Source organism: Rhamphochromis longiceps, linkage group LG14, assembly GCF_057381845.1.
Source record: "Rhamphochromis longiceps isolate RC_006_pf linkage group LG14, R_longiceps_female_GT1.1, whole genome shotgun sequence".
Lineage (NCBI taxonomy): Eukaryota > Metazoa > Chordata > Actinopteri > Cichliformes > Cichlidae > Rhamphochromis > Rhamphochromis longiceps.
In genome coordinates this window covers 28,679,148-28,795,470 of record NC_140570.1, presented here as the reverse complement: position 1 = coordinate 28,795,470, position 116,323 = coordinate 28,679,148, and the positions used below count along the sequence as shown (strand labels likewise).

Below are 116,323 nucleotides of genomic sequence, written 5' to 3'. Positions count from 1 at the left end.
CTTTTAACCATATTACATGTTACGTAAGAATTTCGCTGGTTGCTGGAACCTGAAAAACAAAACCCTTTGCCTGCCCCGCCTCAAAGCCTATTTGATTTGGTCCACTTTAAGAAAGGGCATGTCAGAAAGATAAATTATACCCAAGCATGCTTTGTTTCTTAATGTAGAAATTAAATTCAGCTTTTAAATGTATAAATTAAATGGTTATGAAATTGCAGGAGGTGGAGCCCGGAGCACTGCAGGCTCCTGTTTCTGCTTTGCTAAATGACTGCATGGATGGAATTACTCTTGTGCACAGCTATAGATTTTTTTTCTACGAGGTCTTCATCATGCATGTCATGATATATATCTGACTTACAGTCACCGACCAACCATAACTTACCAGAAGTGAGGTATGTCCACCTGTGGCAGTGGAACAATAACAGTAACCATGCAACTAAGCGTGAGCATGCTTTGCTGGATTTTTATCTGATGGTTACACTGAATGCTCCTTGATCCAGATGGTGGCCTTTATTTTTCTTCTTTTCTGATGAATAAAACCTTTTCCTCAGCAGCGCAGAACCTGTTGACTTATTTGTCTTTTGTCCCCATTTCCTCATTAGTGACGCCTTATGAGTTTAAAATCTGTTGAATTCAAAATCATCGAACTGTAATCACTAGTGCACAGATATGCTCCATAATAATAGATATATCGCTTACAGATAAACGCCCCAAGTGGATTCACATGGCTAAAGCTTACTCAACTAGTGGTTACCTTTTGAACCAGCCGTACTGCCTTGGATAATTACGTTCTGTTTCTCAGGCTATTATTCATCAGTTAAAGGTCAAGAGCATTGTTTGCAACACAAACTGCGCCTTGCATTGTATGGGCCAGCACGCAGTCTTCCAGTTGCTTAGTCGCTTTTGATATGCATGTGAATGTCAAATTAGAGAACTAAGCCCTAACAGGCAGCCATTACTGCAAGTGAGGAGCCTTTGTGTAAACCTGAGGTCTAATCACTTATTCAATCACTAAGCATTGTCCCTGCTCCCCTCCACCCTGCCACCACTACTCCCTCTAAAAAGCGTCTGATTTTCATTTTCTAAAACCATGGATACACTTGAATAAAATATATATTTCTGCCCAAAGCCAGGGCCTAATTGGTTATCTGAAGTACTAACAAGGTTCTCTTGGCTGCTTTAATTAAACGCGAATCCATTGTCATGTTAACTAGTTAATTAAGTGAGACGAAGATGATCTCTAAGAACTTTCTCTTATCAGATGAGATACTCTGGGTTTTGCTAACAAGTATACAAAATGTTCAGTACACTGGTGATTATGGAAGCGTCTCCCAATCAGCGAGATGCTGAAAACACAACAGAAACCCAAAGTCGGATCTGCGACGCTCATCTCCAAACTGTCGCCAAGAAGGACAAGGTGGCACCGAGCCAGAATGGCAGAACGCGGATCAGATGTTCCTCTGTTGCACGAACAAGGGAAAGCACCCGAAACTGATGTTTTAGCTTAGAGTAAGATCAGGTGCTGCTTTATGTGCTCACTAAAACATCTATTTTAAGGCAGAATTCCAGGCCATCACACACACACTGCTATCTATATACAGAGAGCAGGTTTTTAACCCTCTCGAGGCAGGCGTTGCCGATTTGCAACAGTTAAAAACTAACAACCTGATTACCCCACATACATATTTTATGAGTTTTTTTTTACTCAGAAGTACCACTGCAGGACTTGGTTGTGCATTAGCAATAAAAAGTTTAGTTTGAGCCTGAGTGGGTTAAAAGACAATGCGTCTTTATACATATTCACAAAAAGGGAAAAAAAAACTTCTCCGTTATTTAGGCTGATGATATGTATTCATAAATAAGCCCCAGCTGGATGCATATCTTTCTAAAAGGAGGGTTGTTTTTTTTTTTTTGGTTTGTTTTGAAGTGGATGCTCCTACTGCAGTGTTTTGCTATTTAAATATGCTCTGCACTTCACCGTCAAGATCCATCAAAGAAACAATGAGGAAGTGAACATTCATAAAGTTCCAATAATGTTTTGTAATGGAACATTACACTGTAATGAACAACCAAAAATGGTTCTTTATGGAGCCACTAAAGTGCTGTGAACCAGAGAAACGCAGCTCCTGCCATGTGCTATATTACTAATAGATCTGCTGACTGCAGTCACAGTCAGAACCATTAAGGATTTTAAATTGTTCGCTCAGAATGTAAAGAGTCTGTAGTGCACAATTTTGTTCAACTCTGAAGAGTCGTCTTCCTAAGAGTAGTGGGTAACTATTATCCTGCAGATCACCTGCCCCTGGAGAGGTGAGAGTCCTTTCACCTTGCACCTGCTGGCGTTTGGCACCACACGCCTCACACATTCCATCTCTGCATCTGGACTCCACCAGATGTTCTTGAATAATTTCTCATACAGGTGAAAGTTCCTTCCCTTCGCAGCTGAACCTCAGCTTCTTCTGCCTCTTTCTTCCAATTCGGGTACATCGAGACATGCTCATGCAATTTCCCCTCATACATATATATATATATATATATATATATATATATATATATATATATATATATATATATATATATATATATATATATATATATATATATGTGTGTGTGTATTTTGCACTTGAAAGCCTTCGCTGCAATGAGGGGCGGTGAAAAGTTCGAGGGAGGGACACTAGAAAGGCCCCCTCTTTTTTCCCCACTCATTTCATTTGTCCCCATGCTGAAAAATAAGACTTTAACCTGATCCTGAAGGGTAGCATGCCTCAGATGCATCACAATGTCCAAAAAGCAGATGGCAGTCTAGCAGGGCAACAATTCTTTCTCTCAAAAGCTGAATAATACATGCATATCTTGCTATGATCCAGCGAATTCAATAGCCTATAGAAAAGGATTGCTCTCAACGTAAACCATTTTGCTAGAGGCCGTGCGCCTTCCTCAGGTCCGGTCTCCCATAAATAATTTGACTTCAACCTTCACATGCATAAAAATTGCAACTTGTTGGTTATGAAAGAGAACAGTGAGGATGCACTTTGAATGCCAATGTGGCGATGAATAAACAATGGCTCGCTGCTCCAGGAGCAATGCAGAGCTGCCAGGAGACATTGCCTAGAGTCCGCAGACTCTCTTAATGGTTTTTGCCAAAGACCGAGCCTTTCAGTCAGCTGTGAATGGGAGGCTGTTTTGATCTGGTGGGGAACACTTTAATAATTTCTAACAATGCAACAATTCCCCAGACACTTTGGACAACCTTGGCTGATTCCCTCTGATTATTCTACTGCCCTCAACTCTCTTTAAACCATGGCTTAAATGGGCTTTCTGTGGCTACAAGCTTAAGGTATATAAGTATAGTATCACACTCGCTTTTAAAGCTCGTCTTCTACAGCTAATTACGCTACTACAGCTAACTGGAAGAGCATATCTTTGTCAATAAATGAGCTCTTTACACATTTCTACATCACATCCAGGTATTTTTCTTTAACAACCTGCACAGTTATTCAAAAGCAATACAAGCAATAAAATAGTCAGGATCCTCTGCAGTGTTTCTGAGCAGATATGAGATGTCTGAGAAGCAAATCAAAGTCTGTGATCTCCCCTGAATGCAGTAGGAGCTTATGTTGTTTCTGCAGTGCTGCAGTGCCACCTGGTGGTGAGCACACGCCACTGTTAAAACTGCTCCAAGCTCTGTGACTCTCAGCCTGAGGATCAGAATAAGAAAGATGGAATAAATACATATTTATTTAAATAACTGCATTATTTATTCACAGCATTTTAGAAATTGATTTATAACATCACATTTCTTGATTTCTTCACATCTCAGATCTTTTAAAAAAGTAGATAGTTAGTAGACTATTTGACTAACGACGCTTCATATTGTATTTCCATAATGCCTGCTTAACTGAACAGAAAAGCTTTGAAATTCCCCAGTTTGCTTAAGAACACTATTGACACAAAATGTTGTTTTGACTATTAAACCTGGAGGGATGAAGTTTCATGTTTCATAGTCTATTAGCTCAAATCCTGGAATGCTTTTTTTTTTAGTGCTCCAGTAGTTTCTTTCTCCAAACCCAGCCTGCTGATTCATAACGGAGTCACAGCTTATAACCCAAATTCCTGGGAAACTGACTTTACACATAAAATGTCAATTTGGAAGTCATTTATATGTCGTAAACCTTTTGTGACTCAGCAAAATCTTGTAAATGGCACCAAAACCAGACTTTGCTTTCAGTGAAAAACTAAAAGTATGAAAACAAGAAAAACAAAAAGGTCAGGAAGTGTTTAGCTAGAAAGACGTGAGCTTACCAGACCTCTGTAGCCTCACCCTCTAATGGATGCATTGTAGAGAAACACCTGTTACACTGGTGCACATCTACACATTTTGTTTTAGACTGGTTTTTTTGTGTTTGCCTGTCTCTTAGAAACAAAAACATAAGTGCCAAGTATGAACCGTAGGCCAATTTAGACCTCAAAAGCATTTTTTAAGGTAACAATTAGTGGTAAAAATTTACAAAAAGGCATATCTCGTAGCAAGCAGAATTGTTTTTCCAACACTGTAGAGACCCCTAGAAATTAATTAGTTTAGATGAAAGCCATTAAAGTGTGTTCTTCGACAGCACTGCGGCCTATTGTTGCATTGTGGGTAATGTAGGTGCCATGTATTGATAAATAGCACGAAGAAAGTAATATCTCTGGTTACTAAGCATCCATTTTTAGACATTAACACTAATGAGTAAGGGTTGAAGGTAAAGTAAAGCAAAAAGATGCATATACAGTATCTTAAGTCATGTCCTCTAAATATATCCACGAAATAAGAGTTTGACGCACTGTAATCATTGATAATATATCTTTATTTTTTTTCTTTACTCTCACTAAAATAACTCAATTAACATGTCTTAACAGAATATCCTCGTCTACATTAAGAATTTAAAAGAGCATCTTTAAATGAATAAAACATGTAAAACACCACACTGTTAAAAGTTCCCCATGAAGAGCGAAGAAACTTTCATTACGCGACCAAAGCACGATGCCGCACAAAATACACTTTCACCGAACCGCATGAGCTGACTCGCATGTACATCTCGAGCATATTTTGCCGCGGTGCGTTCGACCTTAACGAAAGAAAAGGAAAATACGAAATCAAAAATCATAGCACTCATTGTTATTTTGCAATACACAATGTGTGATAAAGAAAAAGAAGCGCAAAGTTAGAAAGCATGAGGTTATCTTCCGCTTTACCGACCCTCCCAAAAAGTGCTAATTTGGATTTTAAACAAAGATTCTGAGCAAGCTGCTTCTTACAGAAAAAAATAGATACGCTATATATCAAGAGGCTTCATGTATACCACGTTAAGACAATGTGTTTCGTACACAGTTATCCTTAAAAGTGCTTGTTGAAGTCTGAGCAGACCAGAATAAAAAACAAATGTACAGTACATTGGCCACATGTTAGATGTGTTATTTATAGAAATATACGTTTAAAATGACTGTTATTTTATACACATTCTAAACTTTAAAATCATATTCATAAAACCAGTTAATTTACCTTGTCATCCCTTGTTGTGTTGCTTAGACATTAAATAAAATCTCTTCTTTTTTAAACACATTTTCTTCTCGTCATGCGTCTTAGTGTTTACACTCTTTTCATTTAATACAAGGCCTGCATACGATTCATTTGTTGGCTTCTAGCTTCCCTGGAAGCCACTGGGAAAATATGAAACTACCACTAACGCTGGCAGTATGATCCCCAGCAGCAGCAGCCTCACTTCACACTTTTTGTAGCAGCTCCTGAAGGTTAAAATAAACACACTTTCAAAGCAACAGTCTGTTGGTCTGGCTGAGGATAAAGTGCTGTTCTCCTTTGGCCCCAATGTGGAATCAGATAAAAAAACAAAAAAAACAAAACAGTGGTCAGAATCACTCGTAGACCCCGGCTTCTGATCTCAGAGCAGCGTGATAAAAAGCCTCATGACCCAGAGCCTGGGACAACAGTCTGTGCCCGCGGGGCGACATGCAGCCCTGGCCAGGCAGATATCCTGCCACGGCTTTAACGGATCTTGTGGGTTTAGGCTTGGGTGCTGCGTAATACCCCTCCATGTGGTCATATTGTGTGGGCCTGACTTTAGTGCTCTGAGTCCTTCTGTTGGAAAAGGATCCCAGATGTTCGGGATCCATTTGGGATTTGGCGTGGTAATGGTAGTAGTGACGGTTTTCTCTGGTGCTCTGCGACCTCCCGGGTCTCCTGAGGATGCTGGGTTTCACCATACCAGAGTAGCTGTTGACAGCGTTGGTCATCATTAATCGATCCTGGTCGTGACCTTGCGTATGGCTTCTGTCGTTGTGCTCGACGGTCTTAAAGTTAGGACAGCCTCTTTCTGGGAGCGAGGGGACTTTGCGAAGCGGTGGCTGCTGAGAGGAACGCTCTTTGATGTGAATCCGCCTGGAAGGCCCCGAGTCCGCGCTTGAGCGGTGAACGCGCTGCCGCCTGGTGACCTCGGGGTCTACCGGTTGGGACCTCTGGGAAGTCGGGGATGTAAGCATAACATTTTGTCTTTCCATCTTGTCAGCGGAAAGGAGGCAGGCATTTCCAGGGTCTGACTTGCTTCTCGTGTGTGCGATGTCTCTACTTCTTGTGTCAGCAAGCGAGATGGGACTCTCGCAAGGAGACGCAGCTGGATATGTGTTTTTATGTCTGGATTTACTCTCCTGCATGACTGGTTGATATAAGAGTCTTTCAAAAACTTCTGCGTCTCTCGCCTCATAAACAACAGTGTCCCTGCTTTCTATGAAAAGCTCTCTGTTCACAGGGGGGACGCGCTGAGGAGAGTAGTTGTAGTAATCTGATTGTCCGCTTTCTCTTGTTGAACGCACGGTGTAAGACTTACTGTGTCGGATGCCGCTTTGCCGGCAGGGCTCTGCGTAATAGCGAGAGCCATCTGCAGGGTTCACATTTGAATAGGGACTGTAGTGGTAGTCAGCGTGTGTGTTCTCAAACTGCGGCCGCACAGGGTGAAGACCAGTCTGATTCAGCCTCTGATAAGGTGCTTCCTGGCCTGCTGTCTGCTCGACATAAAACATGGTGTCAGGGGGCAGGACTTCTGTCTCTGCCAACTCGTAATGACTAATCTGAGGGGCATGGAAGGAGCGAGCCCTCCGGATGGCCGGGTGCCCGACTACTCTATCGTCTGACCTCTGCCACTGGCCTTGTTGCCTGTGGCAGCCACTGATAAGGTGCTCATCTCTATGGTATCGTCTGTACTGAGGTGACAAAGGGTGCCTTAAACCTAAACTGCTGTAGCGGCCTTCGGAGGACTGCCTGTACAAGCCTTTTGGCCCAGAAAGGTGAACCGACAGAGCATCAGGCCGAGGGCAGTGAGGTGCAGGCATTCGTGCTGCCTGAACTGGTCGGTGATGATGATGATGATGATGATGATGATAATGTTGATTACTGTAGACATCCTCAAGCATGCCGAGCGGCGTCTCCTCTTCTGGGCTGTAATGATGCGTTAAGGAGGGCTGTAATGGACGCGGAAACACCTCCTTGATGGATGCGGGCATGGAGGTCTCTGCCAGAACGGAGCGGAAATTAAAAACGTTTATCGAGTCCGGGTTGACGTATCCAGGAGAAGCCGATGGGCTCTGAGGCGAGTAGACGGGCTGAGTGGGTGTTGACACTCCAACACTCTGATAGGTGTGCTCTGTTTGCGTGACATCGCTAAGCTCTTTTTTCTCTCTGCAGTCCCTCCTCTCAGCGCTGCCTTCATCCAAGCTCCCTGACCCGAGCGGACTGACATTAGGAGTGAAATTGCACATGCTTTCCTGTCCGTCGGTGACCTGTAGCGACTCTGAGCAGAGGTGCGGAGGCAGGAAATGAAGAGGATGAGAGTAGCAGTGGGTCTCCGCAGGGCTGTGCACCGATGTTTGCCACTGGGAAGCAGGGGAGACATTAGAGCCGCTGTACTCCTGGGGATATGCTTTGAGATCAAGGACTGAGGGCCGTGGTGGTCTGTCCTGGACGTGAGATGCTTCCGGTCTGTGAAGCGGATGCACAGGGACATTGCTTCTTCTTTGGGAGCCACTGCTGGCCTTTTGGGCAGTTTCAGCCAGAGCCAGAGCCAACTTGCGTGCGGCACTCGTCAAGGGAGGGTGAGGAGGGAGAACAGAGACTGAACTCATAAGTCTATCTGTTCCTGGGGAGGGATAAGACAAACAACGCTACAGTATGACAGGACAAACAAAGCTATGGTAAGACATGATGGGACAAGACACAAAAGCTTTCATAAGAAACTAAGAAAGGCATTCTTATTTAAATAACCGCTAACTTTACAGTATAAATCAAGTATGCAATGTGAAAGAGCAATGGCACTAACCTGGATCGGACATGTTCTGTGCAGACTGAGTGAGGTCTGTCACAGCTGATGCCTGGCTCGCTGTGCTGAGTGGGCTGCAGTGTTGATAGGACGCTTTGGGCCCTTTTCCATCTGCCAGTGGAGCGTCACTGTTATCCGCTGGGGTAGAAGAAACCTTCTGAGGTGGCAGAGACATGGATGCAGACTGAACATCTGCTTGCGTCTTAAATGATTTCTTCCTGAGTTTAGGGGAGAGCTGCTTGTAGCTAACCTTCCTCACACCTTTACTGAGCACTGGACTAATGTCTGGAGACTGTAGGCAGGCCAGGTTGTTGTTGTTAGGAGAAGAGATGAGCTCTGATTCACTGGAACAACCAACATTCTTCCTCCACTTGTTTGTATCTTTACCGTGTTGTGGTCCAGGGGTTGCTGAAGGTGGGCTGCACTGAAAAGACATGGGGTCAAAGTCTAAAATAGAGATGCCTGCAGCCGGTGGAGAAAGGTCGAGGTCATCCTCCTGGTGCGGAGGTGAAATGCCTGCTGCAGTACTGACACGGTCAGCACCAGCATGACTCTCGTGTGGCGGTTTTGTTTTGCGGTCGCGTTTACTGCCGCCGTTGTGGAGGTCGTCTTTACTGACGGCAGACATGGCCTCGCTAGTTGAACGAGGTCTGAGAGGACGGTAACTTGGAGGCTCCCCTGGGATGGAATAAATTATACTCATATTATATTTATACTGATTATTTAGTAGTATGTTGTACAAAAATATTATAAACCACTGGCAGCATGTTTGAAGTGTAAAAAATAGACAATATTAAACATTAATTACCTTGTAAATTTTGCAAAGAGGTGAGAGATTCTTCACTTTTGGTAGAGCGCAAAGTGCCACTATCTCCTCTTCCCCCTGCAAACATTTGATCAAATTAATATTCCTAATAAATTAATCAGCATCTCTAATAAATACATCAATCAGTACAAGAAAGCGATAAATTAAAATGCAAAAAAAGAAGCAATAAAGATTTGGGGTACAGAAGCTGCATGTTTTCTGGCTGCGCAACAGCAGCAGTGAGCTGACCTGGCAGTGCAATGCTCTTTATCTCGTTAGGCTCACTGGGGTGTCGCTTCAGTTTACGTTTGGACACAGAATGGGATTTTCCCAGGTGGAAAAAAGAGAGCCAGTTCCCCACTGGAGACTTCTTAGCCTTAGCAGGAGGCCGCTTGCTGCTGCAACACAGAAACGCATCATTTTCAATACTGGCGCTTGTTTCTAAAAGTACAAGAAGAAGAAATAACTGCTGTGAACAAAAACAAGACATTAGTAGTTACTATTTTTTCATTATATGATGTGATTAATTATCTAGTCTACAACCAGAGTGTTAGCGATGACTCACGATCAATCACAAATTGCATGATATTGTGAAGTATGAGAAGAGAGTGAAAGGTTTTCTTATCATTGGCTGTATTACACAAACGTATTAGAATTCAAATCCATTCAAAACTCAAAGAGGATCCTGCCACAGCCATAAACAGCGTGATCATCATGTCATAGAGTGGACCGGATTAGCACAATGATGATAGGAAACCCCCGTCTAACAGGATACACGTGGCAAAGTGAAAGTTCGAACTCTCCTGTCATTTGTTTTTTCAGCTTTTTTCATGTTGTTCAAGCATGTTTATTATCATGGAGGATCTCATGTTAATGACTTGAATGACTAAATTGTTTGAACTGATTCTTCAGCCCATCAGGAGCAAGAATTTGTAAGTGGTGTGCATGAAGGTCACACTGTGAAAATGGAAAAACCTTGTAAGTGACCTTATCCACACATTTCTTTTTTTATGTGTTACAATTTGTATTCAGCCAAATTGTTGTAAAACTTGAGTGAAGACCCATTACGTCATCATCGTTAAGTGCGATTAAACTGTGACCAATACTGTAAACGGACTGACAGATGACGGATGCCTCATCATGGCTCATCAGTCATCTGATTGGACTAAAAAAAATAAAAAAATAAAAAAAGAGAGAAAATGCAAAATTTCCAAAAGTGAACTTGACATTTTCAGATACTTGTTTTGGCCGATTATTCATCTCATGGCATCTAATTAAAGAATAATTTAGTTATAAAATTTGCAGCTTTGCTTTGTAAATGACTTTTAATTAAGTGCCAAATATGCTGCTCATCCATTAACTGTTATCAATAAACAGATCAGATCGGGTGTGACAACACGTGAGTCGCGGTTCGAGAAGCAGAAGGATTCCTTCACATATATCACAGAAGGCGGCCATATACCAACCTCTCTATCGGAAGCTCGATGACTGTGTGGAACTTGCCGAGGAGAGCTCCTGGTCCCTCTCCGACCTCGATGTAGTCACTGTGGGTGAGGCAGGGGGTGGTGGCCGGGGAGCTCAGATGTACCTGTGTGCGAGCCTGAGCTTCCTCTATAGACAGTAACTTAGTGGATGGGGAGCAGACCATCAGGGACTTTGGTCTGGATAAGGTGTTGTTACCTAAAGTTGAAATGTTCAGTGTGTTAGAGATGCATACAGGGTATATAATGTATACAAGAACTTTTATAATCCTTGACTGGGAAACAGTTTAAAAAAAAAAACACTTACCAGTCCTTTCCCTTATGATCGAATTAAGTTTGGGGCTGAAGAGAGCCTCAGTATTATTGAGGATGAATTCCACCACCACCGACTGGATACGCACCTCCATGAACGCGGCCGTGCCGCTAAAGCAGGCCGACTCGATCTGTCTGGACCTGAAACACAGCAAAGCACAGCGCAACCCATTTCACAGCTCTGTACCACTGAGACATGCCCCAGTTCACCGTCACAGAAAGGCTAGAATGAAACAGCAAAGCTAATGCTGTGACGCTATGATAGTCACCTGAGGAGGTTAGGTGCCCAGACGATAGCTAAGTTTTTTGTGTGCATGTTAGTGATGGAGCTGAAGGTGGCGAGTTGGGAGAGGTGCCTCATGAGGAACTCCAGTGTCCTGCAGAAAAAAAGTAAATTTTTAATCTAAGCTTTTTTCTTTTTAGACTTTAAAATTGACAACTTTAGCTTATTGTATCTGCTCAAACCCAACACAGTTATCCTTCCTATTACCAATAAAAAGATTTGAAACTGGTAGGATCAGTTTTTCAAATCTCAAGCTAAATAAAATAACTTTCAATTGCTGTGTTTGGTGAATATGTGAGACATTTTTGTAACTGAGATATCGGCTTGTGTAGGAAAACGGGATCTCACGGCTTCCACAAACCAAATCAGGCTCTCAGCAGGGTCCGACATGCTGTTTACAAAATCCCATTTCTACTTCAGACCACCAGGGTGCAGCAGCAGCGAGCTTGAAAGCTGACCTGTAATGTGGAGGAGGCAGCTGCTGGATGACATTGTGGATTTTGACCAGCCTCTCCTCATCTGTGGCTGCAGACACAGCCTCCTGTAAAAAGACAGAGGATAAAGCGCGCATGACTTCGAGACCGTTAATCACAGCCGAGGGAGTTTCCTCAACATCCCCGCTCTCGTTTTCCCCCTCTTTTTTTAAATATTCAAAGCAGCCACTGTTTTGTCTCGCTTAATCTGCTATTCGGGTTTTAACATGCACAACCCCCGCTGTTCCTAGAAAGCTCAGCGTGATGCACTGACCCCATTTTGAGCAGCACCTCAAAATGAGCAGAAATTTTGAAATGATTTCCTCTGTTCTTTTGTCAACACTGAATAACTAGAAATAGGTTCCTCGCAGCTTTTTTGCCCTACTTGTAATACTTGACACTGTTGCAATACCAGCTTCCTTTCTGATATCTATTCCCAGTGTAAACCCGCGCTGTGGTCCTTACCGAGAATCTGTCGTAGAGCTGGTAGGTGAGAAGAGGGTTGGGCAGCTCCCTGAAGTACAGTTTGCAGAGAGAGCCCACTGAGTGGATATCCTGTGTGTAGACGTCTCTGCTCAGGTCTGGGACCTGTTCAGAGTCAAACTCATGCCTACATGGAGACCAAAATAAAGAGAAAGCAGAACAGTGTGGGAGTCATCCTACTGCCCATCTGTCAATATATGAGAAAAACAAACAACAAAAACAGGACTATAAGCTCCTTTTGAGGCAGAAATCATTAATTTACCACATGATAATTATTATTACTATTTCAGTGTCTTTGTTTAAAAAAAAAAACTTCATTCTTGCATCTAATGCAGGAAATCTATTAATAAACTTGCTGATTATTATCAGAAAATCGTCGACTGCTTTTTTATCTCCTGTGTTTTCATAAATGTTGAAAGACTATTTCATGTGGTGTCAGTCAGTTTTAAGTGAGAAAAGACGTTTTGATTGGCTGTCAAACACCATCAGGTTCTGTGCCTAATTTATGTACTGATGGGGGATTGTTTCACAAATTCCTCCTGGCAAGCATAAACTAGATGAGAAGACCATTACAGCCGTTCAGAGCTGCACAGCTTGAAACAAATTGTGTTTGATGGATTCCAAGAGAAGCAGCTCAAAAAGAAAATAATATTTAATGAATCTCAGTATATTTCCAATTACTTATCATAATTCAGTCACCAAAAAAGCTTTTGAAAGAAAAAAGAAAATAAGCAAAAAGAAGAAAAAAAAAGACACTGAAACCCCAGAGGGAACTCAGACTAGAGGGAATATTTTAGAAGGTAGATGCCAGTTTTGGAATTTGGTCCTTCCTGGGAATCCTCAGGAATTGTTTAGGGTTATATATCGATTTTGCAGCATGTGCGAAACAGGCACAAACCTCAGTTTCTGAATGTTGGAAGAGATCCCTGAGAGCCTGTAGATCCCATCCACCACTCCATGTTTCTCTATGAAGTCTGCACAACTCTTAACAACCTGGGGCACTGCAATAGACAAAAGATGGTCAGCGACATGCTTCATTCCTTTAGGATATCTGAAGTTGTCTATGCATTACCACATAAGAATAAAAAACCCCAAAACTCATTGTTCCTCTGATTAACAAATGGACTCTCCTCTCAAGCAGCCTGCCGTAGATCTTACAGAGGAGGCTGAAGAGTGTGATCCCCATGAAGCTGGAACACATTCTCCGGTCCACCTTCTTAAAAAGAGAAACCACTACCACAGTCTGCCAGTCCAGAGACATTGTCCTCAAGTTCAGTGCTTTGCTGCAAAAGCATGCCCACTAACACAGCCCTGAAACATCCGGTTACTTAAGAAATTCGAGAAGAATCTCATCCACCCCAGGAGCCTGGCCATCAGTGATGGGCAAGTCTTCCCCCTGGTCCCCAGTCTCTGATTCTTCTGTGGAAGCCGTGCTACTGGGATCTAACTATTCCAGTGCACTACACTTACTGTAGACAATGTGAGTAGAGCCCTGCTCTCCCCACCTGGAAAACCTGATGGTTTGCCACAATTGCCCCAAAGTCTACTAAAAGTTTTGCACCATGGTCTCAATAAACTCCTTTTTTGCTTCAGCTACAGCACAGCTGCACTCCATACAGCCTGCTGGTAGAAATGAGCTTCCCCCAGAGGGTCCATTGGATGAGTTAGGGAGGTGGTTGGGGAGAGGGAGGCCTGAACATATTTGCTTAGACAGCTGGCCCTGTGACCAATGACTCAGATAAGTGACAGAAAATGGCGGATGTAACAATAAAACATCCGTTTTGTCTTGATTCGGTGTACTGTGCATCTCTACATGTTATTACAAGCCAAGACTTTTACTAACCACTGCAGTCTGTTTACTGGGTTGGCCATCACTGACCACGGGCAGGTAACAGTGGTAAACGTCCAGCTTATCTCCGCATCATTCTCTGTTTCAACTCCAATAGTCACATTTAAATAGCTGCTTTTTTAGTGTGTTTTTGTGATAATCTGCTATTTTCGCACCTTAGACATGGATTACTTTGCAGTAAAGACTCAAACACGCTTATAGCTAGTGTCAAATTGAAAGTCGTCATTAAAAATATCCTTTCTTCAGGTGTTTTATAAGTTGAAGGTTTTCTATATCACGTTGCTTGTGTTACATTTTGCACACATTTTTGATGCCTCGATCGGTTCTTTCAAAAGCAATTTTTGAATGGGACGCCCTGACAAAAATCAATCATACCACGAAGTACTGCATGTGCAGCCAAAGCCCGAAAACCTGGATCGTATTTCTCTGTACCACAGCATGGCTCGTTGTGCTATGCAACAATTAAAAACATTTCACTGAGTCAATGTGTTGCAGTGGATAACAGGCTCATTCATCACTGTAAATACAAGGTACTGTGGTTTATCTTGAGCGAATCCAAAACACACAGTCCTGAGGCTGTTAAGACTCTTGAGTGAAGTGTTTACGCAGCATTTAAACATACATCACCCACCTTCAACAGGGAAAAACACTGTAATACAACTGGATTTTTTCCTATTTCAGCTGTTTTCTATGAATCATTACTCACTGGCTGAAGTGTTCCCACGAGGAAAGGTTACAAGTAGGCATCGCTTCATTGTAAGGAGTCACAACACAGGTGAAATTACATTATCCAGCGTGAAGAACAGATTTTACTACAATATTTAGCAAGAAATGTATGAAATTAAAGTAATACACATGATGAAAGTCACATGAGTATTGTCTACCTATTGACCCGAAGGCCTAAAAACCCAAAATACACAAAGCAGTTTTGGCAAATCTACAAAAATCTATAGAGCCACAGATTCACGAGGTAATCCCTGCTTTGGGATTAGTTCTTACCTTCCAGCAGTTTACACTGAAATGTGAACAGCCAGCAGGTAAAAATGATTCACTGTAAAATGAGAAATAAAAATCCATTTTACCCTCATGTCCTGAGTTGTGGAGATGTTCCCCCAGGTCACAGCCAAACACACGCTCTCGGAGGATGCCGCGCTGCCTGAGCTTCTGCGGCGGCGGTCGAGACTTCATAAAAGACCTCAGGAACGTTACCAGCTTTCCATGCTTCTTACACACTGATTAAGATGAAACACACAACCAACATACATATAACAGGCGAGTGAAATCAATCTGACTCATATCCTGGAAGCAAATCTTAAATAAATCATCACGCACCGACACACACACACACACACACACAGTGAAAAGTACCTGGCTTTGGCACTGAGCTTTGAACACTGGGGGGAATCTTGTCATTTATCAGCTCAACACAGTCACAGGGGAAGAAACCAACCTGGAAGAAGAGAGAAGAGAGACTGAGAGGACTAAAGGGGAGAGACAGAAACTGTGATACGCTTGAATGTTAAAAGGACCAGAGGGGGTGTTTTATGCTGGAGCAGACTGTTATACGGCGAGGGTGCAGAAATAGGTCAGGAAGCATGAGACGCTGCCTCAGACGCTAAATCCTCAGCTATCAGCTGCAATAGTGTGGCTGGCATTGTTTGTGACAAACAGACACAAAACCTGTGAGTCTGTCTCGTTGCGTCTAGATCCTCATTGCAAAACGTGCTCCTGTTGGCAGCAACTACTTCTACTCTAGCAGGGACAACAACACATTTGATTACTTTGGTAAGGCATCCTGGAGTTGCAGGCCAAACCTATTATTAAATATATCCACAGACTTTGTATGGACATTGTAAATGGTTCATTTATTTCAAAGCATCAAATTTTTAAAAACATTTTCTGCTCTCCCATCTCCAATTTGCATAAAAATGTTGTGCGTCCAAAGTCTGAGGATATAACGATTGCTGTGAAATTTAGGCTTCATATGCTAATTACTTTGTATACATTGTATTTCTGGTTTGTTGAGCCACTCCCAGCGTGTTTTTCGTTCACACTTTGAAATCTGAAACTATATTTGAATATGAATATCTCATAAAGTATCCACAATAAAATGCCTGAAATGTTTTTATACATCAAACACAGCAAAATAATTAACAGTTATAAGAAAGGGATTAATAATTAACTTTCCTGTCATAAGTGTCGCGAGGCCAAATTGCCGTTTCCTCATGCCGAGATCGGTATCTCCAAGACCTTAACTCCCCATTCCAACAGTAAGTCTAAAGCCACAACTGCTGCAGGCAAGCAAGGACACACGCTAACTGCCAGAATATATATGAAAATGCTACATTGTTGCATTTTTAATGTCTCTCTGACTATATTTTAAACTTAATCTGGATTATCAGACTGCTCCGGGGCAGTAGGACTCGAAAATTAAAATACACAAAACATATTTTAAAAACATTATTTGCTTAGTTATAACTAGAGTACCATTTAGAAACTATTCAGATCTTTTTGGATCAGACACAAAATGTTTTTGAAACCAGAGAAAGTTGAGCAGAAGACCCATGATGATAGAATGACTCAAAAATATTAAAAGGTAAAACAGAACAGGGATGCAAAGTGGGACACCTCTGGTTCTCTTTAATTAAATTCAAGGTATTACCTGTTTTTACCTGTATTATTATACAGTAGAAAGAGGACATTTGTGCATTTATTATACCTGAAATCCATGTTTCCCTCGCCACCAGCCTGTGTCTTCTTTAGGCGGCATGTCGATGACTGAAACAATGTCCCCCACCTGGATCACAAAGCGTGTGATGATGAGTCTGATCACAGGTGAGTCCATTAAAAAGGAATCATGATGGAATCAGAAATCTGCATATGCTAAACACTCGGTAAAATAAAATCTAGCTAAAGAAGAAAAAACAAGTTAAACAAATGGGAGTGTGTTTCTCATAGATGTTTTATAATAGCTGGTACCTCAAAGGTTAGCTCGTCTGTGGCCTGGGCTGTGTACCGCTTGGTGACGTGGGCAGCGGCGATGGCGGGGACATTGATTGAAGCTTCTTCAGACACCAGCAGATGGTTCCCCTTGTTGTCGATCTAAAAATAAAAAGTGTTACAACAGAGACGTGTTAGCCCAGTTTTTCTTAAGCACAGGAAGCAGGGAACGGGAGCTCTGTCGCTGCAGTAAAAGTGACAGAGACAGGAAGCAGAAGAGAGGGAAAAAAATATTTTCTTTTTACCTCCAACTTGACTTAATATCAGTCGTTCCCTGTTAAAGCAGAGCCTGAACAATGCACAGCATGTAGCATAAGCTATTAAACTATTAAAGCATGTTTATAACCCCTCAATGTCCAAAATCGTCATTAAGGCTACAGGGGAGGGCATCAAATGTAATCTTTATAGGCGAATGAGCTACAGGAGACGCACTACTTCACAAAATACACTGACAACCGCAAGTTCTTTCATGCTTGTGTTGATATGATCTTGGAGCTCTGGTTTCTCTCACCATCAGAAATGTGGAGGGTTAATGCTACCAGTCTTGCCCAGGACACTCTAAATTCTGTTGTGCTATTGTGCTAATTCTTGATTAAAATAAAAAACTTACGTTTTTCTGCAACAAAAGCAAAATGTCAGAACAAAAATCACCAAAAAGATAGTCAGATACCTCCATCCATGTTAATACCGGACCACAGTTGATCTTATTGTCAGCGATGTTAGAGAAGCGGGACAGGTAGGTTGCCAACATTGTGGCTACTGACTGGAAGGAAGCACATGATCAAGATTTGTAAAACACAAACTGTCTGTAACATTAAACAGATAACTTCAGGCAAATCTGTGATCTTATACGTTATGGACATAGATACCTCATCGGTGTCCTTCAGCGTGTCGTATCGCGGCAGCTCAGTGAGCTGGGAGTAACGACGGTCGTATATACACAAGTGCAGATGCTTGTCCAGCACCCGGAAGTCTTCATAAGACCTCTTCACCAGCCAGTTTCGACCCTGAGAGGACGAACAAATGATAAATGGAAATGGAAAGAAATATACGACATCGTGCGATCTAATCTCGTTCACAAAAGTAGCAAGTGATGTTACCTGGCAAGTGATCTGGACCAGAAAGACCAGCTCCTTGGAGTCCAGCCCAGCCTTTGGTCCTTCACTCTGCCCCTCTGCAAAGGCCAGCTACAGAGAGACAAAGAAGCTAACGCTGAGAAGGCTGTCGTGCTAAATAATTGATCAGTTTAATACAACAACCTCTCTGTATATGACCTGGTATACAAGGAGAACTTCATGTAAGGACCCATTTCTGCATGAAATAGTAAAACCACTTTTACGCTGAACAGTGGAGTGAAAAAGTGTGATGAAAATCAAGCACCAAGGCACTGTGGGCAAATAATGCATTAATATAGGAGGATGTGAAGATTTTGTAAAAAAGGAATTCCGACAAATGATCTTTAAATGTGACTGACAGCCTTCGTGGTTAAGTTATTTGGCGGATAAGGAGGATATATATCATCTGCCAGCAGCACTTCACTATAAATCCTGCAGTATGAAATGTATAATAGATCAGCTGTTAGGATTTCAGAACTTGGAGGTGGTGTAGATTTAAAGAATATTTCTTTTTCTCTTCCTCCTCACTAATTTTTAATATGCCCCAAAACTGAAACGATCAAAGCTTCACTGTAGTTTGGGAATTTGTTGATAGACATTACTGTAGCAGCGACTTCAAAGGCCTCGAAGCCAAGGGAAGTTCTGGTTATTTATATCTGTTAGCAACTCATCCAGATACACTGTTATACAACACGCAGCGACCCAGTTACTGCTCAGCAGTAATACAGCAAACCACAGTGACAACGAACGCAGTCTGAGAAATTTGTATCTAAATAATTCATGATGGAAGAGCTCTTGTACACTGTGAGAATCTGAAATACTAGTCCCGACCAAACAGCTAAATTAGGTACGGACGGGTCAACGAGCCAAAGAGATTATGATGAGAAGGATTATGGACTGAATCACAGACAAAAAAGTAGGTTTCAATTTAAAAGATTTGAATAAAAATAAAACAGCAAAAATCTCAAAGTTTTCACCGAAGGCATGCTTGAGCATCACTTCTTCCGTGACGCTCACACCTCAGAGGCTCCTCTCTTCAAACTAGAGCATGCTAATGCACAAGCGTGACATTATTTCCTCACGAATATCAACCATCAGAAGCTCAGATGAATATATAGTCAACGCATGGTTATGTTACCTGCCACTAAGGCATCTCACATATTCCCCGCAGCTGGAGGAGGTGGCTCTCTCTTTGTGTGCAGCCGCAGTCCTGGACCTCAGCAAGCTCCTCCAACAAGCCAAATCTTAGCTCAGAGCAGCGGCTCAAACGCAGCTCGCCTATTTGCCGTCCCCTGCCGTTTTACCCAAAAAGCTCATTTCCAGTGCTTTGGATCATCGCGCGCTCATGCTCTGTTCTAAAAGCAGAATATATGAAAAGAGGATGCTCCCAACTGTGTGTGTGTGTGTATGTGTGTATATATGTGTGTGTGTGTGCGTTACCCCCCTTCCTGCATCCCTTTTTCGATCTCTTCCCCCTCCTCCCTCTCCTGCGCTCGGTCTCCATCACCCTCCTCCTCTCGCTCTCCCTCGGTCTCTCTCTCTCTTTCTTAACCCTCTTTCCTTTCTCCGGCAACAAAAGGGGGTTTGCCAGTAAAATGGGCTCAGCCGCCACACACAGATACACAAGCTCATCCATCATACAAAGGCACAAGACACAAAGATGACCCTTTGTCATTTCAAAACAATTCTCCTTCACTGCGCTCTCAAGGCGAGACTGCAGCTAATCTGGAGAGGGATCAATCAGGCAGGCTGCAGACAGAGGCAGTCTGCTGTCCTTGTGCTATTCTGCAATCATGATATATGAGACTTGATCAGCGCCTGGCTGCTGCACTATGTGGATGAAGAGACATGAGAAATGCATCACGGGACAAAGACTAATCTCTCAGATTAAGTCGAGGATTCATCACGTTGCATTGTGGCGTGCAATACACCCCACAGCAATGTCTCCACACACCCAAATTTCTATTTCAGCTTGACTCTGCCTTTTGTCTCCTTGTGGTGCTTTCCAAGGTCACTGGAACTGTGCTGCTTCCACTTCCCTCCATGCTGCTGATGCATCCATCACAATCATGGCAACCACAAGAGGATGCGCAACAGAGTCAGAGCATCCAAGAATCGAAGTCCCGTCCAGCCTGTTACACTGTAGCTGACTAATACTAGATGTAGGGATTCAGCCTTAAAGTATGTGTGCATACATGCATACACTGCTCTGGCAGCCTAAAGCTGACACTGGCAGCCTGTAGTTGGAGCAGCCTGTATCAGAGGTGACTGACGCACTCTGCTGGCAAGCAACCTGCACTACACCGAGGTTAACCAGGCGACTAACAATCACTTCCACACATGGATGAGCAGCCACTAAGGCTTCACTGCTTCTTATTATCACTGCAGTGAACAAAGTCTTTCTTAAACCTAGAAAATTATCTATATGTCTAAATAATTTATTACGTGGTTAAAGGAAAGGAATCCCAATCACTGACTTCAGAGGCCTGTGTTATGAAGCCGGATTTAAGGTTTAGTCTGTGCTTTTAGGTTAACTCTTCCCCTGCATCAACTATAGCTGCAGCCACACTCACACACGTAACATGTGATTTATCAGACTGAGATTTTAAATTTGTCTCATACAAAATCCTACAATTCCTGGATAGAATAGACTATTTGCTCTATTGTGACATTTAAGGAGAAAGAAGGATAGAGCAGTAACTGTCCAGGAAAGGCAAACAAGGTTATCGATTCAGCTGCCACGCTGCGTTTAAAGAATGATTCCTTTCTGGAGCAATTCACTAAAACGGCCACTGAACTCGAGCCAAAGACACAATTACTAAACATAGAAACTCTGCTGCTGAAGTCACGGTGTAAGTATTTTCAGGTCTCACCTGAACATTGCCAAAATCAACTGTCTCATAGTGGAAATGGGCACACTCTGCCAATCTGGGAAAGTGACCTCTGGGAAAAGTCAGCCTGAAAAACAAAAACAAAAAAATATAGCAAACGCAGCAACTTATCAGTATTTAAAACAATGAAAAAGAGAAGAGCAAAGTTTATTGGCATAAAAGAAGAAGAAGAAGAAGGGTGAGGTTAGGTCTGCACATGATAACAGACTCACTTATCTGTCTGTGTCACACCCGTCATTTTATAGGTCCTCATTTCAGTGGCCTGAATAAGAGGCCTGGTTTACTGCCTATAATAGCAGCAACACTGTCTCCAGGAACACCTACTTCTTCATGTTCTTGACCTTCATGCTGGCTGTGCTGACGCAGGAACGCAGGATGGGCTCAGCCGGGTGCTCTGTGATGTCATCGCTCCTTGCCTGCCAAACGGAGACAGCACCCTTCGATAAATGTCAGTCAGTCACGGGACAGCTGATGGAGAACCATTTGCAGTGACCACAGTAATGATGTCGATCACATGAAAGAGTGAAGGTGCTACAACTGAAGTGCTACACACTAAAGGAGTGACTCTAAGCAGTACAATAAGTTTTATGCTACAGCATAGTATGCAAGGCTAATATGTTATATTACTATATGCTGTGGTGTATTTCATTCTTTGCTATCCTATAACTGTGTTATCATATATGTGTTCATGTTTTGTTGAAATGTCATTTACACTAATATTAGCAATTCCTGTAAGCATTAGGCCTTTTCTTTCCATGGATTCTGTTACTGTACTACGTTGTTATTGTGCTCCATAGAGCTAGAAAGCCATGCACATGAATGGACAGATATATATTCTAGTACATAATGAACAAATACTGCTTTATCTGACTTGTTATCAAGTCAGATGTTATCAAGTTCATTACTTTGAACCAAAAATGTACTTTATTCAGCATATTTCATACCACCATGATGTCAACAACTCAGAAAACTGGTGCAGCAAACTTGCTCACTTTGAGGCAGAGTTCATTGGAATTTTTCCAGTTAGAAATCAAGTTTTCAATAGTGAACGCATGAATGCAGTATAAGCTGTAATCTTGTTCTTCTTTAAGCTGTTCCCTTTAGGGGTCGACACAGCAGATCATCCCTAGCATCCTCTTCTGTCACACCAACCCTCTGCATGCCCTCCTTCACTACATCCATGAATCTTCTCTGCAGTCTTCCTCTTTTCCTCCTGTCTGGCAGCTCTATAATCCACTTTCTTTGTCTAATATATCCACCATCTCTCCTCTGCACATGTCCAAACTATTTCAGCCTTGCCTCTCTAACTTTGAGCCGTCCCTGTGATGTACTCATTTCTAATCCTGCCAACTCTGCAACCTCCACCTTGGCCTCCTGACTTTTGGTAAGTGCCACCGTCTCCAAACATGTATTATAGCAGGTTTCTCTACCACTGAGCAAACTTCCCCTAACACTCTTGCCACTATCCTTCCGTCACACTTGTCTCCACCCACTCCACGTGTACATAGCTTGAAAATCAAAATGCAAACTTGGAATTTTTTTTTTTTTTTTTTTTTTTTTAAATACAGTATACATTAAAAAAAAAATGCACACGTCATGTGACCACTTTGCCTAATAATCCCTCAGGAGGTAACCATGAGACAACGGGTATCTGGTGCCAGGACTTCCTGTTTTTTGTAGTCGTTATTGTTTAAGAATGTAGATACATTTTTAAAAAGCAAATAAGAAATAATAATCATACAGTCAGTAGTTTTTTGTTTTTTTTTTAAATTGCATTTTAAAATGCATCTATGTTCGGTTAATCAAACAGGAAGTATTGGCACAAGATACATGCTGTCCCACGGTAATGACACTACCCCACAGCCACCCACCTTTGCTCTTCACAGGACTGTTTCCCTGCTTGCAGTCTAACATTGACCAGATGTAAATGGTTAATACTGCTTTAAGCAGAAACCAGAACGCTTCCAGGAACAAGAATCTAGCAAGTCCCTTGCTAACAGATTCTGCATATTCATGTGCAGATATCAGAGTTAAGAGAGATTAATATGGATAGAGAGAGATAGAAACAGACAGATGGTAATTAACAAACAAAATTCACCAATTTTACATCTTAAAATCCCCCTTCAGATAGATAAAGAAGACAAACAGAGAGAAAAGATGACATCATGTGTCTGTGGCATGACACCGTCATCACACCTTTACCTCAGCTGCTATCAAGCATGTCATCTCAGTCTCTGGTGAGATATCCTTAAATGCAAATTTACATAACAGCTGACTTTCACATGTCCGCCATATGACCTCGGTGACAAGATGCTGTGAATAACCTCCAGAACCAGTGCAGCCTCATGGAAGAAGGGAGACATCCATCTCTGCTGGTGTTTATGTGTTTTCTTGTATAAGTGATGAGTCAGAGGCGTGTGTGTGTGTGTGTGTGTGTGTGTGTGTGTGTGTGTGTGTGTGTGTGTGTGTGTGTGTGTGTGTGTAGGCATGTACCATGACAGTGGATGTCTCCTGTGGTTGTTTCTCCTCTAGAGGATTACTGTTAGTGGCTTGAGGTAAGGCATCGTCTTTGTCCAGCTCGGTAGACGGTAACACGTCACTACAGGAAGACACAGGCCAGGAATTTAAATAAAAGAGAGATAACATGTCACAGTATCAACTGCTGTGCCACGGAGACTTTAAAATAAGGCTTGTCACTTTTTTTTTAAAAATACACCAGAGGGAGCAAGTGAGGAGGAATTCATAAAGTGTGGCTTGGTCTCAAATCCTGACATTGCAACAGCATGGCCCAGAAAACATGTTGTACAAGCACTGCAAGGTTTAAATTGCATCACATATGATAACTGGGAAATATGTGAAAATACTAGTTTAATCCAATCAGGTCAAGGTGGAAACATATGTTGCACAAATATCCGTGATCCAGATTAATCTGAAAGCAAAACAAAACAAACTGTAGCACATTTGGGGTCTGTTGGATGCCCTTAGGAAAGCCAAGGTTGACTATTCAGTGAGCCATAAAGACAATTCACCCACAAGGGACTGCTTCACAAAACCGTCACTTGAAATGTGACTCAGTGTATTGAAGAGGGCAGGGTGAGGTTCCATTCAGCTCAACTTTTATGAGCAACAAAGCCAGGAGAGAGACAGAGCACGGTTTTGTCAGCGTAATTCAGCATGATGAGATCAGGACTCCAGGCCAGGAACACAGACACACAGTGTAATTTATGTGATCCACAGGGATACAGTGAATTGCATAAGAGAAGAAGAGATATGGTAAAGTCTGGACATGATGAAGCTTGAAACAGAGACAGTCTGTCTGTCTCTCTCTCTGGGGACAGGGTCATGTTTTAGCCTTAACGCTGTCCTGCTCTTACTTTCCTTCATGCAGCATCTCAAATGCAAAAACGCATGTAAATGAGCACACAAGCACATGATAGTTAGAGCTACGCACGCACACGTCTGTCTCCACACATTTTTATGTTTTTACATGATTCACATCAGCTGACATGATGTGAGAAAAAAAACAGAGCAACTCACCTCTCAAGGACGTCACTACTTCCTGGTTCTCCCTCTGGTCCTGAGGCAGCATTCTCAATCACCGCGGCAACCACGCATCCAGCCTCCATGATGCTGCTTTTCTGCAACTGTCCGCTGTAGAGAAACGTGAGTGGGAGGAGAGGGAGGGAGACAAAGCCAGAGTGGGTGGGTGAGCGTAAGAGTAGAGCATGGGAGAAGGAGTCCGATCCTATGAAGCCGCCAGACGTTAACACACTTGAGGCTGCAGCGTGCGCGACTCTCAAGGCTACAATTCACATAGCCCAGACTGTAATCTGCGATGACATCATGCTACAGTGCCAGGAGCTGCTTCAGGGATATAAAGAATGTCAGACGGCACATTCATGAGAGGATTTCATGAGAATATCAGCTTCTTTTCTTTCTTCCTTTTTTTTTTTTTTTATCATTTTTGCACTGACAGGAGTTAGCTGGAGAAAACATCCACCTTCAAGAAAATGTCAAGGCTGTCATGGCAGTTTCAGTATGAGCCCCGGGATAAAATTAGTTCACTTAGCATCATTATCTTTGCTCATAGATATCCACTCACTGGCTATTTTGTTTGGTGCAACTGTTAAGCTGCTAGTAAATGCAAATATCTTATCAGCTAATCACATGGCAACAACTCAATAAATTTTGGCATGTAGAAATGTTCAGAACAACCTGCTTAAGTTTAAACTGAGCATCCAAATTGTTAATAGAGATGATTCAAATCACTTTGAATATGGCATTGTTGTTGGTGGTCTGAGTATTTCAGAAACTGCTGATCCACTGGGATTTTCCAACAAAATCATCTGTAAGGTTTACAGAGATGGTCCATAACTGAGAAAATGTACAGTGAGCACAGTACTCTGGTTAAAAATGACTTCGTACATCAGAGGAGAATGGCCAAAATAGTTCACACTGATGGGAAGGTAATAGTAACTCAAATAATCAATCGTTACAACCAAGCTATGTAAAAAAGCATCTCTGAATGGACAACATGTTGAACCTTGAAGCAGATGGGCTACAGCTGCTGAAAACCACGCCAGGTGTGACTCCAGTCACCTAAGAACAGGAAACTGAGGCTAGTGTCATAAAGGTGTGGGAGGTTTTTCCTGACAGACTTGGGGCTCCTTAGTGTTAACTGGCATGATTAGAAATGCTACAGCTTACATGAATATTGTTGCTGACCATGTCCATCCATTTGTGACCACAGTGTACTGATCCTCTGATTGCTGATTCCTTTAAAATGACAATGAGTATACTGCACAATCAAATAGAGCATCTATGGTGGAATGGGACGTTCACATCATGGATGTGCAGCCAACAAATTTGCAGCAACTGTGTAATGCTATCGTCTTAATATGGACTTCATCCATTATCTACTTCTAGTTATCTAGGGGCAGGGATAGCTCAGTAGGTAGAGCGGTGGCCCCATGATCGGAAGGTCGGGGGGTCGATTCCTCTGAACAGCCACCCTGAGGTACCCCTGAGCAAGGTACCGTCCCTACACACTGCTCCCCGGGCGCCCAATGGCTGCCCACTGCTTCACTGAGTGAATGGGTTAAATGCAGAGAGGAATTTCCCCACGGGGATCAATAAAGAACACTTTCTTCTTTCTTTCTTATCCCTATCAAAGCACCACCTCACATTGGGAGGTCATAGAGTATACCCTGTACTGACCTTCACTCTGTTGCAAGTCACAGACAACTAAATAAGGTTCATACTGGTGCTGTCCAGGTGCAATTTTGGTCTGGGGTTATTTCTTATGTGCTCGGCTTGGCTCCAAGTCACGGTCTGTAGCCTATCCCAGTTACCACAGGGCGAGAAGGGGGGTACACCCTGGACAGGTCGCCAGGCTGTCGGAGGACCAACACAGGAAACAGACGACCATTCATGCTCACATTCAATCCTACAGGCAACTTAGAATAACCAGTTAACCTAATCCCACCAACTGTATGTCTTTGGACTGTGGGAGGAAGCTGGAGTACCAGGAGAGAACCCACACAGACATGAGGAGAACATGCCAACTTCACACTCCAAAACTCAAATTTAAAAAGTTTTAAGTGTAAGAATGCATAAGAATCATCATATTTGGAAAGGCTCATACCAATATGGCCCTGATCTATCTTACTGTCTAATGGAATCCAGTATCACTACTGACCTCCTTATGTACTGTAAACAAACAGAAGAAATGCCCTGATTAAGCAAACTCGGCACCACAATCTTCCCATAACTAGCTTCTAACCAATGTGGGTGTGCATTGTGAAACAGTGCATGTTAAAAGGGCGTGTGGGTGGAAAAAACAAGCCTCTTTTCACACCTCTGAGGTTCATCTCCAGCACTAAAAATCCCTCCATTTAACTCTAAGGCAGTTTTACCATCCCTAAGCAGCTCTGCTAATCAGCACAGAAATGTTTGGAGTAACAAGTAGATTCGTCAGCCCCAACTAACTGCTGCTGTAGTAGCAGTTTCCCACCAGCCCCTCTGGCCCAGAGCCTCACTGAGTTGCTGTTGACGGCCTTCTACAAAGCCTCCTGACTCAGCAGAATGTGAGCAGGCAGACAGGAATATGGGCCAGATCAGACTCCAATTCATCCACATCTCATACTGCATCTCCTCTCTAATAGACACTGTAACCTTGCCAAAGGAGAGCCAACGTACTATACAAGCAAGCAGCAAACTAATTTATTGTTTAGAAGTGTTGCATCAAGCACTGCTTCATAAGGGTCACCGGAGGGAATGTTTTTTGGAAAGTCATATAGAAGTGAAGACAGTATGCTGCCAATTAATGTGGCTCTAGAGGCACATGTAATAAAATTAGTGCCTCTATTTACAGCTTAAAAATCTAGGTTAACACAAAAAGATCCAAGCATTATCTCTTCATTGTTTACAATATTTCCTTTATCGTGCATTCCATGATTTTAAAAAAAATGTGTGCTACATGGTACAATACCTGACCTTGCTGATGGCACCGCATAAGACAGTGAATCAAGCATAGGAACATGCTGTACTGCACACTGCAGAGGAGGCAGGCTAGCTGTGTGCTTTAAAGCTGCCTGACAGAAACAGAAGCCTGACAACTTGTGGGGGATGAGCTGAAGATAGCCGACAGCAACATATGATTGAGGGCTATACCAAACACCTCTCAGCATCATGAAAATCACAACACATGGAGGAAAAAACAGGAGGACTATTTTGGAATTGCCCCAAATAGCTTGAGCTATAAAAAGATAAAGCTGTCACATCTGTAAAAAAAGTCATTACTCTAGTTGATCTTGGCAATGAAACAGGTAGCACATATTGATGCAGCCGTACAGGTGAGAAAAACACCATCCCGCCAAACCAGGCATCAAACCCATGTAACTAAAACTGCAGAGCTGCTGTACGTCAAGCAGAAATCATCTTTCCACCACATCTCCATCAGTCATTTTCAATGTGTTAAGCAAACCTAATCCAGATGTACAAATAAAGAAACCCTCTACCTGTCACTTAAAAAAAAGAAAAAAAGTAGTGCTGCTCTGATGTCAGGAGACTGCAACAGAGAGTGTAAAAGGATGTCACCCCGGTATCTGATGGCCTAGATGGCATTTTAAGGAAAAACAGGGCAGCCTACACAGTCGTGCACACTTTTTATGAAACTGCTATCAGCATGTGTGCTGACAAGAAGAATGACTGCCTGTATATTTGTAGCTACAAACACACAGCAGATGTGTCTAAGTGAGTCACAGATACTTTATCACATATGAGAGGAGGCAGGAAGGCAAGCCAAGGAAGGAAGGAAGCTAAGAAGAAGGAGAGGGAATATGAAAATGTCTTTTTACCTTTCTCTGTAAAAATTGAATTTAACTGACACATATTAATGCAAAAATCGCTCCCATTCTGTGGACCTACAGTAAACAGTGTAACATGACCTAATCACACCTTCATTATGGAATTAGCAGAAGTCTAATGAAAGAGCAAAAAGAGTAACAATAAGGCTGCATTGTAATTATCACTGCTAGCTTGCAGAATGTTTGATTTTTACTTTTTAAATTTGATCCCTTACTGGCCAGATGATAAAACACACATTGTTGGAAGTTGCCTAAATAAATACTTCTGGCTACATGATAAGTGTAAATCTGCTACACTCTGTCCTGCTGTTTTCACCACATTTGGGTGTCTGTATTTCAGTGTTAGCTGGGCTGTGTGAAGCAGGTTTGCAGGCCTGTTGTGGTTAGAATGAGCCAAAATAGTAAAGATGGCAGGTCAGAAACCCAAAATGAGCTAGAAAAAAGCTGAAATTATCCGAGAAGCTGAGGTACACAACAAAGTGTGATGATAATCATAGATGGGGAGGAGGAGTCACCACGACACCACCCACTCATCTGTGAGCGGAGCATTTTGCCCGTCAACATCAGGGTCCTTTAAAACTACATTTCACATGTGAGGGGTGAATCCGAATAAGGAGAGAGGGCACGGCACACTCATAAACTTGTGACTTTAAATCACATGACAGCCAATCAGATACTCTGCTTTATAAACTATTTACTTTACATGGAACTATGATTACCAAAATGAACTTCGTGTTGGATTCAATAAGACTTGGAACTGGTGACTGGGACAATAAATATATTCGCAAAGTGTTTACTGAGGTCATGAATGGAAAAACAAGATGACTATATCATAGTTGCCAATAGTTGCTATTAGAAAGAAAGCAGGTTTAAGGCCCTTGAGCACTGGTTCTACTTTTCAGACCCAAATACGATGCCCATTTCTTATATACGGTCTATAGTGATAACTGTCTCTGGGTATGTGACCCTTTCACATACACATGGCCATGGTATCTGTGAAGTTTATTAAATACCGACTGTATCAGCTTAAACTGCACTTTTAATAAAATTCTTTTATTTTTTCTGCAGAACCCCCCAAAAGGCAAGTGGCTGGCCGATGGAGGCAACTTGGTTTCATGCTCTCATTCTGAGCTCTGGATTGCAGTCAACACAGGCAAGAGACGCAGAGGAGAAAGCCCTGTGGTTACCATGGTAACCGCTCTCCCGTCCATCGTGACTTGATGCTCCTCCAGACTGAGGATGAGGTAAGCACAAGGAGGCAAATGATGCCTCAGAGGAACCTTTGGCCAGAAGCTCCGACACATCACCAGAAAGTCTATTTGTTGCTTCTCTGCACGGCAGGACTGAGACAGCAGGTGAGGCACTGCTCTCTGATAATGCCGTTTAAAAAAAATAATAAAAAATCAACTGTAGTTACTGAAGCTTGGGCTCAAATCACTTCATAGAGGGAGGAGGAGGAGATGGTGGTGGCGAGCGGTCATTTGATCTTATAATCTCCTTGAAATCAAACCACAGTGAGATTAAATTTAGCTCGGCCTTTGCCCCGCAACCTCCAGAGTTACAGTGATCCCCGGTGCCAGGCAGAGAGCGGGGTGACCAGCAGGGCGATTAAGTTGTATGCAACAGAGCCAAATATTTAATCAACAAGCTGATCTGTCACTCTGGATGACAGTCTAACCCTTACAGTAAGATGAAGGTCTTTCCAGTATAAGCACGAGTGTTTACTTTGTCTAAAAAAAAGACATTTTACCATTTTACTGTGTAAGACAAAAAAAGAAAAAATGCAGGAATGCCAGAGGACAAGATCCCAGCTCCCTTTACAATCTAGTGCAATCTAATACAGCAATCCCTGCAACAGCTACAAACTTTGTAAAGCTCATGTTCAGCTGTCAGGGAGGTTTTGACTCAGCTCTGTGGAAATGCATTTATAAGGCTGTACTGTACAGTCGACTGGACCACATTACACAAAATACACATTACCATAGAATATGACTAATGCAATTATTACAGCGAGCCCACACACTCCAACACACATTTCTAAATAATATTTTCTACGATGAATCGTTTGTTTTACGACATCTCCAATGCATTTATCTCCTAACGCCAAATACAGTGTCTGTAAATAGCACGTTTTGTCCTACAGACATTACAAACATAATTGTTCCCGAGTGACAAACTGGACCCAGTGGATTCTGGGAGTTGTGTAAAATGTCATCAACTGGATAAAAATATAGTTCATTAGTACAGAATGTCAAATAGCTCAAAGTCTTTACTGGTGCATCTGCAGTCTTAAAAACAAAGCCATTTAAAATGTATATATATGATTACTCAAATGTTGTTAACATATTTCAGTTAACTGAGGGATTGATGGACTAACCATTCACTCAAAAATCTGCCTGTTTCTGTGTTTGACTAATGTAATTACATGTGATTTTGTTACATAAGTATAATGTAAAATTTTACATTTAATTGAATCTGGGCAAATGAAATTCACTTGATTGGTATACATTACATTTAACACATTAACAGTTCATTTAATATATTTCAGTAGCATCTCACTCAGAACTGTTGCTTTATGTTTGTTTCTACTCTACAGCTATTTTATACTCAAGCCTCCACCACACTTGCCATATCTTACATAATGAACACAGCCTCACAAATTACAATACAATTCTTAGCTTTCAAACACTAAAGATCTTTCTAACTAATAAATAAACACATGGCAGAAATTCGAATACAGGAAGTGCAGGTGTCACAACACTTATTGCAGGGCAAGTGTTGCACTGTTGCAGTAACACGGGTCTTGGTTACACTGTGTCCACGCACTGCACAACAGTGATTCACAGACACACACCAGCAACGAAATCCTCTTGACAGACAAAGTCAGTTTTAATTCCCTGTGATGCAATCATGCGCAAATTGCAGTCCCGTAAACCGACTCCTGGGATCCACTGGGAAAACTTTACAGCCTGTGTACTCTGACCTGTTGGGCCTGACAGATCAGCGGTCAGCTGCGTGCGTAACACACGCGCACACATAAACACACGATCATTAGTCAACTCTAATGTAAAGAATCACATCAGCTTGGTGGGGGGGGGGTCTAAAATACGCGCGATGGTCACACCTTCGGCGCAGTGGCGTGTCTAGAAAATTTTTGTTGGGGGGGCCAGGTAGGGGCACAGATTTGGAGAAGGGTGGCAGATGTAATTGGCAGATAATGTTTAAAAAAAATTCTACCAACCGTTAACCATAATTAAATAACCCTGTAAACCTAATAACTGAATGTGCTTTTAACTCTTATTAGAATGAGATTTTAAGCACTACGGTGCAAAGTTTTTAGATACTGCGTTGATAAAGTACAAGAGATACAATCAGTGCTTTGTCAGTGTTTACTCAGCATTCAAGGACAGCAATATTTGCATAGTATTTTTACTGACATATAGTGCACATATGTTTTGGGCAAAAACATTTTTTAATATTAAAATACGAACATTTGTAACAAATAATTGACAAATCAGCCAATTCCAATGTAAAACTGTATCTGCCTGTTAAAAAAAGAAGATAATCTTCTCACAAACTGGTGTTTGATTTTGAAAAAAGTGGGGAAACAACTGAAAAGACTAACATTTGAATGAAACCTGCCTCCCCTTCCCTCATCCACCTGCTGGCCTCTGTGGAAGCCCCGCCATAGCCACCACCAAACAACTGAGTTATTTTTACACATCGACCTGCATCTGGCCAATCCACCACCTCTCATTGTTCATGCCGTTACAAAAAAAAATAAAAAATAAGTCACCGGGCATATCCCCGGTATGCCCGATGGCCAGTCCAGCTATGTTAACCTGCAACCAAATCTGCAGCTCCATACAGCAATGTTACGACTTGGATTATATATTATAACTCATAACTCTTATGTTAGCTGCCCTCAGTAGCATACTGTCTGAAATATTCGACGGCTGCAATAATTCTTTAAGTGTTATTTTCTCCTTGGTATTCTAATTTCACCGAAGTTTACTAAACTCAACAAACTTAATATTACTTACCGGGACATTTATTCTGGCCTCATTTTCTTTCACCGAAAAATTGTTTCCTGCGGTGCCATCTTTCGTGCTTGGCTCTCCTACCTTTGCTAACGTGATGCACAAAGCGCAGAAGCCGATGCTGCATTCACTTACACTCGGATATCTGAGCTTCACCGTGAAAACATAATCGGACATTTGATATTTGATTGAATTTTATTGTTTTGCCTTTGGGGTGGCACCTGGGGTGGCCAGTCTGGTTGGGGGGGTGGCCTGTGCCCCCCCAGGCCACCCTGCTGGACACGCCACTGCTTCGGCGGTTGACAGCACATTAAACCCGGTGTGGTTATGTCTGCACAGCCAGTTACGATCCCTGCTCAAACAGCAGCCTACCTGTAACTGTACCCGCTGCTCCACTCTGCTGCCTCCTCTATGCTGCACAGCGCAGGGCTCCTCGACGAGGAAACATGTTGTCAGCATCGCACTGCAGAAATGCGCGGCTCGGACTCACACTCGGGCTACGGCTGATCATCTGAGGTAGACGTTTTGCGGAGAAAACCGTTGACCGGGTGCGGCATCGCTGAGGCAGTGTGGGAGTCTTTCCGGGAGCCGCGACCGGACTGACTGAAAGGCTGGGAAATCTGCACACTCGGTGCCGGGAGCGCGCGCTGCTGAACTGACCTCGTGCCCGCGCCTAGGATGTTTTAGCCTCAGGGCTTCCCAGACCTTTCAAAGTCAAGGACCCACATATGAGGCAGGCATGAGGGTATTGCAAGCGCTTGTTGGAGAAATATTCACCAGTCCGAAGAGCCCCGTCTGGCAAGTTGTGCTGCATTAGGTAATGCTCAGTAAGGAATTACATAACCCTGTAAAATAGGTGGGTGGTAACAGAGAGGAGTGAAACCTGGTGTGCAAGTCACTCATCCTAATACAGCATCTATTATGCTTGTCCACTGAAGGAGGTAATGTGAAATTCAGCTCTTCTGTTTTAGGCTGTGGGAGCACTGGGACCTTTTGATGACCTTTTATGGTCCTTGCAAACCTGTACTAAAATTTCTGGCCTACTGTAATTTTGAAAATCGATTATACAGCTAGCATAATTGATAGGATCTAATCCATCTTTTTAACAGAGGCTTCTATTTTCATGCACAGCCATTTTTGGCACCATTGAATAACATCATAATATACTGTGAACAGTTTGTGCTCTCTCTTTATTTATTTTTCTTCCAAAAGTAGCTGGCATATGATGGAGATGGACAAAATGTGGAAATTAATTTTGATTATAAATCTACTGCCTGGTAACTAGTTAGGATACCATACAAATTATTCAAGTCCTTCCTTTTCAGCAGCTTGAACGAATGCCTCGTCTAACCTGCACAAACATCAGCTCGGCTTAATTTACATAGAGTGCTGCATCCACAGCCACAATAATGTCACTGCTGCAAATAATCCACTGGAGACTGGAATATGTAATAACATCACCTGTGAAATAAAAATAATGGGGGAAAAAAACATTTGACTTAAAGTTGAGTAGAAGATGAAAAGGACAGATGTTATAGAAAGTGTGACAAATCAGTTGCTGTTTGAACCTATGCTATACATTTCATAGTTGTGAATAATAAATGAAGATAGTACTGTTAGGCCACCTGGGCAAACCCGCTGAAGTCGGTCCCTTTGGAGAACCTGACAGATGTGTGTTACTGCTGTCTGATGCTGCTGGTATGCAGCGTGGTGAACTCACAGGAAAGGCTCAAGCTGCTGTAAGAAGCCAATAAAACTTCAACTCCTGTTAAAGTTTTGTCAAAACCTGGGTTTTAGTCATTAGGCCCAGTGGTTAGCCTTGTTAATGTACCTCATAATGTTAACTTAGTAAAGTTATAACTTTTCCCAGGGTTTTATTTTCTAAGAGATGCCAAGTTTCAGAGCAAAGTGAATATGCAAAAACACCACACAGGTCCCGCACAAAATCCAACTCTGTTTTTCCTCAGTAAACCCTTTCCTAATGAATTTATGTTCTCTAGACCTGTTAATCAGGATGCAGCCGTTAGTGATGCATCCACAGCTTTAACATGTTTTTGGGAGTTGTCTGTGTTTTTGTCTTTGCACCCACTTGCTGTGTGTTTTCAGTTCACGTTCATCTTGTAATGTTTCACTCACATTCAAGTAACTATATTTTGTTCTAAAGGTCAAAAACATGGAGTAACTTTCAGATACTCTGCTGTTGTCCAGTCGCTCTGAATGTGATTTGAACAAAAAAACAAACAAACTGATGTTTAGTTTATTAGCTGGTTTCCTGGTGGAACCTTGTTTGTACAGTTACACCGTTTATGAATTTGTGCTAATTAATTAAGGCGATTTTGCCACCTTTCACCGATTAAAGCTGCTATACTTACCACCCCTGTCCCTCTCATATCCTGTACTTATGCCACATTAAAGGATTTACCAGACAAATCCAAAATGTATTTGGGTCTTATCATCTAACTCTGAGGCAGAAAACTGCCGATATGTAAACATGTTATTTAAAATGGTCTTTTTGTATTTTATTTTGGGCTATATCATTCATCATATCATAGTATCATTGTAATGAATATCTGATGCTCCCAGGCCTCGGGTAAACTGTGGTATTTACCACTATTAGGCAAATACTCAATGTTAAATAATGTTTATTCATTTCTTTAAATAAAAACACCCTCACATTTGCTTTATTGACTTACACAAAAAATGCCATAGTTTAAACAGCAGGAATAAGATACAAAGCAATTAACCCTGTCTATTCAGCAATCTTTGTGAAATGCAGGTGACGTCGTCTGTTTGACCAGCGGATTAGGTGAACTTTTATTTTCCTAAGGTGTATGCAGATGGCTTTGCATTTGTTTGCTTCCAAGCATGCCAGAGGGAATTTGAACAAAAGCACAAAGGTCAGTGTGACAGACCTCATCCTCTTTCAGGTTATTTGTCTTCCTTGTTCTGGCTCAGCCGCAGGACAATTCATTCCTCAAAGTCTGGGTGGGGATATTAATCATTGAACAACAAGCATGCATTTGAACAGAGTCTTTGATCTTCCTTGGTTGTGTCTGTCGGATCTAAGAGTACATTCACAGGATAACTTTTATTCTTTTTTTTAATTCAAGAAAAAAGGTCATTCGAAACCTGGCGCTCCTGTAATCATCCTGCTCATGTGTCCTAAAATAAAAAAAACAACAACAACAACAAAAAGGAAAAAAAACCCTGACCTGATTAAGCTGCTCATATCCCATCCTCACTCTCTGCCCAACACTTACACCCTGTGTCTAGCGTATGAACTACAGCATCTTCTTCACCGGTCACACAAAACCACAGAAAAAACAGGACCTCTTTTGATTTTTTTATTATATCAAAATACAAAAATTTGAGAGGAAAATTTCATATGGGACTAAACGTTTGAAATGATATGGTGACATGAACACAACACTGCTTTCATATTCTCACAGACATGCCATAGATAGAGCATAGAGCATGTGCTAAGCCCATGCCTACGTCATGACGAGCCACCGGGAGTGAGCCTGTGCGTTTTCCCTATAAAGGCTTGAGATGGCAACGACTGCCGCTGTACATCCAAGGCCAGTTGGTAACGGCCCAGGGTGGTTTTTACATCATAGTTCATTCAGGTTTCAGTTTTACTCAATAAAGAAACAAGATCCATGGCAGTTGAACATGAAGAGTGAGTAAGACATGATCTGAGACGAATTCACTGGAGAGCAGTGGCAAATGAGAAAAAAATGTAATACAAATATTATACATAAGGCTTTGGTACAGCACCATACAGTATGAGTTAATTGCTCACAAAAAGTTAAGTGAAGCATAAATACCTGATGCGGTGACAGAAAAGAAAGACAAGTCTAAAAAACTGACCAAAAACAAAACAGAAACATCAGGTCATTGTTGTTGTTTTTTTTTTTAAAAAGAGAAAAAGTAAAAAGAAAAACAAAAAAAACAGACAAATGTTTTTGCTTTGAATTATTTACATATGAACATTATGGAGACAGATTATGCACATAAAAAAACAAAATAAAAACATATAATACAGCATGTAAACATGTGATGTACAGCACAGAGTTCAGTGGATGGAAGTGAAATGAAATGTAGTAAATTTTCTTCCTTTAATTAAGCACTACTTGGTTTGCTTGAGTATGAGCATTAGCTAAAACAGTCAACGATGTAGTGCTTATTGTAGCCTACGATAATAATACATTCTAGTTCTCAGTGCTGGTACACAAAAACAGAGAATATAGAAAATACTACATATTTCTATTTTCCGTCCAATAACAACCAGCTCGGATGTCCATGAATGATTGCTAAATAGGCGTTTTTGTATTGTCTCTACATGCAAGATTAATACAATTTAAAAAAACGAAAGGAAAAAAACAAATCTCTTCTAAGTATCATCCTACCAGCACCTAGTGATGCACTAAAAGCTGTAAGCAGAAAAATTGAGAGAAAACAAACGAATCAAAAAACAAACAGAAATGAGCTAACAGTACATCCAAAGCAGCCCTCTTAAACACTGTACATGTTTCTGTTGAAGATGCAAGGAAAACAAAAGAGAGGGAAAAAAAGCCCGGAAGACAACATCCATTCTTAAAAACCCACGAGGAAGAGGATGTATGAGCTTTCCCGATTCCTTTCTACGAGAGGGATAATTACAAATGTGGACTGGTGACTACCCATGGCTATACTGTACAGTACTAGTAGCAATTCTACCTTGAAAAAAGGTGGCGGTGTGACATGAGACGGTAGCGCCCCTGCAGTCGTGTGCTTGAAAAACAGTGCTGTTAACCAAAGACCTACAGGAAGTGTGTAGAAAAGATCCCCTCGTGATCTGATGCTCTTAGATTCCTTCTCATGTGTCCTGTGGCGTGTACTAATCTAAATTAGGTTATGTTTCTCCTTTTAGGCTGGGTTAATAGTCTCAATATCAGCACAAACATCGTTTAGAGAGGGTACCTTGGAAGCACAGACAGACATTGCAAACACGCTATAGAAAACAAGTCGTCTTGAGTTCATCTGAATGTCACAAGTCTCTATTATTTGAGGTTACACTACTAGTTTCCAGTATTGTCTATCACTGTCTTCACACCATGATACCGTTAACGAAAAGGGCCTAGAGTGTCTAGTTGCTCAAAAACACCAGGGGCCGACGGAGTCGCTTGTGGAAACAGGGAACGGAAAAAAAATCTTCAGACCTCTATTCTACAGCACCACAAAGTTAAACATAGCACCAAGTCGTAATGTTCAAAGCAACTATGCCCTAACACACGTTTCGTCATCGAACTAATGTAAACACAATTTCCTCCACAGCACGTGTTTTACAGGACTCTAGCATGTCCTCGACTCTTAGAAAAAAAGTTTATTTGCTTTGGACACGTGAAGGCGAAGAGATCTGGAGTGAATCTACAGGTGTGCTCGTGAACGGGCGAAATACAGGATTACTTTGTTCCAGAAATATTATAGTAGAGGGCAACACACTTCTGCTCCTAAAGCTTTTTCCAATGGGCATTCACGTACTATACATCAGAGAGAATACTAATCAACTTGTGCAGCCAGCGGGCTATGGCAATAACACACTGTACGGTACTAACATGAACCTTTCTTTTCTTCTCAGATAAAATAACGTCTGCTAAAGTATGACAAATTAGGCACCTTAAAATGTTTTAAAAACATTATCCACTTAAAGCCGTACTGTAAGCAAATACTTTTATATATAATCTAATTTCTTTTTCCGTGGGATCCTTTTCATACATCCTCATACAAGAACGTGTTCCTGTAAAACATGGTTTGCGTCATCTTTACAAATACAATACACACCATGTACAGTACATAACAAATATAGATTTTTTTTTCCCTCGTATCTTACACGAAACCAATTTCTGGCGCTCGCCTTCAGGCAAGCGCCGCTTTCTCGCTCGTCAAAAGATTTCGGCGAGCAGACGTGGAGTCGAGTCATTCGCGCGGATTTTTTTTTTTAGCTGGAAACCTTTGAGTCGTTATTAGGAGAAGAACTGTTTGATATGTCTCGGTGACAATACGATGATAACTGCTTTTCCTCTTCTGCAGATCAAAGCGGGGACTTGGCTCAGAAACCGTGTGGGACTGCATACAGGAATTTGGACTTGATGCGCCAACTGGTCACCTCACCAATCTCAGCTACACTAGAAGCAATAATGACGGGTCATTCAATGTTCTGTGACATTGGGACATTCATTTCCTGTACAGCAAAACATACATTCAGTATCGGTTAGTGTCGAAAAATCAACAAACACACAGAGAAGTAGCTAGCAAGTAATCTACAGTTGGTAAAGATAAACAGTCAAGGTGGCCGTCGTTTGAATATTTCCCATTGCTTGTTAACAGCTTTAGAAACAATCACATTCTCCTCTAAGAGCTACTGCTAAACATTAACATCCTCGCTGTACTGCTTGGTTATTTTTGCATCAAATCTTTTGCATGTACAGTGCAAAAATGTGTCAATTTATTTGCCTTTTCCCCCTCCTAATCTGACTGTGCGCATTTTTTAAAAAATTGTTTTTCATAGGTTTTAATCTGGTTCTATCCTATTATTTGGATATACACAGTTGAAGCACAAGCCCATGTTAAAAGAAAACAAAACAAGTGTTCATGCATCTTCCGTAGCGATTTCTCTCGTGAGTCCTTGGCAGAAAAAGTAAAACCACACACACACACACGCTATCGGACTCCCTCACTCCTACAGTGAGAGAAGCGTGAGAAGGCGAAGAAAAAGGCAGTTTATGTTCGAAAAAATAAGCAAACACAACAGATAAATACAAGGCAAAAACAAAAAGGCACCTCGAGCTGTGCCGCGTTCCACAAATGATTTCCTTAATAATGAAATACATACAGTACAGTTCACAATTTGTCACCCCCGTCCCTCTGACCCTTCAAGTCCAACCTCCGCTGAGCATCTGAGTCCCAAGTTAGTTTGAGCGATCTCGTGAAGGTTATGATCTTTGTCTTAACGCAGCGCCGCAGTGCTGTAAACACACTTGAACCATCGCGCAGTAAAATGAAGACGCCTTCCTCTAATTGTTGGCATCAGGTCACAAATCAAAACAAACACAATATGCTAGCTTTTACTGGTAATAAAAAGCTTCTAAAGTAGATAAAGTTAGGCCATATTATCCGTTTGAGAGAATGAGAGTGGCGTGTGATATAAACCTTTTTATCCATATGTAAAAAGGTCAAGTACGTACAGTATACCACAAGAATTACAGCAAATCTGCGTTTACTCTGAGGTATATTTGTGGTAAGAACCCTGTGTTTAAATACTGAATCTATTTGTATTGTAGGAAAGGTAGACTCATGTCCCTGCCCGAGGACGCACCAGGCTTAACAGTACGCTGTATCACTGAAAAACCTAAAGATATGGACCCCTCAATGACCAGTGAGTGAAAAATCTTGAACGTGTTGTGACATACTCAACCAACACATTTTTTTATTACTGTAGGAGGAAGCTTAATTCCCTTGTTTTACTATTTATATACATTATATATTTTCAGAGCATTTTGAAGTGAAATTCCTCAAAGACAAGTTGCAGTGACAACCCGGAAAAGCCATTGTTCTTGTCTTCCAACCCCGGAGTATTCAGCTCAATGTTTCCCACTCCCCGAAACGCAGATTAACTTTTTAAGGATTATAAGAAAGGTATTCGTTTGATATTTGGGTAGAGCAGGACGTGCTGAGGTGGGATTTCTCAGGGGTGGTCAGTTTAGTCGAGTCCAATGGCTTGTTGGGCACACGGGTCAGCGTAGAGTCCCATAATTTGGGCCCTCTGAGTCTGCACTGGCCAGAATGCCTGTCTGGTCCTCCTCGAACTGCCTGCGGCGCAGGAAGGAGGTCAAATAGAGATAGGGGTTCTTCTTGTTTTGCTTTTTCCTCTTTCTCGGGAGGTTAAGATCCTCTCCCTCTTGGGGTGTCTGAGATTGCTGCTGGGTCTGAGAGAGAGACGCACCTGAAAGAGAGGCAAAGGACTCATACACAGGACGGCCGTTTGATCGGTAATCTTTTGTAGCTGCTCTCCGATCGTCAGACAAACCTGTTCTCCTTCCGGAGGTTGTGTTGTTATTGTTGTTGGCAGCCACTCCCTTGGCTTTAGTAATACAGTGTTGTAGCAGTGCTGGTAAGCTCTCAGACCCGGCAGTATCGCTAGACGCACCTAGAGGTTCCCTGAGAAGATGAAAGACACAGCACACATTGTTCTGGATTAATCCAACAGTCGTGTTCGGTCACGTCTCAGAGAGAACAGACAAAATGGCACTTTCATTTCTATTTCCAGAAGGTGCTATCATATGATTTGATGAGCTCTTGAACTTCTACTGAGAGCCCTTTCACTAAGATGATGAATTTCCACTTTCTATCTGCGGTGATGGATGAGAAAAGTTAGATACAAAGAAAGAAAGAGAACGAAAAAGAGAAAGAAAGAATAGTTGACTTAAGGTGGCAGTGGAGTTGGTGAATTATTGGCTATACATTTGTTTTTCTTAAACAATCATTATGTTAAAGACCCACTCTGGGATTTATAATTAAAGTGTATTTGTTCTCAAATTCAATTCATTCAATCAGTTCATTTTCTTCTGATTTTGGTGGAATAACACTCTTTAAAATCTGGGATTTCATCGAGTCTTAGAGACAAAACTATAAAAGAAACGTGCTAAGTTTACAGCAAGCTTTCGCTTTAACATTTGGGTCTTTAAATAGTGACTGCTTCAGAAATGCGAGCAATATTGGCCTCTTTGCTGTATAAAACTCATAAAATGAAAATAATTTCTGGAACTTGACAGTTCCTGTACCAATGAAGTCGTCTAAAAAAATTGTACAAAATTCTCTATTAGCGCTATTTTTACTAGACCGTAGGTTCAGGGGTCGGCAACCTCTGACCGTCACCTGCGTCAGCACACAATCTCGTTTTCAAGTAGTGGCCCGTGAGACGGACAATGGTTCAGAAAATACAAACTACCAATCAAAATTTGGGGTCACTTTTTCAAACGTGTTCAGCTGTGGGCTGAAGAAATGTGTGCCTTAAATATAATGTGTAAGTGGCGGTTGCCCTGTTGCTAAACGTTACTAATAAAAGGGCTTCTTGTTATCTTGTTTTGGTGAATCAGCAAAAGACTTGCTGACATGGTAATGTGACTTTACAAGCACCATACAGTTCATGCTGAGAGGTCTTTAGGCTGCCATTCAATCCTCCCCTGTCCCTCAGATATCTTCAAGTGCATGACACAGAAATGCTGATTTAGTAAGTGCAAATTGGGCTTAAATTGAAAGAAATTAATGGGTAAAATTACAGAAAAAGGTCTGGTAGCTCATTTCCCTGGAATTATAAAATGTAATGTAATAAAGTTTTTTTCTGTTAATTCACAGAAATTTCTATCCTGTAGCAAGAGTACTGACAGGGACTAGAAAGAGACAGGATATTTCTCCCATACTGGCTTCACTTCATTGGCTCCCTGTTAAACCCAGAATCAAATTTAAAATAATTTTCATCACATACAACGTCTTGAATAATCAGGCCCAATCTTATCTTAAAGACCTTATGGTACCATTTCACCTGAATGCAGCACTGTGTTCTCCCACTGCTGGATTATTTGTGAGTATTTAAACACAGAATGGGGAGCAGAGCTTTCCGCTTCAAGGCCCTCTTCTGTGGAACCAGCTCGACTTAAAACATTTCTTTTTGATAAAACTTATAGTTACGGTTCGATCACACGACCCCAAATCCTTCTTTAGTTATGCTGCAATAGGTCTAGGTTGCTGAGGGCTTCCCATGATGCACTGACTGTTACTCCTCACTCACCCTTTTTTTCACTCACTATATGTTTATACACCACTCTGCATTAGTTATTATTAATCTATTTTTAATATTATTCCACATCATGTCTTTGTCCTGTCTTCCTCCCCCCACCCCGTCAGATGGCCGTCTTTCCCTGAGCCTGCCTCTACTGGATGCTTCTTCCTGTTGAAAGGGAGTTTTCCCTGATGTTGCAATTTGGGGCTATATAAATAAAAGTGAATTGAGTTTTCTCTGTTATTTAAATGTTTATTTATTCCTTAGTTGCTTTAGTACAGTATGAATGGACATGGGAAGATCTTTGTCAATAGGAAAAGCCAGTTAGAAGTTCAAAATCTATACACTCCTTTACATTCTCAAGAGGGCCAAATTGGAGTCTTTAACGGGCCAATTCTGGCCCCCAGTCCTTATGCTTGACACCCCTGTTTTCAACTCAAAGTCAGAGAAGATGATTACATAAAAGAGGCTTTAATTAATTCCTTTAACACTTGCCTCTGTCCACACTAACTGTTGCTTACTTAATTACTGGGAAAATTTCTGTATTTTACTTATTAGTCAGCTGCATCGCAGCTATGGCTATAATTTTGCAACCCAAACTGTGCATATAATATTATAAAATTGTAGATGAGGTCAAACTTATCATCATAAAAAAAGGTTGCCAACCCCTGCAGTCCATTTATGTACTCTGCATTTCTCTGATTGCTCTGCATCCTAACATGAAAGTTCTGCACATTTCAAAAAACCAGAAAACAGAAAACACACAGGAAGGTGTTCCTGAAACCTTGAGAACTATTTTCATTTCATGAGTGATGCATGCGAAGTTGAATGAAAATAATTAATTAATCAGCACAAAGTAATCACATCACGTTAAGGTATCCTCACTTCCAGTGGTCTGCTTAGAAGCAGTTTTACCTCGTACTGGAATACGCTTGTTGTACTTTTGTTGTCCATCTCTCTCATAGAAAGATGCAATAAAGTTAAATAAAAAAAAGTCCAATAACCTCACAAAAAGTTAAGCTTGTGTTCACGAGGCTCACTGTTGGCTCTTTGCCTTTCAAAGAACTGAATGCAAACAGCGTCGAACCTGACTTAATGCTTTCATTAAGTCAGGTTGTCGCGCCAAACATGTATTGTTTCAAAAGGCATGGGAACACAAAGCTTTAGAGATGCTGTCCATCATTTGTCACTGTGGAGAGAAAGATTGAGAGCCATTAGCAGAGAGGGGGAGACAAATCGGAGAATTGCAACAGTCCTGGACAGTTAGAGAACATTTCCATTATCATCACATAAACTGTGTGCCGAGGCAACAGTGTTAAAATATTGCTCATTTCCATAGACATAAACACTATACAGCACACTTTCAGAAACATGAACACTGCGTACAGAGGCTTCACCATGCTGACGGGAGGAGATGGCAGGTAGAGGAAATGGCCGTTAAAGAACAAGTCACATGACAGGAAGAGGAAATGGCCATTAAAAACAGTCACATGACAGAAAAAACGAAAGCACTCAGGACAACAAATGTGACAAAGAATTTAGTTTGAGAATTGTTGTTATTTGTTTGGTTGTAGAGAGAAGTTTAGAGAATGCATGCATGGCATTTTGCACATGGAACAAAACTTTAAAGGGGAATACTCCAGTCTATCATTCATGTGCGTCCTCTATTGATTCAAGGCTTTTTCTTTTTTTTTTTAGTGCAGGGAAACATGTCTGCGTTCAAACAATGAAAAGGACAAAATCAAATGCTTCTCCACAATCCAAAACCACTCCTCCTGCTTGCTCACAAGCCTAATTACTGTAGCCTACACCACAGCAGGCTTACTCTGCCTTGAAACTGTATTGACAAATGTGTCCTGCAGTCATTATTACCATTAGTTGCACTTCACTTGAATCCAGCACAGAGGCACAACCCAAAGCGATTCCCCTTTAAAGGAGAGAGTGATTAGAGCCCTCCCCCTGCTGACCCCTCCCCTCTCAGACATGGGTCCGACCCTTACCTATTGCGGCGTAGGGGACCGGGTCACAACAACGCTGCCCAGATAGCTGAGATCAATCAAAAACAAATCAGGTAAGACCCTTACCCTCTAAAAAGCAGCAGCCCTATAAGCTACTTTCCCTTAAAGGCCAGTGATAGTGCAGGAGCGAGTCTCTGCTGCATGGCTTTAGCTACCATGTGATTGTAGCTTCTAGGGTAGTGAGGTGGGTGTGAGGGGCCACAGGAGTGTGTGCAGTAAAGAAACTCTACGGGGTGTAGATGTGTTTAAATGTGGGTGTAAAGCATAACATTTCCTCCTTTATGTAGTAAATGTGCTCAGCCACTGATCTACCAATACTACGAGAAAAAAAATCTATTGTTCTATTTAAGCGGGTTAGTCGGTTTTTATCCTTACGGATGCCACTTTCTAATAATGCAGCCATTATATGTTATATGCCTTATAACTTGACACTAATTATTTTTGAATATATTAATTTAATGGTTAATAAATCACTCTGCAATACATCGGATTAAAGTGAACTATTTTGCCAAGTCATCTTCCTCAAAACACTTCGTTTGCCTCTTTAGCGCTCCAATTTTGGACCTTCTAGAAAAGTGGGAGTCCCAGGATATATTTAACATCTTACTTTTTATGATCAAGTGACAGACACAGAGCCTTCTATTTATGACTTTACTATTATAAATACAACTCATCCAACTGTATAACTATAGACCAGATGGTTTGTTATCCATCCTTATAAAGTATTGATAAGTTGAGATTATGGCTTCATTATTTGTTTATAAATTGTTTACTAATTCTTTTTAAAACAATCTTATTAGTTTATGAGCAAGAAGCGAAAGTTAATGAATAACATAACACAATGAGTATGTGTCAACTATTAAATGTGTACAAACTACCAACTGCTTTGTTTTACACTTTCTTTCCATCGCTAAGCTACAATATAGACTTTTACAATTTCAATCTTCTTCAACAAAGAAGAAAAGTGTTCTGCTACAAGCGGCTATAAGCTACTAGCTCTAATATTGGTTGAGTTATGAATAAGTAAGCAATTTATTATCCATGAATAAATAGTCTGGAAGGTGACAGAATAATGGTATAAATAATAAATGTAATTGTTCATTAAATGTACAGTAAATTGTTGAGGTTAAACCTATAAACACTAGTTTCATAAACCGACCCGATTTAATATAATTTATACTCAGTTTTTAAAATACTTTAACTCAAAGATTTTAGATTCAACATGGGAAACAGAAAAAATGGCTTTTAAAGTTGATTTAAGTTTGAATTATGATCAATATTTCATCGATTCTATTGATTAGGAGCCATCAGTACTATATACAAAAATACATGATCTTAAAATCACACTGAGCTTTCACATGCTATTCAATGTTAATGTTTAGATCATTTTTAATGAACTGACACAATGTGTGCTAAATGCAATTACATGCCTTCTGCATATTAAAGTACAATATGCATCTTAATTACTTCTTAATGGAAACATCAAAGTGATACTGAGGATATTTAGCGAGCAGACGAAAAGTCTCCTCCTTAAAAAATGTGTGACTATTCTCTACTGCAATGGATCACCTACCCTGAGGCTGATATCTGGAGCTGGGAGGGCTCTGAGGGTAGCATCTCCTCCTCTGTCCTTCTCTGGGATGGCCTCTGCCCGAAAACATCCCTGCCCTCCGGAGGGGGAGAGGGGGATTGGGAGGGGTAACTGGCTGCAGTGGAGGCATAGGACATGTGGGCGTGGTAACTGGGGCTGGGTTGCTTGGCGCCCTGGCTCTGAGTAGGAGAGGCGGTCAGGGAGGACCTCCGAGAGAAACTGACAGTAGCCGAGGGCTGCAGGGTGATCTCAGGCATCTCCAGAGACCGAGAGGTGCGGAGGATGCTGGGGCGCGGAGGAGGCCTTACAAGAATATCTGGGGAACCCGGCTGGGTGCTAAGTGGGCTCTGGGAGAGTGGAGAGAGGCGGGAGGGTTGGAGTACTAGTGGGGGTAGGCTGGGGTCTGCCCGGCGCCCCGCCCTCGGGCTGAGCCAGGACTGAGGGCTACTACTGGGGGCTGTGCTTGGGCTCCCTGCACGGACTGCCGGGTCAGGGTAAGGCAACACTGGTACACCCACACCGTGGGCCGTGTGTCTGAGCTGGCCGAGACTCTGGGCCTGTTGCATAGCTAAACGCCTAACCGGATGCCCTGGGGGCCTGTCTCTGCCTGGGGGAGCCACAGGAACCTCCAGCTGCAGGAGTCCGGGGCTTATTGGATCCTTTAGGTGTGGGAGGTGCAGGCGACTGGGAGGGAGAGAGTGAGGAGGATATGGGGGTGGGTCAGGGAGGTCCTGGGGGTGATGTAACGGATGGTGAGGTGGATATATGAACCGTGGACCTTCTAGACCCAGGAAGGGTAACTCATGAGGCTGCCAGCTTTCAGGTGAGCGAGAAGGAGGGCTGTGTGTGTGAGACAGAGAATGGCCAGAGGCAGTGTACTGATGGTGCTCCATCTCTCCACTCTCCTCGGGGATGGAGGGGTAACCAAAGGGCCCCTCGGCGGTGCCTGGGGGTGAGGATAGAGCGGAGCTACGTGGGCTGATGTCAGGCATGTAGAATGGTGGTGGAATCCCTGATTCAGCGCGGCTGCCTAGATACCCATAGAATGGGCCTTGGGGAAAGCCCCTGTAGCGGGAGGCCGGGGCCTGCCCTGAGGCGTGAAGTGCACTGCCCTCTGCAAAGCTCATACCTTCCATGGGCCTGTGTAGGCGGGGGCTGTAGGTGGGGGGCTGCGTTGACTCCAGGCTCGAGGACGTTGGGGAGAGCTGGGGCCGCAGCGTGGGCATGATGGGCGGCAGAGGCCCTGGGTCAAAATCATTCTCCTCATCGGACTGCCGGAACTCAGGGTACATGTCAGACTCCTCTGCGAAGGGGAAGCCCTGGATGCGGCGGGGAGGTGGGCTGGTCTCCATGACGAAGCGGCCATCGGGGCCACGGCTTATCAGCTCAATAGGCGTGGTGACCTCTGCCTCATGTTTGGACACACTGTATTTCTTGCTGGCTATGGCACGCTTGGTTTTCTTGTAGAAGGAGAGCTCTTTTTCTTTTTCTCTCTGAGGACTCGGGAGCTTCCTGACATACAGGCCCGGACCGTGGGAACCCTCCGACGAAAGAGAACGGGGCCGAGATGGAGGGGAGCTCTCTGGACTTATCTTCCCCGATGATAACCTGATAAAAAAAATAAAAATGCAGACACAGAACGCCGGCTTAATTTAACACATAACAGATGAAGCGGATAGTGGTAGGAGTATTTTAAAACAAATCCCCAAAAATCTCTGATACTTGAAATAAACTGATATGATTGCGGTTTGTAAACAGATGACACAGTAGAAAGCCAAAGCGCTCGATCAAGGCAGCCATAATGAACTTCATTACGGTATAATGGCCAGTTTATGGCGGCAGCAGACTCCTGATAGGGGCTGCAGCTAATGAACCAAAGAGTGACGGGATGAGAGAAAAGCCAACAACGCAACCATGACAACCGTATCACAGATCTACTGAGTCTACATCTTCTTGAGCAGACGTGAGACCAATTTCCATATGCTGCACCAAATGGTGATGTGTGGAAAGCAGATGACATCTAACCAGGCCTCATTTGCCCACACCAGGAGCAGCATACTCGACACTTACTGTACTGGGTCACTGAATGCATCGGGTAGACATCAATTAGAATGTGAGTGCATATACACAGTACTGTACTGTACATGCAGCTGAGCTAGTGCAATTTAATCCCTGTATGGTGCATGGAAGTCTGTGCATGCAAATAGTAGGCACCCCTACAACTACAAATAATCACTGTGAGCTAATCATTTCTATGCAATGCATTAACCATGCAGCCAAGCCAGTGCAGTGCAGCACACTCTGTATTTTGGTGCAGGCAGGCACTCACAGGGGGCTGGCCGGCGGGGGCAAGAAACTGCTCCTGGCAGGCTCGTCCCAGCAGGGCTCTACCCCTGGCAAGGGGGTGAGAGGAGGCCTGCGATGGGAAACAAACGACACGGGCCTGGTTCATCTTTAACTATGCTACTTGCTGGAAGGACTAAGTGTAAACTCCCTGAGCAGCCTGGACCATTTCATGAAAAAATAGAAAGAAGTAATCTGATACTGATGTTTTAGGTTTTAAAGTCACAAGCAAACATACATTTACTCTGCAATGGGATTTACACAGATTAGAGTCAGAAAGGAGCTTCTTTTGAGATTGAAATGCAGTCATACATGTACACAAGATATACAGACAGACAGGTACACACGTGTAGCTGATACTGTACAAAGAAACAGCATCATTAAACACTGAGAATCATGCAGAAAGCAGACAGTGTTAAAGAATACAGATGGATCAAAAATCAATACACATACTGCAGCTTGAGCACTCTGGGTAATGTGCTTAAAATGCAGACTTTGCTGCTTTGAACTCTCCTTAATTTTTCCCGTGATCCGCTAGAGGTTGCTACTATTCATGTTCTTTTACACCTACCAAGAAGCCCAATCATGTCATCAATGGGGGTTTTTTTTGGTTCATTTTCAAGACTTTCCTCAGATATACCATGTTAGATACTGACTTGTTGTTTAAAAGCACTGGAGAAAACATGCTGAGGGTAAAAATCAATTCTTCCCAGTAGGCTCCAAAAGGTATTTTCAGGTGACAGGTCAGAACTGAGTGTTATTTAATGTTAACGTGTATGACTTGTCACAGCATGCAAGGGTACAGATAGTTATAACAGGTGTAAGAGAGGACGAACAGTAGTGGCGACCTCTAGCAGACAGGAGAGGCTCTGGGGTAGCTTTACTTACGGCGACTCAATGCTTTTCCTGAAGTGTGTCACCGACAAGGGAGGATCTGAGAGGACAAACACATTTAAGTTTAGGATTTTCTCTAATGAACACCACAGGTAAAAGTCAGTCACAGGGATGAATTATGAGACAATGAGCTTCTGGGCGCAGACGATAAAGGACCCCCGCCCAGCAAAACAAAAAGCAAGACAGACTGAAAAAGACCAAAAACAACTGCAAACAATTTACTTCTTAGCTACTCTTTGTTGTCATTTTTTATCTCTTTGTGCTTGCTTTGTGTTTTTCTTTGTGCCTCTGAGCCCATTGATAAACCCATCCATGGTCAAACATGAACTTTTACCTAATCTATGTAAATTTAAGTGAAAGAGGAGACTAACCTGGTTTGCGCTTGAGTTTGCGACGGTGTTGCTTGTTGACAAAGCAAGCTGCTAGAGTGCTGAACAGTACCGCCGCTGCCAGAAAACAGATAGTTGCCACGACTCCTGCCACCACAGGTCGCGCCAAACCCTCATCGGGCAACTCTGGAGCAGGGAAGGGATCTGAGAGCATAAAAGGAGATATGGAGTAACAACTTAAAAATAGATTATTCATAAGGGCCGAGCACAAAGACACTCACCTGTGCTAGAAACTCCCACAACATTGCTGCTCTCGCTGATCAGGTCATCCATAACGGCCATTACTCGAAATTCATACCAGGACTCCTGTCAGAGAGATGCAGAGATGCGCTGCAATGCAGGGTATTGTGCTCAGACTATAAGGCATTGTCTTGCTGCACATGATATATTGAAAGCAGCTTCTTATTTATAACTGTTTGCATACCAAAGAGGAGCTACTTTTCCTTAATTGGATTGACAAAAAAGTACTACTTTTCTACTCCTTAGGATTCAACGTTACACAGCTAAATTTCCATATACTGACCTGAACAAGGTCTCTGGCTATGAGCTCGGTCTCAGTTGAAGGGATTAAGTCATCCAGAACCTCCCACCTCTCCCCAAGGCGAAACTCCATGATATAACGGTCGATGGGCGAGGAGTGGTTGGCTGGAGGGAGCCACGTGAGGAGGACACCGTGCTGCGTGCGATTGGCTGTGAGGCACCGTGGTGGAGTAAGAAGCACCAGTGGTTCTGGGGTACCCAGAGGAGAGCCTGTGAACCAACCATGCATTATGAAAATGTATTCAATGGGGGAAAAAAAATCAAACAAACAAAAAAAGTTACAGGGTGTTGCTCGTGCGATCGCATTTTTTTTTTTAAAGAGTTAGATAGGGTCCAGATAAAAACTCTGGATGGGCTCCATTCAGGGACCTCCATCAATGGAGCATCAGAGTACACTTTGGATGTAACGATTACCAAGAAATCAGAAATAGCAACACAAAGAGCATTGACTTTTCTTACATTTCTTAGGTTAATCAAAGCTGATTGGTTAACTCAAAATATTTCATTATAGGTCGTGGAGAAATGTATTAAACAGCAGAAGCCTACTGGTTTCCATCTGAGAGTGTGAATTAGGTCAGAACTTTGCAGACCTCATTTAACATTTGCTAAATGAAGGAAAACAGTTGGCAATGTGAGGCCGAATCAGGGCTCACGAGGCAAAAAGTACCCCCACCATCTGGGCCGGATTATCCAATGGGCATTATGTGCACATACCCAGGGGTATGTGCACATAATGTGAAAATAAATTAGAAGTATTTAGCTGAAGTGTATTTTATTTATGTTAGTTCTTTTTTAACTTGTAGTTCTAAATTGGAAGATTATTGTGATATTGAAATGTAAAAATAAAATTACGTTCTATTATTTTTTCATCGCTCAAAATAAGCGTCACACTCGCTGAAGCCGGTGTACCCGCCGAAACGCCGTGCATTTATCGAGACTTTCAACCCCAGGTAGGCCAATTATGGCTCTTTGGATCCACATTATGTCAGCAGCTATTCTCCTCCGTGAACTATGTTAAAAACAAACACCGCTCACGCCTCACAGACGACAGCTTACAGTCCTGCGTAAAGATGAAAGTGACTTTGTAAAGCCCCGATTTGCACAGAAGCAGAAGTCCCATTGTAAACATACTACGGCAGACCCGACGATGTTTCCATGAACACGCTCTTTAGCATCTCTTTATTGACCACTTTTCACACACGGTTGCTGTACGCATACAGCCGGCTGTAGCTTTGCAGCTCACAGCCCGACACACACCAACACAACAGCAGAGAGAGCACAGATGTTAAGGCGCCTCCCCTGCAGCGGCGCTGCAGACCACGCCCCGCCACACACATTAACCAGGTAAAATACATATTTAGGCAGAATTTTGCAAATATCTATTTTTCATTTTTCAGCAGCATAGTGCTTTTTTTCCAAATATTTTTTAAAAGTCAGGTCAAGGCTCCAAAAGCCCAAAGGCGATATAACAGTTTTTGTTTGCTACATGGATCCTTTTAGTTCAGCTGGGTGTCTCTCCTTTTGTTATATTTCTTTAAGAGTTCAAAATGTGTTAATAACATAAATAAAATGTAATTTTCTCTGTAGCACTTCATGGATTTCATAAGCAACACACCTTAGTTGTACACACAAAGCATAAAGGTAAAAAACAATATATACAGTGTTATCTTCATTTTAGATTTCAAAAAGCATTTGTGGCTCCCAGTGTTTTCTTTTGCTTGGAAACCAAATCCCAATGGCTCTTTGGGTGTTAAGGTTGCAGACCGCTTAAACGAATAAATAGAAACAATTCCCTTAGAGTAATACTGTAGTCTTGTTATAATTTAACACTTTACTGCTTAGAAACTGATCACTTAATAAGGTAATATTGAAAAACACAACAAAACAAAGCAAAAACACTATATTTCAAGTCAAGATCCTCTTCAAACTAGCCCCATGTAGCTGAATTCACAAGCAGGCTGCTCCTTAGGCAAACATTTATTACACAAGATCAAAAATGCCTCTGGCTGACATCTATCAAAGGCTTTACCACCTGCGGCTTTTCTTCCATTTCCTGTCTGGCCATTCAAAGTGTCTGAAGGATCTCATGTTTAACTTTATTAATTAACATCCATATTAGCTGTTTCCAGACTGTAATGACTATTACAGTCTGGAAATCTTCCTAAAAAACTTTGTGACACCAATTTGTTAACAGTTTAAATGTAAACAACACAAGTGTGTCTCTATCTTTCTTGTAACTTCCATTATTTCTGAATTAGATGATACGGATAAACTTACGGGTTCAATATACATTTCATTTCTACAATAAAACATACAAAGAGTCTCACTAAGTAACTATTGCATTTTGTACTGCAGAGTGTTTCTAATATAACATTAAAAGTAACTAAAATGCAGATTAGTGGGCAGTCATCATGTCCAACAACCTCTACCAACAAGGTAGCCTGCATTACATAATAAAGTAAGCTTAAGAACTGTAAAGTAGGGCTTAAATAAACCTACACAGCCACTGTGGCTGCATTTCTTCATTTAATTTGTTGCTCTGAGCTTTTGAAGGTGATGGAGATGAGCACATACAAACATACAAAATCACATTGGACTGTATCTCATCTGGAAATCTGAATACAGCATTCACATTTAAACAATAAAACTAAGCATAGGACAGGATGAGTTTAACCATCACTAGAGGGCAGTATATTCCACACTGTGTCTGGTTATAGTCTAAAATTAGAAATAGTGTCTCAGTGCAACTCAGCGGGTTGATTCTGAAGTCAAAAAGCAGCAAACATGGCTGGAACATCCTTTGATTAGCAGTACCCACCTGCAGTGGTGACTGTCACAACTTCACTGAATGGGCCCGTGCCCAGTTTGTTTTGAGCCAACACACTGAACTGGTACTCTGTCCCAGCCTCCAGCCCTGGCACCACCAACCAGGTCTGAGCACCAGAAACTGGCATCGAATGCCAGTCATGAGGACCGAAGTCTATTTTCTTTGACCTACGGACAGAGAAATAAAGCAGACAAAGAGAAACTTATGAAGGAGAAAATCTATAATGATTAATTAACTATAAACAGTCACATGACAAGCTGCATCTAATTTAAAGGCGACGCACCAAACAGAGTAACTTTTATAACGTTTTAGAGACTCGGATCAATCTAACATGCTTACGATTTATGAAACCTCCAGGCTCGACTCTTTGAAACACTGTAACGCGTAGGAGAAAAACTTTGGGAGAGGCAGCCTTTAATTTCAAGCTCTGAGCTGTTAGAACAGCCTGCCAGAGAAGTGGAGAGCAGCTGAAACAGTTCACATCATCAGCCCCATGAGGTGTAAGCAACTTTTCCTATTCCATAAATATATATGCCTGGTCTAGTTCAGTCAAAAAATGAGAATTTAATCTAATAATGCACAGAACAGTTCCTGATATGCATCGTTTTAAGGAAAACCTAAATATAAACTGGAAACCTGAATTTTTTCCTTTTTATAATAGTGTGAGATACATAATATTTGGATTTCCAGAGTCTTGGAAACTGGGGGAAATTTTTAAAATAAAAATGTAAAGAACATCAGATAAACATAAATTTGCCTTTTTTCTTAGACTCTTTTCCAAAAAAGTCTTAATATTTTTCCTGTTAGACTAAAAAAAACTATAAATGTCCTCTTTGTGCATAAAAAGATAAATATTATGTTAATTAAAGATACATTAATACATACTTTGTGTATTTCTCTATCATGTAAGTCTTGTGTAAGTCACAGCTATTTTATTGTGTTTTATTGTATTCATTGTGTCCACAATACTGCACTCCACTCAGCCATAATGTGTTTTGCTCGACATTAAAAAATGTGCTCAGTATGTAATTACAGTATCGCTTACAGAGGCACAACTGCAGACTGTGACTCACATATTCATGTCTGTGATGTCCTTGTCTTCATGTTTACAGTCAACAAATGTCTTTCCTGATACACCAGGATAAATGATTTGCACACAGGGAAAAATATTCTAAATTTTTGTGATGCCATCTGGTGTTCCTGCAGTGACACTCCATTAAGTTCTCAGTGCACACCATGAATTATGCACATCTATATCTATATACACTAAATACCTCAAGTCAAAAAAATCCCGCTGTGAGCGTCTGACTGAATTTGCGAAGAAGAGCTCCGACTAATCCGGACGTACGCGTCTACCTCCAGCTACCATCTGTTTCTGCATCTATGCAGACTGCTGGCATTGATTTAAAGTAAAGTGAGAGTACTCACACTGGACCATACCACACAGAGAATGTCTGTTCGAAGCCGCCATCATAACCTGGTTCCCAGGACACATTAGCAGAGGTTGTTAAGGGCAGTACATGGATATTGCCAGGAGCGTGTGGGCTGGTGCCTGAGTGATTTACAGAGACAGAGACAGAGTGGGAATAAATTCATAATGCACACATACTAATTTACTTATAATATAACATCTTACACCCACACATCACTTAATATCACTTGCAGTGATTAAGCTATAGAAATTCTGTAAATACTAATACTGTTTTGACATTTTATACATATAACTGTCTGTTTCTGAATTACTATGATTTGTGTTTTAGTCGAATAATGTAAATGACGCAAATTATTTATGCTATTTATGCTATTTTCACCCTCCAAATGTTGCTGTGTCATGCATCTGCCAGCTCTATGCAAATCATGTGATGCTGGCTGAGGTGGTGACCAGCGTAAGGTCAGGCAATTCAAGTGCAGCAGTGCTATCTGCAGCTCATCTCATCCCACCAAACAGGCCTAGCAGCTGTGCAGTGTGGCCTGAAGCCAGTTAGTTCTCACTGGGATAAAAGGGAGACCTGTGGGTGGTCGGAGGAGCACAGCTGTCTGCACCACCCTGCCACACCTGCCAGCTTAGTGCTGGTCACATGGAGGCGAGCTGAACGTTGCCAGCTGTGCAACACTGTGATGAATCCTTGGAAAATAGGCCAATGGACCACAGTGTCAGTCTTACTGATCTGCTCGCTTTCACCAGAGGAGAGTTCACAGAATTTATGATTTACCTGTACAGCTCTCACATCTGTTTTTAAAAAATATTAAACATTTCTTTGATAAACTACATTAATATTTTGATTTTTTTAAAAACTTTTTTATTAAACATTTTAGCTAGTTTTGAATTTGATGGCAGCAACACATCTAAAAAAAGAGATGAGCTGAGATGGGGGCAACACATAGCTAGGAAACAGCTTAGACATGTTTTGCAGGTTGCTAATGGTTGGGTATAAAAGAGCATCTTAGAGAGTATAATATCATCAATAAACTCAGAGAATCTGGAGAAATCTCTGTGTGCAAGGCCAAAAATCTATATTGGATGCCCAATCAGACAGCAGTATATTACAAACAGGCATGATTCTGTCATGGAAATCACTGTGTGGGCTCAGAAATCACTCTTTGTGAGCACATTACCATCCATGTATGCAGATAAGAGCTCTATCATTCAGAGAGGAATCCACATGTGAACGTGATGCAGAAATGTCGCTGTCTTCTTTGGGACAAAGCTCATTTAAAATGAACTGAGGCAAAGTGGAAAACTGTTCAGATGACTTAAAATGTGAAATTCTTGTCAGAAAACATGGGAATTGCATCTTTCAGACTAAAGAGGAGATGAACCATCAGCTTGCACACACAGGTTTAAGGACATTTGCTTTTTCCAGTGAAGGTCTTGCATATTTCAGTAAAAGAAAACTAAACCAATTACTACATCTATTAGAACAGCATGACTTCATATATTCATGAGTAAATCATTACATTTTTAATATGATAAAAAAGACCCAGGACTGTTGAGCAGCTAGAATCCGATATCAGACAAGAATGGGACAACATTCCTCCCCAAAAACGTTCAACAGCTGCTCTCCTTAATGCTGGGAAGTTTATGGAGCATTGTTAAATGAAGGGCTGATGCTACACAGCGGAAAACAGCTAAACTGTTTTAAGATATGTCGCTGCCATCAAAGTCAATATACATTTTTTATTCAAATGGTACATTTTCTCAGTTTAAACATTTAAATGTGTTTTTAATGTAATATTGTGAATAAAATATGGCCTTTATCAGATTTACGAATCATTGCATTGTTTTTGTTTACATTTTTTACAGCATTTTTTTTTTTTATTGGGGTGATAGCATTAGAAAAGCTGAGCGGCCATCTTTGTCCCAGTGCCTCCTATCTATCTCTGCAGAAAATAATTTTTAACAATCATTATTTCATTTCATAATTTTATTTAAAAATGTAAACTTTTATGTTTTGATATTTTCTATATAAACTTTTATATATTATATTATTCATTACACACAGGATCTTGTGAATGATCATCATCTGTATAGTCAGCAGTCTTCCTCGTGACTGTGATTGTGTGCATGAACTAGAGAGAGATGTATTTATGGTGTCTGCTCAAATTTTAAATTAAATGATACTAGATTTGAGATTAAGGTGCAATCAACACAAATGAAACCAAAAAAAAAGTTTGAAATATTTCACTTTCAATGAAAGACAATAAGTTGTAACTAAGAAACTGTAAGTTCACCTTTTTGAATTTGATTTATGATAAACTGAACTTCTAACCAACAGTAGGTTTTCAAAGTCTAGACAAGAATCTGAAATTTAATTGCAAATCATCATAACTTCATTTGCCATATTAGTTATATATCGATGAAGCTACAGTATGCAGCCCACTTAAATGGCTGGGATTCCAGACATAAGGAAATTGTGACATCTTAAGTAAGTAAAAGGCATTGTCAGTGTTGCGAAATCAATTTGGATCAAAGAATACAACAAAAGGTACTTAAAGGTAAAATTGTTGAGATCAGTTTGAATGCTGCAACTTGATCGCAGAATACAAATAAAATAAGAAGATCCACAATGTAAGACTGGCTCTACCAATGCACATGAAGGCTTTCAGCAGCCTGTTTCAAACTTAATAACCCTGTTTGCCTTTGTCAACACTTCAGTCAGTCAATTCAAAGAGTAAAAAAGATGCCCTTGGTTCAATGACTAGACAGACAAAGGCTGCAGTGACAGTGTTTCAGCACATTGTACTTACACATTCAGGCTTTAAATTAACTGTATAAAGCCACTGCAGATAAGATTAGATTAAATTTTAATGATGGCCAAAGGGAAATTGGGTAAAGGCAAAGAGTTTGAGGGATGAGGGTGACATCTTCTTCATGCAAATCCCACAGCAAAGTGAACTCAACATAAGTAAGAAAGGTCAGTGGCTGAGGAAACTGAGAAAGCTGAGAGCGCTGTGCAGACTGTTTGTACCGATGACTAGGATACGCGTGCTGGCAGTGATGCTTGTGACCACATTTGTGGCTACACACTCCCATTCTCCATGGTCTTCTTTGCTGAGGGACACAAACTGTAAGCTGCCACTGGGTAGGATGTTGTGCTTACTCCTGCTTGGCTTCCCCACCTTCAATTGACATGAAAATTACAGTGGTACAATTAAACACAGCAAAAATGTCAAGAAGTTATAGGTGAAAACAAGCACATATTTTCAAGAGAATTTCGATGGCGTGTGTTTAGCTGTTTGGCACCTTTCTCCAGGTGATAGATGGTATATCAGGGTCTCCAGAAGCAGCACAGGGGATTACTAGCTCTCTCCCAGCCTCTTGACGGTACTCCCCCCCAGGCCTCACATTAAAGTAAGGGGGATCCTTGAGAAATCAAATCATAAACACTTACAAGTAAGTGTGCACAAGTTAGAAAAGAGAGACTATATAGAACTTAAACAGTGATCTACCTTTAGCACCAAAGTGGCAGGGGGGGACATGCCCATGGTACCCAGGGCGTTGTAAGGCACACAGGTGTAGGTGCCCAGGGAGTCTTCTGTGGCCTCCGCCACCCGGATACTTCCGTCTGGCATCAGGCTCCAACCGGGGTACTATAAGACAAGGGGGCATCTGAAATGCTTGATTTTAGGGGTTTTCCTGAACTCTCAGGGTCCCATTTGATGTTTTTGAACTGCACGAGAAAACAAAGATCCCCAAAGATTCTTTAAATCAGATGAATGGAAGTTAATGTTTATTTAATACAGACCTGCCCTCAACACTGGCAGCATTTTAGATAAAAGAAAAACAGAGCAAAGATAGAGAGCTCTGTGCACAAAGATGCTATATCCAGGTGGCACTTTGAAATGATAAAAAAATCATTTATGTACGCAGCTGCTGTACTGTGTATGCAAAAAAAAAATCTTTACTTGTTAATTTATGCACCAACTGGCCACTTCATTAGTTACACTTGTTCAGCTGCTTGTTTGAGCAAGTAGAGCAAGCTTGTTCAGCAGAGCCCGACCGATATATTGGCGTGGAGAATATATCGGTCGATACTAGCTATATGCCGATGAATTCGCATCTGCATTTATAATGGCCGATATATGAAAATTTAAAAAGTAAAAGGTGGAAAAAACAAGCTTCAACCTTGTTATGAGTGTTTTTGTTGCAACGTTTGTCCAATATCGGCATCACTATCATCTTAACAATCTTATATCAGTCGGGTTCTACTAATATGGCAATGACATGGGAGCAACCCGATCAGTTTAGGCATGTAGTCATAGTCGTGATGACCTGCTGAAGTCCCAAACAAGCACCAGAAAACGGAGAAGAATGACAATCTAAGAGACTTAGAAAGTGGCTTGCTTGCTGGTCTGAGACAGTCTGGACTGAGTATTTTAGATGCTGTGGATCTACTTGGTGTTTTCTTGGCACATTTTTGGCCCCCTAATAGCAACTGAGCACCATTTAAATACCACGGCTTAGCTGAGTACTGCTGCTGACCTTGTCCATCCCTTTATGACCTGTATTATGATGACCAGCGGGATAATGCACCATCTCACAAAGCTCAAATAATAACAAGCTAGTTTCTTTCACGTGACACGGAGTTTGTTCTAATCAAATGGCTTCAACAGTCACGGGATCTCTGTCCAGTGTGTATGTGCACTGTGTGATGCTATCAGGTCAAAATGGACCAAAATCTTTGAGCAATGATTAAAAAGGCAGAAGGGGGTTCAAACCAGTAATACCAAGATGTAACCAATAAAGTAGCCAGTGAAGGGACACTGCAAGTAAGTAAAAACTAGCAACTAAAAATCCCATTTAAGCTAAACTACAGAAATATTATCAGCAAATGTACAAAAATGTTCAAATCAAAAATGCCCCGGTGAGTGACATTAGTAGATTGTTAATACTGCTGCTAATTTTATTATTATTATTGTTAGATTTGTCAGCGTGTACTGAGATAATGTTGAGAAACACAAGACAGAAGAACACATCTGCTACAAATATTTGTACTTTTCGCCTCATTGGGCTTCCAACAACTTACTCAAAGGAAACCATTTGTGAACCTTAAAAAGGGAAATGAGAGACATCGGAAACATGGCGAGATCCTAAATTAGACCCAAAATACAAACAACATCTGCTTTTTCAATAACGTCTCATATTATTCTTTGCTTCTATGAACGTCTCGATGCATGCTCAATAATCCACGTATGGAAATCTCGCACAGTTGAATTTGTTGGATGCAGTGTTTTCACTGGGAGACGTGTTTCATCACTCATCCAAGTGACTTTTTCAGCCTCTTTTCAGTGGGAGAAATGCTTCATCGCTCATCAAAGAGACTAGAAAAAGTCACTTTGATGAGCGATGAAACATTGCTCCCACTGAAAACACGGCAAACCCAATGAACAGAATCAACTTTCAACGTTTTAATGAATGTTCCAGTTCTGAAAAGTGAGCAGTTCTTAAGTAACAGTTCATGTGTCAGATATGAGGAAGCAGAAGTATAAAGCAGTAGTTTAATGGACCCCAAATGTGTATACAAGTACAGTATGTGACTAAATGCTCACAGTCACTTAACTATTGGCAAGAAACATAAGCAATAGTTGTGTCTTTTTGAATGCTTGTTTCCCAAAAGAAAACCAATTCGTAATTTAAAAAATCCACAGAGGGCTGTTAAATATAACACTTCAACACAACCTTCAAAGCAGTCCAGCAGTCCAACAACGTAATAACTCCTCAAACCTAATAAGATATTAGACTAGATGATACTTCTCTGAGTTTCTGTAAAATCTGTTTTTATTGGTTTTACAATAAAAATGGGGAAAAAAAGTCATCTTTACTGGACAATATTTGAGAAATATAATTTTCAGCATAATCAAAGACTCCCTTGTGCTAAACCGGTAAGATAATTATGACTTATTTTGCCACGAATCTCGACAAAAAAGCAGATCAGACTCACCTTCTCCACTCGGAGTGGGTATCCATCTTTCTCCCACTTCACTGATGTCACAGGTGGGTTTGCATCCACCGGGCAGCGGATGATGCCTGGCAGTTTCCGTGGGACGTAGATGACCGGGGGCATGTTGATCACTCGGGCAGGGTCTGGACAAATAAGGGTCGGGTGATAAATCGACAAACTATAAATAACTGTTAATTTCTGAAAATGCTTGATTCAACATGTTTTGATTAACAGAAAAATCAAACATGTTTATAAAGCTTCCCAGATTAGGAAGATTCACAGCTAGAAGTGTTAGCGTCTTATCAATTTTCTTAATGCCTATCACTGCCAAATTTAGGAACACATAAACAGAGGCAGGTAAAATCAGCATTAACATATTTTTAAAAGTGCAGCATGTGGCATTTCTGGCAAAACTAATATCTTCACAACTCGTTTTATATATCAGGACAAAAACATTTAAATTTCAAATAATTTACATGCAGATAAACAACAGCACATCACATATTCTATTCATTATTTTATATAAACTAAGCCAGGATGGAGACGCAAGGCGTGAAAAAACAAGTGCGCCCCATGATTCAGCAGCTTGTAGAAGTAATAACTTTTCTGTAGGACTTTATCGGTCTCTCACATCGCTGTGGAGGAATTTCAGTCCACTTGTCTTTACAACGTTGCTTCAGGTCATTGAGGTTTGCGGGTATTTGCTTTTGCTCGGCTCTCTTTAAGTTCTCACAACAGCATTTTAATGAGGTCGAGGTTTGGACTCTGACTGGACCGTTGCAGCATCTCGATTCTTTTCTTTTTCAGTCATTCGGTTGCTGCTGTGCTTGGGATCATTGTCCTGTAGCATGACCCAATTTCAGCCTTTTCAGCTTTAGCTGTCAGACAGACGGCCTCACATTTGACTCTTTGAATACTTTGGTATAAAGAGGAGTTTGTGGTGGATGCAATCAGTGCAAGGTGCTCAGGTCCTGTGGCTGCAAAATAAACCAGCCCTTCCTCGCTGCACCGACAGTCAGGACGAATATTTGTGCTGAATTGTTGCGATTGGTTTGCAAAGGACATTCCTCCAGACGTCTTGTGGTTAGTTCAGATGCAATTCTGCAAACCTATGATTTGGTTTGGTTTCTTCGAAACAAATCATGACACTGCTTTATATGTCATCTATAAGTGTTCACCTGAGGTTGCACTTAAATCATTTTAAGACCTGCTAAGGTCTGCTCCCAAACCATGAATCTACATCAACTACAACAAATAGTATTAAGATGCTGTTTCATAAATGCTTCACTTATAGCTGTTTCTGTTCATGTTTAAGAGATGAATTAAAACATCTCCGGAGCATTTTCAAGGACTGGGAAAAATCAGAGAAGTAGAAAAAAATCTCCTGACATGTAAGGAACATAAAAGAGGTGCTGAAAGGGGAATTAGTGGAAGAGAAGATTAGGCAGCAGCCAGCAAGAGAGTTCTCAACATAATCACTGCACATGCATGTGTGTGAGCAGCGTGCACAGGATGTGGTGAAGCATTACAGCCTCCAAAAGGTTTTTTAGTGTTCAATGCAAATTTTCTCGAGTACTATCGTTTCTTTTTTTAAGCCGAGTGAGTGAAATTTTGACATATTTCTGCACATACAGACTTGCTAAGTTACAGAAGATACTTGGCTTCGCATATAAAATCCAGAAAACATCCAGAAAACTATTGCACCACCGTTTAATTTCTGCTTTGCTAGTCCAAGAAGTTTTTTACTTTGAGTTAGGAGTGTTTTTCCTCTCTTCTGGGAGTGATTCTCAGCTGCTTCATACATAAAGCTGGAGTTTGTTTTACATGGACCATCAGGACATTGGTTTATCGCCTGCTGTATGTGAGGCTAGTGATGAAGTCAGTGCCTGCAGTGCTGTGAATCCCCCAGCTCCCTCTCATAGTGTAGCACAATAATCAATGACGACCAGCAGCAACTTGGGAGCAAATTAGCTCTGCACAGTGGACTTATGATGAAACGTCATGTGTGTGGGAGTGGGGTTCTTCTCTCATCACTCACAGCCACAATCAAAGGAGAGCTGGAAAAATTGAGTCTGAGGACGAGTTTGTCTCCATGTTTGTGCACAGGAATGAGGCTGGAGCCGGAATAGATTATAATCCAATTCCTAAATTCCAATGAGAGTGAGAAAATGGTCAAATCAAAACTCTGCTGCCTTTCTGCAACACCTGACCTTGAAATTCAAGAAGGTTACTTTGCATTACAGGAGCAGCGCAGCCAAATACTACAGCAGCCTCCAGCACGAGCAGACTCCATACTGCTGCTGCTGCTGCTGCTCCTCACATGGCTTGCTGTACTAGCTCCCCGCCCCTCCCCCTCCCACTTTGTCGTCATGGCAACACTCACACTGAACAGTCAGGTAGGCTGATGCTGAGGGCGAGATACCGAGACTGTTGCTCGGACTGCAGGTGTACTTCCCAGCATCCTCCGGCTTGACCCGGAAGATGATAAGGGTGCCGTCGATGAGAATGCGCACTCGGAGCTTCAGATCGCTGCAAGAAGACACAGACGTTTTATCACAGCGTGTTACTGAAGCACACCGACAGGACAGGGCACACATCTACAGAGCTGAATTACATCAAGGTGCCATAAGAGAGCAGCAGAGAGTCAAACAGAAGCCAGCTGAGAGGGGTCCAAAGAACACTCTGTACAAAACGAGAGACTCAAATAAATCTGCTAATTGTCATAACTGCCAAATGGTACGGCCCTCGTGGTTTCCCTTTCAATTAAAAAAAAAATGACAGAGCAGACAATATTAATTTATTTTTCTTTGTTTGTTTTAAACAGATACTCAGGACTCACTCAGTACTTTAATAATTAATTACTTTAAACTAAAAAAAAGCCTTTAAATAAAAAGTAAACGTAAAAAAGACCTGCAGGGCTTTGTTAATGGTTGATCATTTATTATACAGATGAGTTATCACATTTATTTAACGGGATGATATTAATACTTCTAGAAAAGAGCTGTTAAAGATTATTTTGTCAAATACTTAATTGGTAACTAACATATTTGTCACACTGAGCTTCGCAAATTGTTGTTGAGACTTGGTATCTGCTTCCTCCTGCCTTCAGCTTATTTGTACTTAATGAGAGTTTTGAGCATCTACAAAAAAGTTCTTTACAAAAACAAATGATCATCAGTATCAGTAAATATCAGCATCAGTAAATCAGTAAATTTCATTTAAATTAATAGCAACAAAAAAATGAGAAACCCCATATATAACAGTTACATAACTTTGGTTTGAATGATTTAATTATGTGTTGCAACTAAATCAGGATCATTAACATTAATGCTGACTATATATTATTTATTAGTAACTAAGAGAGCAGCCAAAGGGTATTTTCACTCATTTCTCCTTTTTTCTCCAACACCAAACAAGCAGCAAAAGTGAAAATGAGAATTAAACCAAGAGAACGCCAGAAGGTCACTGCCATAGCGGCTCATTTGGCTCACGATCCATCACAGTTCACCGGTTAGGGTGAATACCCATTAGGCGATCACTGTGTGCAGGTTTCATTTAAGTTTAATCCAGAAGGAGTCCTTGTGAACTGTGAACGACAGGATGGACGATGGAAGTCTCACCCTGGTATAAATTCATCTGTCTTTCGGCTGGATGAGCTAAAAGATGTAAAAATCTCACTGGCCCTCTCTACAATAACACAGGCTGAACATTTGGCTCAGAACACATGACTGGATCTGTTCTGTTACACGCATGAGGGCATCAACAATTAACTATTAAAATTCATCATATGTAATCATATTTTATGTATAATCAGACTTTTGTGGAAATGTTACAGCTGTGAAATAAAAATGAGATGTTTTTCAAGCTGTTGTAGGTGCATAAACGCTAAAAACTGTTCATTTTAGCCAACAGCTAAGTGGTTGTAGCAATCGGCTAAAACGTGACATCACAAGATCTAATGTAGTCAAGAATCTTCATGGGCTGAAGGTGTAACTGTGAGCCAATTTTGGCTGCTCAAGTCCCGATCATGTAGGACTAGTTCACAGGCAAACAAACAGAGGATTTGTCTGCAGAGGAGCACACACCTGAGGCAGGGATAGCTAAGTCTATAAACACTTAGATCAAGTCCTTTACAACTTGCTGGTTTTGAAAGGGAAAAGATCACTAAGTCAAATTTCAGTACCATATGGCACATATAGCCAGAGTGTTTATATATATGCACATGTGATTAATCATGTGATCATTTGCTAGCTGTTCTTAAAGGCTATGGTTTGCTGTAAGCTGCTTAAATTAAACGTGTCTTACTTCTAACACTTGGCAATAGGCTCTTGTTGTGCAACCACTAAAAGTTTGATCAGTGCATAAATTCTGACTGTCTCATCATAAAGTCCCTCAACTAAATCTTTCCCATCCTGTAAAAAAAAAAGAACGAAAAAAAAAATCAAGATTGACGTTACAAAAGCTGTTTAAAACTAGTATGGAAACTTCCTCTGTGAAAGTCCTTCAGACACTTGTTTTCACCGCCAGTCAAAACCCTATTCACTAGTTCTTCCTTCCCACTTGTTCTGTCTGTCACTTCCTCACTGCAAAAGCCTCTCAGACTCTAAACACCAGCTCTGGGGAGCCTGCAGAGGTCCTGGCTACGCTTCATATCATCACCGCATGAGAGGCATATGATGACACAAGGCCTGAGTCATGTGATGTTGTCACCAGAGCGCACTAACTCGCCTGGCACGTTCCAGACGGAACCCCGGCAGGCCCACTCTTACTGCCTCTGGGGTCACAGCAGGGCATGGCACACACAAACTAAATACCCTTGGACAGTCGCTCAAAACGCAGCACAGCAAAGGGCTCAGAGACCCGCAATGTCAATCACATCACAAAAGCTCAGGGATAAAGGCCTTATGCAGCTTGCATGGTGCTGATTTAAATCACTAAGTCTTAACCTCACACAAGTGCTTAACTAACAAGTTTCCCTACACTGAGAGCGAGAACAGCCACAGTACAGAAGTGAACTTGATCATAACTTTACTTCTTGAAGTAGACGTTGTCCTCTTCCCAAAACCAGGTGTAGGTGAGGTTGCCTGGATATGCCTCTGCTTGGCAGGTAAAGAGTGCATTCTGGGATATGTTTACAGTGACATTTTCTGGTGGTGAAACGATGTATGGAGGCCCTGAAAGAAACAGAAAAAAGTGTTAAAAGCGCTGAAGCAGGCAGTCTTTTTTTCAATCCGCCTTATGAATGTTAATTCAAAATTTCCGTCTTTTTACAGCTTTGGTTTTCATCTCCATTTCAGCTTTTCTAGCTGCTAAATGGACTCAGGCCCATTTCCAGAAAAAGAAATGGAAAGATGGCACTGTCTTTATCTAGGTATATACTGTGTAGGCTTTGCCAACGCCAAAGAAGGCATTTTACAATAATATTTAGTGCAGTGCTTGCAGTATACACTCATCAGCCGTTTTTATAGGTGTTCAACTGCTTGTCGATGTAAATATTTATAGCAACTTTGGGATGTGGAGGAGCACAAGACAGCCAAGGTGTATCTAATAAAGTGTCCAGTGAATACTTTCTAATAGTTTCAGCTGGTTTTTGACATCTTTTGTTTGTGGATGAACAGTCACTGTCTAGAAAGGTTTGTAGCAGATGTTTCATGTCGCTTCATAAGCTTGAACTAATACAGTAAAGCTGACAGTGGATGAAACAGCGAGCACAAAGATGCTAAAAAGCACAACTTCCTGTGGATTTGTTCTTTGCACCACATAAGATAAGATAACCTTTATTAGTCCCACGCGTGGGAAATTAGTTAACATATGTGGTGCCCAAAGCTCTTGTTTTATTTTTACTTAAAAAAAAATTATATTATTGAATGTTAGGCATATATCATCGCCTTCACCCCAACCCCAACATAATAATTTAATTCTTTAAAACCTAAACTTATTAATTTTTTTCAAAATTGATGAAATTTCATTTAAAAAAAATCTTATTTAGAGGCTTTCACACCAACTTTGTTCTTTCGGGTGCAAATCAGGGTGAGAAAAGGCACACACTAAGTAATATTTACAGCATATATCATCACAGTCTGATTTAAAATACAGTAAGCAGCCAGCTGTTGTAAACTTAATACTAGTCAGCATTCTGGTTTCGCATGCTTCACACTGTAACCTTTTTCATCTCCTGAAGTGCTCTAGATTTGCTCTTAGCGCTCAATAAAACAGCAGAAGCCATGAAAGGTAAGCTGTCTTTTATGAGAAGGCCCAGATACAAACCTCCTGTTTGTTCACTTCTGAGCATGCACAGCCTTTTACATCACTGTGCAGATGTTTCACATAACAATTAAAAACAGATCACCAGACTGAGAACCATGACTCCTCAGATGTCTCCTGGTTATTGCTCCGCGTCTGCGAAGTAATCGCGTCTCTTATTTCACGGTGTTATTCGTGGTAATATTCAAACAAACTACAGCATCAACCTTTTTTGTTTTTGTGGTTTTGGTCTTGTTATATTGCAAAAACACTGCAATGTCTACAAAACTACAATGAAAGATTTCTGTGCATTTATCATATATGCATATCATGACTGAGACTTCTTGCATAACGATAAGAGAGAACAGGTATCGAATTGGTACTTCCACCAGAGGCCTGAAGCCTTAATGCAGTTGTATCTCATGCACCACCAGTTAAGTCTTCAGTAAGTTACAAAACAATCACCGTGTGTGTGTGTGTGTGTGTGTGTGTGTGTGTGTGTGTGTGTGTGTGTGTGTGTGTGTGTGTGTGTGTGTGTGTGCGTGCCTCCATTTACTGTACTGCGAAGGAGTGGAGTTATTTCTCTGCTATGTTTGCACCTACAGAAGTCAAGCGTTAAAACACACCTTAAAAGCAAGATGCTCAGTTGCTTGTTAAATACACACTGTTAACTCCCCCAAGCCCCGCTGTATCAAGAGACCGAGAGAGGCTGCTATCACAACCATCTATCTGATCTGTGTCTAGCAGAGAGCCTGGTTAATGGACCGGAGACAGACAGTGACGCGCTCTTAGACAGATCCTGTTGTATACACATGGCTGTGCACACATTCACATACAGAGGCCCCAGACTGAGCTATTGACTGCCCGATACAGACTCAGAAGGTATGTTACATACATCAGTACCCCAGAGGAGTGCAGAGCTTTGCCTTTAAGTATAAATAATGGAACCTAACTACTATATCGATGCAATCAGAGTGGTATGCCTCCGGTAGAGACGGGGAAAGATTTTTCTTTTCAATGAAAAATCTGGCAAAATATCAAAACACATTCGGATTCGACTTTTATATTTGTAACTTGTATATCTGTTTTACTCATCCTGAGGAGACATCACCTTGAACCAACAGACGGGTAGTGTGGAGCACTTCTCCCTGGTCGCTGTGGGCTCGGCATGTGTACGCCCCTCTGTCATCTCTGGTGATGCCAAGGATGGTTAGTCTGCCATCGTGTACCTGCAAATGAATGGGCAGGAGAAAGAAATAAACATCCAGCCTTTATATGGCAAATTTAAAACTTAAAAGCCCTTGTTATGTTATAATTAGAATGATATCATATAGATGAATAGAAGTACAATTGTATAGTACCTCGAATGTATTCTGTTCAGATCATGTAGTTTGTTAAATTTTACTACAGGTCAAAGTTTCATGCAAAAAAAAAAGACTTAAAAGTCACAAGTGTGTCCTGATTTATTAGCTCCAGGTGTGATTCCTGCATATGGTCACCTTGGTAACGTCTAACTCAGTGTTACCGTACATCCCTGTGTGCAGGCACTGATGAGAACCAATAAGCGGCGAGGAAAAACACATTAACCAAACCTCATAAATTATGCAACAGGTGGCGAGAGGCTCTGTCCATTCATGTCACACACAGCTGTAGTCTGTCCATTCACACAGCTGAGCGGAGAATCTGCTATGCCTGCAGAATTATTGCTATTCATCTGTCTCTCAGATGCTTTATGGTACAAGCAGAGCAAACAAAGCAGAGCTTAACTTTTGCAAGGTTGTTGGGGAGCTGCATCGCCGTCATAACAATGTTAATGGCGAGATAACACCCTCGTGTGTGGCACACTTGGTTCTAGGAGTGTAAACTAACCACTGATTTAAGGTGAATTTATTGCTTTGTTGGTTCAATAATGACTGAAGGAATGAAACTGTCTTTATTTTAGTAGAAAAATAATGCTCTCTTTCCAATTCCAGTTCACCTCCTTCACATGCAATTTACTTTAAATGACCTTCTCTTATTCAAGGCTTATATAAAGGCTAAAATGAATCGTTAGCCGCATTCACTCTCTAAAATTGAAATTAAAATTTTCTTTGTGTGATTAGTGCAAAATTGTTCGGTGAGCCAAACTGAGCATGCTATATAAGAATGATTGCAGTCCAATCATCCAATCATCACCCATCATCCAATCTTCAGGTATTTTGGGATACCAGGTGAGAATTGGAGATCTGGTCTGAATTTATGTTTCTAAACTATCTATGCCATGGGGTATTGTAACCAGTAAGCCCTTCTGAAAATCTAAACTGTAACTAGTGCCATAACATGATGTATAGCTCCCTAGAAATGTGAATATGCAGCCCGGGCAGCTCATAACAACTGCGACTGGCCCACTCAGTACTCTCATTTCCTCGTAATTCTAATGCTAACTAGTGCATTGGCAGCAAAATCTATGTAGGCTCTACATAGATTCAATGCAGACATAAAAATTTTAAATGCAGCCAATTCCTAAGTGCTTTAACCTGCATTATTTTTTAAATGACCAATAGGAGGGTTGTAAATAAAACCTGTCTTTACATAGAGTTCTTTGGAAAAACAGCCTTTGGTTCCTTTGCTCTTTGTCTTGTTATGAAGCTTAATATCAACGGTGGCTACATCCATCTTTTACATACAGTCTATATTTGGACCGAACAGTGAAATAAACGTAGCTTGTGTTTTGCTAAAGCCTCAGGCACACAGGCCTAGAGACTGTTTGACAACTGTCTGTCAGCCAGTGGTTGTAAGAAAAATGTGTATTCTCCAACCAGTTGGCAGCTGTGGGAGGTTGCTAGCTATTGTTTGGTGAAAATGGCCACACAGTGGTACACAATTCAGCATGTTCTATGCAGACGATGAGCAACTACGGCAATCTGCCAACAAACCACATCCATGTGACATTTAAGAGGTATGTTTAGCCAACATTGAGGTCCCCCAACTTTTATTTTGAAACTATTTTTCAACCATTACTAGACATCAACAAAAGACCGCCATCTGACAGACATTCAGTGTTGAAATGTTTGCTGGAAACGTTCAGTCAGAGGCTGAGTGTAACACAAACAAAGACACTCATGCACAAAAGGTTATTTTTAGCTAGCTTGTCATTGCTAGCTATCAAGCATGTTTCGGGGACAGCGTGGTCTAGCATATTTTTAAATCCTGGCATTTGTTGTTGCACTGAATCTAAAAAAGCCAAAGAGTCTAAACCACTGTTAGATCAAATCACTAAACTCATACACACCACAAATGCAGCAGTGATGTTAACACACAGTAATCTTAACAGAATCTAAAGACATGCACTGGTCGTCATTCTGATCCAATACTTTCTGTGCCATAGCTGAACTCAATCCAAGGTGAGTGTGAGGAAAGTAAGCAGAATTCCAACTTCTGTCCTATGCACTTCACTCCAGTGAGAATGATATTTGGTTGGCTGCCACTGCCTTCCTGAGTTTTTTAAGTCTTCTTTTTCAGTTTCCTGGTTACTTAATAGATCTTTTTTTCCGGGCTTTAAAAAAATGAGGAAAGTGAAGAAGGAGGAGAATGTGGAGGATGAGTGTTTCTGCTCCTCTCTAACCCCGTCTGTCACATTCCTCCCTTTCTCCATGACGTCTCCGTGGATCTGAGCATGTGGGTGAGCAAACATATCCTAATGCTCCCTATCGCACACACACACACACAGCTCTCCTCTCAGCACAGAAAGGAGCACTCCCGTATTTTAGGGGAGATGCAGCAAGAAACAGGTGAATGTACGAGGGGAGACGATAAATGCAAAGTGAGGTTATTAGAATTTGGCATTTGGCTCTCACTAAAGATTTTCCTTTTTAGTGCAACATTCATATTAGGGCTAATGTAATATTGATGCCGAAAAGGGGAGATTAATAATGCATCAGAATGTTGTCTAATCGTTTACTGAGGGAATGGTGTTAAAGAGAGGCGACTGATGGTGGGGCAAAAAAGGCGAAAATGAAAGGAAACGAGGCCTTTAACAGACACGCTTCTGTGCTGCTGTCACTTCCTTTGCTGTATGTTACACAGGCAGCTGTGAAAAGGTGATAGCGCCTGCAGCAGACTGCAATATCAGACACATACGAGAATGTGAAGGCATGCAAGCACCTTTGAAAAATCCTAAAAACAATTACAAGCAGCATGAAAAATTACCACCGTTGCTACACTTCTTAGACACGATCAGCAATCTGCTTGCATCTGTTACAGGCGTTTGTGCGTCTGGTGTGTGTGCGTTTTGTTTTAGCAATTAGCTGATGTTTGAGTCAGCCTCCCATATCTAACTTAACTTTTGCAAGACTAACTCCAGAGATGAATTTGCTGGGGGTCAGATGTGTAGGTGCAGGTAGTGCTTCTCATAGTATAGTGAGAGCAAGCGATCCTCCACTCCAGAGAAAGTGACACTTGCACCGCTCACTCAAGATCCAACATCCTATGGCTCTAATGCATCATCGCTCGTCGAAGCTTTTGCCACTTTTGAATCATCTGTCATGGAGCTGTGGGTTGACTGTCTTTGATTTGTTGCAACTAACACTACAAACCTGATTTAAATGTTTGCAAGCACTGAGGCAGTGCCAGAAGTATCCTTGCCATGACATCAGGCTGTCTGCATTTGGGAGTTTAAAAAAACAGTCAGGCATCACCAGACAACAAAGAGGGCTCAGAAATGTGAGGTGTGCCACTAAGCTGTGCTTAAAATTGTTCAGATTGCAGGGTTTATTTTTATTTTTCCTAACGACATCACAGGGAAGACAGAACAGCCTGACTGTCAGTCATCCTGGAGCGATGACATAATTGTGTCCTAAATAGCCAAATATCTGCAGCTTTCCACTACTTGTACACCAAGTCTGTGGTGCAATGTTTTAAATGTACAAAAACGATGGGATGGTTCTGCTGTTTTTTCAGACTTCGGACAACACATCAGGTTTAGAGACTAAACCACAGCTCATGAAGCAGCTCGACAATAGAACAAACTGACATTAGCCCGAGTGAGACATAGTCCACAACATACTGTCAGTACAGATGGGCTCAGCGGATGATGCCATCTGTGCACAAACCCCACTTCTATTTTTGCACACAATCATAAATCGGAGTTATGTCCATGATATTTTCTTACCGAGTATTTTGCGTTGGTTGCAAGCTCCTCCCCCTCCCTCAGCCAGCTGATCATTGGTTTTGGATTTCCCTGGGCAGAGCAGCTTAGCGCAGTGCTTCCCCCTTCCTTCGCCTCCACGTATTGCGCCGGCGTCTCCGTGAATGAAGGTGGAGCTGGGGAGAACATAGGACAAGGAATTCTTGGTACCATCCCAGTATCCAGACAGAAAAATCTCAAAAGCTATTCTATGGACTGGCATAGGCCCTTTTCCCTCACTGCTTCTTAAGCACAATCATAGGTTTTCCTTACATTGATTGACTGGTGCAGTTGATTGATTGGATTGATTCAATGGTAACCACATGATGTGTTAAAAAGACCTTTGTAACATGTTACTTCTAACTTTTGAGACTGCCTTACCTCATAATCATCATCACATGTTAAATACTTTGGTTCATCACTAAATACCTGCATATTACTTTAACATAAGCCTCATAAGCCTTTATTTGGAGAAAGGTGGAAGAGACACACCAAATGACCAGGGGTGGAATCGCACCCGGTCCTCAGTAATACTCTTGCAGCACCTGTTTAATGTGTTTGGCTACACCATCAAGCAAAGTATCTCTATGGCTAAGAACAACCTTACTGAGGTAGCATGGCAGCTGACTTATAAGTGCAGTCCTTTTTTTCCCCCCTTTTCATTTTGGATAAGTTTGGAAAACTGTACTGTAGTTTGCAGTGCTGTTGAATTTGTGTTACACTCAGGGATTTCCCTAATAGCACAGCAAACTACAGGCTCCAAGATGACACAGAGTCATTGAATCAGCACCAAGATGGCTTCAGGCATTCTGCCATTGGGCTCTTCTGCACGGCTGTTGTATTGCAGGCACATGTAGTACAGCTTTCCATTTTAGGGGGTATCTGTTTACAGCTGGTTGGGCAGTAGGATCACAAGTGGACAGCCAGTGGACATTTCCATTGAATACGCAATTGTAGTAATTTGAAATCACTTTACATCCTTAAGCACCTTTAATATTACAAAGAAAACCCCAGCAATGGGCGAGCACTTGGTGACAGTGGGGAGGAAGAACTCCCTATCAACAAGAAGAGACTTCCAGCAGAAGCAGGTGCAGCAATCTGCTGTGAGCAATTCTAAAGTAAAGGGAATGAGAAGAATAGAGAGGATTCAAACAACAAACAGACAAAACTACAAAGCACAGGCTGGACTAGACAAAAGTTAACTCTCCGGATTCAACAAATGCGCCGGCTCATTTCAACTTCTGTCAAAAGTGTGGTTTTGTTGTAATAGTTTACAGTGGAAATGTGGATCTTATTGAGAGTTTGTTGCATGGAAGTCCTACACCAGAAAAACAGATCTGAAGGCAACAAAATAACCATGCTAATGTTGTGGAGACATCTTTGAGTCTCTTTGGGGCGATCGTGGCTCAAGAGTTGGGCGTTCGCCTTGTAATCGGAAGGTTGCCGGTTCGAGCCCCGGCTTGGACAGTCTCGGTCGTTGTGTCCTTGGGCAAGACATTTCACCCGTTGCCTACTGGTGGTGGTCAGAGGGCCCGGTGGCGCCAGTGTCCGGCAGCCTCGCCTCTGTCAGTGCGCCCCAGGGTGGCTGTGGCTACAATGTAGCTTACCATCACCAGTGTGTGAATGTGTGCGTGAATGGGTGGATGACTGGATATGTAAAGCGCTTTGGGGTCCTTAGGGACTAGAAAAGCGCTATATAACTACAGGCCATTTACCATTTGAGGCTTTTTAGATATTTAGATATTATAATACACATAATATGTGTGTTATTTTTTAGATAATCTCAATAGATATTTAGGATTCAGTTAAATGTTTTAGTTTGATATTGCAAAGCAGAATTTGCTAGCAGTGGTTGGCGCTGCTCTCCCAAAGTGCGGGATAGGATTAGGGTTAGGGAGAGCGCATAGAAGTGTTTATCGTGTGTTTTCAATCTCCAGCTGACCCCACGTGACCCCAAGATTTTTGTCCACAGTTATTTTGACTGAGCAAGAACTAGCTAAGAAAACGCATCCAAAATGCGTCAAGCAAAGAAGAACATGTGTACGCATGATTCAACTGTTGAAGCTGTCAGGCCAAAGTCATTTGTGACTTTGAGACACGGGACACAAGCCAAAAAACCGACACACTGGTGACATATTTTCCCGTTGTGTTTTCGCTGGGCATCAGGACAAATTAGTGTTTACAGTACAAAAGATACAAGGCCAAATGTGTCCCACGTTGTTTGAGTGAGAATAATGAGTCTCGGCGGTCATTTACACTTGTATTTAGTGCTGTCCACTCATGAGCTAATTGTCCAAGACACATTTCAGAAATCTGAAGTAAATAGGGTCTAAGTCAAACAGGCATTCCTCAGATAGGACATGATGCAACACTTGCACAGTGGGACATGTACCAGGGTTGATAACAAGCTCCCCTGCAGGCTTCCTTCTTTTTGCTTTGTTTTTTTAATACAAAACCACTTTGTAACACTGCTGCATTTCCACCTGATGTATCCGAGCTTCGCTAAGAGTCACACGGGAGCTGTTCACCAGCTCCTGCAGGCCAATAAACTGTGGCTTCCTCAGCCAGCTGCTTTCAGTGGTTCAACATAATATTTTGATTATAAGTAGTGGCACAGTGTTTAGTTAAATAGGGGGAAAAAGGCACTGCTATACAAGTGGGTCACCGCTTGCCGCTGGGAGTGCTGCCATGCTTAGACTGCACACAAGCACCTGGCATGGAGTAAACAAATTGGCCAATTAGCACATTTAGACATCTGCCCGTCCATTTTGCCCTCTCGCTCCCTAACACTCATTACATTATATGATACAGCAGATTAATGGAGATTCTAATAAAATGCATGACTGATTTACGTATCATGCAGTTGATGGGTCGGCGGTTACATTAAACGGATCATGATGCATTATTTTAGTTAAGAGGCAACCCTGTGCCGCTGCTTCACTATGAGTTTCTGCATGTATAGTATGTCGCTGATTGTCACTGGTGGCTGCAATATGTATGCAGCCAAGTACGTTTACTCAAGAAAAGCAACTTTAAGCTCATAAACAGCGACATGCTTCGGCTCCAGGACATTTTGCGTTTCTGAAGAGGAGATCTCTCCTTTAATTTATACCAGTATTTCATAGAGAAATATAGAAATATTTATAATAATACAGCTGGTGTTTCCTCTTTCCTACTTCATCAGTCATCTCACAACAAGTCCAATTTATGTTGTGATCTTCTTGACCTGACTGACTTCGTTGGAAACCACTCAACAAAACCAGATATTGGTAAATAGTAGAAAAATGCTGATTGCACTCTAATGCAGCAGCATTAATAGCACAATGCTGCTGCATTACAAACATGGTGAACATTATCTGAATGTTGTGTCCTTAAGAAAGAAGAGAAAATCCAGCATAGACCTGGCACCAGATTTGAGAGAATAATCTGACTCTTCACTTAATCAATCCACTGTTCACTGAAATTAGCCATCAATAAGCCATTCTTAAGGATGGGAAAAACAGAAGACATTTCTGAGCTACGTCAAGTTACATGAGAACTGTGCTAAAAAATCTGTGAGAAAACATGATGATGAATCCAAATTTGAAATTTATGGTTCAACTTGCATAAATATATACAGAGCTTTTGCAGTCATCTGTAAAACACAGTGGAGACTCTCTCATGGTTTGGATTGCATTTCATCCAGTACTTTCAGGGTTTGATCCACCATGCAATATCATCTGAAAAACATCTGATTGCCTTGGCTTTATTTGTCACCATGAGAATGATCACAAACACAATGCCAATGCAGTAAAAGCATGCCGGGATAGAAAAAGACACAGTGGAAGACTGTGCCATGGATTGGCCTCCCCAGAGCCGGGTCTTCAACATTATTGAAGCAGTGCGAGATCATCTTGACAGAGAACGGAACAAAACGCAGCCAACATCCAAAGAAGAGCTTTGAATGTCCTTCAAGACGCCTGGAGAACTATTCCTGAAGACTACTTGAAGAAAAGGAAATTAGAACTGTACTGTTTTTGCTTCATATACTGCATTATCTATTTTCCTAGCAAAATATAAGGAAATGAGGGATGGCTCAAGATTTTTACATATAGAGTATGGGTGGATATATTTAGCAGGTAATATTTCTGCACTTTTACTCGTGAGACATTTAATTGTAACGTGGAAATTTTACAGCACTGGTACTTTCACTTAAGTGAATCACCTGAGTACTTGCTCCTCCACTGTAAGCGCTGTTATTAATTCTAATCCCAAAGCTTTTATCAAGGGAATAAGCACCAGCTGACAGGAAATAGGTGGTGACAGCAGCAGGCACTTTGGTCAACTTGGGATTTGTTTCACACCGTCAGGTACAGCTCATCACAGAGGAAGTGTCACAATACTTGGGGAACCTGGGAGTTGCTCTACAAAAAAAGTAAGCTGAGCATTAAATCTGCGCCCTACTTACAGCATCTCCTCATCAATTATATACATTAAAAGATGTTTGGAGTTCCCAAACTCCCCCTGTTCTTCTCTGTAGGCCATGCAGCACATCAGCAGATGGCCTGGATGCTAAGAAGCAGGGTAAAGGCTGTTCTTTTTGAAGGCTTATTTACTCAAGACTGTGTTTGCGTCATTTTATTTCCTTGCTTGTTTTGGGGGGTTTTTTGTTTTCCTTTTCTTGTATCTGTTCCTAAGAGAATATGGAGAATTGGAGTACATATTTTCATTGATTTCACATCACGAGTCTCAAAGGTTTAAGTGTAAACTGCTGCAGAGAGAAGAAAGAGGCACTCGGTGACACTTTCCTCCCTCTTCTAATGTCAGCATACGTAAGTTACTCCACAGCGTCTCATGTGTAATTAAGAGGAGAAACAATGGGACTTACTTCCTCTCACTTCTTCACTGCCACAATCCCATCCATCTCTTTTCTTTAGGTGGACGTAGGTTATTTTGTAGATTAGATGATCATACTAACATAAACTCTTAACTTCAAAAACAAATGTGCGTTTATCTCGGTTTGTTGCTTTCCTCCTCAAACTTATAGAAAGAGCTGCGTGAGCACAAGGGTGCTTTTATGTCTGTCAGATTTGTTTTTAATTACAGTGAAAAACTGATGTGAGTCATCCACATTTGTCTTTTCTAGGCATGTTTTTGGAATACATCATAGCTTTTAGGAAATTTGATATTAACTCTGGAACAGGCGGTGCTGGAAGTTATCCCTACTTACTATACAGTCTAAATTTTATTTGAATGTCTGAATCATTAACTGTAATTCTGAGTAATAAATGGCTGTAAGACTAGTTTCTGTTCATTTAAATTAATACTAAAACGTTTGTGCATTTCCATCACAGTGAGACCTTTGTGACAAAAAACATAATCATTCAAATCATCAACCAGTTGAATACGGACATTTTGAAACAACTAACAAATACAGTGAGCCTAAGGATAAAGCTTTCCTGTGCTTAGAGCCAGCGACAATATAGCAGCCTCGGTTATGATGAAAACTATGGAGACGAGTGAAAACGAGAAAAGTCCTGTTGTCAGGCGAATTTACAAATACGCTGGAAAATGATGTGAATACCTGACATTTGTTTGTTATATCAATCTGTTACACCTGCTTGTGTTTGCTAAGGCAAAATATGTCAAGTAAAGCTTCAGCTCATTCTGATTTATTCCAGTACCAGAGCACTTTATTTTCAGTTGCTCCCATAAGAGAAGACCCTGCAATACTTAATGCAATTAATGCAGATTATGAGAACCTGAGATTAATTTTCTTAACGATGGAAATGTGAATATTTTAAATTGAAGAAAAGTGAATCTTTGATTGTGTATGCTGCCAGTTAGACTTTTTAAAAAGAAATCAGTATTGGCCAAAATTCCTATCAGCATCCACAGGGCAACAATTACAACCTGTTAGGGTTGGGCGATATGTAAAAATTTTCCAATCGGCAATCGTCAGTCCAAGAATCGCCGATGGGTGATATATTCGCGCATGCGCAGACTTTTTGATGGGCGGAGCAATGTAATCATGCACGGACTGATTTGCACGTTTATGACACAGAAGAAGTCCAAACATGGACAAAGTAGTTGAAAAAAGCAAAACAAAAACGCTGTCAGCGTTAACGCGGCTTAAACGCGGTCATCACGATTAAAATTTTTAACGCTCTCAAACCATCTGGAGCGCAGAATGAACAAAATTTGGACAAACTGCCGAAATGCGTTGACAGAGACATTTCAGGGATTTTGCGCTTCACATGGGTTAATTGTTAATCGCGTAAGTCATGACGACGGCGCTGACAGCACTAAAAAAATATAAAGTCGCCAATTTGGGGTTTCTTTGGCTTTAAACCAGATGAAAAAGGTAAACCTAAGGATGTAACCAAAGCGGTGTGCCACTTGTGCAGACGTATAGTGCGAGCAAAGTACTGAAACACGGCTAACTTGCAAGCGCATGTACGTGTCCATCATCCGGCTAAGTTTGCTAGGCTGTCACCAGCTTCTGCAGCTCCATCAACAAGCATTTGGGCGCACTCTGAGGAGGCTGCATTTGCTCGCAGATGAAAGAGGGTGCTGTTAAGACAGCACTATTATTTTTTTTTCTCATGTTGACTGCTTCTATTAGCTCCTTCTATTAGACAAATATATCGTCGATAGTCGATATATTTGTCCAATCAGCTCGATATATTCGTCCGATCGAACCTTGCAGACAAGGTTCACTAAAGTCTTCACCCAAATTGTGTTCAAGGTCAAAATCAAATCTGTCATTTTATATATAATAACCTGCGAATTGTGATGGATTGTGAGCCAGATAAGCTGCTGCATCACTAACGTTCTGGTTAATACAAGCACACAGTTATACAAGAGTCATAATAGAGAAAAACATTTGTTAATTTTAGCTTATCATTTTTATCGGGGCATCTTATTCACCACACACACAGTATTTATTACATTTTGTACGCCCACCTCTAATTTAAATTTGCAAGCTGGGCTCCCGTAAAGTCTGGAGGGTGATTGTTCACCCCAGACTCACCATAGTGGACAGCACAGTGACTGACAAAGACAGATACACACGGGTAATAAATGGAGCTGACATTTGGGACCCAGTTGCATCGACCAAATGGGACCTAAATGCCAAGCCATCACTAACCCAGTGACATGGTGGCAAGGTCTGATTGTGTCTCTTTTTTCAAGTTTAAATATGCATGGATAAAATTAAAATCACATGACAATGATGGGGCACTTTCTTTTTGCTTTCTTAAAAAGCTTACTGATGCTTGAGGACTATGCTTCTTACAAAGGCAAGAAGAAGATGAGGGAGGGAGAAAACAGAGAGAGAGTAGCCTTAGTGTCTTTTTCGGGCACAAGGCCTTGCCATCTGACACCTGCCACTGAGTGGGCATGAATTCCCTCTCCGCTTGGCAGGAAGTTAAGGCCAGTCACAGGAACTCAAAGAAGCAGTATATGCAAATACTAACGGCCAAAGGAAATGAGTGCCCTTAGTGTCTGTGCCTAGGCCAGACGAAAATGGCACCTGCTTCCTTCACAGACCCCCATTTAAGGGACAACAGTAGCAAAAAGGCTTCATATGAACTCCCCTGTTAGATGTCTAGACGCTGAAACAGCTTTTGATTTTTTCATGAATGTCTGTCTGTTGTTTACATAACAAAACTCCAACTAAATATTTATACCAGCAAAACATGTCCATCTGTGAGTAGAGCTGTGCGTGCACTCTATCGAGAGCGGCATTGCATACATACATGAGGTCTTACAAAATGCAGACATATAAAATGCCAAATATACATGAGATTCGGGGATATTATTAGATGTGTTGAAGCCAGAGGAGCTCTGTTTCTGTTGGAAGGCCTGACAGGAGTAGAGACCAGCACACGAAGGAGGGGAGGGGGGCAGTTGAAAGTGAATATTGATGAAGCAGCTACAGAGATGCAGTATGCCTACACAACAAGACATTCATACGCACACGCCTACAGATGTTCACAAACTCCAAACATCACAAGAGTGCGCAGGTGACGCTCACTATGACCGATTCACCCTATCCGACATTAACCAGCAAACAGAGATTTCTTTCAGCCGCACACAAGCACGCGAAATGGGATGCTCTCGTGTCAGCTTTGAGTTAACGTCCGTTACATGGAGCACGCGTTAGAAAATCATTTGCAATGCCCGATGTGGCAAAACACAAATTCAAAGCAAAGCACCGATAATCACCATTTTTACAAAGTGATTATGCTGTGCACTGGACAGTATAAATGATCTTTTTTTTCATAGAGAATTTTGCACGCAGTGCAGTGTAATCACTATTCAAATACGAGAAAAGCATCTTGTAAAACATATGCATGATCAACTCAAATATGCATGACTTTCACACAGCTCTCAAGCTCGAAGTTCACAGACCAAAAATATACATGTGAATGAGCCTGACAGTACTTTGTCTCTAAAGTCTCTCTCTAACAGCACAGAGGATTACAGCTTTCTGAACTTAGAGTCCTGTGACGCTTTACCGCAAGAAATTCACCGCTTTCGGTTTCTCTTCCAAAAGTCTGCTTAGGAAACATTCCCTGACACATAAAATCAGTAACCAAAAAGCTAACAAAAGAATTGCGACTGATAGTACTCCACAATCTCGTCTCCTGCACGAGTGTGCCGCGGTTTCTTTATTGCATCTTTGCTGCGCCGTGCATCTGCAGCAAGCATCGACTGTAAAACAGGAGCTTACTGCGAATATCTTTCCGAAAAAGGCTGAAACGCACAGAGTACAAAGGCATCGCTGCGCAATGTGAAGACACACTTTGCACAGGAGTCTCTGCGCCGCTGGGGCATTCCTGAGAAATGCAAAGGTGCAGATTTTTTTTCCGCCTGGTCATCAGTTTGATAGCTCTCAGACTATCACAGACAATCCCTGCCGGAACCGCCTTAAACTAGACACAATCAATCCTCCTCTAACCAGACGCTCATCCCTTTTTTTCCTTGAGGCCTTTTATAAAGGAGCTACAGGAGTGACCTAAAACAGTGCCTGACTCAAATACACTAATAAATTTGAATTTTTCTGTAAATGAAAGATGAGTAAAAGAAGGAGGCCTGTGAGCAACTAAAAAAAGGTCCAGTTAGCATAAAAAAATGAATGAAATTAAATATTTAAAGCAAAATAAATAAATAGATTTTTTCTAATAACAATGTACCATTCCCACATCTTTAATTGAAATGCCAATGATAAATCTACGTGATTATCCTTATCATAAAAACACACGGAGCTTAAGCCGATCCTCTTTTCTTTTTCTTTTTTTTGTCTTCACAGACTCACACTTCCAGGTCAGAAGGTAGGCTGTTTGGCCAGATGACTCACCATTGACTGTGAGGTGCACCCAGCTGCCGTTGTGGAAGGTGTCGTACTGCTGCTCCAGCATCAGGACCCTGCACTCATACCAGCCCTGGTCCTCGGAGCGCACTGGGTCAATCTGCAGGGAGGCCTTCCCATGCAGAGAGGCTCTACCTGCAGACAGCAGGGAGGGAAAAAAGCAGAATTAACCACTTCAGTACTTTAAATGTATCTTTAGAGATACCACCATACACACACCCAAGAGCTTTGCTGGTCACCAAAAAGATCCATCATAGCAGCTGGGGGTTAAGTGCTTTATTTTAGGGCAGTGGCTGTAAGAGTGTGAGTTTTATTTCTGCTCTGACAGTAGTCCACAGCTCACAGTCGTATAACGCTTCTAAGCATGTTCCAGATGTTCAAAAAATAATATATAAAGATAAACTAAAGATTCATATATTTTCCTTTTCCTTGTAAGGGCGTCGTAAACTCAAGCCTTTTGATCCGCAAAGTCAGGTATGACAAACTGATTCATTTTTGAGGTCTTTTTCAAACTGCTTACTCGTATTCAGGCACTACATCAGACTGGAGCCTTTCCAAGCACTAGATGGAAGGAAGGAAAACACTGGCTGCCAGTCTCTTGTAGAGCTAACACAGACAGACAGTCCCAAACACTTACTGTACAGTCATACTTACGGGCAATTTAGAGCCTTCAATCAACCTGACTTCTAAGTCTCTGAACTCTAAGGAAACACACACAGATATAAACAGCACGCAGAGTCGATTTGAGAGCAGAATGGTTTTGATATTATGAGGGAATATGGACATTTTCCGTCTTGACAGAATGTCAAGCCCATAGCCCGCTTTAAAGAGGAGATGGTTATTTTAGTTTAATGTATGAGCGCAAACAGCTGTAAACAGCTGACCTAGATTCAACTGAAGATTTCTTCAGTCCTCTTAATACACAATTAAAAGAATACAGCCGTAATTATAATCAAAAGAAAAATTCTGACCAGTAGGCTTTTCCCATATTATGGGACCGATACTGGTTCGCAGGCACTGCAGTGAGTGCAAACAGCAGAGTGTATGTGCTTAAAGTGGCAGAGACACAAAAAAGACCTTAAAAGATGCCTATGGGCCAGATTTATTAAGAATGATGCTGGTAAATCAGTTTATGCGCTAACGTCACTCACAAAAATCTCTGAGATCCCACAGCTTGCATGCAATCTTGTCAATACCCTTTCTTTCTAAATAATGACACAAATGATTTTTATGCCAAATGTCACTGTATAGCAATCAGACAAACTACTAAGTGGACAAGAAGTTTTATTTGTTGCTAATAGGTGTTTGTGGAAGTCTTTTCTCTAAGCTTATTTAAAAAGCCAAACTTCTGTTTCATAGGGTTACAACAGAATCCCTATGAGTGTCCCCAACACACACACACACACACACACACACACACACACACACACACACACACACATATATATATATATATATATATATATAAAAATTCCCAAAATGTAAAACTAGTTCTTTAACTTATTAAATGTCACAACTTTTACGAGCATCCACATGGGCCGAAGTATTATGATTTATCCTTAGAACTGCCAATCACACCTTTAGCTGAATTTTAATACAGCGTTTGGTGTCGCTGTGGGAAAAGACCAGCTTTCCACTTCACATAAATGATCTTTCTTACGAAACTTCTCCATCCCCAACTCTTTTTACTTCAAGGCTGAGGATAAATTGGAATTCTAAAAGGAGGAAATCACAAGGGATGAGAGACATTCAGGAAGCCAGGCATGGTGAAATCTTCAGCTGCTAAGCTGTCTGTCTTCAAGCCTCCAGCCCGCTGCTCACATGGCTGCATCTGACAGCCCGACAGACTAAAACATTCGAATCTCCTCTGTCTGACGAGTGTTTGGAAATGGAGCATTTTTCCCAACTTTGATGTGTAGATGTTCTGTAAGCACTGTTTCCTCTTACTTCAGACTAAATGTCAGGCAAATCTATCGATGCTGAGGGCGGGCTGAATTGCTCTACCGGTACAAAAATGCAATAGATAGATACCCAACCCTGTGATTGCTGCCGTGGCTGGGGTAGAAAACTGACGGTTTTTTTGTTAGTGGAAAATCAATACAGTACAGAGGAAGCGAGAGAAGCGCGGACTGCAGTCTTGCAGTAAAAAGGTAGATCGTCTTTAAAAAGTCAGGGCTATTTTTGAAGTGCTGAGTGGGGTGGGTGGTGGCATGAAGGGTAGGGATCAGTCTCAGCTTCTATTTGTCAAGGAGTGAGAGGGTGCTGCTGTAAACAGAGTTAACAGCACTGTATCCACGTCAGAATGGGCCTCCTGGGTATACACCACTTACACAGTACAGGGTTCTGTCTGCTGTGAAAACAGAGGGGCCAACACCTTGTTCAGATCACATCACAGGCTATGTCAGATAGGAAAGCTTTGAAAAGTAAATACTGAAGATCCAAAGTGACAAAGTTGGCAAACACATTGAGAAAAGACACATTTTAAGTCAGCTGAGTTTCACATGTGAGTAAAAAGAATATGGCTAAAGGAAAACGTTGTTGTAGTAAGAGTACAAAAAAATTTGAATTCAGTCTTTCCCCATTATAGAGTGAAACGGCACATCGTGGTTAATTCAGTAATCTAAAGCCTGGTGCACATTGCTTTTGGGTTTGTCGCCGATGGTTGGTCACCAGCAAACATCCCCGTGGTTTGCTAGTAGACTGGTTGTCTAGGTAACGCTCTTATGTATTTACTACCCAGTCATTTGTCAGTCCTGCACTCTCATTGGTGGTCAGTTTAAAAAATTGAATTCAGGGCTCCCTATTTCACATTGACTGCAGTTATTTCATCCATCATTGCTTGAAGTCACTGAATATCATTGACTTTACATGCGCTCTTACTGCTAGGCGCTTGCCGTGCATTCCTTTGAAGCTGATAGTTGTTTACTTGAGAATATTTCAGTCACCGGTTGAGAAAAGATTATCTCAGGTTACGCACACTTTCTGTCGCCAGCGGTTATTTTATTGTATATTGCATAAATTTTTTACACAACATCTTTTTTCCCATTTGCATTTGAACATGCAAACAATGGCACACATAAATCCAAAGCACCAACTTCATCAAAATCATAAAAAAACATATTGGGACCTTCTGATTTTCATGTTTTACCTGCTTTAAACCTGGCTTTTTATTGCACTTTTGCAAAACTTTGGAAGTGTTTTAGCTAGTATAGTTTTTAATTCCCTGAATCAGCTTAATTAGAAACCTTTTTTTTGTAGATTGTTGAGGGTTGAGCCAGAGTCCATGTTGTACCTTATGACTATTTCTCTTCCATTGAAAGTTTTCATTTTGTGAACAGTGCTGGGCTTGGAAGCAAGGGAGGCCGCCTGGTTTAGTTTCATGCTAAAGCTACCACACAGTCCAGACTTGAAGGTACATCGCCTTGAAGCTGGAGAAGGTTCTATGCTCTGGTTGCCTCGGTAACCCACTAAAATATTTACTACAAGTTCAAACGTCAGTTAACAGTGCTGTCGTGCTTTTATTGGATGTTGCTTCAGTCGCTCACCAGGAAGCTGAGATAAATGTATCTTGGGTCACGCCCGCTTCAAATCACCAGCGGTTATTTTGCTCGCGGCTGCTTGAAGTCACCAAATGTCATTCATTTCCTGTGATCTCAGCTCGCCGGATCGCTTGCAGCATGGACGCAGGTTTTCTCTTCGGATCAAGCACACCTTGCTGCTTTTTAACGTGAATGTGTGGTTATTTTACTTTTATTGCTTTACCACATTAAAACCAGCGTATTGCATGGCTGTCAGAAATTTCGATTTTGCTACATTTTTTGAATTATGTCATGCTAAAATATCCACTGTTGATGCATTACTACTAACAGGCTGCTCCTAACTCAGCCCTGAACAAGCAAAACCAAACTCTCTAAACAACTCCTCTTATTTTTAATATTAAGAAAAATGCAACACATTGCATCATCTCTGCATCCATCTGCAGATAACTGATTATTACATATCCGTATTATCCACATGCAAGCTGGGGCTAAACATGGTGGCAAAAGAGATATGATTCAGTTTTCCAACAGCTTGTCCCAAAGCGGCAGGATCTGACACTAAAACTTCACAAGCTGCACATCTGAATTATTGATTGTGTCTTTGCTACAGCAGGCACAAAAATAGATGTTCTTTAATGTTATAATTTCCATATAGCTGCAGGTCAAACTGGCAAACAAAATGATCCAGGATAGCAGAGAGATCTGTATAATTTTGCATTTTGCATCGAGTTAAAGAGGCAAAAAAACACACACACACAGCTGCAATGAAAACATCTCGTCTTAGATTTGAATGACACATAGAAATGATTGTGCTATAGGTCTCTTAACAGTCTTTAAAACCGGATAATTAACAAGACTGATAGGCCTAGACAAACCGATGCATTGAACCCGAATGGATTCCTGGAATCAAAAGTGCAATCATCAGAGTGAAAATATGCGCGCAAGTAAGTACAGTATTCATGGATAATCTTCTCTGTTTTGGTAGCAGCTGTGTGATGGAATAATCACACATTTCCTCTATTCATCAACTTTATTCATACTGAGTGATAACGATTCATGGGAATAGCCCAGATGAGCTCTGAGACCACACGGGCCCATTAAGCGCCCAAAGGAGCATCTCATAAACTGCAGTCCAGTGTCATTATTACGCTGTCACCATGCACATGCAATCCCCAGAAACATTTTAATCTATGTAATGAGACTGGCTATATTCAAGTTGCATCTGTTCACTGGTAATTCCTCAACAGTGGACCTAATGCCACATGGCGAAGGCCCACTAGTCCAAGTGAGCACAGTGAAGTGTAGAAAAGTGCTGTTTGTTCACACAAAAAGCTGTTAGTCACGAGCCTAAACAGTGAAACGCTTCAGCAGCTGCAACGTCTACTGTAGCCACTGTATAATAAAAAGGGGCGCTCCCGAGACAGTGAGTCACTGCCATTAGGCTTCTTTGCCGTGAAGATCCTGCATTAAAAGCCCACCGGGAAGAATTCCAGTGATTGCTGTATTATTTACAGGCTTTACATGATTCATATAAATAAAAGCAGAAAACTCTTTCACGTCCACATTTAGGACACTCAAGCTGAGGAGGTAAATCCTCGGCTTCTTCGGGAAGTCACGTCTTCATTTATTTCACAGCCTATTACCAGGTCAGCCAGAAGCTTTGTGCTTCTAAAGAGGTGAGAAAAGGGAAGGGCTAAATCTGACCTCGTTCTGACAACTCACCATCTTATCACAGCCGCTGAGGCAACATCAGAAGAACCAATTTCCTGCTGTAAGCACTCAGCACAGAGCCTGCTGCAGACATACTGTCTTGACTTGTGTTACGCTGTGATGAATGTGAGGTAAACACATTTTGTACCCTAACCTTAAAGCAGCTATAATCAATAATTTTATATTAACAGAGGATCAAATGTAAAAGTGGTTGCCCGACTCTGCGGTTCAATTTCGACTCTGCGGAGCTCTGCGGCATCGTAGTTTTAATTTTACAGCGCACGGCTTTATTGTTTTTGTTCACTCTCACTGCTTTAGGACATCACTTTGGCCTCAACCGTCAGCTGAGTTTAGAAAAATCCCAGTGTTAAGTACTGTGCCGGCACCAGACAGCACACAGACACGGTTAAGACACAGGTAGTGATCATAGAAATGCATTTAACAGCCAGGTTATTCTTTCAGGAGCTGGTAGACCAAAAAACAAGCAAAGTAAAAACAGAATGATGCTCATGTTGCTCCCCGTCTGCACATCTGCTTAAATAAAAACAGACTTGCAATAAATCCCCCATTAAAAGGATGCAGCTTCACACATTAGGCACATTCATCTAAATCAGTGCTTCCCAAACATTTTCCAGCCACGTACCCCTTGAAACATGTCACCCTCAGCCGCATACCCCCTACTACGAACGATTCTTAATTAGTGTCTATAAATACATTGCAATATCGCATGCATAAAAATAAATACTGCACAGTCGATTATTTCTCACCACCAAATGAATTTATTGATATTTTTTAGTAATGACAGAGTTTTAATAACAAACTTTACTACTTAATACTAGCAGTGTATCAAAAGATTTATTAGAATTCACTTTTTTGTCGAGAGCATAAAGGCCATGAACTTTCATTAAACAGAACTTTATTTAATGTGATGGATGTGCTTGAGCAGAGGCACACAGCTCTTCAATGTTTGGCTCAATTTGGGAAAGGCTGAGTCTTAAATCGTTTTCCACACAAAGTCTTGCTCTGTATTTTGTTTTCATGTTTGTTAAAGCAGAAAATCCCCTTTCGCATAAGTATGTGGTGGCGAAAGGCATCAGAGTCTTGACAGCGCGTTTAGTAGGGCTGGGTATCGTCACTGATTTCTAGAATCGATTCAATTCCGATTCACAAGGTCCCAAATCGATTCGATCCACGATTCGATTTAATTCGATTCGATTCGATTTAAATCTGGGAAATTTTGACAGTCAGAAGTATAATTCAGATCAGAACATTTACATATTTTTGTATCTATAAAAAGGAAGCTGACACTCGCAAGACTTTATCCAAGGTGTGAGCATCACAGCAGATGCCTTTGTGTCAAAGTAGCTGAGGATAAAACACAGAAAAACATGAAGGTTTTCCTGGCCTGGGATTTTATAAAAATATTCTGCAGTACATCAAAAACGAAAGAAAACCATTAATTAATGAACATTACCTCTGACGTTACAGCGGTTTTATTAGACACACGGCTAAGCATTTTGCATTTTGAATAATATTAAAAAGTTTAAATTTGTTCAGTATTGAACAGCAGAAATGAGGTTTTCTTTTCGGAAGAATGTAAAAGGGAAAAAAACAGCGGCCGACAGCGCTGTAAACAACAGTAGACTTGTGCGTAACAAGCAAGCGAATAATGAAGAAAGGGAAACTGTTCGAGAGAGGGGGGGAGGGGGAGGGAGAGAGGGAGAGAGAGAGAGCTGCGCATCGCAATGGAAGCAAAACAGAGTGAATTCATGACGATGTTTATGTGAAGCGTTTGGATCTTCTTTTGCTGCTGGTTCGGTCAATATTGTTTGGAGAGAGATCAAACTAACAGCTTTAGAATCAGCGCATAAAGGGCGTGAACACAAAGCGCGGACCCGGATCAGCGAGCTGTCGGCTTTCAGCCCCGACTGTGAGAAAGGCGACATCTAACTGATTCTGATCCGCGGGTCGCGCTGTGTGTTTAAGTCTATGTGCAGAATCCCTGTACCTGCTCTCATTTACTGTTTGGTGGTTCTTGAAATTTTGTGAGATGTCACCAGAGATTCTGGCATTTCAGACAAAATAAATTTATATTAAAAAATCGATTCAGAATTTTAATGAATCGATTTTACGTTATCCAAGCCAGAATCGATTTTAATCGATGAATCGATTATAAAAACCCACCCCTAGCGTTTAGCCAGCGCGGGCTGTTCAGTGCGCAGCCCTATCCAGAAATCCGCCAGGTTCTTTTGAGCGTGTTCAACTTTTAGAGATCCATCTGTGGCGATTTCAATTAGGCTCTCCTGGTCAGACGGTGATAACGAAGTAGGCACGGCGGTGAACGGGTGACGTATCCAATCATTTGAGCCGCCCGTCTCTGGGAAGTATCGGCGTAACTGCACCTCCAGCTCCTCAAGGTGCACATTACATTCGCGCTTTACACTTTTAGATAGTGTGAGATCATTAGAGCACAGAAAATCATGCAGCACAGGAAAGACTTCAGTGTTGTTTGTATCCAAGCAGTTCTTCCAAAGGTTTAACTTCTTTATCATGGCCTCAACTTTATCTTGAACATTGAATATAGTTGCAGAAACGCCTTGTAATCTGAGATTGAGCTCGTTCAGACGAGAAAATATATCACACAGATAAGCCAGGCACGTAAGGTACTCTTCATCATGCAAATGTTCAGACAGCTCAAAGGGATGGTTATTGAAGAAAACTTTAAGTTCATCCCTCAACTCACAGAAACGGGTCAGCACTTTCCCTCTAGATAGCCAGCGAATCTCTGTGTGGAGTAATAATGTCTCATGCTCGCTGCCCATCTCATTGCACAACGCAGCAAATAAGCGGGAGTTCAGCGGCCTGGCTTTCACAAAGTTAACCATTTTTACACTCGTGTCCAAAACATGTTTCAAACGGACAGGTATTCCCTTTGCAGCAAGAGCCTCTCGGTGGATGCTGCAGTGTACCCAGGAGGCATCTGGCGCGACTGCTTGCACACGCGAAACCACACCTCCGTGTCTCCCAGTCATGGCCCGTGCGCATCAGTACAGATGCCAACACATCTGTCCCACACGAGTCCATGTGTGTTCATGAATGTGTCCAGCTTTTGAAAAATATCTGCGGCAGTTGTCCTTTGTTCCAGTGGTTTACAGAACAGCATGTCCTCCTTGATGGTTCCTTCATGAATGTAGCGCACATATACGAGAAGATGCGCCAGGCCAGCCACATCCGTGGACTCATCTAGCTGTATTGCATAAAATTCACTGTGGTGCATGCGCAGAAGTAGCTGCTGTAAAACATTTTCTGACATTGCATTGATGCGCCGTGAGACAGTATTGTTTGATGATGGAATGGACTGTATCGTCTTTTTTGCCTTTTCCCCCAACATTGTCCCTACCATATCTAAAGCAGCAGGGAGAATGAGGTCCTCCACAATAGTGTGGGGTTTGTTGTTTTTAGCCACTCTGTAACTGACCATGTAAGATGCTTGTAGTCTGTTTTTATTCATAAGATCTGGCACCTGAATGCAGGTTTTACTTGTTGAAAGTGATTTTAGCTGTCGCTCAAAATATTCCCTTGGTTTATTTTTCAAATGGGGATGATTTGTCTCTAAATGTCTGCGCAAAAGTGAAGGTTTCATTGAGTTCTGAGACAATACTTTTGCACAAATAACACACTGTGGCCGGGGAAATCCACCAATATTTATACACGTAAACCCCAGCGAAATATAATTGTCATCATATTTGCGCTTCTTTGATGAGGTTGTGTTACAGTCCGAGCTGTCATGCTTTCTCCCACTTTGACGCTCCGCATCAGACACTTCATCACTTTCCACATGGCTGGCTCCAGCTATGCTAGCCACTTGGCTAGTAACCACAGATACATCCCTGCTAGCATCCAAATCTGACGAACACATTGTTGTTGAACAATCACCTGTGCGGTCACTGGAAAATGCATCTTCAGACATGAGCTTATTGGTTGTTGTGGCCGGTGTCTCTGTGGTAGGGCCTTTTTTTCTTGTTAACCACTTGTCCATTTTCGCGCTGCACTGAATGCTTGGAGGCAACTTCAACTGTTAGGTGTCAGTCATTTGGGTCATTTGGGCAAATCACGCCCATGTATTTTGTCAGAGCTATTTTTTTGCTGAACACCAGAGGGTGGTATATAGTCATGTATTTAACAGTCAAATAAAACTTCATTAGCGCAAATTTCGGCTTTTAAAATTTTTGATCCCCACTCCAACCCCAACCCACGCGTACCACCTACAGCCACTTGCGTACCCCCGAGGGTACGCGTACGGTAGTTTGGGAACTACTGATCTAAATCATTCTAAACTCCAGTTACATCTCTATAAAAGCAAAGATTGTTAGGGTTTACTAACATGAGATTACTTTTCTTTTTCTACATGTACATGTGGGGGCTTTTTTAATATACTTTACTGACTCTGTACTTTATGTGCTCTGTATATTTTATGAGTGTGTGGGAAGGCCTACATGTTCAATGCACTATTCAATTATTGTGAATGTTTTTTTCTGCTTTTCCTGCACAGCTCTGAACACCCAGTCATTCTCGAGCCGCATAAAAGCCTCGGTGCGCGATGAGCCACTCGCCTGATGCTCAAACAGCAGAAGTACGATTCTGAGGGGAAAACACTGTGGATCAAGCTGAAATTGCAGGTCAATCTTCTCAATGAAATACGACTGAGAGGTACACATGTGCACAGCACATTTGCACTACAATCTGTTTGAAACCGGCTGTCAGAAATGGTCCCGCTCTCAGCCAAAAGCTCATAATAAGGTCTGCAGCAGTGCAGGAAAATCTATATCCTGTGCAATCATAGAAATGTTTACCGAATGATTATAGTTATGCAGGACCCTTGGAGCTAAACATTGCAATGTTTCTGTACTAATATATCATTACTATAGCCATGAGCCACAAGATCGGGGGCTGACTTGACAGGTTGATCGAAGACATCTTTACCGAAACAAGGTGAAACAACTAAAACGAGGAAAAAATGAGATGTTTTGTTATCTTTTTTTGTCTTTATAGAATTACTGTGGCGTGTGGGGGAAGATTTATTTCAATGCAGAATTAAAGGAGAGGAAATAAGCAGAATCCACCTATCAACAACTCTAAAGTTCATTAATGACCATCTGAGAGGGGACAGTTGGGTTTATATGAGCAAAAACCTGAAGTTCAAGATAGATACATCACAATCAAGTGTGGATTATATCTAGATGTCAATGAAAAGAGTCTTAGAGGTGCTAGTAGGTAAATATATCTTAACCTATATTAACTATGATTTTGGCACCATTCACTGTTTGGTATGCACTCGAATTCGGTTCATATTACATACAGATAAACATGTGTGCTCGTCCCGCGGGGTGTTCTTCAATTTGACCGCTGTATGTAGCGTGAAATTATGTTGTCAACATTGTTTCTGCTGCAGTGTCAACAATAAAAAGTCTCAGATTCAGCGTGCTTGGCAGTTGATAAGATTTTGATCCTCACTTATCCCAGGAGGCATCCAAGTCCACATTAATTCAGAGGTTTTAGACTAAATCCATCATGGATAAAACTTATTACTCACAATGTTTCTGTATTTGTCTGCTCTCTGTAGCTGCATTACTTTATTTTAGCCAGACCTACAGTTGTCTTACCAGTGTATTCTGGATCCACATGAGGAGGGTAGAAGCGGAAGTTGATGAAGAAGGGAATAGACACTCCAAACCTGAACCACTCCACCACATAGGGGGGCTGCTGGCCGTCCAGGGGAGGGGACACGTCACACCCCAGGATCACGCTCTCTCCAGCGCGCGCCGTCACAAACCGGGGCTCCTCTCTCACTCCGTGGGCACCTGGAAGGAGAGGGAAGACGTTTTGTGGGCAAACACGTCATTTTCATGTTCATCGCAGCACAGCTGGTGCGTGACATGCAGGAGAACAAGAAACAGGAAAATCTTCATGCGCTGAAATCCTGCAGACTAAGCAGGAAAATCCCATTTCATTCAAGACTAATTTACAAACAATAATTGGGGTGGCGATTCAACACGATCGACTAAACTAATGGATTAAAAGTACATTTTATTCAAAGAGCGCTGTACTGTACAGTGAGGTGGTAGTGCACCGGTGACCGCGCACATGTGAAAACCCCTCATCCTATCGGCCTATCGTCATCTGTCACCTGCATCTGTTGGTTGAGTGTTTTGCGGCTGTGCCATACTGTACAATAAATGAGCTGCCAAGGGGTTCCATTGATCATAGCTGGCTGTTGCTCAGATGAGCTTTACTATGAGCACCACCAGGCTTGGCGTTTAGCCATGAATGTCCAGGCACGCTGCCGAGCATTGACCTATCAGATGACTCAAAGGTCGGCATACCTGCCTCAGCAGAACGCTCACTCTGGGAATGGATTTTCTCCAGCTGCCACCCCTGCCTTTCATTGAGCTGGCTGTATCTCCACCGTCAGAGCAAGTATGACCACCCGCCCTCACCCAGGGGGAAAATCGCTTCAGGGATCAAGAGACATGCTGACGTTTCACTCCAGAGAAACACCAGCTGAATAACTTAACACTTTCATTAGCAGTAACGTTCGCATCATCAGGGATCATTTTTACTGAAGAACAAATATGTGACGACTTGGAGGTATTTTGGGCTCAAGCAGAGCTGCTGTTACACGCCGGGCGGGAGTGGGTGGCCATGCGTGTATGTTATGATGTTGGACCACCTTGTCACAATTGAAAATATGAACACATGCCTTTCACCTGTGCATAAAAAAAAACAAAAAACAAATCTCTTCGCCCAGTTCCTCTACCAAAAAATTTTTTTTTTTTAAATGAAGCTTTGACTCCACCCCTACAGGCCATATGCACCACTTAGTGATTGTGTTTACCAGCTTAATCTGCATTATCCTTTGACAGAGTTAATCCACTTTATTCATTTCAGCCGGCACAGATTCTAGACTGAAACAGAGCAGATTTAATCAAATTACACTTTTTAAAGTGGAGATATGGTCTGCCAGTTACAGCCTTCAGTGCTGGAATCTGCTTTGCTACTGTGCCTCTTTAGTCACAAGGAAAAGCAGGCATACTGTGCAACACTAAGCTCTAATGAGCAGCATAAACCAACTGAAACAAGTGTGCATGACTGCCTATAACCATTCAAACATGGCCTATAACATAAAACTGGGGTGATGCAATTTTTAAAAACCTATAAAAGAAGTTATATAGGTAAGAAATAGCATAAGCACACCACTTTGTACCAGCTAGATCATGTTAGTAATAAAACATTATTCACTAAAATAAGTAAACTGTAGCATGTCAAAATGGACAAAGATTGCTAAGACTGAACACTGAAGGGAGCTAATGGTTGAAAAGTGCTTCTGTGGGCATAAAACCACCCTGCAAGTGATACAAGCCTTTTAATGAGCTTCTGTAGAAACCTGTCCAGTCCATATCAGCGCAACAAAATCAGAAATCTGCTATACTAATCCTTTCAGGCTCGCCAAAAGTCTGGAATTCACACCTGAACATGCTCCATTGCAGGCTCATTTATAACACTTTCACAACGATTATAATAACCCCCTCAACGCCCATCAGGTGATTGTGCTGGGGCATATCACACAACATTCAGCTGTTAAATTCTATTTAAAAAAGGATGAAAGAGTAATTCTAGTTCAGTGAATCCCAGAGTGCCTTAAAGCTCTCGGTTCAAAAAATGTAGAAAATAGACATACTGGCATTCTTGAAAACTGTTTGTCACCAAAACACTAAGAGCTGGACTGGTCCAGAAAATGCAGCCAAATACACTTTTTTTTAACCATATTTCTTGTACTGCTATAATTATTGGAGGGTGAATTATGATCATTATTTTCAGATCCATTTTTTTTTTTTCCCCTGGACTCCACTAGAGCAGCTTGGTGTGATTCACTGTTTAAAATAATTTTACACATAAAACATTGTCCGAAAGAAGCTGCTTTAGCTACCTGATTGGCTGCCCCTCACAAGCAGAAGACTTTAACAATAGATTGGGGCTTTCTATACTCACAGCCAGAGCTGTGTGCCTTAGACAGCCGTACAAAACAAGTGGCCTCTCTATGGCATCATACAAACTCGAGAGTAGAATTAAATTGTGTGTGTCCACAGGTTGACCTTTTGGGATTAGTTGCACATGCACTGACTTGATAAATGTTTAATCCTGCACACACCATTGGAACAGTAAAGGTCCTTATAATCCATGTTAGTAGATGGATTGTGTTACCTCCAAACAAAGACAGGCTAGTAGTTTCCTTGTGTTCCCAATCTAAACGGGTTAGTGACAATAGTGGCTGGACTACCAGAAGGACACTAACCTATCCATGAGGTCAAAAAAAGCGCAGAACAACATCTGAAGAACTTCAGTCCTCACTTGCCTTAGCTAAGGTCTGTGTTCATGACTCAATAATAAGAAAGAGACTCTGCAAGTTACTCTGCAACCACTACTGATCAAAACCCCCCACAAAGGCTTATTAACATTTACCAGAAAACATCTTGATTTGATTTGATTTTCTCAAGACTCTGGGTAAAATATTCTGTGAACTGCTTAGACCTAAGTTTAACTTTTTGGAAAGTTTGAGCCTCCTTACATAAAACTAATACAATACCAACAGTCAAACATGATGGTGGTAGTGTGTTGGTGATGGCTTTGGTGTTTTAGGACCTGTATGACTTGATATAGTTTTGAAGGAATCGTGAATTCTACTCTTAAACAGAAAATTGTGAAGGAGAAGATTTGACCATCTTTTTGTGCCCTAAATTTCAGGTGGACCCTTGTTACGCAGAAGAACTGAAACACATCAGCAAGTTCAAAACTAAATGAAGCTTTCAGAGCGGCCTAATCAAAGCGGAGACTTTGGTGCTTTGGCATGCCCTTAAACAGGCCGTCCATGCTTAAAAACCCCTTAATATAGCTGAATTTTGCAGAGAGGAATGGGCCAAAATTCCTCTAGTGATGTTAAAGACTCATGCCAGTTATGAATGCTTGACTGCAATTCTTACTGCCAAGAGTGGCACAACCAGTTATTAGTGTGAAATTACTTTTTCATAAAAGGCTAGGCAGGTTTGGATAACTTTTTTCCCTTAATCAATGTAATCGTTGTCTAAAAACTGCATTTTGTATTTACTCAGGTTATCTTTGTCTAATAGTAAATTTTCTTAGATGACGAACGATAAAAGTGTAACAAACCTAGCCAAAGACTTAACTTTGGGTGATCATAAAATAATATTTTGCTTTCTTTTTGGGGGGGTGAACGCAGTGAGTGTTTCGGGTGTAAAACAGTGTCCAGCATTTGTACTTCGAGGCTTTCAGAGGAAAAAAAACACAAGTTCCTATCCATAATGAAGCACAGTGGATACATTGTTTGGTTTGAGTAAGTAGAGTCACTTGACATAAAGCACACACTCAAACCCGGTGGAACAGCAGTGCATGCTGCTGAAATCCATTGTTTTCTCTGCAGACAGTTGAGGTTGCAGGAGTTTAGCAGCTCAGATTTCTAACTCACATTATTTTTGGATCTATGTGGCAGAGAGAGCATGCCTTGGACACAGAATAGGCTTTCAGGGCTTGAGATAATATATGGCAGGGCCAATAATTCTCAAGTTCTTTTATGAGATCCTCATGAGGGAACAATCAGCACAGGCTTGGTCACCACTTTCATTTCCTTAATGGAGACACAGCGACCCAATAGGGTTTATATAGGGGCTTATTCAGGGGAAATATTTATGCGCTCAACAACTCATAAATGTGATACAAGGGTCCATGCTTAAGATCTTTCAAATAAAGAGTGCTGTAGATATAAAGGAATCAATGCAGTTAGGATGGTTGCAACTAGTTATTGCTTTGGCATTGTAAATGTCAGCTGAACCCAAGTTGTACAGTGAAACTATTCAAAGAGGTAGAAATCTGTTGAGTAAGATCTGCATAAATCAGACACCTAATAAATCCTGCAGACTATTATGTTTTACGTTTCTGTCCTCAGCCTGAAGTGGATTTACTGCTAAGATCATGAATTTCTGAAGGGTAACAATTCAGTTACCTGTCAAGATATATCCGCTATACGGGCAGTAGTTGAGGAACAAAAGCAAAATACAGAGGGAGTAAGTCGGAGTATGAACTAGATACTAGTTTTGACTTTGACTTTTCTATATCCTCAAATCATTTTGTCAATGAATCATTTGGGTAACAAAATGTTAGAAGATATTGAAATATGCCCGTTTGGACATTTCCAACATTTATTTTTTTTCCCCAAACCTCAAGCCAACAGCAACAAAATCCAGTTGACTGAATCAACCTCTTTGTGTCTTGTAACCCCTTAAAGAGACAATTAACACCAAAATCAAACACAAGTTCTTCCTCTGGCCAGTAGTTCAACAACAAAAAAAGGATTCATTCATTTATTTTTCCAAATTTCACTCGCCAAAAAAGACAACATGCAGGTAGCTAACAATATAGCTCAGGTGAGTAGTTATGCCAATAATTGTAGCTTTTTTTCATAAGCACAAGACTCTCATTATTGGTAAATGCAAACATTTCCTCCTGCAGAGGGACACAGTCAGTGGTTCTGATGTGGTATGAAGAAAATAGTATAGTATGAAAATGTTCATAACGAGGCTTGAGGATTTTTTTACACTGTCGCTGTATCTATTGCACTTTTAGCAGCACAAGGTGAGTACCATATATATATATATATATATATATATATATATATATATATATATATATACATATATATATATATATATATATATATATATATATATATATATATGTGTGTGTGTATGTATATATACACACCCCCAGGTTATTATCTTAAAATTTTGCATTATTAAGTCGCAATTTTGAGATATATAATGAATATTGACCCAAAACTTTGACTTATGGATAGCAAAAAATATCTTTTCAATGCTGGAAACAAGCTTTCACATGATTCAGCAATGTAATAAACACCATAAATCAATAAAATAGCGGCTGTTGGTCAACCAGACCAGCACGTGAATCATCGCAACAGAACAGCAGTGGCACGCAGGGTCAAATCTGCCACAGATTTAAACTCAAAGCGTTTTTCAAATGGCAGTGGGTTAAAATGGCTCTTCACACAAAAAGAACACTACAGTGTACTTTCAGTAATGGTCCCAGATTTGTAACGTGAATAGCCTCTCAAGGCAATTTTGGGCAACAATCAGGCAGAGAGGAGTTGCGAAAATGTTTTGATAGTAATAAGGCCCAATAACACAAAATATGAAAATAAAGGGAGTTCAGTGAGAGACAATTTTTGATTAACTCTGCTCAGATTTCTGATCTAGGCTGCCTAAACCTTGTTTTTGAAACTGGAGCAATATTTCAGGCAGTAAAACTAAAATCTAATACTTACCTCGTGCTTGGATTTGATTCAGCACATGAGCGAGGATAACCATTGCTCACTGCAGTCAGAGATTTTGTAAGGGATACATCAAACGTTAAAATGCTGTGTGGGTGGGTGGGTGCATGTGTGCGTGCTTCTCAGTGATGGGGAGCTGAATGGCGCTTTATGCTGGACAGAGCTCCTGATGTGGAGGATGTAATGGAATATAGACTGGACAGAGGCTGGAGAGAGAATCTCAAGGACATGCAGCCACTGGGCTGGAGGGGCCACTGACAGGGCGGTAATTGAATGCCAGCCTGCATGTGCTGAAGGTCACATCAGCAAATAGCCTGAGTCTGTGTGTGCCTATACATATCTGTGTTACTGCGCTAATCTGGGCCTGCACAATTAAAACATGCAGCACCTAAACTACAACAGAATACAAACTATTCCACTCAAGGAAAGATGCAGCAGAAAGTAAAAAAAAAATTTTTTTTTAAAGAATTAACAAAAATACTTTAAAACTTCAATGGATTATAATTGGTGTCAGTATAATAATGAGTAACATAAACTACATTTAAGTTGCTTATTTAAAACCTTCTTATTTGAGAGGAATTTCAAAAATGCACAGATAAACAGAGTGTAGGTGTATGGGTTGTGTATAGAAAAGCCTATAATCTGATGTGTAAAAGAGGATTTAATCAGACTTTGTTAATTGATTACCAAAGGTCAGATATAGTATATGGATTAAGGCCTTTATCTCAGAAGAATAACACAAGTCAGAATAGGAAATAACTATTTAGGAAATATTTGCTGAAAATAAAACACTACTATATATTGTAAATAATAATGTAAAAATATAATAAAATAATGACATTGATGGAAACAAAGAATGTATTACAGAGAAATGTGCAACATGGGAACAAATTATTTGGAAATTATTATAAAGAAACAGGAAACTTTGGTCCAAAATATTATACTGTATTAGCAAAGAAAAAGCAAGGCGTTTATTTGTAGTTAGCATGCTATATTTATCTATATAGCTGCCTACACTACAATTATAACTATAGCAGTGCATATAAGAGTATAATTATATTAGCAGCTTTCATTGTCACAAAGTCTAATTTAAAAAGTAAGGAAGAGCACCGGTAAGTCACTAACATTTTATGACTGGTAGCAATGCACTGAATTAAGGATCCAAAACTCTTAATGTAATAGACTGGTACGACCCGAGTTCATCACTACACACATGCAGTATTAGCTCGACAGTCATAATTTCATGGGTACTGACATATGTTTTGGTATCAAAAGTGAAAGCGAAAGGAAAAATGGAAGATGGGGTGGGGGATTCGGGGTAATCAGTGATTTGAAAGTTAGCTTTAGCAGAACACAGATCAAGGGTAAAAACAGGGATGGAAGGAAGTGTAGTAAAAACGAAAAACAAAACAGGAAAGGACAATGGCTTTACAAGATGACCGTGTGAGTCATGAGATGAGATGGAAATGCTCTAAAATCAAAAAATGTCATTGTGTGATGTCTGTGAAGGTTCATTGTGTGATTTAAAAAGTTGTGTTGGACTGAGTTAATTTTTGCCAGTAATATCTAAAACTTCCAAGTTACTGTGGAATAAACTAAAGGTTGTGTGTGCAAGACCTTTAAATCCTATATGGTACAAACATTTCAAATAAAGATGTGTGTCATGAAACGAACTTGTGAATTATTGGCAGTTTTCCTTGCTAGTTTTTGCTTCAGTTATTGTACCACTTAAACCATGAATACTCAAAGTTTCATATTGAGTAAATGTAGAAAAGAATTTATGCATCAAACCAGGGCAGAAAGATGTGTGTTTGGGTTCAGAGTTGAACAATCTTCTATAAGTGGTGCAAATTTAGCAAAAAAAACTTATTTCTATTGTGTGCCAAGATTTGCTGTTTTATGTTTCAAAATCCAAGTTTCTGTGTATTGTGTTACCATCTTGGTGTTATATAGTTTTATATAGTTTTGACCACTCTGAAAAAATAACTGTGCAAAGCAATAACATATCTTTTGTTGTTGACTACTTTCCTGAAGTCTTTTTTGTTAACTGTATCTCCTGGCGATTCTGTTGGTGATTTTAGTCTGTCTTTATGGGTTGGATGGGGACACTGACACAATGTACAGGTTCATTTTCATTGAAATCTGAGTCGATGTTGGATGATTCATGCTAGCAACTAGAGCTGGGCGATATGAGATTTTTTCATATCACGATATGTTTTTTTCATTTCAGGCGATAACGATATCTATCACGATATAAGCCAAATAACTATATTTGTAAGATTTAAATGTGCCGTTGCTCACAAGTAAAATGTGAAATAATCAGCAGCTTGTTTTCATTTAAATATTTATTTCCCATAATAAGTTCAACAGGGTAGATGTACTTAAGGAACATGAGACTTTTTCAGATAAATAAAGGCAAATATTACAAACTACACAAAAGGCAGCCGCTAAAGCGTTTAAGTTTCAAAATAGAACAAACGAAACAGACTACTAAATTGTCAATTCCACTTAGAAACAAAATATTAATTCTAAAAATAAATCTTAGTTTGTTTTACAGAAGAACAGACAAAATTGACTAACTTTTGTCAATATCAAATAAACTGAGAACTAAAAGGAAATTCTCAATCTCTCCTTGTTGTATAGCTGAGCTTTTCAAACAGTTTTAACAGTTACTTTAGTCTGACAAAAGCCGAATGACGAATTAGCGCTTCCAGTCAGAGACTGAGGCTACGTCCACGCATACACGGGTATTTTTGAAAACTGAGATTTTCCATTTTCGTTTTAAAAAATAATCCCGTCCACACATAAAGGCAGAAATGAAGGAAAACGCTGCTATGAACATGCCAAAGCAGCAGGTGGCGCTAGATTCCTAACCGTGCAGAAATGTTGGCCAATCAGAAGTCTAGAAGCCTCGGTGGGAAAAAGTAAACAAAGCTGGGGCATAGAAGCAGAACCGAGTCTTATGTGTGGAGGGACAGTAACTGTGTATATGTAAGCATTTAAACACTGCAGAGAGTACAATTAACAGTAACAGTATTGTAGAAATTCATTTCACCGAAACAATAACGTGGCGCACAGTGTGACGCATGCACCAGTTTATTGTATTTCCAGACTTGCTTTCGGCACAATTTACAGTGCACGCTACTCTGTTTTTTGTCAGACTTGAAATAGCCGAAATACCTTCACACTACGGAACTTCTATGGCTCTTCCGTTCGACAATCTCTCCGGCATTGGAACCATCATCTGTTTTCTCTTCGGTCACGCTCGGTTGATTTTTCTAGTCGGCACACTCATTTCCTCCATTACCCGCTGGCTGCTTCCCAAACAAACACACGTGCGGCTTGGCACTTGTGCTGTACGTAACAAGTCACGCGACGTGACGCTGCGGCTGTGATTGGTTCGGCTCTGTGCTACTTAATTTGGATTGGCTGACCTTTTTTTTTTTTTTTTTAAGAGGACAAGAGCGGCGAAGTCTATCGCGATAGTTTAATTTCTCTATCGAGTAAAAGTTATATCGCGATACATATTGTTATCGTTCTATCGCCCAGCTCTACTAGCAACCACTGCACTTTTTTTGGCCTTCAAACATTGAGTACAGATTAGTTTATAGTCTCTCTGCAAGCGGCTGAATAAGTCAGCTGTGTTGCTTGGATATGATTTGTTCGTGGTTAATATCACTTTCACTAAATCCAAAGCAGTTCCTAATAACGAATGATAATCCGCTTCGAAGGACAAACTCTTAACCTTCTACGGTGCCAGAAATTTGAATTGTTTGGTGTAGTTGTCTTTTAACATGTTGGTGTCTCTCCAGACTCGACTTCAAGCTGAGGGGTGCAGGGACCAGCTGTGATTGGCACATACAGACATGTTGTCAGGCAGTGATTTATGGAACGCTTGCTTTGCGTTCTGTCGGCAGAGCACGCATTTTCAGTATCACTCAATCAGTTTCATTTAATTGTGTCAAGCTATTGCGACTCATTGTGATTACATTTCAAGTGATTGTGGAACCCCAAGAACTGCACACAGAAAATCCTGGATTTAGACGAACCTGTAGTTTCCACATTGTTCTACGCACTTTGGTTCTTCAGTGAAGTGTAGGGATGTCCCGATGCCAGAAATGTAGTAGAAGTAATGCCACTCAATAAACAATTTGATACCATAATTAAGAAATAAAGATTATTGTTTAAATAACTGACATGGTACACAGCAAATTCAAAAGTGTTAAATGTTTTGGTGTTAATAGTCTTCTTGCAAAAGTAGAGTTAATTTTACTCTAAGCAGAGTCACATTCTTTTAATGTAACTCTGAGGTGTAAAATGATAGTAGTTAAAATCGAGTGTTAAAAATGAGTGTTTCTCTGTCAAATCTGGAGGTGTTACAATGGAAACATTAACTCTTGACCTCTTAACTCTGAACTCCTACAGGGGCTATGACACCAACAGAGTAAATTCACAGACTCCGCCCCCAGCACGGCTCCAATCGAAGCTGAAGTGAAGCCGTTTCAGAACATTTTGCTCTACATATTTGAGTTGTTTGCCATGCTTGGTAAGTCATTTTTTCAAAGATTGTTTCAATTATTTCTATTAGTTTTTACTTCTGTGGCTCTTTGGAGTTGAGACAAAGCTGTGTGAAAGGCATTAGCCATGTTGCTCGCTGATAGCATAATATTCTGTTTTAGCTAGCTGAAAGGTATTGTTTGCGGGCAAATACCACAGCCTTGAAAAAAAGCTTGCATGTGAATTTTCAGTCAAACTTTTGGTCAAATACACCTAAAACAATGTCTAGAATGTGAAATGTTGGTATAATGGTGCTACTTGAAGCCTGAAAACGATCGCCCATAAAAAAAACCGAGCAAACAGCAGTAGCAGACGTCCTGACTGGATTCTACGTTAGCATAGATCCCTCCAGAGTTTTGTGCACACGGTTTAGGTGAAAATGAAAAAGGTTGAGGTTTTACATTTAGTTCAGTATTACCTGTTGCCTGTGTCCTTGTCTTTTGGGAAAATACTTTACACAAGTAATGGCTCAAAGAGGATTCCTTTTTTTTTTTTTACTGTGCTGCAATTGTTTACTGGATTATTTGTGCCATTAATTAGTGTCAACTAATTTTTATTCAATCTCCGCACAGGATATGCTTGTGAAGATGGAATATGGGGGAGAGCAGAAGTGCGTTGAAGTTCCACAAAGGGATGAATGAAGGACATGCATATTGTATTGAAGAAATAAGTGATGAGATGCTGTTATTTGCATTTACCATGTCAGACCTTTTGATAAACAAAATTCTAATGAAAGTGAGAACATGTACACTGTTACATCTTTCAGAAAATGTTTTGAAATTGTGGTGCACAGTTCAGAATAAATGTTTTTCAAAAACCATTGCGTCTTTTTAGTAAATGTTTATTTCCAAAAGAAATTTCTAGAAGTTCAGAACAGTAAAATTCCCGCTTTTTTAGAATGAATTAGAAGATAACTCTTACGTAGTTAAACTAAAATACTCTTTGAGAGTTAATATATAAACTCTTAACACCAAGTGTTAAATTATCAACTCCAGACAGATTTGGTGTTTAACACTAAATCAGAGTTAACGTACCAACTCTCCAAAAAGAGTTAAATTAACACTCTCTGGTGTGGACCCATATAGACACTTTAATAGTGTTGAAATCAAATCCGACAGTGTTAATTTGGACATGCTGGATTTGCTGTGTAGTGGTGGACTGCTTATTTCAAAATTTAACATTATATTTTGTTGAATGGACACAGATTAAAATGTTAAGATGGTTTGGATGCCATTTTTACCACATCATGTCTCCATGCTTTCCTATGTGCTGTACTCTCTTAAGCCTTTGATCATTTAATTTCAAAGATTCATACTCTGTTTACTGTATACCATCCTGCTAATAAACTCCACTGCATAAAACATCTAAAACAGAATTTTGAATTTCTTCCTTTCTTCTACCAACTTTTCCACCTCAGATGGGAATAAAAACGTCTCTGTCAGTTAAATATCTGTGAGCTTTTTAAGTTCCTGCTTGTTTTTTTGATTTTGGGGAAATCTAAAAAGGCACATAAATTAAAGCTGCACCTTGTGTCTACTCTGTTCTTCGGTACAGGAACAATCTGATATAGATCTCTTCATTATTTAGTCCTCTTTAATGTCTAGGTTCCCTTCCACTGACAAGCAATGCTCAGTCAGGGATGCGATAGATGTGCTGACACCTGAACGTGCAGCAAGAGGAGAAAGAAGATGGATGTGTGAAATGAGCTTGGCTTGCCAAAGGCACAAAGGGCAAACCAACATCACTGGGCGCTGCTCTGGCAGAGCTGCACATTATAGGGGATCTCTGGCAGTAGCTGTAAGCCAGAGAAACCATTCAGTCATTTTTAAAGTCTCTCACAGTAATTTTTAGATGATTTATAAATGTTTAAAAAAAAAACACACTGCAGCTAATAACACATATTAGAGAGTTCACATGGCTTGTCTAATTAAAGCTGCGCACAAGACTGCATCAGTAAACCATATGTAACCACGACACACAGCTTCTATATTCCATATGAGCTGCTCGTACATCAACTGCACATATCGTCCTATCCTCTCATTCACTCGCTCCCTCTCTCACAAGCTTGCTTCCTCTTTCACTGACTGTCACACTCAAGCTGCAGTTCAGCACGATGTAAGTGTGGAATCCACATCTATCGCTGGACATATGCATATGCATGTGAATGTTTCTCCTGAATACACACATTTAAGATGTAAGACATGTGACTAACTCTTAGGAGGAGTATGTCTTGTAAATGACCTAGAAGGATAGGAACTGTTGTATTATCATCATTCAGTATCTGCAGTTGTGTTCCTGCCTTACTTTGTTCCGTAAACTACAGTTAAACTGTGTTTCAGTCCTTTTCATACATATTAACACATACAATTTGTCAAATCTCATTTGATAACAATAAGAAAACAGTATTTGTTTTGTTAAAATGCACACCAGTTAGCCACAAATTTCAAACTACCGACAGCCAAAGTGAATGCCACTGATCACCTCTTCACAATGCAATGTTCTACTGTGAGACTTTAGTTTGCTATTTATATGGGGACTACTTTACTGCTGATCTAACCTAGCAGACCAGCACAACCCTCATTGTTAAAGCACTCCCTGATGGCAACAGCCTCCCCAAACAGGGAAGTGGATGTAGCTACAGGGCTTGATTAGCACAAAAACACAATCTGACTGAACATCTGCAGGATCCATAGAGACCCCACTGTGCAACCCACAGAACCCAAAGGATCCACTGCCAACATCCCAGTGCCAAGACGCCCCACTCCCAGAAGTCCATGGTGGTGCTACCACTGGGATCTGCTCAATATTATGCACTGATCTATATAATAAACATTCAAAAAACAAATATGGTAAGTTATTTATAAAGGAACCTGCACATTCATTAACATGAAGTTCATCGTGCAAATATGCCAGATTCAACCATAAAAGCTCATTTTTAGCTGTAGTACCAAGTTAAGTTGCAAAAGCATGTAAGCTTAGACACAAAGAGACAGAAACATGAATGATAAAAGGAAACCATAACCATATAAACACAAGAATGCAATCAATAAAACACAGGCAGTAAAAACAGAGACTTTCAGTGACAGCACTTTAGATTATGACAGCATGTTTGAGTATCCAGCAAGAGTTAAGAGATGCATCTACTATATCAGGTATGTCCTGCTCAGTAAGAAAACACTGACTGCCCAAAATGCCCCCTTTTTTTTGCAATCCACCCTAAATAATGAAGCGCTTTACAAGCGGCGTTCTGTTCTGTCTCATACTCCTTTACCGTATCTGTGCAATCCTATTTATGTTACATCAGATGGACAAGATATGTTGATATAACGCAGTGTTGTCCACCACCACAGCTCTACTAACACCCTCAGCATAAAGTAGAGTTATCACCTTTCTGATAATGTCAACAAAACCTGAAAATGAAGAAGCTTTTGTAGATGCAGAATTTATGGGAGAGCCGCTGCGTTGGTTCAGAATTGATCGGACAAATGCTGCTAATAGGATTCTCACTGACTGTATATGGCATATAGATTATCTGTAAAATGATGCCTGAACTACTGAAGAAGTGACTATAGAGACTGTTGAACAAAGTCTGTCAGAGAAACAAACAGGTCAGCCTGCAGCTGGGATGCTTCTTCAGTGGGGACTTTAAGGGTTCAGTATTGTAAGACCTAATCAAATAAATTAAACCTAATTTGACCTCAACTAAAGGAAACAATGAAAACTGATTTCTGTTATATGTAGTTCACTGTGTATAATCAAGTAACTGACCATGTTCATGAAGAGGACTCTGCTCTGCCTCCTTTAATGAAGCGCCTTGGTGTTATCTGCTCAGTCCAGCCCAGTCTGTCTGGATCTTTATCTACAACTCCCAACACCGAAAGCTAACATGGTCAGGGACTTGTCTTCGCATTCAGCGCCTGCTACTCGAACATATACGGCTGATTCTGATCAGAATATGGTTCTTTTTTTTATCAGTCACTGAACTCAGTCCAAAAAGTCCTCATGAATAAATGACAACAACCTTCTAAGTCATGCCCAATCCAAGGTTAACATATATTTTAACATAGTATTTGCCTGTACTTTCTGAAACAGGAAAAGCATCCATCCCTGAGACTTTTCATATCAATATACGAACACCACAGTGTATCCAGTTTCCTCATTATTTGTATTGTTCAACAAAAACCCCAATGTTTTTTCCTTTGATTCTAAAATAAAGACATCATCAGAGATCTTTGTGGAAAAGCAACAGACCTCAAGTTCTCTCACTGGTTGTTTCACTGTTAAAGGCTTCAACAAACAACAATTAACATTAACATTTAAACTGTTAATCAACCAATTACTTACCTCATCAAACATAATAAACAGTGCAAAACATTTTAATTTTATATTTTCAAATATAACATAGGTTTTCCAAAAAAAATGTTCATTTCTAAAAAGCAAAACTAGAAGTGAATAAGAAATTAACTCATACATTTTATTGCTAATAGTTTGAGGATTTCTTCATCATAAGTCATCAGATCAGTAACAGAATAGGAGCATTTGCATGTAAAATATATGAAATATGGATAAAATAAACCGGGCTTTCTGTTATCCATTGTATGCAAATGCTCGACTACTCCGCCTAGGCTGCACTGTCGAGTTCAGATCCACTGACCGCAGCGCAAGCTAGCAAGACAGAAGCTAAGCTCATTGCAACATGGCAACTGCCTCAGTGCTACCCGAAATTGAACCTCCCCCACCCTCATTCAGATCTGGCGTTTGGAACTATCTTCTATCTATCCTGATGGTAAGCGCGTCATGGACAAAAGCAAAACAGTATGTCGGATGTGCCACGCAATGCTCAATTGGTGGGAACTAGTGCGTTAGCGCAGTTTGCTTGTTAACGTGTTGACGCCGTCCAGCCCCACGCACGGGGCGATCCGTGGTAACTCGTTAACGGAGATTTGCCGCGTTATGGCGTTAATGTCATTTTAACGAGATTAACGCTGACAGCACTAGTGGGAACACAACAAATATGACTGCACATTTACGCCGACATCATCCTAGTGCAAAGACAAGTGAAAGCAGACAAAAACAACAAGCACGCATGCTACAAACTTTACCCGAGTCATTTAGACAGCCGTTAGCACATGATTCTCCTTATGGGGACCTGATATGTTTAATATGCTGCTGAGAATATAGCCCAGAAGAAGCGTATAGTATAGCTTTTATTTTAGAAAGAGCCATTTCTCTGTAATAAACTCTCTTTTCCAAAGATGAGTGATTTCTCGATCAGATAGATGTATTTTTAAATTATTTTGTTGTTTCAGCAACATTAAATTTAAAAACTGTACTTTTGAGTTAAAATATATATTTATAATTTTAATAAATGACAAATTAAAAAGGCATGAACATTTTTTTGCATCAAAAAAATATCGAACCGTGACACCAAAGTATCGAACCGAACCAGCCAAAGCAGAGCGAGAGCAGCATGTCAGCCTAGGATCATGATTTAGTATCTAAAAACAAAGCTTTGTCAACAACCTCCAAAAAAGCACAAAACTTTGCAAAATATGCAAAAAATAAAATATGCCCACTAAAGGTGAAAGCAAAAACTTGAGAGGATATCTGGTGAAAAAATGCTAACGCTAAGCTAGCTAAGAACCCAGAGTGAAAGCTGAGTGAATGCCGACCCAAACAACCAGACCCTTAACTTCAACAGGTAACAAGCAGATGAGCAGTCGGGCTACCTGTTCACGTTTCGAAAGCAGAAACATTCGCTTTTTTGTGCCGGTTTACATTCTTATCAATTCCCATCCCCAGCTCCTGAAGACTTACACTGTTGTTACTTTAGTTACCGTTAAACCAAAGTAACTAAGGTACTGTGAAGGAAAAACACTTCTGAAACACGTTATATTACCATTTGCTTCCATTTGACTAATGGAAAATGCATTTCCTTACACGAATAAATGTTTCTGTCTGTAAGATGCACGCATCAGTGAAACACTGTTCAGTATTTTTTCTATATTGTCAGAAATAGCGCTATCACAAGTTTGCTTGAAATATCATGATAGAATTTTGAAGCTGTATCACCCACAACTAACTGAATTAGTGACCCACTTATTGTTCATTTCCTCTCAGTTTAAATCCCTGATTAATCTTTAAGTACATTTTTTGATCGACTGCCTTTTTAATCAAATTCACATTTTATTTACTTTTTAGCCACATGTGAAGAAATGCCGACTTGACAACTTGTACATATCACTAAACCTGACATACTGAGGCACATTATATTATTCTTATCACTGCAAGCAGTGAACTGCTACATGCTTCGAGAGAGATGAGGCTGCAGGTGTCAGTCCATCCAACGAGAACCACATATTCTGAAAAACTGGCTTTCCCAGAATGCTGCAGGCTTTGTTTGGAGACTCCGCTGGGACTGGACTGGCTGAAGGAGGAGTAGAGAAGGGAGGGGGCATCAGCAGAAAGAGCTGGCACATGCCCAGTACTGAAAGTCTGCCATCCACAGCTTGAGCACGGCCCCTCTCCTAAGCTTACTAAGCTTTACTCTCACGACAGCGAGCGACAACGTAAGGCGCAGAGAAAAACTGAGAGAGTGAGAGAAAGAGTTTGTACAGTATGTCTGCAGAAAAACGATTGGTTGGACAGAATCAGGAGGGGATCACTGCAGAACTGTTTGGCAGACATATAAAGCAAAGTCACACTGGACAAATATTTCAAGTTTAAACTGATATGAAATGAATAATAAGTGATTAATCAATGCTTCTTAATTCTTAACTGAGAACCCAAAACTGAAAAAAGGTTTATGTACTTATAACTTTATGCTCAACTTGACAAGAGGAAAGAAAAATCAAGGACTTCACATGACTTGAACTAGCCAGTTTGTGTGGGCCAGAAGCTACTGTCTCTATTACCAATCAACTTAATTCAGTCAGGCGATTAAATAATGGAAAGCTTCTTATTCTGAGAAACTAAACTGTTGGGCTCATAGTATCAACAAATATAATGAAAACCTAAAAAGAAGTGATGGGAGAAAAAAACCTTTAACCACGTTATGAGTGTTGATGTTTCATAGTTTGCCCACTACAACTTCCCCGTTGGCCACATATGTGTTTGGAGGGCCACAAACACAGGAGCAGCTGATCTGATCAGAGTCACTGAGAGAGTGTAAACTATTAAATAAATAACTACACACAACAAATGTTAGCGAAATCTGTTTATGTTTTGTGTGTCTGAAAGAAGTTTGCTGCATGTTTTTATTATGATGTACATGTGATATATCAGCCGGGTCACGTGACAGTTTGTGAAACAGTCACAAAAAATGAATCCAATTTTTTGTGTTCATGCACACGAGCTGTTATGAGTATGAATTTGTAAGCAAAGCATTTAAATAGGAAATGTATTTCATGTCAAAAACATGGCGTTTTTTGTAGAGAAAGCAGGAAGTTGTCACTGTGGCAACCAGGAAAAAAGACACGGCAGCCAGTATTTTAACCTACATCATGATAATTTTGTAAATCTAACTCAGTAGTTTCTAATAAAGTAACTTAATTGAAATTTATAATGCATTTAAAAAACAAAACTGAAGCTGTGACATGTATGAGTTGTATTTGGGCCTCTGGTATGCAAGTCAAGATGACTTATTTCTCTTCCACCCCGTTCCACCCTAAGTAGCTGGATTTTTTTGCTCCCTTTTAATCAGTACATTTCAAAAGTCATGTTCAGGGGCACAAAGAAAAAATGGAAAATTCATGTCCTCCAGCACGAATCAATAGATAGAAGGTCATGACTATATTATGAACTGCTGTGAGTCCAGACTGTATACATATGTATTTATTTATGTTCTTAACTCATTTTATGATGTGAATTATTGGCCTCTTGGCTAAGTGCAGTTTCCAAACTATATTTTCCCTGGAGGATAGTAAAGACTATCAAATCCAAACTACTGACAACAAAGAAAATCTGAAATCTTTAATTAAATTGGCTTTTGGGTCCAGTGAGGCCATGGTGTCAATGCCAAAGAGCTCTAATGCAGATGCACTGGCACCCAGTCCCTAAAGTAATTTTGGTTATTCCAGCTTGTTTTCCCCCAGTGAACTGTGTGCTCATTAAGTGCAGATTGTCTGACACAGAAGTCAGACAATCATGGAAATTGGATGCATAAAATATCAAAATCAGGTTTCAACAAATCAAAACCAGAAAAAAACAATTCAACAGTCATTATCTGATTTTGCATGTGTGTGTGCAGGTGTTTGTCACATTCATTAAGTAAAAACAGTTTTAATTCTCAATTAAAAGTGAAGAAAAAAATCAAACATGGATCATATTAAATCTCTAATCACATTAAACCATAAATTAAATCTAAACCAAATTTAACTCTTTATTTGTTGTGTTTTTAGTCATTTTAAATAAATTGTGAAACTATCACCAGATTAGCCTTGCTTACCTAAACCTAATTTTTGACTGCTGTTCACAAAGATTAGATCTTATAGAAAAATCACAGTTCCTATTCAGTCAACACATAAAACATCATTAAACCCAACTGTAGAGGAAGTTTAAAGAAAGAAGCCACAGTGGATGTCAGACAAATTAAAACTCTGCTGTCAAAACAGTATTTCAACCATATCACGAACTGCAGCCTCACTTAATGTCCCAGACAGTTCTAGCATCCAGACAAAAACCGAAGGCAGACCCATTTATCTGAACGACAATCTGAATCAGGACCCACAGACGCAGTAGGAGGGTTTTCAGACGGTGCCTCGGTGCTTCAGGGAGCCCTCAGATATGTGAGTGACATTTCTGACACCTTCATAAATCCCATCTGCATCTGTATATCCAGCTCATTTAAGAGCAAGCATGCCAAGCCATGGCTCATGAGGGAGTTCCGGATCCAGTGAAACATCAAGGAGGTGGTTCACAAGAAGACAAATACAGATGAATACCATCTGGCCAAAAGTCAGCTCGACAAACTCTTAAAAAACAGAGAGTCCCAGCAGAGGACCAGGGAGGAGATCAGTAAGCCATCAGTGACTCTGAAAATAGTCCTTCAAGTGTACCACTTCCCAACAATGGCCAATGACAATTAATTACTTCTGTATTGCCGTCAGTGTCCCTCACGCTTCACCTTCATTGGTTGCCAAGTCACTGTTGACTTTGCTGAGCTAACCTCAGCTGTCCCTCACCATATGCCGTCTCCCCAATGGACACTTGGCAAAAATAAAAAATAAGAAATGTCTAGTTCCTGTGACTGATTGTTCACCGAATCAGAAAAATATGTTGAAACTGTTGATTACATTTGGTGAAGAGGTCATAAAGAGGACGCTGAAGCTTAACTATAAATAATGTCTCTGTTTGCTTTTGGAGACACAGAAACAACAAGTAACAGTCCTTAAATCCTACTAAACACCTTCTTTCTGTGGTGTGTCGCTACTTGGGGCAAAAGAAAAAGAGTAACAAATGTTGGAAATAATCAGTAACAAATGAGTAGTTACCGTTGTGTGTGGCTCAGTTAATGGTGCAGGTTAATGAGGACTTGAGGGGAGCTACTAATTAAAAAACAAGAATGACTACAAACTGATGATTACCTAGTGGTTCACTAATATGCTACTTTTTGAGATAGCCGTTAGATGATCAAATAAGATAGATCATAAAATATTAGTTTGCATGATAATTGAATGAGTTTGAAGTCTTATCAGAAACTTTCCTACACTTTACAATAATTCCATTCAATGATTCTTGATTCTTCTTGAGTCTTCTTGATTTTTTTTGTTTTATTCACATAGTGCAAAAATCACAAGAGTAGCCTCAAGGTGCTTTATATTGTAAGGTAAGGACCCTACAATAATACAGAGAAAAGCCCAACAATCAAACAACCACCTATGAATATACACTTGGTAACAGTGGGAAGGAAAAAGTTCCCTTTTAACAGGAAGAGACCTCCTGCAGAATACTTTGAGGAGTGGTTTTACAACTCTTGAAAATGACAATACAAAGTAATCCTTACCTAAATGACAGCAGTAGACTCAATTAACGAATTATGGGACTACTTTCTTATAACTCAGTGCTGCTTTACTCGAGAGTCCGGGTCACACTCCAGGAATCACGTCTCTTTCAGATGGAAATCCAAATTTTTGCCAAGAACTGTTTAAGACTTATCAACCCATGAAGGATCAGAACCTATTCAGAAGGGTTTCTAAACTACTCATTGTAATTTTATAAGCTCTGTGCATGCCTCACAGTGTATTACAGCAAACACGTTTGCAGATGATGCCTCGTCTACATCTCAAAATGCACTTTAAGTCCCTATAAAGGAGGCGTAAAGCCTGTGCAAAACCCTGTTGTACCATTAACACAACTTAGTGTTTTAAGACAATTCTAGTCCAAAAATCAGTTTTATTGTCACTGCAGGTGTATCAGTATATTATATTTTGATTTTCTTTCTGAGGCTATCCTGTATGTCTATCCTGTATGTGTTCAATTAGAACTTTCTTTCCTAAAATTCTTATCTTGTAGCGTTTATCCAAATATCTAAATGTGATTTATTTTAATACATTATCAAATATTAACATACAATCTCATCTGAAAGTTACATTGTGTAAAATCTTACCTCTATATGTTTTTATCCCTCCCAATTTAGGTGCACAATCCTAGCTACAGTAGCCACTGTAGGACAAAAAACTCTGGTCACCATTCATCTATAGTGAGTGTAGGCTGTCAGTCTGCTGTTTACCCTGTCAATATGTGTCTACAACCATTTCTGGTGGAGGAGGCTGTAAAACTTAAAAGGAGTCCAATACGAGTTGATGAGTCAGTGAAGCTCACTTCTCTCAAATGACAGTCATACTGAGGTGCTGAGGCTGAGAACTTTTCTGTCAGTTAGTGCTGCTGCTTTTGTGGTATTAGCTGCTGTTAGCCTCCGTTTGCTGCTCTTAGCCTCTGTTAGCCTCTGTTACAACATTCATTAAAGTGGATTTAACATCGTTGGACTTGGACACTTAGTGAATGAATTCTCATACAATGTGAGAATGTAATCAAACTATCTCAACCAGTATATTCAAGAAGGCGGGGGATCACAGCCACTACATCAAACCAATGTCTGCTCCTATGCATTTTTAATTGATTAAGTCTAGGTTTATGAGAATTTAATTTATTTTTGGAAGACACAATCCCACAGTCAATATATATTAATAAGTAAAAAAAAAGAATATTTTTCCCCATTAAATAACCTGAAAAACAACTGAATGTAGCTTAAAAAAATTAATTATATAAATTTGATAGTATACGAAAGAATAATAATTATATCTCATTACACAAAACATTCTCCATTTATGCAATAAAATATATATGTGCAACTATTTCTGAGACAAGTCACCAGACATCATGAATTTAAGTTTGAAACATGTCATCATTTTGCTGCAGGCTCACGGTCATTTATTAATCCCTAACACTGAGCAAAGTGCACATACAACAAAAACCCAGCCATGGAAAATGAGCCAAGTCTCAGCTCATCTGAGATCCAACTTTGATTCTCTTTCTTTGGAGCAAGTAAGTTTCTGGCCATTTGTTTTGTCCATTGGAATATAAAAATTGGACCTGAAGCCTCCATACATGGAAGCAATGATCAAGAATAAATGACATAATCTGCAGTGGCAAATCCATCAAACTTTATGAAAAATATAACATTTTAATAGCAGGGTAGTTGTTTCACCTTGCCTACAGTGCATATGCTAAGCTAGGCTAAATAGCGGCAGGGTGTAGATTCTCAATTAATGGACACACATGAAAGTAGTAATGTTCTTCCAAATAATTAGCTGCCAGAGTAAATACTGATGTTAATGTTTTAGCAGTATGCTACATTTTCAACTATTTTCAACTGTACCTATACTGATACTTAACACGTCGTTTCTTGTTCTCTATTAACCAAAAATTACATCAAAACACTTCATTTATTGCCAGAAATCCTTAAACTCTGAGCACAGGTCAGTGTGCGCTGTAGTTCACGAACAGTCAAGAAAAGGCACAGTTGGTGTTTTCATGCTTTGTCAGTGATTTTTCGTGGTAGCAGGCTACAATCAGATGGTATATTTAGGGTCCCTGTAATATTTGAAGTAGACCGCCTCTCATTTGTAGTCACTAATAGCCTATGTCGTGATTTGTGATTCTCTCATGCAGCCTGTGAGGCTTAAATCACCTTCTGTGCAGTGACTATATCAGACAACACCTTTGAATCGATATGATTAAGATCCCCATCTATGTAAGGCAGATGATGAGTGTTTAAAAAAAACCCTCTGAGCGGTTTCTCTTCCTAAATCAAACTCGTTTCACTACATTGGCTCAAGATTTCATATTGGGCTTATCTTGGCCTTGGCTGACATCACAGGAGGAGTCAGACCTGTGAGCAGACCAGTTTTGACTGGGTATGTGGGGGTCATTGGGATAAGTACTAGGGGACAACTTGGCAGATGTCTCCCTCCTCTGGACACAAGTGGAAAAGCAAGGTTAAGTAAGTACATGGGTCAATACAGAGTGCTGGTAAAAATAAATAAATAAATATGAACAAAAGGGAGATTGTGCAGGTTGTAACTGCAGGAATGACTAGTTTACGAAGCTCTTAGATCAGCACAAGGCGAGTCTTGCAGCCTGGGTGCTTAGTGCATCACATATAGCACCGTGACCCCCCTCCCTCCCTCCCTCCCTCCATCCATGTGCAATGTGAAATTCAGCATACGAATCCCATGCATGCTGCAGCGGGCTCTATCAAATCCAAGAGTGCATTTTATCTGACACGTGATGCATTATTTAGTTACTTTTCCATCTTGAGGGCTGAGACGGTCACACCCCTCTCTGGAGAACTCAAATGGGACTGCTTGCTATGATAGCCTACAATGCACACATTTCCCCTCAGCAGCAGCAGCAGGGACGTTATCTTCCAATCTGCTCGCTGCTTTATCACCCAAATGAGCCTCACATATTTCACATACACGGGCCAAACCCACCAGCCACATTAATAGAGCTATCTTTGCCGTGATCAGTCATCGTGGACACATGGATGTGTTATCAGAATTAGGCTATCTCATTTCAGGTAACCATGTAAATGAGCCAGGCCGTTTTCAAGGCAATTTTTGTTTTCCTGACAGCCTTTAACCAGGGCTAAACTTTCACGTGACATATGAGATATGCAGCCATTTGTTAGAATCAAATTGCCCCACAGTTCATATGACCTAACATACAGAAGAAGAAGGAGGGAGGGGGGGGGGGAGGCAAAAAAAAAATCTCTTGCGATCAGAACAAGCAGCACCAAGAGCACGCGAAGACAGCAGAAATCAAAAGCTATGTGCGGCACAAGATATATTGCACTTCAACTCACCTTGAGCGGCCGTTCCTCTGGTGCTGAATACACTTGCTATCAGAGTGGCCACATACCAAATCATAGTACTATTGCCGACCAGCTATTACCACGCAAAGTGCCCCGTTCAACCAATCTCTCATATTCGACCTTGCACCTCGCGGTCTCTTAGCACAAGCCCCTTTTCATATCCTATTTTCTTTCCTCGTGGCGTTTCCCTTCATCCCTTCCCTCCCCCGTCCTTCCATCCGCATCCTCTCCCGAAGAGACAGAGCACCTGCACCGTTTGTAGTAGACGGAGCCGTTTTACGAGCGCATAGTGAAACCAAGTGTGAGAATGCAGCCACAGGTCCGCCTCTCCTGTCACTGGATTGGCTGCTGATTGAGTCTTTGGGGCGTGTATTGGTTCTCCTTACGCCCCGCACCCGAATGACAGGAGAATCGGCCGTGCGCCGATTCAAGGTGAGTTGGAGCGTGCCGTAGTAGTGGAACCGCAGTATCATGCGCATTGACAAGAGAGCCCGTGTCCACATCTTTGAACACCTCTCCTAAAGTGTCCCCACGTGCACCATCACCGCACGCCATCCATTCATCCACCCACTTTCCTTTTGCATTATTCCTCATATCAATACTGGCAACCTCCCCCCCCAATCCCGCTACATAGG

General features: G+C 40.9%; 2 protein-coding genes and 1 long non-coding RNA gene across 6 annotated transcripts; 1 reads left to right on the top strand and 2 right to left on the bottom strand.

The window, feature by feature from the left end:
- Positions 1 to 4,482: 4,482 nt before the first annotated feature.
- Positions 4,483 to 33,232, bottom strand: arhgap32a (Rho GTPase activating protein 32a). Of its 3 annotated transcripts, none has more exons than XM_085379999.1 (22): positions 32,838 to 33,232; positions 24,596 to 24,709; positions 23,552 to 23,657; positions 21,383 to 21,474; positions 21,041 to 21,125; positions 18,153 to 18,239; positions 17,922 to 18,059; positions 17,723 to 17,815; positions 17,032 to 17,154; positions 16,772 to 16,849; positions 15,421 to 15,502; positions 15,135 to 15,284; positions 13,102 to 13,204; positions 12,186 to 12,330; positions 11,706 to 11,788; positions 11,234 to 11,341; positions 10,960 to 11,105; positions 10,638 to 10,851; positions 9,421 to 9,569; positions 9,175 to 9,249; positions 8,367 to 9,044; positions 4,483 to 8,186 (listed from the first exon to the last, which is right to left on the bottom strand). In XM_085379999.1, exons 2-22 carry the CDS (start codon positions 24,682 to 24,684, stop codon positions 5,914 to 5,916), a joined length of 5,097 nt encoding a protein of 1,698 aa, XP_085236125.1. In that variant the 5' UTR covers positions 24,685 to 24,709; positions 32,838 to 33,232; the 3' UTR covers positions 4,483 to 5,913. The 3 variants fall into 3 exon arrangements, with proteins under 3 accessions (XP_085236125.1, XP_085236124.1, XP_085236126.1); XM_085379998.1 differs by lacking the exon at positions 32,838 to 33,232 and adding an exon at positions 32,469 to 32,546; XM_085380000.1 differs by lacking the exons at positions 21,041 to 21,125; positions 21,383 to 21,474; positions 23,552 to 23,657; positions 24,596 to 24,709; positions 32,838 to 33,232 and adding an exon at positions 19,306 to 19,768.
- A 2,614-nt stretch (positions 33,233 to 35,846) lies between these two features.
- Positions 35,847 to 115,927, bottom strand: igsf9ba (immunoglobulin superfamily, member 9Ba). Of its 2 annotated transcripts, none has more exons than XM_085380001.1 (20): positions 115,680 to 115,927; positions 92,004 to 92,201; positions 81,080 to 81,226; positions 71,722 to 71,873; positions 67,684 to 67,801; positions 65,362 to 65,503; positions 62,713 to 62,858; positions 60,330 to 60,472; positions 57,838 to 57,978; positions 57,632 to 57,751; positions 57,357 to 57,507; positions 54,316 to 54,439; positions 52,879 to 53,054; positions 50,044 to 50,270; positions 49,742 to 49,826; positions 49,503 to 49,664; positions 49,126 to 49,171; positions 45,877 to 47,502; positions 40,534 to 40,664; positions 35,847 to 40,449 (listed from the first exon to the last, which is right to left on the bottom strand). In XM_085380001.1, the coding sequence occupies exons 1-20, from the start codon at positions 115,741 to 115,743 to the stop codon at positions 40,241 to 40,243; spliced, it is 4,308 nt and encodes a 1,435-aa protein (XP_085236127.1). In that variant the 5' UTR covers positions 115,744 to 115,927; the 3' UTR covers positions 35,847 to 40,240. The 2 variants fall into 2 exon arrangements, with proteins under 2 accessions (XP_085236127.1, XP_085236128.1); XM_085380002.1 differs by lacking the exon at positions 35,847 to 40,449 and adding an exon at positions 44,286 to 44,331 and having other exon boundaries at positions 40,532 to 40,664.
- Positions 102,089 to 103,133, top strand: LOC146654325 (uncharacterized). Its single transcript, XR_014907334.1, has 2 exons — positions 102,089 to 102,302; positions 102,886 to 103,133. It is a non-coding gene; the product is annotated as an uncharacterized LOC146654325 (long non-coding RNA).
- Positions 115,928 to 116,323: the final 396 nt, after the last annotated feature.

Excerpts from the sequence above, each read along its gene's own strand:
- arhgap32a (XM_085379998.1), bottom strand. Across the intron at positions 21,475-23,551 it reads AGGAGACATCCACTGTCATG|GCAAGGAGCGATGACATCAC; the intron begins GTACATGCCTAC and ends TCCGTTTGGCAG. Across the intron at positions 15,503-16,771 it reads GAGGGAAACATGGATTTCAG|GTTGGTTTCTTCCCCTGTGA; the intron begins GTATAATAAATG and ends CTCTTCTTCCAG.
- igsf9ba (XM_085380001.1), bottom strand. The coding sequence starts at position 115,743 with ATGATTTGGTATGTGGCCACTCTGATAGCAAGTGTATTCAGCACCAGA. Across the intron at positions 92,202-115,679 it reads CAGAGGAACGGCCGCTCAAG|GTGCCCACGGAGTGAGAGAG; the intron begins GTGAGTTGAAGT and ends CTCTCCTTCCAG. Across the intron at positions 49,172-49,502 it reads CAAACTCAAGCGCAAACCAG|ATCCTCCCTTGTCGGTGACA; the intron begins GTTAGTCTCCTC and ends TTGTCCTCTCAG.